The sequence below is a fragment of the Corvus moneduloides genome, unplaced genomic scaffold (genome assembly GCF_009650955.1).
Source record: "Corvus moneduloides isolate bCorMon1 unplaced genomic scaffold, bCorMon1.pri scaffold_79_arrow_ctg1, whole genome shotgun sequence".
Lineage (NCBI taxonomy): Eukaryota > Metazoa > Chordata > Aves > Passeriformes > Corvidae > Corvus > Corvus moneduloides.
In genome coordinates this window covers 1-121,934 of record NW_022436936.1, presented here as the reverse complement: position 1 = coordinate 121,934, position 121,934 = coordinate 1, and the positions used below count along the sequence as shown (strand labels likewise).

The window sequence follows — 121,934 nt, the reverse complement described above, 5'->3', positions numbered from 1 at the left end:
GAGCTTAAAGCCGTCCAGCTGGCTTTGGATATCGCTGAACGAGAGAAGTGGCCGAGGCTCTATCTCTACACCGACTCATGGATGGTAGCTAATGCTCTGTGGGGATGGCTGGATCGCTGGAGAAAGGCCAACTGGCAGCGCAGAGGGAAACCCATCTGGGCCGCTGAGATTTGGCAGGACATCGCCACCCGAGTAGAGAAGCTGACCGTGAAAGTTCGACACGTGGATGCGCACGTACCCAAGAGTCGGGCTAATGAAGAACATCGCAACAACGAGCAGGTGGACCGAGCTGCCAAGGTAAAAGTATCACAGGTGGATCTGGACTGGCAGCACAAGGGAGAATTATTCCTAGCTCGTTGGGCCCATGATGCCTCTGGTCATCAGGGGAGAGATGCAACATACCGATGGGCCCGTGACCGAGGGGTGGACCTTTCCATGGACAGCATCTCACAGGTCATCCACAGTTGTGAGACCTGTGCTGCAATCAAACAGGCCAAGCGGGTGAAGCCTCTGTGGTATGGTGGACGATGGTCAAAGTACAGATATGGTGAAGCCTGGCAAGTTGACTACATCACCCTTCCCCAAACCCGCCAAGGCAAGCACTACGTGTTGGCCATGGTTGAAGCAACCACTGGATGGCTGGAGACCTACCCTGTGCCTCATGCTACAGCCCGGAACACCATCCTGGGCCTGGAAAAGCAAGTCCTGTGGAGACATGGCACCCCTGATAGGATCGAGTCAGACAACGGGACTCATTTCAAGAACAGCCTCATCAACACCTGGGCCAGAGAACACGGTATTGAATGGATATATCATATTCCTTATCATGCACCAGCTGCTGGAAAAGTTGAACGCTGCAATGGACTACTTAAAACTACCCTAAAGGCACTTGGTGGGGGGACCTTCAAAAATTGGGAAGTGAACTTAGCAAAGGCCACCTGGATGGTCAATACCCGAGGGTCCATCAATCGAGCTGGTCCTGCCAAGTCTGAACCCTTGCACACAGTGGATGGAGATAGAGTCCCTGTGGTACACCTGAGAGGTATTTTAGGAAAGACTGTTTGGATTAATCCCACCTCAGGCAAAGGCAAACCCATCCGTGGGATTGTCTTTGCTCAAGGACCTGGTTGCACTTGGTGGGTAATGCAGAAAGATGGGGAAACCCATTGTGTACCACAAGGAGACCTAATCTTAGGTGAGAACGGTGTGTAGGTTTCACTGTGTATATATATATATATATATGTATGTGTGTTTTAGAGTTTAAGAAGGTATTGATTTGGGATAATGTAGATGGTAATAGAATAAGGGGTGGATAATGTCCTGGGTTGCAGTGTATTCTATTACCATCCCCATGAGCTGTTGAAACCAGGTGGGGCAGTGTTTCCTTGCCTCCTCCCCCCAGACTATCTTGCTGTTAATGGCCCATCATTGTCCTGCCGCATGACTCACAGATAACTCCCTCCGAACTATCTTCTGTTAATGAGCCTAATCAACACTTGGCCTCATGACTCATCACCCCATTGTGAGATGCTCCACCCAGAGGGAGGAACCAAGCATCCCATCGTGGATATGAGCTGAGGCTGAACACCAGAGACACGGGCTTCCCACTGGATTTCCAGAGGACAGGAGCTACACAGCCACCACTGGACTTCCAGAGGAAGAGCAGACTGTTTCACTACAGGATCACTGCTTCAGAGGACTGCAGCCACCATTCTACCAGACTGCTACCACCACCCTGCCTAACAGGGTGTCAGGTTGTACCTTGACTCTGTCAGTTTGATAGTGTTTTCTTTTACCTTTTTTTTTTCCTCCTTTTCTTTAATTTCCATTAAATTGTTATTCTGACTTGGTGCCTCCCACTGGTTTGTTTTCAAACTAGCACACTCTTTTATTGTCCGGTTACACCAAGTTATACTTTCTCCAAAGTTCACGCCCCTTTCCCATGAGAAAGCCTCGAAGCAGCGGGGGAGCTGACCACTGTATACCCCTTCCCAAGGCTGTTCAAGGCTGCCAGCGAGCAGGTGCCTTGCAAGCCTGTTTTCAGCCGGAGGCCCCGTCAGGGGTACTTCTGCAACCGCCCTGGGGTGCCCAAGCCCTCCTGGGGTATCCTATATTCCACAAGGAATCCCTCTACATTCTCCCTTCCTTTCCCATCAATCCCCAGCTGCCAGCCCCTGCCCCCATCAGCTTGGGGGTCCCAGTCCCCACTTTTGACCCTTTCCCAACCCTTTTCACACAATCCTCCCAATCCCCAGCCCCCTCCTACTCAGTTTTCAGATCCCACCTTTCCCAATCCCCAATTTCTAAGCTTTCCCACACCTCTCCCATTATCCCCCAGTTCTCAGCCCCTTTCCCATTCTTGCTTTAGGGGGTCCCACTCCCCCTCCAACTCATTTTATGGGTCCCACACACCCATTTTCCCTCCTCTCCCCAACTTTCCCACCATACCCGGACTCCTCTTCCCACCCCATCAGCTCACCTGAGAGCTCCATGCCTGTGGCCAGGGGGGCTCCCAGCACCACCAGTGCCACCAGTATGGCCCCAGCTGCCCCATCCCCAGCACTGGGCAGATGCTGAAACCTCCCCTCTCCCTTAATTCTGCTCCCGGGGGGCACTGGGGGTGAGGGGGGCCCAGGTGGGGAGCTCTGGGTGCGGCAGATCCACCTGGCACCTGGGCAGTCATCAGCGAGAAAAGCTCAGAGTGGCTGAAAATTGTTTAGTGACTTCTTTGATTGGCTGAGGAAAGGCCCAGGAGCTGAGATAAGGACCAGGAGAGCTCCTGCCCCGAGTCACCAGCATGGAAAAACAGACCCAGTCTGGGGACAGGGATTGCATTTATTAGCAATGAAATCAGAGTATGAGAATGAGAAGTGAAATAAATCTCTCAAACATTCCCCCCAACCATGGGGATCATCTGGAACAGGGGTCACCAGGTCTCTGCCCAACGGGGGTCACTGTGCATCACCCCTGTAGGTTACGGGACGGCCGGACGTAGACGGTGACGAAGAGATCTCTATAGGCAGGTCTTGGGACACATGGGGTTTATTGCAAAAGGCGTGGGTATAGGGGCACTGCTCAGAGCTGCCAGACTCAGCTCTGAGCAGGCCCAAGAGAGCAAGAGAGTAAACGGGTGAGAGAGAGAGAGAGAGTGTAAGAGCAAGAGTGGAGGTGAGAGCAAGAGTGGAAGAAGTAGTAAGGAAAGGAATGTCTGAAGTCCTGGTTTCAATACAATAAATCATCTTCTGTACTGAATATTCTAATTGTCACTAACCAATCTAATACAAGATACAAATCCTATAGCATTTACATACAGCCTATAAGAGTTCTTATATTACCATAGAGTGTTACATCTTAACTTCTAAAAACTACTCTTTGGACCCCTTCTGCTGAGCTAGTAGGGTCTGCTCTGACCCTTGGACCTGCTTGCAAGCAGAGGGTATTGTTCCATCAAGAGGGGATTATCTTCAGTGGCCATACCATTGTTTTCCAGTTGTTCAGTAACTAAGACCTGGTATTTCAAAAGTGGCTTTCATTTCGATGTTGCCTGTAGTTTTCATATTCCCAAAATCTTTTGTCAGGCAATCATATTTATAAGGCTTTCCTGTTTCATCTTCCCCAACATCTCCCCCTTTCCGATGAACAATTAAGATATTAGACACAGTCCTACTCGTCATTTTTTGCACACACTGAAGTATACAAGGTACTGCTACTAAAACTATAATTATTACTACTAGAATAATCAAGCCTATTTTACAGAGTTCCCTTAGCCAAGGTGCAAAGCTCCAACCATCAAACAAACTGTCTAGCCAAGACGGGTTATCTGTTGTAATTTGGTTAGCTAGGTCCCTTAGGTTTTGTAACTGTTTGTGAATGGAAACAGAATGATCGGATAAGTTCATACAGCATAATCCTTCAAAATCTTCACAGCCATGCCCATGTGCTAATAAAAGATAATCAATAGCAGCTCTATTTTGTAAAGTGGCATGTCTGACTGCCTCTTCATCGGTTAACAAATCACTGATCATAGTAGAGGTGGCATTTACCTCCTTGCTGAGCCAACATCCCAACTTGTTTAACTGTTTTAGTGCAATTGAGGAACTTAACTGAGGAAGAAAAATGCTCACAACAATTGATTTTTCAGAGTTCCAAGGGTGAAAGTCACTATCACAGTCGCTCTCATACTGATGTCCCCAGGAAGATCTAATCTTTCTGTTTTTCTTTTTGATTACTTCTTTGACACTGGGAGCAATAATTGTAAGTTGTCCCAGAGCACAAGGGCCACCATCTATTTTTGAAGGTATACCTTGCCAGGCTCTGTCTCCACAGATGAGCCAAATTCCTCTAGGGAATCGAATAGGAACTTTGTTAAAACGATCTGCATGAGGTTCGTCATATATAAGAAGCTTAGCTTGGCTGCACCAAGAAGTTACATTGCTATAAGCTGGGTGATATGGGGTAACATTTAAATGAGGACCGTTTTCTCCTAGAAAGTGAAAGAAATAGCAGGTATCCATAGTTAACGAGCCTAGGATTTCTAGCTCTTGAAGGTCAGATTTATCAATTTTAGAATTATCAATATAAGTTTGGTGTTTATGGCTGGTAGTTGGAGATACTTGATGATCGTCGTATGGCCAGTACTTATCAAGAGTAACATTATCAAAACCTTCTGGTAAAGGTATTCCAACTAAACAGGTTGAAAAAGGTTTGTCCGGGCTTGTGTCAGATAGACAGATGGTATCGGAGCCTGCAGATTTGGCTAAAGCAACCCAGACATTTGTCTTTGGTTGATTTACAGGTAAAGCTTCACTACAAAAACTAAAACATAAGAATAAAAGCAACATGCACGCGCGCAAATGAGAAAACTCCATTATTTTCTTGAGCTGTTTTTGGCAGATCGCTTTCTTCTGGTGATTCTGCACACTTCAGGTTTGGGTGCTTGCTTCCTGGCTTCCACTTGCAGGGTCACTGGCTGGTGTGGAGGCGTCGGCAGGTTTTGATGTGTGGTATGGCTTCACGTTTTTTGCTGGAACCCACTTGAGCTCTCCACCTGTGGAAACACACGCAAACCCCTTCCCCCATGTTATAAGATTGTATGGTCCTTCTATTTTTCCTGATTCTAGATTCTTAATTAAAACTAGGGGGTGCTCCTTCAGTTTTGCTTTTTTGTTGTTTAAGAAATGTCTGAAGATGGGGGGATCAGGCTCTTCTGCAGAGCTATTCAAAAAATTATAAACATACAAAGCCTTATTCAACCTCCTTTGAGGTGTATCCTGGGCTTCTCCCCCTTTCTGTTGATCTAAAATGCGTTTTAGAGTTTGATGTGTTCTTTCTATTATTCCTTGACTCGTGGGGGAGTAGGGAATGCCAAATGTATGGCGGACACCCCAGTCATTTAAGAATGCAGCTAATTCTTGTGAAACATACGAAGGACCGTTATCAGTTTTAATTTCTTGTGGGATACCCAAATAGGAAAAAGCTTGTGAAAAATGATGGCAAACATGCTTAGCTGTCTCTCCTGTATGCACAGAAGCGAAGACTGCATTTGAGAATGTATCGACAGAGACATGGATATTTTTAAGTTTTCCAAAAGAGGGGTACTTAGTGACATCTGTTTGCCATTTCTGTAAGCTCTCCAACCCCCGTGGGTTGGTGGCTCCTGAGGAGGGGATAGGTTGAACAAGCTGGCAGTTTGGGCATGCTCGTACAATATTTTGAGCTTGCTCTAGGGTAATATGAAAATCTCGTTTGATTGCCTGTGCATTTTGGTGAAAGAACGCATGACTCAATTTGGCTTGTTCAATAGTGTTAGGCAAGGTAGTTGCAGCAAACACCGAGGTAGGATTTTCGATGTCTGCTGCAACTTCTCCATCAGATGCTGCTGATGCCAATGCATCAGCTCGTGCGTTTCCTTCTGCCATAAATCCTGGAAGACCAGAATGAGCTCTAATGTGGCAAACGAAATAAGGGTTAGTTCTGTGTGATAAAATTTGGTAGAGACAGGTGAGCCAAAGACATAATTTGTCGTTGTTCACATCCTTTAAAACTGATCCTTCAATCCTCTTAATAATACCAGCAACATATGCTGAGTCAGTGATTAGGTTGAAAGGTTCTGGAAAGAGCTGAAAAGCTCTTACAACAGCCGCCAATTCAACAATTTGAGGAGAACCTTCAACTTTTTGAACATCTTGCTTCCAGACTTGAGTATCTTTATTTTGCCATATGACCACAGAATTGTGTGTTCGCCCTGACCCATCAGTGAAGATAGTGACCGCATCTAGAGGCTCTTCACTGATTAGGGGTTTTTCTTTGTAGCACAATTTAGCTTTGATTAATCCGTGTGCTGGGTAATGAATAGAGCAAACGCCTGGAAAATCGAGCAAGGCATACATCAAGTCCTCTGATTTTTGCATTGCCCAATCGAAATAAGATTTAATCATGGGCAAATAAATAATTGCAAATTCGCAACCTGCTATTGAAAGAAGCCTTGCTCTGCCTTTGATGATGATTTATCATTTCTAATGGTGTGAGGATTGTCTTTGGCGACCTGTAAGGGAGAAAAACCCATTCAATTATCAACAGTGGTTCTATTTGAGAGGAATCCCATTGAAAAATGAGGCCGTACAGTCTCAACTTTTCTCTTAAAACTGCAAGGAAAAAGGGTTTGTTAGGAATACAGCGATGTGCCTGCCTGTTTTGCAGAGCATCAGTAATTTTTTCCAGGGCCTTGCAAGCTTCAGGAGTGAGAGATTTAGGGGATTTAATGTCACTGTCTCCTCTCAATAAATCAAAGAGTGGAGCAAGTTCATCATTAGTGATTCCTAGCACAGGCCTGACCCAATTGATTTCTCCTAAGAGCCGATGCAAGTCCTGCAAGGTATGAACATCAGTTCGAATTTGTATTTTTTGAGGTGTAATAGACTGTTCTGTTAGTTTCCATCCTCGATATTTCCAGGGAGCAGTCTCTTGTATTTTTGATTCAGAGATCACCAGTCCAGCCTTTCTGATTTCAGCAACAACACTGTTACGAGTTTCTTCCATTTGTTTTTGTGTTGGCGCTGCGATGAGCAAATCATCCATGTAGTGGAGAATAACTGATTGCGGGAATTGCTCACGGACTGGGGACAAAGTACGGGCTACAAAATGTTGGCAAATAGTCGGTGAGTTCTTCATGCCTTGAGGCAAGACTAGCCAATGATACCTTTGAAGCGGCTCTTGCAGGTTTGTACTTGGAACGGAAAAGGCAAAACGAGGAGCATCGTCTGGATGCAGTGGGATGTTGAAGAAACAGTCTTTTAGATCGATAATTACAAGCGGCCAATTTCTTGGGATCATGGAAAGGTTGGGCAGGCCAGGTTGGAGAGGGCCCATGTCTTCAATTACTGCATTGATTTTTCTGAGATCATGTAACAATCGCCACGTGTCAGAAGTTTTCTTATGGATTACAAACACAGGTGAGTTCCAGGGACTGTTAGTGGGTTTAATGTGGCCTTTTTGCAGTTGTTCAGCCACTAGTTTTTTGAGGGCACTCAGCTTATGATCTGGCAGGGACCACTGGTCGACCCAGAGAGGGGTGTCAGTTTTCCAGGTCAGTTTTAAAGTACTGAGTGCTTTAGTGACCCCTATGAAAAATCCAGTTCAATTTTCGCTCCCCATTCAGAGAGCAAATCTCTTCCCCACACTGTGATGGGTTTTTGCACTACATAGGGACGGATCAATGCCTTTTTCCCTTGTGGTCCTGTAATACTGATGACAGATTCGCTCCGCAGGCATGGAGTGACACCTCCAATGCCTGTGAGAGCGCCTGGGGGGGTTATTAATTTCCAATCTGTTGGCCAATGATAATAAGAGATAACAGAAACATCTGCCCCCGTATCAATCATCCCCTTGATGTTGACTTGAATCCCACCATTTGACAATTCACAAGTTAGCATTGGTCGTTGTTGACTTATGTGTTGAACCCATAGAACCTCAGGACTTTCAGGAGCAACTGAGAAACGGCGCGGTGGTATTTGTTCCGCAGTTCCCATGGGCAGTGCTATGGCAATGGCTATAGGGGTTCTAGGTGGGATATACAATGGGGGATGGCAGGCATTTGCTAGCACTAGCAGTTCTTCATTGCAGCTAGCAGATATTACGCAAGGCAAAACCAGCAGTCCCAGGATGTCATTCCTCTCTTTACCAACAACCAAAAAGTCTTGTCTAGTTTGTGAAGTCCCTGTAATTCTTGTTGAAATATAGTCATAACCATTATCCTTTAAAAAGGCTGTTGGCTTGGAGGTTGCCAAGGTGCACTGGGACCCTGGGGGTAGCAGGCCTGGGTCATTACTTGGGATTGCGCTGATGGTGAAGCGAAGTGGTTCTGAGTCGGGGTATTCATAAATTTTACCTTGGGTGTTTGGGGTGCCACTACTTGTTTCGTCACGCGATGGCATTGCGCGCTCGTATTGGAGTTTTTTGGACTGTGTTTTCCACTTGTATCTTGTCTGGATCGACACTGCCAGGCAAAATGCTTTCCCTTCTTGCAGATAGGGCAGCGATCTGGTGCTTGTGCACCCTTTTTGAGTTCTGGGCAGTTCTTCATGATATGGCCGGGTTTTTTACAGAAATAGCAAGGTCCTGAAGTTACAGCAGCTTGCATAACAGTCATGGTGTTGCCTTGTTGCTGGAGGTTTAGATGCAAGGCAGCCAGGATTTCAGTAAGTTTTTGGTCTCGTGCTTCTGCTTGTGCTGCCTGTGCAGCTGTTTGTACTGTTTGAGCTGTCAGAGCCCTCTCAATTTTTTCTCCTAGAGCTTTTCCAAGTTCATTTGCTTGGATAGTTGCCACCTGCTGTGGGCCTCCTATTTTGTTACAGGCATCAATCATCTCAGGCACTGTGGGTCTTTCTTTTCCCAGAGTTTTGATAACTTTTTTACATTCCGCATTGGCATTATTTTCAATAATGTCCCGTATCATTATTGGGCGAGCTATGTCGTCGCTGCATTGCCGTTCACAAATGTGGTGAATGGTTCAGACAACTCTTGGCTAATGAGATTATAGGCTTTCTCAAAACTTCCTGCAGGCTGAATTTGCAAGAAGGCTTTGCGAGCCATCTTTTTGATGTCATCTAATGCTGTTTTGGGTAAATTTATTTGATTGTCATTTTGATCATCAGGATGGTCACCAGTCAGCTTAGATATGACAAGGGTACGAAGGTCTGCGTCAGTACTTTGTTTGTAAGTGGCTAGTACCCCTGCAAGCAGTCTCTTCCATTTGAGTTCCCATAGCATATATTGTGAGTCTGTGAGAATTATACTAGCAAGATTTTTACAGTCATTTGGTATAAGTGTATGTCCTTCTAGGGTACTTTTCAGCAGTTGCTTAAAGTATGGAGAGCAGATACCACTGTCCTTTATTGCTTTCCACAACTCTTTAATCTCATGGTGTGGGATAGCTTGCCATGTTCTAGGACCACCAGCTTGCTGGCTGAATAGTACAGGCAGAGCTAAAGGATTTAGATTTTCCTCTTTGCAAATTTGGCATCTGACTTCATGCCAGTCTGTAAATTGAAAATTATTGAAACATTTTTGGGAGTTTTCTACTTTTGGGATTAATGCAGGCGAATCTTCAAGGTTTAGTGTCTCTTTTTGGGTTGAGAAGTCTGTCCCAAACACTGGGGGGACACCAGAGCTGTTTGGGAACAGACTTAGTTCTTTTTCGGAATTGTTTTGTATTGGAATTAAGGGGTTGGCATTTGCAGGGGCAGAATAGTTCTCAGTCTGTCCTGTATTTATAAAAGCAGGTGTCATATTCCATCCTCCCTCTCCTTGCTGCACGGCTTGTGTGTCTGGCTGTAGCTGTGCGATCGATTGGTGATACAAAGTAGTCCCATTCGGTGCCGGGCGCACAGAGGGCGATAGCGCGGCTGGGTGTTTGAGGGGGTGCGAGCGTGATTCGGTGCTGCTTGGGTTGGTTCCGGGAAGCGGCGGCGGAGTCAGGGAGGCAGGCGGCGGAGTCGCGGGAAGATGCGCAGCTGGTCCCGGGAGTGGTGCTGTGGTTGGAGGAGTTTGAGCGGAGTGATATGGTTGATCCGGGAGTTGCAGCAATTGCGCATGCGTGGGTTGAGTCATCAGGTCCGCGCGGCAGGCTGTAATGGCGTTAGTCTGTGTGGCAGATGGTTCGGGCAGAGCGGGAGATGGCAGGACTGCAGAACCAGGGGCTGGGGCTGCGGCCGCGGGAGGCAGGAGGGCTGGTGGCTGGATCGCGCCGTGCTGCTGCTGGGAGCTTGTAGGCTGGGCTGGGGTGGGTGGTGGTGCCGCGGGCAGAAACGGCGCTGCTGGAGCGGCGGTGCCGGGATCGGGGAACCGCACAGGAACGGCAGCAGGGACGGGAGTAGACACAGGCGTCTGTGCTGCCGCGGGGCCGGGGGACCGCTCGGGGCGTGCTGTGTGCGCTTGAACGGCAGGGTGGGGGGGTAGGGTTACTGCGGTAACGTGCACAGGGGGTGCAGGGGACAGCAGCGCGGCCGTGACCGGCGCTGTAGGCACCGGTGGTTCGGGAGCGGTAGGAGACTGTGAAGACGCAGCAGCGGCGGACGCGGATGGAACAATGGCTACCATCGGCGCCGTGTCGGGGGGGGGGACCTGGGGGGCTGGAAGAAGCGTCACGACTTGGCTTTGGGGGGGGCCGGCTATAATGGCAGCCATGGCCATAACCGGCGCGGCTGGGGGAGGGGTAACACCCGTAGGTAGCAGGCGGGTAGGCGCTGGCCCCACAGGGGTACCGCCAGGGGGCGGGGCCACCATGATGCCAGCAGCGGGGGGTGGGGCAGCAGTGACGGCAGCGGGGGGGGGGTGGAGCCGCGGTGATGGAAACGGGGGGGGGCACGGGGGGGCAGGGGCAAAGGGTGGGGCCGCGGAGACGCTGGAACGTAGGGCGGGGACCGCGGGGGATGGGGCAGCAGGGACGCGCGGGATAGCGGGGGCGGGGATGGCGGGAGCGGCGGGAGGGGCCGTAGGGTCCGGTGGGGTGGCTGGGGCCGGGGTAAGGGGTGTGGGGGCCGCGAGCGCGGGGAGCGGGGCGGCGCGAGTCAGCCGGACCGCGGGTACTGGAGCCGCAAGGTCCGGCGGAGAGGTGGGGGCCGTGCCCCGTTGCGGGCTCGCGGCGGCAAGGGGCGGGCTCGCAGCAGGAGCCGGGCTCGGCGGGGTGACTGTTGCGGGCGGCGCCACCGCAGCAAACAGCTCTACCAGCGCTCTGCAAGCTGGGAGCAGCTGTGCAGCTGCCATATCCCGGTAGGAGATATTATTAAAGAGCTTAACACCAACTGTGTCCCAAAAGTCTCTTGTAAAGACGGCTGAACAGTCAGCATTTGGGAAATTAAGTCGGGTCCATTCTAGAAGATTTTTTAGCTCATGTTTAGGCAACTGACTTGGACTAGAACTTATAAGTAAATGCTTAAGTTGCTTATAGAGATCTCTGTCATGGGCAGAGTGGGTTTGTCCCATTTTTTAGACCAGTATGATACTCACTTAGGTGATGTCGCAGGAGCAGCGTCCTTACTCAGATGTCTGTCGTGCGGGGCTGGCAGGCACTCCACTCAGCACTCAGGACGCCGCTTTTCGGTCCTTTCCCAGAGCTCCGATTTCAGGCGTCGCTTGGCAACAGCTTTCCGTGCTCAGGACCTCACAGGTGGGTCCGCACTGAGAGCTCCAGCGCGGGCGGTGCTCAGCACTACTCGCCTGTGCTCGGGGCGTGCGGCAGATTTCCCTCCGCAGAGCTCCAGTCAGCACTGCTTAGCAGCGTGTCCGTGCTCGAGGGGTGATACGGCAGACCTCCTCAAAGAGCTCCAGGGGGCCGCTGCGCAGCAGTGACCGCCCGTGCTCGAGGACTGCCAGGCAATTCCCTCCAAGAGCTCCAGGTAAATCCCCATGCTCGAGGGCTGCCTCCGCAGAATTACAGAGCTCCAGCTATTACGATGCACAGCAACGGTATGCCATGCTCACGACACGTTCTAGGTGGTATAACTGGTCTTTTAGTTACCGTCCATGGAGAAGAGTCTCCCACAGATGGAGAAAGCTGAACCGGGCGTTCAATCACGTTGTGCGCCAGACTGCAGGTGCTGGGTGTGGGTTCGGCAATCACGATGGGCGCCAGACTGTAGGTTACGGGCGGGTTCGGTCAGGACGGTCGGAGACGGGACGGTGACGGGACGGATGGAGATGAGAGATCTCTATAGGCAGGTCTTGGGACACATGGGGTTTATTGCAAAAGGCGTGGGTATAGGGGCACTGCTCAGAGCTGCCAGACTCAGCTCTGAGCAGGCCCAAGAGAGCAAGAGAGTAAACGGGTGAGAGAGAGAGAGAGAGTGTAAGAGCAAGAGTGGAGGTGAGAGCAAGAGTGGAAGAAGTAGTAAGGAAAGGAATGTCTGAAGTCCTGGTTTCAATACAATAAATCATCTTCTGTACTGAATATTCTAATTGTCACTAACCAATCTAATACAAGATACAAATCCTATAGCATTTACATACAGCCTATAAGAGTTCTTATATTACCATAGAGTGTTACATCTTAACTTCTAAAAACTACTCTTTGGACCCCTTCTGCTGAGCTAGTAGGGTCTGCTCTGACCCTTGGACCTGCCTGCAAGCAGAGGGTATTGTTCCATCAAGAGAGGATTACCTTCAGTCGGCCATACCATTGTTTTCCAGTTGTTCAGTAACTAAGACCTGGTATTTCAAAAGTGGCTTTCACTTCGACGTCGCCTGTAGTTTTCATATTCCCAAAATCTTTTGTCAGGCAATCGTATTTATAAGGCTTTCCTGTTTCATCTTCCCCAACAACCCCACATGGATCCTCTGCTGCGAGATGAAGTTGGAGCTCTTCCTGCACTCAGGGCACTCGCAGGGCTTCCCTTACTGGTGGCACTGTTGGTGTGTGGTCAAGTGAGAGCTCCTGGAGAAGCTCTTCCCGCACTCAGGACACTCGTAGGGCCTCTCCTCGGTGTGGATGCTTTTGTGCCTGGTGAGGTCGGAGTTGTACCTGAAGCCCGTCCCGCAGTCGGGGCAGCAGAAGGGCCTCTCATCTGTGTGAATCCGCTGGTGCCGGAGGAGACTGGAGCTGGTCTGAAACCTCTTCCCACACTCCCCACACTCATAGGGCCGTTCCCCTGTGTGGATCATCTGGTGGCAAATCAGGTGGGAGCGGCGGCTGAAGCTCTTCCCACATTCCCCACACACATAGGGCCGTTCCCCTGTGTGGACCTGGCGGTGGCGGATCAGGTTGGAGCTTGTGCTGAAGCTCTTCCCACATTCCCCACACACATAGGGCCGTTCCCCAGTGTGGATCAACCGGTGGTGGATCAGGTCGGTGCTCTTGCTGAAGCTCTTCCCACATTCCAAGCACTTGAAGCGTTTCTCCCTAGCATGACACTGCTCGTGGACCACCAGGTTTGAGCTCTGGCTGGATCTCCGGCCGCCATCCCGGCACAGGGTGGGTCTTTCCTCCTCACAGCTGCCTGGGCTGCGTTTGCAGCCCCTCCTCCTGTGGGATCTCCGGTGGTTTTCCTCCCAGCTGGATTCCTGCGCATGGAGCTGCTCAAAACGGCCTCTTCCACCAGGTTCTGCCGCGGGGATTTGTCCTCCCTGGGCTCTGTCCTCAGCTCCTTGTCTGGGGGAGGAAGGACAAGGAGAGGATGGCATTTGCCTCCGTGCCACAGAGAAGGGGAAGGAGATCCCCCCAGTCCGTGCCCGGCAGGACGGCATCGGCACCGGGGTTGTCCTGCAGCCGGGGGCGATGCTGGGCTGGGAGATGGAGCAGGAGAGAGGGGGAAACGGGCAGGGACTTCCTCCTCACCTGCCTGGGTGTTCCGGGGCATCTTCCTCTTCCTCACAGCCTCCTCCTCCATCTGGCCAAGGTTTGGGAGTAGGAAATCCTGGTGTGGAGGGAAAAACAAGGTGTGAGTGTGTTGGCTTATGGGTTCCTCCTGCCCAAGTCCTTCTCTAGAAGTCACCGGCTGTATCATGACTGTAAAATCCTCTCAAACACCGTGCTGGTTTTACCTGGCATGAGAAATGAACCCCACTGATCTGCCCCAAGAGAGATTAAGGTGGGAGTTACAATTCACCAAAGAGATGACAAGAAATACCATGACACAGCTGTAACCCACAAAGGCTGAGTATAACCAGGCACCCTGGGACAAGAGCAGAACGGTGCTGGTTAGTTCCTGTGCTGAGCACCACCTGGTCCTGCTGCATGCAAAGCAAAAGGAAAGAAAACAAAACCTGTTGGTCAGAGTGGTGGACACAGTCCTGTCCAAGTGATGGGAGCAGTCTTGTCAACAGCAGTGGTCACAGTCCTCTTGGAGTTCTGCTCCTGCCCTGGATCTGTTAAGTGTTGCCAGAAGGCCCCAAACCCAGATTTTATATGCTCAGGTTCAGGTGGGAATGCTCAGCCCCTCCCCCAGGGCGGGCAGTTTCACAATGGAATGATGTCATCCTGGGAGTCATGGGATATTTTGGGAGCCTTGATGGTCTCAGTCCTTGCAGCTGCCCATTGTGCTGGGGCCATTCAGTCCATGATGGCCCATCAGCAGAGGTGAGCCCTCAGGCTGGGTGGGACTGTGCTGCTGCTACCCCGGAGGGAGTTATCACAGCTGAGTCATTGGTGTGCAGAAAAAGAAACACTGCCCTGCCTCCCAGGGTTTGCCTCTCCTTCCTTATCTCATTTAACAGCCAGCTCCTCATAGCCTGAGGGGTCGGGGGTGCACTGGGCAGCTCCTGCAAACGACCCATCATGAACAGCTCATCAGAAATGAGATAAGGGGAGTGGAATGCACAGTTTGGTCCCACCCACAGAGGGCTAAAGTGGCACCCTGCTCCTGTCAGCAGCACAGGCTGGCAGGCAGATGGCATTGTAAGGTCTTGCTCCACTTGGCTTTCAGCCCAGTAACCCACGGGCAGGGTCCCTTCCCACCCCAATCCTTCCGGGCTTCTGGCAGGGACTCGCTTCCCTTTCCTTCCTCCCTCTGCTTCCAGCTGGGAATGTGCTGGGAAATGTCCAGCAAAGCAGCCTTTGCTGTCTGCTCTGGGAGCCCACCCAGCTGCTGGACCTTGTCCCCTGGCCCTGCACGGCTCCCGTGGGAGGCACGGCAGGACCAGCACCCTGCGAGCCTCGGCAATGCCCCTCTGGGATCCACGGCACACCCTCCAGGGATCTGGAATTCCAGTTCCCAGCAAGGAGAAGATGTTCTGCCCTTGAAGGCAAAGCTCTCAGGAAGGAGCCAGAAGCCAAGTGCTGCAAGATCTTACAGTGACATTTCACTGCCAGCCTTCATCACCTCACCCATGGTTGTTTTAGCTGGTGGATTGGGAACAAAATCAGAGGAGGGCCTTTGGTGGGAGCTGCCCTGGGTCCAGAGATGTGGAAGGTATCTTTTCAGCTTTTATACCGGCTAGCGCTTGTATTTCAATGCCTTAGAAAGCCTCGAGCAGCCTTGAGAGGTAGCAAGGGCGATCTAGCACTTTAGTAGCTCTAGAATCGGTACCTGAATCAGCTGCAGAGCAAATACCATCAGCAGAAGCAAAGAGGGAGAAATATAGCTCCCTGCTCGCTCAATTCCCTGCAGTTAGAAGCTTTCAAATGAGACAGACAACCAGAGATGTTTACAGGAAAGTAGCTGAGCTGAGAGAGAGCGTTTGCCTCCCCTCGACCATCTTTTATTAGGAGAAGGGGAAAGGGGAGGACTGGGGGCGGACCCGGGGCGAGCGGCCAATCAGACACTGCTGAAGAGTCTGAGTTACATTTGGCTTTGCCCGCGCTTGGAACAAAGGAGCTCGGAGCACATGTCTTTGGGAGGGGGGAGGGGAAGCTCAGAACAGGCAGCAACAATTCCCTATTTTTTTTTCTTTAAAGCTGGGTTGTAACTCTTAGTAACTTAAAAGTGCATAGAACAGGGGTACTTCTGCAACTGCCCTGGGGTGCCCAAGCCCTGCTGGGGTATCCTATGCCCCTGTTCCACAAGGAATCCCTCTACACAGTATTACAAATCGAGCAGCCATTGATTTTCTACTACTAGCTCACGGCCACGGCTGCGAAGAGTTCCAGGGTATGTGCTGTATGAATCTTTCTGACCATTCTGTCCCAATTCACAAGCACCCCTCTGACCTCCAGAGGGGCCTACACATCCTTCAGGAGACAGACCACCCTATTGGAGATTGGCTTAAGGGTCTGGGTATCACCGGATAGCTGCGTACCTTGGTAGTAGAAGGCTGACGATTGCTATTTGTAGTTACTTTAGGTTTAATAGCACTTGGATGTACGTTTAGTACACCTTAGCCTTAAAGTGAGGCTGCGAAAAATCATCGACCAGACCTGGGTAGCCCAAAAAGAAAACGGGGGTTGTGTAGAGGAATTCCTTGTGGAATATAGGATACCCCAGGAGGGCTTGGGCACCCCAGGGCGGTTGCAGAAGTACCCCTGATGGGGCCTCAGGCTGAAAACAGGCTTGCAAGGCACCTGCTAGCTGGCAGCCTTGAACAGCCTTGGGAAGGGGTATACAGTGGTCAGCTCCCCCGCTGCTTCGAGGCTTTCTCATGGGAAAGGGGCGTGAACGTTGGAGAAAGTATAACTTGGTGTAACCGGACAATAAAAGAGGAGCACAATGCTCAAATCGGATCGGTGTTCGTGTCATGACTCTGGCTGGATTCCCCTGCACCCGGGACCTCCTCCCCGCTAAAAGGATCCACCCCCAAATTTCCGGATATCCAAGGATTGCCCCCAGACCAAAGCTGCCATGAGGGACAGGTCTGGCTGCCCTCGCCCGTAGCGGCCACCTCTCATCTTCTTCCCAAACACCTGGAATTTGTGCTTTTCTTGCACACGGAAAAATCCCGTCCTTCTCGCCAAGGCGCCCGTGGTCAAAATTGGGATTCTGCCTCCCAAATTCCTGATATCCAGGGGTTGCTCCCAGACAAAAGCTGCCAGTGGATCTCAGGTCCAGTGGATCCCAGAGCCACTGTTCTCGACTCCGGTAGATCCCAAGCCCAGCGGATCCCAACCCCGGCAGATCCCGGATCTGATCCCCGACCCAGCAGATCCCAACCCCAGCAGATCCCAACCCTGGCAGATCCTGGATCTGATCCCAACCCAGCAGATCCCAACCCTGGCAGATCCCAACCCCAGCAGATCCTGGATCTGATCCTGACCCAGCAGATCCCAGGTACAGCAGATCCCAAATTCAGCAGATCCCAGATCCAGGAGATCCCAGATCCAGAAGATTTCAGTTCTGGATCACGCCAGACCCAGCAGATCCCAGTTCCAGCAGATCCCAAGCCCAGCAGATCCCAGTCCCCATCCATCCCAGTTCCAGGAGATCCCAGATCCCGGAGATTCTGGGTCTGGATCATCCCAGACTCCATCCATCCCAGACCCGGCAGATCCCGGATGTGCGAGATTCCAGTTCCGGATCATCCCGGTGCCCATCCATCCCAGACCCGGCAGATCCCAGATGTGCGAGATTCCAGTTCCGGATCATCCCGGTGCCCATCCATCCTGGATCCCAGAGATTCCAGTTCCGGATCATCCCAGTGCCCATCCATCCCAGACCCGTCAGATCTCAGATGTGCGAGATTCCAGTTCCGGATCATCCCAGTGCCCATCCATCCCGGATCCCAGAGATTCCAGTTCCGGATCATCCCAGTGCCCATCCATCCCGGATCCCAGAGATTCCAGTTCCGGATCATCCTAGTGCCTGTCCATCCCAGATCCCGGAGATTCCAGTTCCGGATCATCCCGGTCCCCGTCCATCCCAGACCCAGCAGATTCCAGATCCCAGAGATTCCAGTTCCGGATCATCCCAGTGCCCATCCATCCCGGATCCCAGAGATTCCAGTTCCAGATCATCCCGGTGCCCATCCATCCCGGATCCCAGAGATTCCAGTTCCGGATCATCCCGGTGCCCATGCATCCCAGACCCGTCAGATCCCAGATGTGCGAGATTCCAGTTCCGGATCATCCCGGTGCCCATCCATCCTGGATCCCAGAGATTCCAGTTCCGGATCATCCCGGTCCCCGTCCATCCCAGACCCAGCAGATTCCAGATCCCAGAGATTCCAGTTCCGGATCATCCTGACCCCCATCCATCCCGGATCCCAGAGATTCCAGTTCCGGATCATCCCGGCCCCCGTCCATCCCAGACCCAGCCGATCCCGGATCCTCCCTCCCCTCCTCGGCCCCTCCCCCAAACTTGACCCCGTCCTGACCACGCCCCTCATTAGCATCTCATTTGTACAAGAAATCCTTAATTTCCCCCAAAACACCCCCCAAATCCCCCAGGACTCCTGCAGAGACTGCAGCCCCTCATTAGCATGTCATTTGCATAAGAACTCCTTAATTTCCCATAAATCTCCCCAAAACACCCCCAGAGACCCTCTCTGTGCCCTTAATTTGCATCTAATTTGCATAAATGTGCCTTGATAGCCCCCAAATCCACCCAGGCCCCTCAAGAAACCATCCCATGCCCCTCATTAGCATCTCATTTGCATAGATACTGCCCAATCCCCCCAGGACCCCTGCATAGTTGGTCTGCAGACCCTCATTAGCATCTCATTTGCATAACTGCTCTTAATAGCCCCAAAACTCATCCAGAGACTCTCTCACACCCCTCATTAGCATCTCATTTGCATAATCCACGCACAGCCCAGAATTGGCCAATCAATACACGGCGCCGCCAGGATCCACCAATCCTCATTGGCTGCCTTGGCCCGGCCCCGCCCACCGCAGCCATCTTGTGGGCGGGGCCTCAGCAATGTCAGCCATATTTGGGGCGTGCCCTTTATTCTGGTGGCCATCTTGGGGCGTGGTCTCGGCGCCATTTTGTGGGTGTGTCTTTTGCGCTGGTGGCCATCTTGGGGGCGTGGTTTGGGCCATCTTGGGGGCGTGGTTTGGGCCATCTTGGGGGCGTGGTCTCGGCGGCAGCGGCGGCCATCTTGGTGGGCGTGGCCAGCCTCACTTGGCCACTTCGACGTCCCCCATGGGGAAGGCCCCGGTGTCGTCCCCGGGGCGCAGCCCCTGCCAGCGGGAACCACCTGGATGGGGCCAAAAACGGAAGATTTTGGGGTGAAAAGATCCATTTTGGAGAAAAAACCAGGAAGTTTTGGGGCAAAGTAACAAATTTGGAGCAAACTGAGGATTTTTGGGGTGAAAAAAGGAGATTTTGGGGTTAAATTGGGCGATTTCGGCGTCGAGCTGAGGTGGTTTGGAGACAAAATGAGACAAGTTTGGGGGGAAATGGGAAATTTTGGGGCAGAATGGGTGATTTTGGGGTAAAATGGGAGATTTTGGGGTAAAAAGGAAATTTTACACTCAAAATAGAGAATTTGGGGTAAAAGTGGGCAATTTGAGGGCAAAAAAGGGCAATTTGGGGGTGATTTGGGGCTGAAAATTGGGAGTTTAGGGGGGAAGGTTTTGGGTGGGGAGGAAAGTGAGAAAAATTGGGGTGAAAATGGGAATTTTGGGGGGGAAAGTGGTGATTTGGGGGGAAATGGGGAATTTTGGGATCAAAATGGGAGATTTGGGGATGAAAATGGGAGATTTGGGATTGAAATGGGCGATTTGAGGACAAAGGAGCAACGTTTGGGGCTAAATGGGTGATTTTAGCCAAAAAAAGAGAAATTTTGGGTGAGAAGAGCTGTATTTCAGGGTTAAAAGGGGCATTTTTAGGGCAAGAGAGACTTTTTTTTGGTGAGAAATTTGGGAATTTGAGGGTCAAAATAGCAATTTGGGGACAGGAGAGGACAATTTGGGGGCAAAATGGCCAGTTTTTGGACCAAAGAGTTCGATTGGAGGGTCATAATGGGCGCTTTCAGGGCCAAAGGGTCAATTCTGGGGTTAAATGGACAAATTTGGTTTAAAATGGGTGATTTGGGGATAAAAGAGTCAATTTTTGGGCTGAAATGGGAAATTTCGGGCCAAAATGGGGAATTTGGGGGCATTTTTTGGGTCAAAATGGGCGATTTGGGGGTCAAAATGACCAACTCCAGGGTTAAAACAGGAGACTGGGGGGGAAATTTGGGCTCAAAATGGGAAAATTGGTGTCCAAGTGGGCAATTTGGGGGCAACAGAGTCAATTTTTGGACTGAAATGGAGAAATTTGGGTTAAAATTGGCACTTTGAGGGGCAATTTGGGGCTCAAAATGGGCAATTTTGGGGGCAAAAGGGTCACTGTTGGAGTAAAAGAGAATTTTGGGGTAAAAATGGACAATTTAGGGGCGATTTTGGGGGAAATTCTGGCATAAAATGGACAAATTTGGGTCAAAATGGATGATTTGGGAGTCAAAATTAGCACTTTGGGGGCAAAACGGGCAATTTTGGAGTAAAATGGACAATTTTGATGTAAAAATGGGCAATTTGGGGGCAAAAGAATGCATTTTTGGACTTAAGAGGACAATTTTGGGGTCACAATGGGCAATTCAGGGAAAATTTGGGATAAAAATGGGCAATTTGGGGGCAAAAGGATCAATTTTGGGACTAAAATGGAGACCTTTGGGTCAAAATGGACAATTTGGGGATGAAAGCGTCAAAGTTCGGACTAAAATGGAAAAGTCTGGAGGTAAAAATGGGCAATTTGGAAGCTATATTGGGTCAAAATGGGCAATTTGGGGACAAGAGGGTCAATTCTGGAGTAAAATGGGGAATTTGGGGTCAAAATGGGAAATTTGGGGACAAAAGGGTCAATTCTGGAGTAAAATGGGGAATTTGAGGTCAAAATGGGAAATTCGGGGACAATTTTGGGGTCAAATGGACGATTTGGGGGACAAAAGGGTCAAATTTTGGACCACAATGGATAAACTGGGGTCAAAATGGGCATTTTGGGGTCAAAATGGGCGATTTCGGGGCAAAGGGCCAATTTTGGGGTAAAATGGACGATTTTGGGGTTCAAATGGGAAGTTCTGGGGCAAAAGGGTCAATATCGGATTTTGAAATGGGAAATTTGGGGACGATTTGGGGTCAAAATCCTCCCCTCCCCCCACTGACCCCTCCTCCTCCGGCACAGCCAAGCAGCCAATAGGAGCCCCAGGAGCAGCACGGCCACGCCTACGACGACGCCGATGACCAATGGGAGGAGCCCAAACTGAGCTGGGGCTGAGAAACCCCCCCCAAAAAAATTGGGTGAGCAAATATCCCAAAGACCCCAAGAAACCACTCCAAAAAAACCCCTGGGTCAGAAAATACCCCAAAACCGCCCCAAAAAAACCCTGGATGAGCAAATAACCCCCCAAAACCAAAAACTCCCCCAAAATCCCCCCTGGATAAACCAACACCCCCCCAAAACCCCCAAAACCTCCCAGGTCAATCAAGACCCCCAAAACGCCTCTGGGTCAACCCTGAAAACCCCAAAACACCCCAAAAAATCCCCCCCTCAAACCCTCCTGCATCAACCGAGAACCCCCCCAAACCCCCAAAAAACCCCCAAAATCCCCCAGGTCAACCAACACCGCCCAAAAACCTCCCCCCAAAAACCCCTGCTCATCAAACACTCCCAAAAATTCCCCAAAAATTCCCCAGTCAACCAAATCCGCCCCACTAAAAAAAAACCCCAAAACCCCAAAGCCCCTCAAAAAACCCAACAAAACCCAGTTCAGGAAATGCCCCCCAAAAAACCCGAAACCCCCCAAAAACCCCAACCCTCCCCCGTAAAAAACAAAAAAACTTCCCCAGGTCAACCAATACCCCCCAAAAAACCCCTAAAAAACTCCTCAACCCCCCCCATGTCAACCAACACCCCCCCAAAACCCCCAAGATCAACCAAAAACCGCACCAAAACCCTCAAACCCCCAAAGTTCCCCCACAAAACCACTGGGGCAGCCAACAGCCCCCAAAAACCACAACTTCCCCCCCAAAACCCCGTGAGTCAACCAATACTTTCCCCCAAAAAAACCCCAAACCCCAGGTAAACCAAAACCCCTGAAAATCAAAAAAAATTCCCCCCACATTGACCAAAATCCCCCCAAAAGATCCCAAAACCTCCCAGGTCAACCAACACACCCCAAAAACCCCCAAGATCAACCAACCCCCCCCCCCCAAAAACCCCCAAACCCCCAAGGTGAACTGAGAAACCCTAAAGTCCCCCCCCCCAAAACCACCACGTTAACCAAAACCCCAGAAAATCCCCCCAAAAGCCCTCCAAAAGATCCCAAATCCCCCCAGGTGAACCAAACCCCCCCCAAAACTCCCCCTGGGTCAAGCAATACCCCAAAAACCTCCCTAAAATCCCCCCAAACGCCTCGTGGTGACCCCAAATTCTGGACACCCCAATCCTGACCCCAATTCTGGCCTCATTACCCCACTCCCCACCCCAAAATTCTCCATTTCCCCCCATTTTCGACCTCCTCAAGGTCCCCCACCCCAATTTTAGGCCTCACCAGGGGCGGGGAGGGTGACGGTGGCGCTGGGTGGGGACAGCACCCAGCGGCCGTCCAGCTCCTCCTCGTACTGGCAGCTGAAGTGTCCGGCTCCGGCCGCGGCCGCAGAAGGGACAGGGATGGAGATTTTGGCCAGGGGGCTCATGGTGGTCTCGGAGCCATCGCGGTAGAAGCGGAAGCGGCGCTGGGCGTCGCCGGAGGGGGAGGGGACGAGGCAGGTGAGGGAAATTTGGGATTCGGAGCCGTCCGGAGCGTCCGAGGGAGGGGACAGGAGGAGGACGGGCTGGGAGGGAGGGCCTGGGGGACACAGGAAGGGTGTGGTCAGTGGGGGTGGTCAGTGGGGTGTGGTCAACGGGGGTGGTCAGGGGGGTGTGGTAAATCAGTGGGGTGTGGTCAGTGGGGTGGGTGTGGTCAATATGGGATGTGGTTAATGGGGTGTTGTCAATGGGAGGGTTGTGGTCAGTTGGATGGGGTGTGGTCATTGGGGTGGGTGTGGTCATTAAGGACGGTGTGGTCAGTGAGGGAGCGGTAATAAAGGGGGTGTGGTCATTGGGCTGTGGTCAGTTGGGGTGTGGCCATTGGGGTGGGTGTGGTCAGTGGGGGTGTGGTCATTGAGAGCAGGTGTGGTGGTCATTGGGGTCACTGTGATCGATGGGAGGGAAGTGGCCAATGGGAGGGCTGTGGCCAGGGGGGTGTGGTCAATGGGGGTGTGGTCATTGGGCTGTGGTCAGTTGGGGTGCGGTCAAGGGGAGGGGTGTGGCCATTGGGGTGGGTGTGGTCATTATGGACAGTGTGGTCAGCGAGGGTGTGGTAATAATGGGGTGTGGTCACAAGGCTGTGGTCATTTGGGTGGCTGTGGTCAGTGGGGGTGTGGTCATTGAGACAGCTGTCATTTCAATGGGTGTGGTCATTGGGTTGGGTGTGGGCAATGTGGTGGGGCGTGGTCATTTTGTGGGCATGGGCAATGGAGTGGGGCGTGGTCATTGCAGGGTGGTCAGTGGGGGTAGTCAGTAGGGTGTGGTCAATCTGGGTGGTTAGTGGCAGTGGTCAGTGGAGTATGGGCTTGGGGTGTGGTCAACGGAGGTGGTCAGTGGGGTGTGGTGAATGGGAGGGGTGTGGTCATGGGGGTGTGGTCATTGAGGGAGTGGTCAGTGGGAGCGGTCATTGGGATGTGGTCAATGGGTGTGGTTAATGGTGGTGGTCCATGATGGCGGTCAATGATGGTCATTGAGGATGTGGTCATCGTGTGGGTGGGGACATTGAGGGTGTGGCCATAGGAGGTGGGTGTGGTTAATGGGGGGGTGGTCATTGGGGTGGGGATGGTCAGTGTAAGGGGTTGGTCAATGGGATGAGTGTGGCCATAGGAGGTGTGTGGTCAATGGGAGGGGTGTGGTCACTCAGGTCTGGATGGGGTAAAAGTGGGAGAGGTGCTGAGTGTGGCCAGAGGGGGAGGGGACGAGGCAGGTGAGGGAAATTTGGGATTCAGAGCTGTCCAGAGCGTCCGAGGGAGGGGCCAGGAGGAGGACGGGCTGGGAGGGAGGGCCTGGGGGACACAGGAAGGGTGTGGTCAGTGGGGGTGGTCAGTGGGGTGTGGTCAACGGGGGTGGTCAGTGGGGTGTGGTAAATCAGTGGGGTGTGGTCAGTGGGGTGGGTGTGGTCATTACAGTGTGGCCAATGGGGTGTGGTCAATGGATTGTGGTCAATGGAAGGTGTGTGGTCATTGGGGTGGGTGTGGCCAGTGGGGGTGTGGTCAATGGGGGTGTGGCCAGTGGGGTGTGGCCAATGGGGTGGGTGTGGTCATTACAGTGTGGTCAATGGGAGTGTGGTCATTGAGAGTGGTCAATGGGGGTGTGGTCATTGGGCTGCACGTGGTCAGTATGGAGGGTGTGGACAATATGGGAGTGTGGTCATTGGGGCTGCATGTGGTCAGTATGGAGGTGTGGTCAATGGATGTGGTCATTGGGGTGGTCCAAGGGGATGTGGTAAATGGGGGTGGTCATAGGGGGCGTGGTCAGTGGGTGTGGTCAGCGGGTGTGGTCAGTGGGGGTAGTCAATATGGGTGGTCAGTGGCAGAAAGGGCATGGAGGGTGTGGTCAGTGAGAGTGTGGTAATAAGGGGGTGTGGTCATTAGGGACGATGTGGTCAGTGGGGTGTAGTTAATGGGTGTGGTCAGTGGGTGTGTGGGCATTGGGGTGTGGGCATTGTGGTCAATAGGGTGGTCAGTATGAGGTGGTCAGTGAGGTGTGGTCAATGAGGGTGGTCAGTGGGGTCAGTGTGGTCAATGGGGGTGTGGGCATTGGAGTGTGGTCAATAGGATGGGTTTGGTCATATGGGGGTGTGGTCATTGGGGTGGGTGTGGTCAATATGGGAGTGTGGTCAGTGGGGTTTGGTCAGTGGGGTGTGGTTAATGGGGCTGGTCAGTGGGTGAGGGGGCATTGGGCTGTGGTCAGTGGGGTGGGTGTGGTCAATGGGAGTGTGGTCATTGAGTGTGGTCAATGGGTGTGTGGGCATTGGGGTGTGGTCATTGAGTGTGGTCAATGGGGGTGGTCAGTGGGGTCAGTGTGGTCAATTGGGGGGTGGTCATTGAGGGTGGTCAGTGGAGTATGGTCAATGGGGTGGTCAGTAGGAGGTGGTCAGTGAGGTGTGGTCAATGGGGGTGGTCAGTGTGGTCAGTGTGGTCAATTGGGGTGTGGTCATTGGGGTGTGGTCAGGAGGGTGGGTGTGGTCAATGGGGGTGGTCAGTGGGGTGTGGTCATTGGGATGGGTGTGGTCAATGGGAGAGGCGTGGTCAATGTTGGGGTGTGGTCAATTGAGGTGGGAGTGGTCAGTTGGGAGGGCGTGGCCAATGGTGTGGGCGTGGCCACGCCGATGAATCCCAGTGGCCGAACCTCCCCTCCCAAATCCACCACTTTTCTCCCCAAAGTCCCCACCTACCCCTGACCACCACGACCACGCCCCGGCTGGGCGGGGCCTCCACCCAGGCCCCGCCCACCTCCTCCTCCACCCGGCAGCTGAAATTCCCGGCGAGTTCCTGGGAAATCTGTGGGAAGAGCAGCTCGGCGCCGTCCCTGGTGTCCCTGGTGTCGCCGGTGCCCGATGTCACCTCGGCCCCATCCCGGAAGAAGCGGAAGCGCCGCCGGAAGTCGTCCCGGGGCGCGGCGCAGGTCAGGCGGAGCTGGTGACCCACGGCCACCACACCCGAGGGCGGCTCCACGGACAGATGTGGGGGAGGACACGGATCTGGAGGGGGGAGAAATTGGGGAAAAAACCCTTGGAATTGTCAATTTCCTTTCTGTTTGGGTTGGGTCTAAAAAGACCTAAAAAGGGCCGGAAAATTTAATGTTTTGGAGGGGGAGGTGGAGAAGATGGAGAGGAACCACCCAAATTTTCCTCAAAATCCCAATTTTTGTCATCTGGCAAAGGTTGGGGACCAGCTGAATGGTCCCGGAGGTTCCACAATGACCTTGATCGGGTTGGGCTTGGTTTGGGTCAAAATGGCCTAAAAATGGCCCCAAAATTCAATGGTTTGGAGGTGAAAATGGAGAAGATGGAGAAGAACCACCTAATTTTTACCAAAATCCCAAATTTTGGGTGGTGCAAGGAGTGTTGGAACCACCCAGAGGGTCCTGGAGGTGCCACCATGACCCTCCTTGGGTTGGGCTTGGATTGGGTCCAAAAAGGCCTAAAAATGGCCCCTAAAAACTTCAGTATTTTGAAAAAATTGGGAAAACCCCTTGAAATCCTCAATTTTGGACATTCAGGAGTTTTGGGGTCATGACCTAACCATGGCCCAACCATGGCCCAACCATTGTCCAACCATGGCCCAACCATGACCCAATCATGACCCAACCAAACACAACCACAGCCCAACCATGGCCCAACCAAACCCAACCACGGCCCAACCATTGTCCAACCATGACCCAACTGTGGTCCAACCATGACCCCAACCATGGCCCAACCATGGCCCAACCGTGACCCAACTGTGGTCCAACCATGACCCCAACCATGGCCCAACCATGACCCAACCATGACCAAACCATGGTCCAACCATGACCCAACATTGACCCAACGAAACCCAGCCATGACCCCACCATTGTCTAACCATGGCCCAACCATGACCCAACCAAACCCAACCAAGCCCAACCACGGCCCAACCAAACCCAACCATGGCCCAACTATTGACCCAACCATGACACCCCCATTGTCTAACCATGGCCCAACCATGACCCAACCAAACCCAACCATGACCCAACCATTGTCCAACCATGGCCCAACCATGGTCCAACCATGACCCCAACCATGGCCCAACCATGACCCAACGAGACACAACCACAGCCCAACCATGACCCAACCAAACCCAATCACGGCCCAACCATTGTCCAACCATGACCCAACTGTGGTCCAACCATGACCCCAACCATGGCCCAACCATGGCCCAACGAAACACAACCACAGCCCAACCATGGCCCAACCACAGCCCAACCATGACCCAACCATGGCCCAACCGTGACCCAACCATGACCCAAACGTTGTCTAACCATGGCCCAACCATGACCCAACCATGGCCCAATCATGACCCAACCATTGTCCAACCATGGCCCAACCATGACCCAACCAAACCCAACCAAACCCAACCATGGCCCAACCAAATCCAACCACGGCCCAACCATTGTCAAACCTTGACCCAACTGTGGTCCAACCATGACCCCAACCATGGCCCAACCATGACCAAACCATGGTCCAACCATGACCCAACTGTGGTCCAACCATGACCCCAACCATGACCCAACCATGACCCAACCAAGCACAACCACAGCCCAACCATGGTCCAACCGTGGCCCAACCATGGCCCAACTGTTGTCTAACCACAGCCCAACCATTGTCCAACCATGACCCAACCAAACCCAACCATGACCCAACTGTGGTCCAACCATGACCCAACCATGACCCAACCAAACACAACCACAGCCCAACCATGGCCCAACCATGGCCCAACCAAACCCAACCACGGCCCAACCATTGTCCAACCATGACCCAACTGTGGCCCAACCATGGCCCAACCATTGTCCAACCATGGCCCAACCATGACCCAACATTGACCCAACGAAACCCAGCCATGACCCCACCATTGTCTAACCATGACCCAACCATGACCCAACCAAACCCAACCAAACCCAACCACGGCCCAACCATTGACCCAGCCATGGCCCAACTATTGACCCAGCCATGACCCCCCCATTGTCTAACCATTGACCCAACCATGACCCAACCACGGCCCAACCAAACCCAACCATGACCCAACTTTGGCATCTCCTCAACCTCCTCCAAACCCAACCCTGAGGTTGCTCCATGCCTATCCCTGAGCCTGGAAAACACGGATTTATCCCCAAAATTACCTTTGACGATGACCTGGATGGCGTCACTGGCGTAGGACTCGATCCAACGGCCCTCAGTCATCTCCTCGTAGCGGCAGCTGAAATTCCCGGTCTGGTTCAGGCCGCTCTTCTCCACCCGCAGCTGGATGCCGCCAGCTCCAGAATCTTCCTGGATCCCGTCTGTGACCTTGAGTTCCCCCTGGAAGAACCCAAATCTCCTCTCGGCGTCACCCGGTGGGGCCGCGCAGAAGAAGACAAGGGGCTGCCCTTCAATGGTGACACTGGAAGGTGTCACCGTCAAGTTGGGTTTGGCTGGACGATCTGGTGGGAGAAGAAGACCCAAAGTCAACATTGGACCTCAGTTGGGATGAATTTGGGATAAAAACGCCCCACTGGGGGGAAAAGTCAACGTTGGACATCAACGGGGATGAATTTTGGGATAAAAATGCCCAATTAGGTGGAAAAGTCAATGTTGGAGCTCAAGGGAGATGAATTTGGGATAAAAATGCTCCGTTGGGGGGAAAGGTCAACGTTGCATGGGAAAGCCGAGTTTGGACCTCAATAGAGACAAATTTTGGGATAAAAACGCCCCCGTTGGGTGGAAAAGTCAATGTTGGGCCACAACAGGGGTGAATTTGGGATAAAAACACCCCCGTCGGACCAAAACCCAACATTTTGGTCAACAGGGATGAATTTTGGAATAAAAATGCCCAGTTGGGTGGAACAGTCAATGTTGGGCCTCAATGGGGACAAATTCTGGGATAAAACCACCCCCATTGGACCAAAGCCAACATTTTGGTCAACAGGGACGATTTTGGAGACAAAACCCTCAAAACCCCAACACGGGGAGGTGACACCCGAGGTGTCCCCAAACCTTGGACGTTGATGACCACAGCCTGGCTCTTCAGGGACTGGGTGGAGCTGTGGGATCCCCGGAAGACAGTGTAGGAGCAGGTGTAGGAGCCCCCGTCCTGCGGGCCGGTGATGTTGAAGGTGTGGACAAAGGTCCTCTTGGACGACCGGAAGTCCGTGACCAAACCGGGCATCCTGGAAAAGCGGAACCCTTGGATCCTGTCCTTGCTCGCCGGCGCGGTGCAGATGATGGACATGGTGTCGCCGATGAGGAACCGTGGCTTCACCGGCATCACCGAGATGGTGGGGGCCGGGGGATGGAGGTCTGGGGAGGAAAAAGGGATCAAAACAGCCTAAAAATGGCCCAAAAATCCGTATTTTGGAGATGAAAGTGGACGAGATGGAGAGGAACCACCCAGTTTTTCCCAAAATCCCGATTTTTGGTGTCTGGAGGAGGTTTGGAACCACCCAGAGGGTCCTGGAGGTGCCACCATGACTCTGCTTGGGTTGGGCTGGGATTGAGTTAAAAAAAGCCTAAAAATGGCCCAAAAATTCCACATTTTGGAGGTGGAAATGGAGAAGATGGAGAAGATGGAGAGGAATCACCCAATTTTTCCCAAAATCCCAATTTTTGGTGTCTGGTGGAGGTTTGGAACCACCCAGAGGGTCCTGGAGGTGCCACCAAGCCTGGGGAGATTTTGGGGTTTGGATTGGGTGTAGAAAAGCCTAAAAATGGCCCAAAATTCAATATTTTGGAGGTGGAAATAGAGAAGATGGAGAGGAACCACCCCATTTTTCCCAAAATCCCCATTTTTGGCAATTGGAGAGGTTCCACCATGACCCTGCTTGGGCTGGGCTTGGATTGGGTCAAAAGAATCCTTAAAATGGCCCAAAATTCCAGATTTTGGAGGTGGGAATGGAGAAGATGGAGAGGAACCACCCAGTTTTTTCCCCAAATCCCCATTTTTGTGGGAAATTTGTGTTACCTGAAGGTGTCACCCATGGGAAAAGGATCGGAAGAGAGGCTGGAAAAGAGGAGAAATGGGAAAAGTGAAAAAAAAATGGGGAAAAGGAGAAAAAATGGGAGAAAGGAAGGGAAAGAAAGGGAGGAAAAGGGAAAAATGTGAAGGGAAAAGTGAAATAAAAGAGAAGAAATGATAGGAAAAAAGGGGAAATGGGAGGGAAAAATGGAAAAGGAAAAATTGGGAATAAAAGGGAAATCAAGCAAATTATTAATTAATTAATAAATTAATTAAAATGGGAAAATGCAAGGAAAAAGGGAAATTGCAAGGAAATGAAAAGTAAAAGAAAATTAAATGAAAAAGGAGGAAATTGGGGAAAAAATGAGAGAAAAAAGAAGGAGGAAATTTGGGGGGAAAAAATGAGGAATTCAAAGAAAAAATTACCTGGAAAAGAAGAAATGGAAAATGAGAGGGAAAAGGGGAAAAAAGGAAAATTTAAAGGGTAAAAAAAAGAAGAACGGGGATGGAAAAGAAAGGGGAAAAGGAAAAGGTGGGAAAAGGGGAATTAAACAGGGAAATGAAATTAAAAATCAAGTTAAAAAATTTAAATTGAAAATAAAGAGAAATTTAAAAGAATTAAAAATAAATTAAACATTAAAAACTAGAAATAAAATTTACAATGGAAATTTGAAAAATTTAAAAAGGAAATTAAAAAGAAATTTGAAGAAAAGGAAATAAAACTGAACGAAAATGAAGAAATAAAAGAAATTTGAAAAGAAAAGAAATTGAAAAATGACAAGAAATTAAAAATTAAAAAGAAATTAAAATAAAAGGAAATAAAAAATAAAGAGAAATTTTAAAAGTCAAAGAAATTGAAAATGACAAGAAATTAAAAATTTAAAGAAATTAAAAGTAAAAGAAATTAAAAATAAAAAGAAATTAAAAATAAAAGAAATTTTTAAATAAAAAAAATTTAAAGAAATTTAAAAATAAAGGAAATTTAAAAATTAAAAAAAATTTAAAGGCATTTAAAAATAAAAGAAATTTAAAACTAAGAGGAATTAAAAATGACAAGAAATTAAAAATTAAAAATTAAAGGAAATTAAAAAATAAAAGAAATTTTAAAAGGAAAGAAATTTTAAAGTAAAAATTAAAAAGAAATTCAAAATTAAAGGAAATTTAAAATAAAAAGAAATTTTAAAAGTATAAGACTTTCAAATTACAAGAAATTAAAAATTAGAAAGACATTTAAAATTAAAAAGACGTTTCGAAATTAAATTAAGAAATGAAAGAAATTGAAAATTAAAAAGAAGTTAAAATTAAAAGGAAATTAAAAAATAAAAAGTCATTTAAACATTAAAAGAAATTTAAAATTACGAGAAATCAAAAATTAAAAACAAATTTAAAAATAAAAGAAATGAAAAATTTAAAGAATTAAAAATAAAAAGAAATTAAAAAAAAGAAATTTTAAAATAAAATAATTTTAAAATAAAAAAATTAAAATTAGAAGAAGTTGAAAATTTTAAAATTAAAGGAATTAAATAATAAAATAAATTTTAAAAGAAAAGAAATTTTAAAATAAAAATTAAAAAGAAATTAAAAATTAAAAGGAAATTTCAAAATTAAATTTTAAAATGAAAGAAATTGAAAATTAAAAATGAATTTAAAATATAAGGAAATTTTAAAAAAATTTAAACATTAAAAGAAATTTAAAATGAGAAATTAAAAATAAAGGAAATTAAAAATAAAAAGAAATTTAAAAATATAAGAAGTTTAAAATGACAATTTATTAAAAATAAAAGGAAATTAAAAATAAAAGAAATTTAAAAAGAAATTTTTAAAAAAGAAATTTTAAATTCTGAGAAATTAAAAATTAAAATGAAATTTAAAAAGTAAAAAAATTAAAAATTTAAAAGAAATTAAAAATAAAAGGAAACTAAAAATAATAGAAATTAAAAAGAAATTAAAGAGAAAAAGGAAAATTAAAGGAAATTAAAAAGTAAAAATAAATTTAAAAGAAATTTAAACATTAAAAGAAATTAAAAATGAAAGAAATTCAAAGGAAATCCAAAATAAGAAGAATTAAAAAATGGAAATAAAGTAAAATAAATTTTAAAACAAAACTAAAAACGGGAAAAAATTTAAAAGTTGAAAAGAAATTTTAAAATAAAATAAAACAAAAAAGAAAAAGAAATTCAATGAAATTTTCAAATAAAAGAAGGAAAAAGTCCAAGAAAAAACCCCGAAATGGGTCCGAGGGGATTTTAAAAAGGGGGAAATGGGGAAAAAAGGAAAAAAGGTGGAAAAAAAGGGAAAAAAATGGGGGAAAACCAAAATATGGGGGAAAGTGAAAGGAACGGGGGGGGAAACGAGGGGAAAATGGGGGAAAAGGCAAAAAAATGGCAAGAAAAGCATTAAAAAATGAGATTTTAGGGGAAAATAAAAGAGAATTGGGGAAAAAATGGAGGAAAATGGAGCAGGAGGAAGAGGAGAGGTTGGGATGAAGGGAACGGAAATGGGGGAAAAGGGAAAATCGGGAAAAATTGGGAAAAAAGGGATGGAGGAGGAAGAGTTGGGGTAATGGGCACAGAAATGGGGGAAAAAGGGGAAAATTGGGAAAAATTGGGAGCAAAGGGATGGAGGAGGGAGAGGAGGAGTTGGAATGAAGGGCACGGAAATGGAGGAAAAAGGGGGAAAAAAGGGGAAAAAGGGATGGAGGAGGAAGAGGAGGAAGGGGAGGAAGAAGAGGATGAGGAGGACGGGAGGAGTTGGGGTAATGGGCACAGAAATGGGGGAAAAAGGGGGAAAATGGGAAAAAAGGGATGGAGGGTTGGAAGAGGAGGAGTTGGGATGAAGGGGACGGAAATGGGGAAAAAAAGGGGAAATCGGGGGCCAAAAATGGGGATAGAGGAGGAAGAGGAGGAAGAGGATGAGGAGGAAGAGGAGGGGGACGGGAGGAGTTGGGATCAAGGGCACGGAAATGGGGGGAAAAAAGGGAAAATTGGAGGCCAAAAATGGGGATGGAGGAGGAAGAGGAGGAGGAAGAGGAGGATGAGGAGGACGGGAGGATTTGGGATGAAGGGCATGGAAATGGGAGGGAAAAAGGGAAAATTGGGTAAAAGGGGATGGAGGAGGAAGAGGATGAGGAGGATGGGTGGAGTTGGGGTAATGGGCACAGAAACGGGGGGAAAAGGGGGAAAATTGGGAAAAAAGGGATGGCGGAGGAAGAGCAGGAGGAAGAGGATGAGTGGGACGGGAGGAGTTGGGATGAACAGCACGGAAATGGGGGAGAAATAGGGAAAATTGGGAAAAATGGGATGGAGGAGGAAGAGGAGGAAGAGGATGAGGAGAACGGGAGGAGTCGGGATGAAGGGCACGAAAATGGGGGAAAAAAAGGGAAAATTGGGAATAAAGGGGAAAATGGGAAAAAGGGGATAGAGGAGGAAGAGGAGGAGGAAGAGGATGAGGAGGATGAGAGGAGTTGGGATGAAGGGCACAGAAATTGGGAGAGAAAAAGGGAAAATTGGGGGGAAAGGGATGGAGGACGAGAGGAGGAGGAGAAGGAAAAGGAGTTGGGATGAAGGGCACGGAAATGGGGGGGAAAAGGGAAAATTGGGGGCCAAAAAAATGGGGATAGAGGAGGAAGAGGAGGAGTTGGGAAAACGGGCAGGGAATGAGGAAAAAAGGGGGAAATTGGGTAAAGGTGGATGGAGGAGGAAGAGCAGGAGGAGGATGGGAGGGGTTGGGATGAAGGGCACAGAAATGGGAGAAAAAGGGGAAAAATGGGGGGGGAAAGAGATGGAGGAGGAAGAGGAGGAAGAGGAGTTGGGATGAAGAGCATGAAAATGCGGGAAATTGGGTAAAATGGGGGCCAAAACCAGGGATAGAGTAGGAAGAGGAGGAAGAAGAGGATGAGGAGGATGGGAGGAGTTGAGGTAATGAGCACAGAAATGGGGGAAAAAGGGGGAAAATGGGAAAAAAGGGATGGAGGAAGGAGAGGAGGAGTTGGGATGAAGGGCATGGAAATGGGGAGAAAAAAGGGGAAATTGGGGGCCAAAAATGGGGATAGAGGAGGAAGAGGAGTTGGGATGAAGAGCACGGAAATGGGAGGAAAAGGGGGGGAAATTGGGGGGAGAAGGGATGGAGGAGGAAGAGGAGAAAGGGGAGGAAGAGGAGTTGGGGTAATAGGCACAGAAATGGGGGAAATTGGTAAAATTGGGAAAAAAAGGGATGGAGGAGGAAGAGGAGGAGTTGGGATGAAGGGCACAGAAATGAGGGAAAAAGGGGAAAAATGGGGAAAAGGGATGGAAGAAAGAGAGGAGGAGGCGAAGGAAGAGGAGTTGGGATGAAGGGCATGAAAATGGGGGGAAAAGGGGGAAATTGGGAAAAAGGGATGGGAGAAGGAGGGGAGGAAGAGGAGGAAGGGGAGTTGGGATGAAGGGCACAGAAATGGGGGAAAAAAGGGGAAAATTGGTGGGAAAAAGGGATGGAGGAGGATGAGGAGTTGGGATGAAGGGCACAGAAATTGGGAGAAAAAAGGGAAATTGGGGGCCAAAAATGGGAATAGAGGAGGAGGAGGAAGAGGATGAGGAGGACGGGAGGAGTTGGGATGAAGGGCACGAAAATGGGGGGAAAAAAGGGAAAATTGGGTGGAAAAGGGGAAAATGGGAAAAAGGGGATGGAGGAGGAAGAGGATGAGGAGGACGGGAGGAGTTGGGGTAATGGGCACAGAAATGGGGGAAAAAGGGGAAAATTGGGAAAAAAGGGATGGAGGAGGAAGAGGAGGAGTTGGGAAAATGGGCAGGGAATGAGGAAAAAAGGGGGAAATTGGGTAAAGGTGGATGGAGGAGGAAGAGGAGGAGTGGGAGGGGAGGAGTTGGGATGAAGGCCACGGAAATGGGGGAAAATTGGGAAAATTGGGGGGAGAAGGGATGGAGGAGGAAGAGGAGGAAGAGGAGGAAGAGGAGGAAGAGGAGTTGGGGTAATGAGCACAGAAATGGGGGGAAAATTGGGAAAAAAAGGGATGGAGGAGGAAGAAGAGGAGTTGGGATGAAGGGCACGGAAATTGGGGGAAAAAAGGGAAAATTGGGTGCAGAGGCAGAAGAGGAGGAGGACGAGGAGGCCTCACCGAGAACCGGGACGAAGCTCCGGAGCTCCATGGCTCGTTCCCGGCCCCGGCCGTCGCCGTCCCCTCCCGTCACGTGACCCCGAAACTCTCGGAAAAAGAGGAAGCGGCCCCAAATCCGATGGAAAAGTTGCGAAATGGCCATCGCTGGCCGCGCCCGGTGACGCCACGGCCGGGAGGTGACTCAAGGGTGGCTCTTGCGACATTTGGGGACATTCGGGGTTGGACCCTGCGGTTGGGGGAGGGGTTGGGAGGATGCCGAGGGAATTTTGTGGCGGGAAAAATGGGAATTTGGGGGGTTTGGGGGTGGGGAGAGGGAGGAGGGGGTGGCACCGGGGAGGGGGTGACAGCAAGGTGAGGGTGACAAAAAGGCGGTGACACCAAGGAGGTGGCACCAAGGAGGAGGTGACATCGATGAGGGTGACACCAAGGCGAGGGTGACATCAATGAGGAGGTGACAACAAGGAGGGCGTGGCACTGAGGAGGGGGTGGCACTGAGGAGGTGGTGGCACCAAGGTGAGGGTGACACCAAGGTGAGGGTGGCACCAATGAGGAGGTGACAAAAAGGCGGTGACACCAAGGAGGTGACACCAAGGAGGAGGTGACACCAAGGTGACGGTGACACCAAGGTGAGGAGGTGAAACCCAGGAGGTGACACCAAGGTGAGGGTGACTCCAATGAGGAGGTGACAACAAGGAGGGCGTGGCACTGAGGAGGGCGTGGCACTGAGGAGGGGGTGGCACCAAGGCGAGGGTGACACCAATGAGGAGGTGACAGCAAGGTGAGGGTGACAGAAAGGCGGTGACACCAAGGAGGTGGCACCAAGGAGGAGGTGACACCAAGGTGAGGGTGACTCCAATGAGGAGGTGACACCAAGGTGAGGGTGACACCAAGGTGAGGGTGACTCCAATGAGGAGGTGACACCAAGGTGAGGGTGACACCAAGGTGAGGGTGGCACCAATGAGGAGGTGACAACAAGGAGGGCGTGGCACTGAGGAGGGGGTGGCACTGAGGAGGTGGTGGCACCAAGGTGAGGGTGACACCAAGGTGAGGGTGGCACCAATGAGGAGGTGACACCAAGAAGGCGGTGACACCAAGGAGGTGACACCAAGGTGAGGGTGACTCCAATGAGGAGGTGGCACCAATGAGGAGGTGGCACCAAGGTGAGGAGGTGAAACCCAGGAGGTGACACCAAGGCGAGGGTGACTCCAATGAGGAGGTGACAACAAGGAGGGCGTGGCACTGAGGAGGGCGTGGCACTGAGGAGGGGATGGCACCAAGGCGAGGGTGACACCAATGAGGAGGTGACAGCAAGGTGAGGGTGACAGAAAGGCGGTGACACCAAGGAGGTGGCACCAAGGAGGAGGTGACACCAAGGTGAGGGTGGCACCAAGGAGGAGGTGACACCAAGGAGGAGGTGACACCAAGGTGAGGGTGGCACCAATGAGGAGGTGACAACAAGGAGGGCGTGGCACTGAGGAGGGGGTGGCACTGAGGAGGTGGTGGCACCAAGGTGAGGGTGACACCAAGGTGAGGGTGGCACCAATGAGGAGGTGACACCAAGAAGGCGGTGACACCAAGGAGGTGGCACCAAGGTGAGGGTGACACCAAGGTGAGGGTGGCACCAATGAGGAGGTGACACCAAGAAGGCGGTGACAACAAGGAGGTGGCACCAAGGTGAGGGTGACTCCAATGAGGAGGTGGCACCAATGAGGAGGTGGCACCAAGGTGAGGGTGACAAAAAGGCGGTGACACCAAGGAGGTGGCACCAAGGAGGAGGTGGCACCAAGATGAGGGTGACTCCAATGAGGAGGTGACAACAAGGAGGGCGTGGCACTGAGGACGGGGTGGCACCAAGGCGAGGGTGACACCAAAGTGAAGGTGGCACCAAGGTCAGGGTGACACCAAAGTGAAGGTGGCACCAAGGCGAGGGTGACACCAAGGTCAGGGTGACACCGAGGTCAGGGTGACACCAAAGTGAAGGTGACACCGAGGTCAGGGTGACACCGAGGTCAGGGGGTGGCACTGAGGAGGGGGTGGCACTGAGGTTGGTGGCACCGCTGCGGTTTTTGGGGTTCCTTTGGGGTTTTTTTGGGGTTCCTTGAGGGTTTTGGGGTCTCCTGGTGAGGTTTTGGGGGTTTTGGGGGTTCCTTGAGGGTTTTTGGGGTCTCCTTGGGGTATTTTGGGGTCTCCTTGAGGTCAGGCTGGCACTGAGGTGGAGGTGGCACCGAGGTTGTCCCCAAGGACGTTGGGAACTTCTCCCCATGGACGAGGAACCTCTGTAGGATCACCCAGCTCCCCCGACCACCCCGACCCCAAAACAACCCAAAGAGACCCCAAAACCCCAACCCCCAAAACCCCGAAATCCCAAAATAAAAAAAAAAAACAACAAAAAACCCCGAAATCCCCCCCCCAAAAAAAACCAAAAAATCCCGAAATCCCAAAATAAAAAAAAAAAACCCCAAAACCCCCAAATCAAAAAAACCCCAAACCCCCAAATCCCAAAAGCCCCAAATCCCAAAACCACCCCCAAAACTCCCCAAACCCACCAAAAACTCCACCCCACCCCCCAAAACCCCCAAATCCCAACCACCAGAATCCCAAAAACCCAAAACGCCCCAAAATCCCAAAACCCCCAAAACCTGCAAATCCCAAACCTCCCAAAACCCCCAAACGACCCCAAAATACCCCCCAAAAAAACCCCCCAAAAACCCCAAATTCCCAAAATCCAAAAACCCCAAACCCCAAAACCCCAAAAATCCCCAAAAACTGCAAATCCCAAAACCTCAAATCCCAAACCAACCCCAAAACCCCCAAACCTCAAAACCTCCAAAAAGCCCCAAAATCCCGAAATCCAAAAAACTCCGAACCCCTGAAATCCCAAAACCCCAAAAACCCCTCCAAACCCCCCCGAACCCAAACCCCAAAATCGCAAAATCCAAAAAACCCAAAAAACTCCAAACCCATCAAAAACCCCAAACCCTGAAATCCCAAATCCCAAAACCCCCCAAAACCCCGCCGAAAACCCCAAAACGCCCCCAAAACTCCCAAATCCCAAACCCAAAAGTCCCAAAATCCAAAACCCCCCAATCCTCAAAAAAAACCCCAAACCCCCCAAAAGCCCCAAGCCCCCCAAAACCCAAAACCTCAAAACCCTAAAACCCCAAATACTGCAAAAACCCCAAAAACCCCAAACCCCCACAACCAAAAATGCCAAAAATCCCCAAAACCCCAAAACCTCAAACCCCAAAACCCCCAAAAACCCCAAAGGAACCCCAAAAACCCCACACCCCAAAACCCCCAAACCCCAAAACCCCTAAAAAAACCCCCAAACCCCAAAAAACCCCAAAAACCCCCAAAACAGCCCAAAACCCCAGACGCCAAAACCCCCCCAAATCCAAAAAAGACAAAACCCAAAAAACCCCAAAAGCCCCAAATCCCAAAACCTGAAACGCCCCAAAACCCCAAAAACACCAAAACCCCCAAATATCCCCAAAAACACCAAAAACCCCAAAACCACCAAAAAACCCCAAAAACCCCCAAAAACCCTAAAAACCCCAAACCCAAAACCCCCCAAACCCTCAAGAGCCCCAAAACCCCAAAAACCCAAAAAATCCCCAAAAAACCCAAAAACCCCAAAACCCCAAACCCCAAAACCCAAAATCACCAAACCCCAAAATCAGCAAACCCCAAAAACCACAAACCTCAAAACCCCAAAAACCCCAAAAACCCCAAAACCCCAAAACCTCAAACCCCAAACCCCAAAAACCCCAAACTCCAAAGGAACCCCAAAAACCCCAAACCCCAAAACCACAAACCCCAAAAACCCCCAAAGGAACCCCAAAACCCCAAAAACCCCAAAGCCCCAAAACCCCAAAGCCCAAAGAAACCCCAAAAACCCCAAACCCCAAAACAACCCCAAACCCCAAAACCCCAAACCCCCAAAAACACCAAAAATCCAAAACCCCCAAAACCCCAAAAAACTCCAAACCCTCAAAAGCCCCAAAACCCCAAAACCTGATACCCCCCAAAACCCCCAAAACCCCAAACCCCAAACCACAAAAACCCCAAACCCCAAACCCCAAAAACCCCCCAAAACCCCAAAAACCCCAAACTGCAAACCCCAGAAACCCCAAATCCCAAACCCCAAAAACCCCCAAAAACCCCCAAACCACCAAACCCTATAAACCGCAAAAACCCAAAAACGCCAAAGCCCCAAAACCCCAAACCCCAAAAACCCCAAACCCCAAACCTCAAAACCCCAAAAAAACCCAACCCCCAACCCCAGAATCCCAAAAAACCCCAAAAAATCCCCCAAACCCCAAACCCCCCCAAAACTCCAAACCCTCAAAAGCCCCAAAACCCCCAAACCTGAAACCCTAAAAAATCCCAAAACCCCCAAAAATCCCAAAAACCCAAAAACCCCCAAAATCCCAAACCCCCAAAACCCCAAAGGAGACCCCAAAAACCCCAAACCCCAAAGGAACCCCAAAACCCCAAAAAACCCCAAAAACTCCAAAACCCCAAACCCCAAAGAATCCCAAACCCCAAAACCCCAAAACCCAAAACCCCCAAAATCCCCAAAACCCAAAAACCCCAAACCCCGAAAACCCCAAAAGACCCCAAAACCCCAAACCCCCAAAAACGCCAAAAACCCAAAATACCCAAAACCCAAAAAAACTCCAAACTCTCAAAAGCCCCAAAACCCCAAAACCTGAAACCCCCAAAAACCCCAAAACCCCCAAAACCCCAAACCCCAAACCCCAAATCCGCGGCCCCTCCCCAGGTTTCCCTTTTGGCATTTGGGGTTTTGGGGGGTTTTTGGGGTTCCTTTGGGGGTTTTTGGGGTGTCCTTGGGGTTTTGGGGTTTGGGGTTTGGGATTTGGGGTTTTTGGGGTTTTTGGGGGTTTTGGGGTGTCCTTGGGGTTTGGGGATTTGGGGTTTGGGGTTTTGGGGTTTTTGGGGTTTTGGGGGGTTTTGGGGTTTTTGGGGTGTCCTTGGGGTTTTGGCATTTGGGGTTTTGGGGTTTTTGGGGTTTTGGGGGGTTTTGGGGTGTCCTTGGGGTTTTGGGGTTTGGGGTTTTGGGATTTGGGGTTTTGGGGGTTTTGGGGGTTTTGGGGTGTCCTTGGGGTTTTGGGGTTTTGGGGTTTGGGGTTTTTGGGGTTTTGGGGGGTTTTGAGGTGTCCTTGGGGTTTTGGGGTTTTGGGGTTTGGGGTTTTTGGGGTTTTGGGGGGTTTTGAGGTGTCCTTGGGGTTTTGGGGTTTGGGGTTTTGGGATTTGGGGTTTTGGGGGTTTTGGGGTGTCCTTGGGGTTTTGGGGTTTTGGGGTTTGGGGTTTTTGGGGTTTTGGGGTGTCCTTGGGGTTTTGGGGTTTTGGGGTTTGGGGTTTTTGGGGTTTTGGGGGGTTTTGAGGTGTCCTTGGGGTTTTGGGGTTTGGGGTTTTGGGATTTGGGGTTTTGGGGGTTTTGGGGGTTTTGGGGTGTCCTTGGGGTTTTGGGGTTTGGGGGTTTTGGGGGGTTTTGGGGTGTCCTTGGGGTTTTGGGGTTTGGGGTTTTGAGATTTGGGGGTTTTGGGGTGTCCTTGGGGTTTTTGGGGTTTTTGGGGTTTTTGGGGGTTTTGGGGTGTCCTTGGGGTGTCCTTGGGGTTTGGGGTTTTGGGGTTTTGGGGGTTTTTGGGGTTTTGGGGTCTCTTTGGGGGTTTTTGGGGTGTCCTTGGGGTTTTGGGGTTTGGGGTTTGGGGTTTTGGGGTTTTTGGGGGTTTTGGGGTTTCTGGGGTGTCCTTGGGGTGTCCTTGGGGTGTCCTTGGGGTTTGAGGTTTGGGGTTTTGGGGGTTTTGGGGTTTTTGGGGTCTCTTTGGGGTTTTTGGGGTCTCCTTTGGGGTTTTTGGGGTTCCTTTGGGGGTTTTGGGGGTTTTTTCGTGGTTTTTTTGGGGTCTCCTCGTGTTTTGGGGTCTCCTTTGGGGTTTTGGGGTTCCTTTGGGGTTTTTTGGGGTTTTCTCGTGGTTTTATGGGGTCTCCTTGAGGTTTTTGGGGTCTCCTCGTGAGGTTTTTGGGTCTCGTGAGGTTTTTGGGGTTCCTCAAGGTTTTGTGGGGTCTCCTTGGGGGTTTTTGGGGTTTTCTCGTGTTTTTTTGGGATTCCCTTGGGGTTTTGGGGGTTCCTTTGGGATTTTTGGGGTTTCCTTTGGGGTTTTGGGGGGTTTTGGGATTTTGGGGTTTTTTGGGGGTACTCAAGACCTTGTAGGGTCCCCTTGCGGTTTTTGGGGTCTCCTCGTGGGGTTTTGGGGTTCCTTTGGGGTTTTTGGGGTTCCTTGAGGTTTTTTGGGTCTTCTTTGGGGGCTTTTGGGGTTCCTCAAGGTCTTGTGGGGTCCCGTTGGGGTTTTTGGGGTCTCCTTTGGGGCTTTTGGGGTCTCCTTTGAGGTTTTTTGGGGTTTTGGGATTTTGGGCTTTTTTTGGGGTCCTCAAGACCTTGTAGGGTCCCCTTGGGGTTCTTGGGGTCTCCTTGTGGGTTTCGGGGTCTCCTCGAGGTTTTGGGGGTTTTCTCGTGGTTTTTGGGGTCTCCACAGAAGTTTTGGGGTCTCCACGTGGCTCTTTTGGGGTCTCTTTGTGGGGTTTTGGGGTCTTCTCGTGGGTTTGGGGTCTCCTTGGGGTTTTTTGGGGTCTCCTTTTGGGGTTTTTTGGGGTCTCCTTGGGGTTTTTTGGGTTCCTCAAGGTCTTGTGGGGTCTCCTTTGGGGTTTTGGGGGGGTTTTGGGATTTGGGGTTTTTTTGGGGTACTCAAGACCTTGTAGGGTCCCCTTGGGGTTTTTGGGGTTTCCTTGAGGTTTTGGGGGTTCCTTTGGGGGTTTTTGGGTCTCCTTGTGGGGTTTTTGGGGTTCCTCAGGATCTTGTGGGGTCTCCTTGAGGTTTTGGGGGGTTTTTGGGGGGTTTTGGGGTTTTCTCCTGGGTTTATGGGGTCTCCTTGTGGGTTTCGGGGTCTCCTCGAGGTTTTGGGGGTTTTCTCGTGGTTTTTGGGGTCTCCACAGAAGTTTTGGGGTCTCCACGTGGCTTTTTAGGGGTCTCTTTGTGGGATTTTGGGGTCTTCTCGGGGGTTTTGGGGTCTCCGAGCTCTTCTCACGCTTTTCTGGGTCCTCTCGTGGGGTTTTTGGGGTCTTTTGGGATCTTTGGGGGATTTTTGGGCTCTCCTCCTTATTTTGGGTTCTTTTCCTGCTTTTTCGGGGTCTCCTCGTGGCTTTTTCGGGGTCTTTCCGTGGGGTTTTTCTTTTTTAGGATCTTCTTGGTGGTTTTTGGGGTCTCCTCAAGATTTTTGGGGTCTGGGGGCTTTGTTGGGCTCTTCTTGGGGCTTCTTTGGGATTTTTTCTGGGGTTAGGGGTTTTTTTTTCCCAGGATTTTGGGGTCTCCTCGTGGTTTTTTTGGGGTCTCCTCGAGTTTTTTTGGGGTTTTCTTGTGTTTTTTTGGGGTCTCCTCCCGATTTTGGGGTCTCCTCCCGGTTTTCTGGGGTCTCCTCGTGGTTTTTTGGGGTTTTCTCGTGGTTTTTTGGGGTCTCCTCCTGATTTTGGAGTCTCCCGGTGATTTTTGGGGTCCTTCTTCTGGGCTTTTTGGGGTCTCCTGCCGATTTTGGGGTCTCCTGGTGATTTTTGGGGTTCTTTTCCTGGTTTTTTTGGGGTTTCCTGGTGATTTTTGGGGTCTCCTCCTGATTTTGGCGTCTCCTCGTGGTTTTTTGGGGTCTCCTCGTGTTTTCTTGGGCTCTCTTGCTGATTTTTGGGGTCTCCTCCTGATTTTGGGATCTCTTGGTTATTTTGGGGGTCTCCTCGTGGTTTTGGGGTCTGGTGATTTTCGGGGTTCTTTTCCTGGGTTTTTTGGGGTCTCCTGGTGATTTTTGGTGTCTCCTCCCGATTTTGGGGTCTCCTCCTGATTTTTGGGGTCTCCTCACGGTTTTTTGGGGTCTCTTGATGATTTTTGGGGCTCTTTTCTTGGGTTTTTTGGGGTCTCCTGGTGATTTTTGGGGTCTCCTCCTGACTTTAGGGTCTCTTCGTGGTTTTGGGGTCTCCTGGTGATTTTTAGGGTTCTTCTCCTGGGTTTTTTGGAGTCTCCGCCTGATTTTTGGGGTCTCCTCCCGATTTTGGGGTCTCCTCGTGGTTTTGGGGTCCCCTGGTGATTTTTGGGGTTCCTTTCCTGGGTTTTTTGGGGTCTCCTCCCTTTCTTTGGTTTCCCCTCCCCCCTTGACCCCAAACCCCCCCTTTCCCACCCCACGGCTCCCCCTCCGGCCGGGCCCACCCCGGGTCCTTCCGAATTTGGGGATTTCCCTCGGAATTTTGGGATTTCTTTGGAATTTGGGGATTCCTTTGGAATTTTTTTTCTTTTAATTTGGAATTTTCGGGAATTTTCGGGAGTTTTCGGGAATTTTGGGGAATTTTCCTTCCCGGGGCTCTCCAGTGTGCAGGGGGCACTTGGGGGTCACTCGGGGGTCAGGGGACACTTGAGGGTCATTTGGGGATCAGGGTCACTCGGGGGTCACTCGGGGGTCAGGGGACACTTGAGGGTCATTTGGGGGTCGGGGTCACCCACGGGTCAGGGGTCACTCATCGGTCACTCAGGAGTCACTCATCGGTCACTCACGGGTCAGGGGTCATGCGGGGGTCAGGGGTCATTCATCGGTCACTCATTGGTCACTCATCGGTCACTCATCGGTCACTCCCGGGTCCCTTTGGATCCCCCTCCCCTCCCCCCCCCCAAGAACGAGGCTTGGAGACCCCAAAAGTGCCCAGAAGCTCTTTAATGGGGGAGGGGCGGGGAGGGGAGGGGGGACCCCAAAGGGACCCCAAAGGGACCCCACAGAGACCCCACAGAGACCCCACAGGGACCCCAAAAGGACCCCACAGGGACCCCACAGAGACCCCACAGGGACCCCACAGGGACCCCACAGAGACCCCACAGGGACCCCACAGGGACCCCAGGACCCCACAGAGACCCCACAGGGACCCCACAGGGACCCCAAAGAGACCCCACAGAGACCCCACAGAGACCCCACAGGGACCCCAAAGAGACCCCACAGAGACCCCACAGGGACCCCACAGGGACCCCAGGACCCCACAGGGACCCCAAAGGGACCCCAAAGGGACCCCACAGAGACCCCACAGGGACCCCAAAGAGACCCCACAGGGACCCCAAAGAGACCCCACAGAGACCCCACAGGGACCCCACAGGGACCCCAGGACCCCACAGGGACCCCAAAGGGACCCCAAAGGGACCCCACAGAGACCCCACAGGGACCCCAAAGAGACCCCACAGAGACCCCACAGGGACCCCACAGGGACCCCAGGACCCCACAGGGACCCCAAAGGGACCCCAAAGGGACCCCACAGAGACCCCACAGGGACCCCAAAGAGACCCCACAGGGACCCCAAAGAGACCCCACAGAGACCCCACAGGGACCCCACAGGGACCCCAGGACCCCACAGGGACCCCAAAGGGACCCCAAAGGGACCCCACAGAGACCCCACAGGGACCCCAAAGAGACCCCACAGGGACCCCAAAGAGACCCCACAGAGACCCCACAGGGACCCCACAGGGACCCCAGGACCCCACAGGGACCCCACAGAGACCCCACAGGGACCCCACAGGGACCCCAAAGGGACCCCACAGGGACCCCAGGACCCCAAAGGGACCCCAAAGGGACCCCACAGAGACCCCACAGGGACCCCAAAGAGACCCCACAGGGACCCCAAAGAGACCCCACAGAGACCCCACAGGGACCCCACAGGGACCCCAGGACCCCACAGGGACCCCACAGAGACCCCACAGGGACCCCACAGGGACCCCAAAGGGACCCCACAGGGACCCCAGGACCCCAAAGGGACCCCAAAGGGACCCCACAGAGACCCCACAGGGACCCCACAGAGACCCCAAAGAGACCCCAAAGAGACCCCACAGGGACCCCAAAGGGACCCCACAGGGACCCCACAGAGACCCCACAGAGACCCCACAGGGACCCCAAAGAGACCCCAAAGGGACCCCAAAGGGACCCCAAAGAGACCCCACAGGGACCCCACAGAGACCCCAAAGAGACCCCACAGAGACCCCACAGGGACCCCAAAGAGACCCCAAAGAGACCCCACAGGGACCCCAAAGGGACCCCACAGAGACCCCACAGAGACCCCATAGAGACCCCATAGAGACCCCACTGAGTCCCATAGAGACCCCACAGGGACCCCAAAGGGACCCCACAGGGACCCCAAAGAGACCCCACAGAGACCCCACAGGGACCCCAAAGGGACCCCACAGAGACCCCACAGAGACCCCAAAGAGACCCCACAGAGACCCCACAGAGACCCCAAAGAGACCCCACAGGGACCCCAAAGGGACCCCACAGGGACCCCAAAGAGACCCCACAGAGACCCCACAGGGACCCCAAAGGGACCCCACAGGGACCCCACAGAGACCCCACAGAGACCCCACAGGGACCCCAAAGAGACCCCAAAGGGACCCCAAAGGGACCCCAAAGAGACCCCACAGGGACCCCACAGGGACCCCACAGAGACCCCACAGAGACCCCACAGAGACCCCACAGAGACCCCACAGGGACCCCAAAGAGACCCCAAAGGGACCCCAAAGAGACCCCACAGGGACCCCACAGAGACCCCACAGAGACCCCACAGAGACCCCACAGGGACCCCACAGAGACCCCAGGACCCCATGGATACCCCAGGACACCCCAGGACACCCCATGGACACCCCATGGACACCCCATGGACATCTTCTGGGGATTTTTGGGCTCTCCTCCTTATTTTGGGTTCTTTTCCTGCTTTTTCGGAGCCACTCCTGGATCCCCCAGGACACCCTAAGGCCACCCCACGGTGCCCCATAGGGACCCCACAGCCACTCCAGGACAGCCCAGGCTGCCCCATAGGGACTCCAAGACCCCTCAAGGTGCCCCATAGGGACCCCACAGCCACCCCAGGACTCCCCAGGACACCCCATGGACACCCCATGGACATGCTTTGGGGATTTTTGGGCTCTCCTCCTTATTTTGGGCTCTTTTCCTGCTTTTTTTGGAGCCACTCCAGGACCCCCCACAACACCCCATGGACACCCCAGGACACTCCAGGACACCCCAGGACCCCCCAGGACACCCCAGGCTGCCCCACAGGGACTCCAAGACCCCTCAAGGTGCCCCGTAGGGACCCCACAGCCACTCCTGGACCACCCTGGACACCTCACGGTGCCCCAGAGTGACCACACAGCCACTCCAGGACACCCATGGACACCCCAGGACACCATGGACACCCCATGGACACCCCACGGCGCCCCAGAGTGACCACACAGCCACTCCAGGACCCCCCAGGCTGCCCCACAGGGACCCCACAGCCACTCCAGGACCCCCCATGGACACCCCATGGACACCCCAGGACACCATGGACACCCCAGGACACCCCAGGCTGCCCCACAGGGACCCCACAGCCACTCCAGGACCCCCCATGGACACCCCATGGACACCCCAGGACACCATGGACACCCCAGGACACCCCAGGCTGCCCCACAGGGACCCCAAGACCCCTCAAGGTGCCCCATAGTGACCCCACAGCCACTCTGGGACACCCCAGGACCCCCCAGGACACCCCAGGCTGCCCCACAGGGACTCCAAGACCCCTCAAGGTGCCCCATAGGGACCCCACAGCCACTCTGGGACCCCCCAGGACACCCCATGGACACCCCAGGCTGCCCCACAGGGACTCCAAGACCCCTCAAGGTGCCCCGTAGGGACCCCACAGCCACCCCAGGACCCCCCAGGACACCCCACCCCCCCCCTCCACCCCCTCCCCCAGCGCTCCGGGCTCCGCGTCCCCCCCCACCCCCACCACCACCCGCACCCCCATCCCCCCCTCAGGGCGGCCGGGGCGGGGTCCCCCCCGCGGGCCGGAAGAGCCGCCAGGCCCCGCGGCAGATGAGGCCGAACCAGTAGAGCTGCGGGGCCAGCAGGGCGGCGGCGGCCGCGTTGTAGGACGGGGGCAGCGCGGCCGGGACGCGCAGCAGCGCCAGCCCCCGCTGGCGCCCGTAGGCCCAGTACAGGTACGGGAAGAGCAGCACGCGGCAGCCCAGGAAGGTCACCAGCAGCGCCACCCCGTTGAGCTTGTGCAGCGCCGTGTGCTGGCGGCGGAACTGCGGGCACAGAGGGGGCACACAGAGGGGGCCCCGATGGGGTTATGGGGTCTGCGGGGGTCGGGGAACACGGGGAGATGTCAAAGGGTGCGGTGGGGGGAGAATGAGGGGGGGGAAAGGTGGTGGCCACATCTCGGGGGGGTTTGGGAGGAACCGATTGGGGGTGGGAAAGGGGATCCCGATGTGGTTCTGGGGTCTCTGGGCGTTGAGGGCACAGGGAAACCCTAAAAGGGTCCGTGGGGTGGCCACGGGGTGAAGGAATCGTGGTGGTGGCATCTCGGGGGGGTTTGAGAGGAACCGGTTGAGGGGTGGGAAAGGGGATCCCGATGTGGTTCTGGGGTCTGCGGGGGGTGGGGAACACGGGGAGATGTCAAAGGGTGCGGTGGGAAGAGAATGAAGGGGGGAAAAGGTGGTGGTGGCATCTCGGGGGGGTTTGGGAGGAACCGATTGGGGGTGGGAAAGGGGATCTTGAGGTGGTTCTGGGGTCTGCAGGGGTCGGGGAAGCCAAGGAGATGTCAAAGGGTGCGGTGGGAGGAGAATGAGGGGGGGAAAAGGTGGTGGGGGCATCTCGGGGGGGTTTGGGAGGGGACAATGGGGACATTTAGGGAGCGGGGAAAGGGGATCCCGATGTGGTTCTGGGGTCTCCAGGGGTGGGATGGACACGGGGAGACCCCAAAAGGGTTTTTAGGGTGGAGGAGGAGGGGGGAGAAGGGGGTGGAGGCATCTCGGGGGGGTTTGGGGGGGACAATGGGGACACTCGGGAAGGGACCCCGAGGTGGTTCCGGGGGTTGGAGATTTTGGGGGGAATTTTGGGGGAATTTTGGGGTTTTGGGGGGAATTTTTGGGGAATTTTGGGGTTTTTGGAGGAATTTGGGGGGATTTGAGGGGAGAATTTTGGGATTTTGGGGAGATTTTTGGTTTTTTGGGGGGATTTTGGGGGTTTTGGTGGGGATTTTGGTTTTTTGGGGGGATTTTTGGTTTTTTGGGGGGATTTTCTGGGATTTTGGGGGAGGTTTCGGGGCCTTCCCCGGTTTTGGGGGAATTTTGGGGGATTTTGGGGAATTTGGGGATTTTTGGGGGGGTTTTGGGGTCTCACCTGGGGGTTTGGGGGGATTTTTTGGAGGTGGTTTGGGGGGATTTTTTTCATTTTCTGGGGATTTTTGTGGGATTTTTTGGGATTTGGGGATTTTGGGGGATTTGGGGATTTTTGGGGAGATTTTTGGGATATTTGAGGGGATTTTGGGGTCTCCTCTAAGTTTTTGGGCAGATTTGGGGACAATTTGCAGGATTTTTATGGGATTTTCCCTTTTTTTGTGGGATTTTTTCAGGTTTTTTGGGGATTTTTGGGGGGAATTTTGGGGGATTTTGGAATTTTTGGGGATTTTGGGATTTTTGGGGGGATTTTCGTGGGATATTTTGGGATATTTGAGGGGATTTTGGGGTCTCCTCTAAGTTATTGGGGGGATTTGGGGACAATTTGTGGGATTTTTATGGGATTTTCCCATTTTTTGCGGGAGTTTTTCAGGTTTTTTGGGGATTTTTCGGGGGATTTTTGGGGGATTTTGGAATTTTTGGGGATTTTGGGATTGTTTGGGGGGGAATTTTGGGGACATTTTTGGGATATTTGAGGGGATTTTGGGGTCTTCTCTAAGTTTTTGGGGGGATTTGGGGACAGTTTGCGGGATTTTTATGGAATTTTCCCATTTTTTGCGGGATTTTTTCAGATTTTTGGGGGATTTTTGGGGACATTTTGGGATATTTGAGGGGAGTTTTGGGGTCTCCTCTAAGTTATTGGGGGGATTTGGGGACAATTTGTGGGATTTTTATGGGATTTTCCCTTTTTTGCGGGATTTTTTTTTGGTTTTGGGGGATTTTTGGGGGATTTTAGAATTTTTGGGGATTTTGGGATTTTGGGGGGGGAATTTTGGGGACATTTGAGGGGATTTTGGGGTCTCCTCTAAGTTATTGGGGGGATTTGGGGACAACTTGTGGGATTTTTATGGGATTTTCTCATTTTTTGGCCAATTTTTGTGAGATTTGCTCCATTTTGGGTGGGGTTTTTTGGGATTTTTTGGGATTTGGGGCCATTTGGGGCCATTTGTGGCCACCGGGGGCCATCTCACCAGGATGAGGACCTTGCCCAGGCACACGAAGGGGGTGCTGAGCTCGGCCATCAGCAGACAGCCCAGGAAGAAGTCGCCCTTGCCCTGCCGCCACAGCTGCGGGGACACCGGCGTCACCCCGAGGTGGCCCCAGCCGGCCCCGAGGTGGCCCCAACCCCCCCAAGGAGTCCCCACCCCTCTCCAATGGCCCCAGGTGGCCCCGAGGTAGCCCCAAACCCCCCCAAGTGGCCCCAAGGTGTCCCCAAGGTGATCCCCAGGTGGCCCCGAGGTGGCCCCAACCCCCCCAAGAAGTCCCCAAACCTTCCCAAGTGGCCCCAAAGCGCCTCCAAACCCTTTCTCCGGTGTCCCCAGGTGGCCCCGAGGTAGCCCCAACCCCCCCAAGGAGTCCCCAGCCCTCTCCAATGGCCCCAAGGTGACCCCAAGGTGGCCCCAGGGTGTCCCCAACCCCCCCCCCAGGTGTCCCCAAGGTGGCCCCGAGGTGTCCCCAGGTAGCCCCAGGGTGGCCCCAACCCCTCCAAGGAGTCCCCAGCCCTCTCCAAGGGCCCCAAGGTGACCCCAAGGTGGCCCCAAACCCTCCCCAGGTGGCCCCAAGGTGGCCCCAGGTGGCCCCAAGGTGTCCCCGACCTCCCCCCGGCGTCCCCAAGGTGTCCCCGAGGTGGCCCCAAGGTGGCCCCAACCCCCCCAAGGAGTCCCCAAACCCTCCTAAGTGGCCCCAAGGTGATCCCAACCTCCCCCAAGCATCCCCAAGGTGGCCCCAGGTGGCCCCAAGGTGGCCCCAAACCCTCCCCAGGTGGCCTTGAGGTGGCCCCAACCCCCCCCAGGTGTGCCCAGGTGGCCCCGAGGTGGCCCCAACCCCCCCAAGGAGTCCCCAAACCCTCCTAAGTGGCCCCAAGGTGATCCCAACCTCCCCCAAGCATCCCCAAGGTGGCCCCAGGTGGCCCCAAGGTGGCCCCAAGCCCCTCCAGGTGTCCCCAAGCTGACCCCAAGGTGGCCCCAAACCCTCCCCAGGTGGCCTTGAGGTGGCCCCAACCCCCCCCAGGTGTGCCCAGGTGGCCCCAAGGTGGCCCCAACCCCCCCAAGGAGTCCCCAAACCCTCCTAAGTGGCCCCAAGGTGATCCCAACCTCCCCCAAGCATCCCCAAGGTGGCCCCAGGTGGCCCCAAGGTGGCCCCAACCCCCCCCAAGTGTCCCCAAGGTGGCCCCAAGGTGGCCCCAAACCCTCCCCAGGTGGCCTTGAGGAGGCCCCAACCCCCCCCAGGTGTGCCCAGGTGGCCCCGAGGTGGCCTCAACCCCCCCAAGAAGTCCCCAAACCTTCCCAAGTGGCCCCAAAGCGCCTCCAAACCCTTTCTCCGGTGTCCCCAGGTGGCCCCGAGGTAGCCCCAACCCCCCCAAGGAGTCCCCAGCCCTCTCCAATGGCCCCAAGGTGGCCCCAAGGTGGCCCCAGGGTGTCCCCAACCCCCGCCAGGTGGCCCCAAGGTGGCCCCGAGGTGTCCCCAGGTAGCCCCAGGGTGGCCCCAACCCCCCCAAGGAGTCCCCACCCCTCTCCAATGGCCCCAAGGTGGCCCCAGGGTGGCCCCAACCCCCCCCGAAGGTGCCCCAAGCCCCCAAGGCCACCATGGGCCTCCAAAACCACGCCCAAACCCCCCAGGTGTGCCCAGGTGTGCCCGGGTGTGCCCCACCCCCAGGTGCCCCCAGGTGCCCTGAGCTCCATCCCGGCTCTATCCCAGGTGTCCCAAACCGTCCCCAGCTGTGCCCCCCAGGTGTGCCCAGGTGTGCCCCGCCCTCCCAGGTGTCCCCAGGTGTGTCCCATCCCCCAGCTGCCCCCCAGGTACCCCCAGGTGCCCCCCAGGTGTGCCCGCAGGTGCCCCTCAGGTGTCCCAGGTGTGTCCCACCCCCCCCCCCAGGTACCCCCAGGTGTATCCCATGCCCCAGGTGCCCCCCAGCTGTGCCCCGCAGGTGCCCCCCAGGTGTGTCCCACCCCCCGCAGGTGCCCCCAGGTGCCCCGCAGGTGCCCCCCAGGTGTGTCCCACCCCTCAGGTGCTCCCCAGGTGCCCCCAGGTACCCCCAGGTGCCCCCCAGGTGTCCCCAGGTGTTTCAGGTACCCCCAGGTGCCCCCCAGGTGTCCCCCAGGTGTCCCCCAGGTGCCTCCAAGTGCCCCCCAGGTGTGTCCCACCCCCCGCAGGTGTCCCCCAGGTGCCCCCAGGTGTGTCCCAGGTGTCCCCCAGGTGCCCCCCAGGTGTGCCCAGGTGTCCCCCAGGTGCCCCCAGGTGTGTCCCAGGTGCCCCCAGGTGTCTCAGGTGCCCCCAGGTGTGTCCCAGGTGTCCCCCAGGTGTGTCCCAGGTGCCCCCAGGTGCCCCCAGGTGTTTCAGGTGCCCCCCAGGTGCCCCCAGGTGCCCCCAGGTGCCCCCCAGGTGCCCCCAGGTGCCCGCAGGTGCCCACAGGTGCCCCGCGGTCGCTCACGGTGGCCACGGGGAAGCAGACGAGCACCATGGCGGCGTGGTGCAGCACCATGAGCAGCTCGTGGCGCAGGAAGGCGGCGGCGGCGGCGCGCGGGGCCGGGGGCGCGTCCCCGTGCCCCTTCACCTGGGCGCGCTGCCGGTGGCACAGGTACATGGCGTACACGTCGTACACGAAGTAGGGCACGGCGAAGGGCGGGTACGCGGCGGCCAGCCAGTGCCTGCGGGCACACGGGGCACCGGCTGAGCCCAGGTGTGCCCAGGTGTGCCACAGGTGTGCCCAGGTGTGCCCCAGGTGTGTCCCAGGTGTGCCCCACGTGTGCCCCAGGTGTGCCCCATGAACAGCCAGCCAGTGCCTGCGGGCACACGGGGCACCGGGTGAGCCCAGGTGTGCCCAGGTGTGCCACAGGTGTGTCCCAGGTGTGCCCCAGGTGTGCACCAGGTGTGCCCAGGTGCGTCCCAGGTGTGCCCCAGGTGTGCCCCAGGTGTGCCCACGTGTGCCCCAGGTGTGCCCCATGAACGGCCAGCCAGTGCCTGCGGGCACACGGGGCACCGGCTGAGCCCAGGTGTGCCCAGGTGTGCCCCAGGTGTGCCCAGGTGTGCCCCAGGTGTGTCCCAGGTGTGCACCAGGTGTGCACCAGGTGTGCCCAGGTGTGCCCAGGTGAGCCCAGGTGAGCCCCATGAACAGCCAGCCAGTGCCTGTAGAGACATGGGCACATCAGTGGTTGGAGGGACAGGTGGGACAGGTGTTTCCAGGTGTGTCCCAGGTGTGCCCCAGGAGTGCCCAGGTGTGCCCCATGAACGGCCAGCCAGTGCCTGAGGGGACACGGGGGCACTGGGTGAGCCCAGGTGGGACAGGTGTGCCCAGGTGTGCCCCAGGTGAGCCCCAGGTGTGCCCCAGGTGTGCCCCAGGTGTGCAGGTGACCCCAAATTCAGGGACCAAGGTGACCTCAGTGACCCTGGGGACACCCTTGGGGACACCCAGGTGTGCAGGTGAGCCCCAGTGACCCCAGTTTGGGGGTCCCAGGTGTCCCCGGTGGGTGCCCAGGTGACCCAGAGGCCCCGAGGACCCCAGTTTGGGGGGTCCCAGGTGCCCCAGGTGTGCCCAGGTGTGCCCAGGTGTGCTCCAGGTGTGCCCAGGTGTGCCCAGGCGTGCCCCAGGTGCCCCAGGTGTGCCCAGGTGTGCCCAGGCGTGCTCCAGGTGTGCCCAGGTGTGCCCAGCTGACCCAGAGACCTTGAGAACCCCAATTTGAGGAGTCCCAGGTGTCCCAGGTGTGCCCCAGGGGTGCCCAGCTGCTCCCCAGGTGTGCCAGAGACCTTGGGGACACCAATTTGGGGGTCCCAAGTGTGCAGGTGACCTTGAGGACACCCCTTGGGGACACCCAGGTGACCAGGTGGCCTTGGGGACCCCAATTTGGGGGTCCCAGGTGTGCAGGGGACGGAGCTGATTCAGGGACTGAGGTGACCCCGAGGACCTTGGGGACGCCCCAGGTGGCCCCAGGTGACCGCGAGTGACCCCAATTTGGGGGTCCCAGGTGGCCCCAGGTGACCCCGAGTGACCCCAATTTGGGGGTCCCAGGTGTCCCCAGGTGTGGAGGGGACCTGGAACCCCCCCCAAATCTGGGGACACCGCAGGTTTGGGGGGTGTCCTCAGGGTGTCCCTGGGGGTCCCAGGTGTCCCCAGGGTGTCCCTGTGGGTTTGGGGTGTCCCCTGGGTGTCCCTGGGGGGTTGGGCTGTCCCCAGGGTGTCCCCAGGCTGTCCCCAGGGTGTCCCTGGGGGTCTGGGCTGTCCCCAGGCTGTCCCCAGGGTGTCCCCGGGCTGTCCCCAGGGTGTCCCCAGGCTGTCCCTGTGGGTCTGGGCTGTCCCCAGGCTGTCCCCAGGGTGTCCCCGGGCTGTCCCCAGGGTGTCCCCAGGCTGTCCCTGTGGGTCTGGGCTGTCCCCAGGGTGTCCCCAGGCTGTCCCCAGGGTGTCCCCGGGCTGTCCCCAGGGTGTCCCCAGGGTGTCCCTGTGGGTCTGGGCTGTCCCCAGGCTGTCCCCAGGCTGTCCCCAGGCTGTCCCCGGGGCTGTCCCCAGGGTGTCCCTGTGGGTCTGGGCTGTCCCCAGGCTGTCCCCAGGCTGTCCCCAGGCTGTCCCCAGGGTGTCCCCAGGGTGTCCCAGGCTGTCCCCAGGCTGTCCCCAGGCTGTCCCCGGGGCTGTCCCCAGGGTGTCCCCAGGCTGTCCCCAGGGTGTCCCCAGGGTGTCCCTGTGGGTCTGGGCTGTCCCCGGGCTGTCCCCAGGCTGTCCCCAGGCTGTCCCCGGGGCTGTCCCCAGGGTGTCCCCAGGCTGTCCCTGTGGGTCTGGGCTGTCCCCAGGCTGTCCCCAGGCTGTCCCCAGGGTGTCCCCGGGGTGTCCCCAGGGTGTCCCCAGGGTGTCCCTGTGGGTCTGGGCTGTCCCCGGGCTGTCCCCAGGGTGTCCCCAGGCTGTCCCTGTGGGTCTGGGCTGTCCCCAGGCTGTCCCCAGGCTGTCCCCAGGGTGTCCCCAGTGATGTCCCCAGGGTGTCCCCAGGGTGTCCCCAGGGTGTCCCCAGGATGTCCCCAGGGTGTCCCCAGGCTGTCCCTGTGGGTCTGGGCTGTCCCCAGGGTGTCCCCGAGGTGTCCCCGGGCTGTCCCCAGGCTGTCCCCAGGCTGTCCCCAGGGTGTCCCCAGGCTGTCCCTGTGGGTCTGGGCTGTCCCCAGGCTGTCCCCAGGCTGTCCCCAGGCTGTCCCCAGGCTGTCCCCAGGGTGTCCCCTGTGGGTCTGGGCTGTCCCCAGGCTGTCCCCAGGCTGTCCCCAGGCTGTCCCCAAGGTGTCACTCACTGGTCATCGATGACGTGCTGGCACGAGCTGGAGATGATGTACCCGGCCGTGGACGCCATCACTGCCTGCACCGATGACACCAGCCTGGGACAGCGGGGCCGTCAGGGGACGGGGGGGACACCGGGGGACACGGGGGGACGGGGGGGGCAGGTCAGGGGACACCGGGGGGGACAGGGGGTGACACGGGGTGACACGGGTGACACGGGGGGACACGGGGGGACACGGGGGGACAGGGGTGACACGGGAGGGGACACAGAGGGACACAGGTGACACAGGGGGACACCGGGGGGACACAGAGGGACACGGGGGGACAGGGGTGACACGGGAGGGGACACAGAGGGACACGGGTGACACAGAGGGACACGGGGGGACAGGGGTGACACGGGAGGGGACACAGAGGGACACCGAGTGACACAGAGGGACACGGGGGGACACCGGGGGTGACACGGGGTGACACGGGAGGGGACACAGAGGGACGCGGGGTGACACAGAGGGACACGGGTGACACGGGGTGACACGGGGTGACACGAGTGACACGGGGGTACACAGAGGGACACAGAGGGACACGGAGTGACACGGGGGTACACGGGGGGACACGGAGTGACACGGGGGGACACCGGGGGGACACGGGGGGACACAGGTGACACGGGGGGACACGGTGGGACAGAGGTGACACGGGGGGACACAGGGGGACACAGAGGGACACGGGGGGACAGGGGTGACATGAGTGACACAGGGTGACACGAGTGACACGGGTGACACGAGGGGACACAGAGGGACACGGGGGGACCACGAGTGACACGGGTGACACGAGTGACACGGGTGACACGGGGTGACACGGGTGACACGAGTGACACGGGTGACACACGGGGGGTGGGGGATGGGCCGAGGCCCCGCGCTGACGTCCCTAAGCCGTGTCCCCGTGTCCCCACGCTGTCCCCGCGCTGTCCCCGCGCTGTCCCCGCGCTGTCCCCGCGTCACCGGCCGTGAGCTGCGGCTAATCCCGCCCTGCCCCCCCCGGATTGTCGCCGTCCTGGCCCTGATCCCCCGGCCCGGATTGTCCCCAACCCCCCCGGCCGGCCTGGCCTTGTCACTGGCACTGCCACAGCCCTGGAGGTGGCCCTGTCCCCTCCCTGTGTCCCCTCCATCCCCGTCCCTGGCCCGGTGCCACCCATCCCTGTTGGTGTCCCCAGCCCTGTCCCCTCCCAGGGCCACCTCCGGCCTTGGCCTTGTCTTGTCCCCTCCTTGTCCTCTCCCTGTCCCTCCCATCCCCCTCCCTGTCCCCTCCTTGTCCCCTCCCTGTCCCCATCCCTGTCCCCTCCTTGTCCCCTCCAGGTCCCATCCCCGTCCCCATCCCTGTCCCCTCCTTGTCCCCTCCAGGTCCCATCCCTGTCCCTCCCATCCCCCTCCCTGTCCTCTCCTTGTCCCCTCCCCCTCTTTATCTCCCTCTTTATCTCCCTCCTTATCTCCATCCCTGTCCCCATCCCTGTCCCCATCCCTGTCCCCTGGCTGTCCCCTGGCTGTCTCCTGGCTGTCCCCAAGCCCACCTGGCCGCCAGCACGGTGGCCCTGGTGGGGGTCCCCATCCCTGTCCCCCATCCCTGTCCCTTCCTCGTCCCCTCCATCCCTGTCCCCCATCCCTGTCCCTTCCTTGTCACCATCGCTGTCCCCATCCCTGTCCCCCATCCCTGTCCCTTCCTTGTCCTCTTCTCGTCCCCTCCCTGTCCCCATCTCTGTCACCTCCTTGTCCCCTCCATTGCTCTCCCTGTCCCCATCCCTGTCCCCCATCCCTGCTCCCATCCCTGTCCCTTCCCTGTCCCCTCCTTGTCCCCTTCAAGTCCCATCCCTGTCCCTCCCATCCCCCTCCTTGTCCCCTCCTTGTCCCATCCCTGTCCCATCCCTGTCCCATCTCTGTCCCCTCCTTGTCCTCTCCCTGTCCCTCCCATCCCCCTCCTTGTCCCCTCCTTGTCCCTTCCCTGTCCCTTTCTTGTCCCATCCCCGTCCCATCTCTGTCCCCTCCTTGTCCTCTCCCTGTCCCTCCCATCCCCCTCCTTGTCCCCTCCTTGTCCCTTCCCTGTCCCTTTCTTGTCCCATCCCCGTCCCCTCCCTGCCCCCCATCCCTGCCCCATCCCTGTCCCCCATCTCCGTCCCCATCCCTGTCCCTCCGTTGTCCCCATCCCCGCTGTCCCCCTCCCTGTCCCCCATCCCTGTCCCATCCCTGTTCCCCATCCCTGCCCCATCACTGCCCCATCCCTGTCCCATCCCTGTCCCTCCCATCCCCATCCCTGTCCCTCCGCTGTCCCCATCCCCGCTGTCCCCCTCCCTGTCCCCCCCCGCTGTCCCCCCGCCCTGTCCCGGTTGTCACCTGGCTGCCAGCACGGTGGCCCTGGCTCGGGGACAGCCGGCGATGGCGCCCAGCGCGTGGCGGGTGAGCAGGAAGAGCCCCGGGAAGAACAGGAGCCCCGGTAGCCACAGCAGCGACACCGGTAGCCACAGCGGCGGCGACACCGGCGGCGACAGCGGCGGCGACAGCGGCGGCGACAACGGCGGCGACAACGCGCCCCCGGGCATGGCCGGGCGGGGCGGGGCCTGCCGGGGGGGGAGGGGCGTCAGGGGGAGGGGGCTCGGCGGCCGGGAGGGGGATGGGCGGCGGGGGGACAGCGGCCGGGCCGGGGGGACAGCGAGGGGACAGCGCGGGGACAGCGCGGGGACAGCGCGGGGACAGCGGCGAGAACGGGCATGGCCGGAGGGGGCGGGGCCGGAGGGGGAGGGGTCAGTGGGGGAGGGGTCAGTGGGGGGAGGGGTCAGTGGGGGATGGGGACGAGGGGACAGCGGAGGGACAGGAGGGGACAGCGGGATAATGGCAGGGATGGAGGGGGCGGGGCTTGAGGGGGCGGGGCTACGTGGGAGGGGTCGGGGCTTGGGGGAGGGGTCGGTGGGGGAGGGGGAGGAGGGGGACACTGAGAGGGACAGGAGGGGACAGCGGGGATGGGCGGGGCCGGGGGCGGGGCTTTGGTAATGGGCGGGGCTAAAGGGGGAGGGGACGAGGGGGAGGGGCGGGAGGGACAAGGGAGGGGACACCGGGATAATGGGAATGGGTGAGGGGCCGTGGCTTTTGGAGAAAGGGGCGTGACTTGGGGGGGAAGGGGGCGTGGCTTTGGGGAAGGGGCGTGGCTTAAGGGGAGGGGTCAACGGGGATGGGGCCAAGGGGCCCGGCTGGAGGGGGCGGGGCCGGCGGAAATGGGCGTGGCCTCGGTGTGAGGGGCGTGGCCTCGGTGTGAGGGGCGTGGCTTCTGCTGAGGGGCTGAAGGGGCGGGGCCTGAGCGGCGGGCGTGGCCCGTGGAGGGGCGGGGCTCCGTGGCAGTGGGCGTGGTCTGTGGGCTGCAAAGGGGGCGTGGCCAGGGGGCGGAGCCAACCCCGAAGCCCCTCTCCCTCACAGGCCCACCCCTGTCTCTCCCCCGTTTCCCCCCCCCTCCCCGTTTAATTTGCATAAATCTCCCCCTCACCGACACCCGGGCGGGTCTGCAGCCTCCTTCAACGCCTCATGAATATTCAGCGGGGTCCTCCCGCGGCTCATTTACATAAATTTGCATGCGCGCCGCTCCCCCTCCCCTCAGGCGGCCGCGGCGTCTCCACAGCAACGGCGGGAACGCCGCGCGCGCTGATTGGCCAGGGGCAGCAGCCAATCAGAGGGCGTTGCCGGGCGGGGGGGGGGGGCCGCGCGAGCAGCTCTGATTGGCTGAGGCGGGAAAGGGAGCGGCGCTGATTGGCTACGGGGAGAGGGGCGGGGTTTGAGGGGCGGGCGGCCAATGGGAGCGCGCGGGGAGGGGTTGCCATGGCGACGGCGCCATTTTTTTCTTTTAGCTCTTGCATATTTATGAGCTGGGCGGGGCTACGCGCGATGTAATTAGCATAATACGATTAAACAGGCGATGCGGCGCTCATGAATATTAATGAGAGGTTTAATGGTGACGCTCGGTGAATGGCAGGCGGCCCCGCCCCTCGCGCCGCAGAGGCCACGCCCCCTCATTGAGACCCCTCCCGAAAGAGGGGGAGGGGTAAAAGGGGAACCCCCAAAATTTGGGGGGGGGGGGGGGTCCCAAAATGAGGGGGGAGGGGCCAAAAGGGAGTGGGGGGGCCCCTAAAAATGGGGGGGAGGGGCAAAAAAGGGTCCCCAAAATTGGGGGAGGGGTAAAAAGGGGTCCCCAAAATTGGGGGGGGAGGGTCCCAAAATGGGGGGGAGGGGTAAAAAGGGGTCCCCAAAATTGGGGGGGGGAGGGTCCCAAAATGGGGAGGGGGGGCAAAAAGAGGGCGGGGGATTCCACCCCAAAATGGGGGGAGGGGTAAAAGGGGGGGTCCCCAAAATTGGGGACCTGGGGGGGGGGGGGGTCCCCAAAAACGGGGGTTGGGACCAAAAAAAGAGGGGGAGGGGCCCCCACAATTTGAGGGGGTCCTAAAAAAGTGGGGGAGGGGCCACAAAAAGGGTCCCCAAAAAAGGAGAAAAGCCCCAAAAATTGGGGTTAAATTAAGGGGGGGGGTTCCCCAAAAAGGCCTCGGGGGGGTTGGAGGGGGAGGGGCGGGGCCCGCACCCCTCCCCCACCGTCCCGGAGCAGGGGTGGGGGAAGGGCGGGGCTATTTTGGGCTCCCGAAAGGGCAAAGGGGACCCGAGAAGGTCACGGGAAGGGGGGGCCCCCCCACCCCGATATAAGGGGGAGCCCCCGGGGCCCCCCTCGCCGCCCCCGGACACCCCACGGTGAGTGACCCCCCCAAAAAACCCCCCCAAAATCCGCCTGGGGGAGGGGGAGGGGGGGATGGACCCCAAATCCCCCCCCGGACCCCAAAATCCCTCCTCAGACCCCAAAATCCCCCCGGGATTGTCCCCACATCCCCCCGGACCCCAAATTCCCCTGAGACCCCAAATCCCCCCGGGATTGTCCCCAAATCCCCCCCCGGACCCCAAAATCCCCCCGGGATTGTCCCCACATCCCCCCGGACCCCAAATTCCCCTGAGACCCCAAATCCCCCCGGGATTGTCCCCAAATCCCCCCCCGGACCCCAAAATCCCCCCGGGATTGTCCCCAAATCCCCCCGGACCCCCAAAATCCCCCCGGGATTGTCCCCAAATTCCCCCCCCCCGGACCCCAAAATCCCCCCGGGATTGTCCCCAAATCCCCCCCCGGACCCCAAAATCCCCCCGGGATTGTCCCCAAATCCCCCCCCGGACCCCCAAAATCCCCCCGGGATTGTCCCCAAATTCCCCCCCCCGGACCCCAAAATCCCCCCGGGATTGTCCCCAAATTCCCCCCGGACCCCAAAATCCCCCCGGGATTGTCCCCAAATCCCCCGCTCTGAGCCGAAAACCGAGCCCCGACCCCCCCGCCGGACCCCAAAAATGAGCCCGGAACCCCCCAAATCGCCCTGGGGGGGGATTGTCCCTAAATTCCCCTCCGGACCCCAAAAATCCCCCTCAAACCCCAAAATCCCCCCGGGATTGTCCCCAAATCCCCCCGGACCCCAAAAATCCCCCTCAAACCCCAAAATCCCCCCGGGATTGGCCCCAAATCCCCCTGAGACCCCAAAATCCCCCCGGGATTGTCCCCAAATCCCCCTCAAACCCCAAAAATCCCCCCGGGATTGTCCCCAAATCCCCCCAGACCCCAAAATCCCCCCGGGATTGTCCCCACATCCCCCCGGACCCCAAAATCCCCCCGGGATTGTCCCCAAATCCCCCTCAAACCCCAAAATCCCCCCGGGATTGTCCCCAAATTCCCCCCGGACCCCAAAATCCCCCCGGGATTGTCCCCAAATCCCCCGCTCTGAGCCCAAAACCGAGCCCCGACCCCCCCGCCGGACCCCAAAAATGAGCCCGGAACCCCCCAAATCGCCCTGGGGGGGGATTGTCCCTAAATTCCCCTCCGGACCCCAAAAATCCCCCTCAAACCCCAAAATCCCCCCGGGATGGTCCCCAAATCCCCCCGGACCCCAAAAATCCCCCTGAGACCCCAAAATCCCCCCGGGATTGGCCCCAAATCCCCCTCAAACCCCAAAAATCCCCCCGGGATTGTCCCCAAATTCCCCCCCAGACCCCAAAATCCCCCCGGGATTGTCCCCAAATCCCCCCAGACCCCAAAATCCCCCCGGGATTGTCCCCAAATCCCCCCCCGGACCCCAAAATCCCCCCGGGATTGTCCCCAAATCCCCCGCTCTGAGCCCAAAACCGAGCCCCGACCCCCCCGCCGGACCCCAAAAATGAGCCCGGAACCCCCCAAATCGCCCTGGGGGGGGATTGTCCCTAAATTCCCCTCCGGACCCCAAAAATCCCCCTCAAACCCCAAAATCCCCCCGGGATTGTCCCCAAATCCCCCCCCGAACCCCAAAATCCCCCCGGGATGGTCCCCAAATCCCCCCGGACCCCAAAATCCCCCCGGGATTGGCCCCAAATCCCCCCGGACCCCCAAATTCCCCCCGGGATTGGTCCCAAATTCCCCTGAGACTCCAAATCCCCCCGGGATTGTCCCCAAATCCCCCCTGAACCCCAAAATACCCCCGGGATGGTCCCCAAATCCCCCCCGGACCCCAAAATCCCCCCGGGATTGTCCCCAAATTCCCCCCCAGACCCCAAAATCCCCCCGGGATTTTCCCCAAATCCCCCCCAGACCCCAAATTCCCCTGAGACCCCAAAATCCCCCCGGGATTGTCCCCAAATCCCCCCGGACCCCCAAAATCTCCCCCAAACCCCAAATCCCTCCCCCCCCGAGATGGGGCTGGGACACCCCCAAAAATCCCCCTGCACCCCAAACCTGCCCACAGTGCCCAAATTTGATCCCGGGCACCACAAAACGGACCCTGAACCCCAAAATTCCCTTCCTGACCCCCCAAAACCCCAAAAATGACCCCCCCGGAACCCCAGAACTGACCCTGAACCCCAAAACTGCCGCCGAACCCCCAATTTTGCCCCCCCGAAACCCCAAACTGACCCTCGTGAGCCCCGAATTTGACTCGTCTGAGCCCCAAAATTGACCCCTCCGAACCCCCAGAATTTCCCTGGACCCCAAACTTGATCCTGAACCCCAAAACTCCGCCTGGAACCCCCAAAAACGACCCCCTCTGAACCCCAAAACGCCGCCCGAACCCCCAAAAGTCTCCCCCTTGTACCCCAAAAATGACCCTCCCCAAACCCGCGGACACCCCCTGAACACCAGAAACCTCAGGGCCACCCCAGAGAAACCCCAAATTCCTCTTGGACCCCCCCAAAAATCCCCCCGGGAACCCCAAAATCCCCCCGGGAACCCCAAAATCCCCCCGGGGACCCCCAGACCCCGGGTGGGCCCCACCGTGACTCAGGTCGCGGCGTTGCCCTTTTAAGGCACCGCCCACTTGGGGGCGGGCACGCGGTGACGTCACCGCCACAAGCCTCGCGCTGTCCACCGAGCGCCGCTGCCGGGCCCAGGTGGGGTGGGGGGGGGAGGCGGAATTTGAGGTGAAAAAGGGCGATTTTGGGGCCGGGCGGGGAGTTGTGAGGGAGAAGCGGCTGGATTTGGGGTGGAAAGGGCAGAATTTGGGGGGTGAAGGCAAAATTGGGGGTCTGGAGGGTGGTTTTGGGAGGTAGGGGAAAATGGTGAGGTAAAAAGTTTGGGGTCTGAGGTAAAAAGTGCAGGTTTTGAGGTAGAAAAGTAGATTTTGGGGTGAAAAATGCAGATTTTGGAGTGTGGGAGGAAATCCTGAAGTAAAATAATGCAGATTTTGAGGTGAAAAGTGCAGATTTTGAGGTGAAATTGCAGATTTTGGAAGAAAAAGGCAGACTTTGGGGTCTGGGGGGAGGTTTTGGGAGGAAATGGTGAGGTAGAAAGTTCAGGTTTTGAGGTAGAAAGTGCGGATTTTGAGATAAAAGTGCAGATTTTGGGGTGAAAAAGGCAGATTTTGGGGTGTGGGGTGAAATCGTGAAGTAAAAAAGGGCAGATTTTGAGGTGAAAAGTGCAGATTTTGGGGTGTGAGGCAGATTCTGGGGATTGGGAGGAAATCATGAGGGAAAAGGAGCAGATTTTGAGGTAAAAGATGCAAATTTCGGGGTGTGGGGCAGATTTTGGGGTGAAAAAGGGCGATTTTGGGGGTGGGTGGGGAGTTGTGAGGGAGAAGGGGCTGGATTTGGGGTGGGAAGGGCAGAATTTGGGGGGTGAAGGCAAAATTGGGGGTCTGGAGGGAGGTTTTGGGAGATGGGGGGAAATGGTGAGGTAAAAAGTTTGGGGTCTGAGGTAAAAAGTGCAGGTTTTGAGGTAGAAAAGTAGATTTTGGGGTGAAAAATGCAGATTTTGGAGTGTGGGAGGAAATCCTGAAGTAAAATAATGCAGATTTTGAGGTGAAAAGTGCAGATTTTGGGGGAAAAAGGCAGACTTTGGGGGGAGGTTTTGGGAGGAAATGGTGAGGTAGAAAGTTCAGGTTTTGAGGTAGAAAGTGCGGATTTTGAGATAAAAGTGCAGATTTTGGGGTGAAAAAGGCAGATTTTGGGGTGTGGGGTGAAATCGTGAAGTAAAAAAGTTCAGATTTTGAGATGAAAAGTGCAGATTTTGGGGTGTGAGGCAGATTCTGGGGATTGGGAGGAAATCATGAGGGAAAAGGAGCAGATTTTGAGGTAAAAGATGCAAATTTCGGGGTGTGGGGCAGATTTTGGGGTGAAAAAGGGCGATTTTGGGGGTGGGTGGGGAGTTGTGAGGGAGAAGGGGCTGGATTTGGGGTGGAAAGGGCAGAATTTGGGGGGTGAAGGCAAAATTGGGGGTCTGGAGGGAGGTTTTGGGAGATGGGGGGAAATGGTGAGGTAAAAAGTTTGGGGTCTGAGGTAAAAAGTGCAGGTTTTGAGGTAGAAAGGCAGATTTTGGGGTGGAAAAGGCAGATTTTGGGTGTTAGGATGAAATCCTGAGGTAGAAAAGTGCAGATTTTGAGGTGAAAAGTGCAGATTTTGAGGTGAAAAGTGCAGATTTGGAGTCTGAGGCAGACTTTGGGGTCTGGGGGGAGGTTTTGGGAGGAAATGGTGAGGTAGAAAGTTCAGGTTTTGAGGTAGAAATTGCGGATTTTGAGGTAAAAATGCAGATTTTGGGGTGAAAAAGACAGATTTTGGGGGTTGGGATAAAATCCTGAAGTACAAAGGGGCAGATTTTGAGGTGAAAAGTGCAGATTTGGAGTCTGAGGCAGACTTTGGGGTCTGGGGTAGGGTTTTGGGGGATGGGAGGAAATGGTGAGGTAAAAAGTTCAGGTTTTGAGGTAAAAAGTTTAGGTTTTGAGGTAAAAAGCGCGGATTTTGAGATAAAATGCAGATTTTGGGGTGAAAAACGCAGATTTGGGGCGTGGGGTGAAATCGTGAAGTAAAAAAGGGCAGATTTTGAGGTGAAAAGTGCAGATTTTGGGGTCTGGTGCAGATTCTGGGCATTGGGAGGAAATCATGAGGGAAAAGGAGCAGATTTTGAGGTAAAAGATGCAAATTTTGGGGTGAAAAAGGGGGATTTTGGGGCCGGGCGGGGAGTTGTGAGGGAGAAGCGGCTGGATTTGGGGTGAGAAGGGCAGAATTTGGGGGGTGAAGGCAAAATTGGGGGTCTGGAGGGAGGTTTTGGGAGATGGGGGGAAATGGTGAGGTAAAAAGTTTGGGGTCTGAGGTAAAAAGTGCAGGTTTTGAGGTAGAAAAGTAGATTTTGGGGTGAAAAATGCAGATTTTGGAGTGTGGGAGGAAATCCTGAAGTAAAATAATGCAGATTTTGAGGTGAAAAGTGCAGATTTTGAGGTGAAAAGTGCAGATTTTGGGGGAAAAAGGCAGACTTTGGGGGGAGGTTTTGGGAGGAAATGGTGAGGTAGAAAGTTCAGGTTTTGAGGTAGAAATTGCGGATTTTGAGATAAAAGTGCAGATTTTGGGGTGAAAAAGGCAGATTTTGGGGCGTGGGGTGAAATTGTGAAGTACAAAAGTTCAGATTTTGAGGTGAAAAGTGCAGATTTTGGGGTGTGAGGCAGATTCTGGGGATTGGGAGGAAATCATGAGGGAAAAGGAGCAGATTTTGAGGTAAAAGATGCAAATTTCGGGGTGTGGGGCAGATTTTGGGGTGAAAAAGGGCGATTTTGGGGGTGGGTGGGGAGTTGTGAGGGAGAAGGGGCTGGATTTGGGGTGGAAAGGGCAGAATTTGGGGGGTGAAGGCAAAATTGGGGGTCTGGAGGGAGGTTTTGGGAAGTGGGAGGAAATCGTGAGGTAAAAAGTTTGGGGTCTGAGGTAGAAAGTGCAGGTTTTGAGGTAGAAAGGCAGATTTTGGGGTGGAAAAGGCAGATTTTGGGTCTTAGGATGAAATCCTGAGGTAGAAAAGTGCAGATTTTGAGGTGAAAAGTGCAGATTTTGAGGTGAAAAGTGCAGATTTGGAGTCTGAGGCAGACTTTGGGGTCTGGGGTAGGGTTTTGGGGGATGGGAGGAAATGGTGAGGTAAAAAGTTCAGGTTTTGAGGTAAAAAGTGCAGATTTTGAGGTAAGAAAGTAGATTTTGGGGTGAAAAGACAGATTTTGGGGCTTGGGAGGAAATCCTGAAGTGCAAAAGTGCAGATTTTGAAATGAAAAGTGCGGATTTTGGGGTGTGAGGCAGATTTTGGGGTCTGGTGCAGATTCTGGGGTGTGGGAGGAAATTGTGAGGGAAAAGGAGCAGATTTTGGGGCTTGGGAGGAAATCCTGGAGTAAAAATGGAGATTTTGGGGTGAAAAGCGTCGATTTTGAGATGGAAAGTGCAGATTTTGAGATGAGGAGTGCAGATTTTGAGATGAAAAGTGAAGATTTGGGATCTGAGGCCGATTTTGGGGTGTGAGGCAGATTTTGGGGAGCGGGAGGAAATGGTGAGGTAAAAAGCAGATTTTTGAGGTAAAAAATGGAAATTTTGTTGCTTGGGAGGAAATCCTGAAGTTTAAAAGTGAAGATTTTGGGGTGGAAAGTGCAGATTTTGGGGTCTGAGGCAGATTTTGGGGAGTGGGAGGAAATCGTGAGGGAAAAAGGGCAGATTTTGAGGTAAGAAAGTAGATTTTGGGGTGAAAAAGGCAGATTTTGGGGTGTGGGAGGGAATCCTGAAGTACAAAATGGCAGATTTTGAGGTGAAAAGTGCAGATTTGGAGTCTGAGGCAGACTTCGGGATCTGGGGTAGGGTTTTGGGGGATGGGAGGAAATGGTGAGGTAAAAAGTTCAGGTTTTGAGGTAAAAAGTGTGGATTTTGAGATAAAAATGCAGATTTTGGGGTGAAAAAGGCAGATTTTGGGGCGTGGGGTGAAATTGTGAAGTACAAAAGTTCAGATTTTGAGGTGAAAAGTGCAGATTTTGGGGTGTGAGGCAGATTCTGGGGATTGGGAGGAAATCATGAGGGAAAAGGAGCAGATTTTGAGGTAAAAGATGCAAATTTCGGGGTGTGGGGCAGATTTTGGGGTGAAAAAGGGCGATTTTGGGGGTGGGTGGGGAGTTGTGAGGGAGAAGGGGCTGGATTTGGGGTGGGAAGGGCAGAATTTGGGAGAGAAAGGGCGGAATTTGGGAGGAAAAGGGTGGATTTTGGTATCTGGAGGGAGGTTTTGGGGATGGGAGGAAATTGTGAGGTAAAAAGTCTGGGTTTTGAGGTAAAAAAGTAGATTTTCTGGTAAAAATGCAAATTTTGGGGTTTGGGAGGAAATCCTGAGGTAGAAAAGTGCAGATTTTGAGGTGAAAAGTGCAGATTTTGGGGTCTGGGGCAGATTTTGGGGTGTGGGAGGAAATCGTGGGGTAAAAAATGCAAATTTTGAGGTAAAACTACAAATTTTGGGTGTTGGAAGGAAATCCTGAGGTGAAAGGAGCAGATTTTGAGGGAAAAAGTGCAGATTTTGGGATTTGGGGTGCATTTTGGGGTAAAAAAATGCAGATTTGGGGGATCTGGGGCCGATTTGGGAGTAAAAAAAAGCAGAATTGGGGTTGTGGTAGGAAATTGTGAGGTTGAAAAGGCAGAATTTTGGGTAAAAAGGACAAATTTTGAGGTAAAAATGCAGATTTTGGGGTGAAAAAGTAAGTATTGGGATTTGGGGAGAAAATTCTGAGGCAAAAAAATGAGATTTTGGGGTCTGGCCACAGATCTTGGGGTGAAAATGAAGATTTGAGGGGGGCTGGAGCAGGTTTTGGGGAGAAAATGCAGATTTTGGGGTGTGGGGGAGAAATTCTGAGGTGAAAAAGGCAGATTTTGGGGTGAAAGTGGCAGATTTTGGTGGCTGGAGGGAGATTTTGAGGTGAAAAAGTTCAATATTGGGGTGGAAAGGGCAGATTTGGGGTGAAAAAGGCAGAATTTTGTGCCTGGGGGGCAGATTTGCGGCTAAAAAAATCTGATTTTGAGGCAAAAAGGGAGATTTTGGGGCAGAAATGGGCAAATTTGAGGCAAAAAGGGTCAGATTTGGGGTGAAAGGGTCAAATACTGGTCTGAAAAAAGCAAACTTGGGATGAAAAGGAGCTGATTTGGGGTAAAAAAGGGCAGATTTAGGACCAAAAAAAGCTGATTTGGAGATCTGGGGGGAGATTTTGGGGCAGAACTGAGCGAATTTGAGGCAAAAAAGGGTCAGATTTGGGGCAGAAGGGGTCAGATTTGGGTGAAAAGGGTCGGATTTGGGGTGAGAATGGCAAAACTGGAGCAAAAAGGGGCAGATCTGGGGTAAAAATGGCAAAATTGGGGCAAAAAGGGGCGGATTTGGGGTAAAAATGGGAAATTTGGGGTGGAAATGGTCGGATTTGGGGAGAGAATGGCAAAATTGGGGCAAAAAGGGGCAGATTTAGGGTAAAAATGGGAAATTTGGGGTGAAAAGGGGCAGATTTGGGGTAAAAAAGGGAAATTTGGGGTGGAAAGGGTCGGATTTGGGGTGAGAATGGCAAAATTGGGGCAAAAAGGGGCAGATTTGGGGTAAAAATGGGAAATTTGGGGTGAAAAGGGGCAGATTTGGGGTTAAAAAGCCGCTTTTGCCGCTTGCAGGGAGATTTCGGGCTGCAAAAAGTCCGATTTGGGGCAGAAAGGGTCAAACCTGAGGTGAAAAAGGTGAAATCCGAGGTGCAAATTGCAACTTCGGGGGTGAAGGGGGGCAGATTTTGGGGTGCAAAAGTCGAATTTGGGGGGTGGAAAAGGCGGAATTTGGGGGTGAAAGCCGCGATTTGGCGGTGGGGGAGGGGAGCGGCCCCTTCCCGGTCCCTTCCTGGTTTTCCTTCCTCCTCCTCCTCCTCCTCCTCCTCCCCTTGAAACGCCCTTGGGGGGGGGCGGGGCCGGCCCGGGGCCATTCCCGGATTTTGGGCCCCCCCGAGGCATTCCCGGCTCGGCTCCCGCAGCTCCCGGACGCTCCGGACACTCCGGACACCACCGGACACCGCCGGACACTCCGGACACCACCGGACACTCCGGACACCGCCGGACACCACCGGACACTCCGGACACCACCGGACACTCCGGACACCGCCGGACACCGCCGGACACTCCGGACACCACCGGACACTCGGTCGGTGCCCCCACCCCCCCCGAAAAATCCTGGGGTTCTTCCGTTCCCCCTCCCTTGCCCCAAATCTTGGGGGTTTTTCCCTAAAATCTTGGAGTTTTTCCCTAAAATCTTGGAGTTTTTGCCTAAAATCGTGGGGGTTTTTACCTTCCAAATTTTGGGGGTTTTTCCGTAAAATCTTGGAGTTTTTACTTCCCAGATTTGGGGTTTTTCCCTAAAATCTTGGGGATTTTTTCTCCTCAAAATCTTGGGGGTTTTTCCCTGAAATCTTGGGGGGTTTTCCCTAAAATCTTGGAGTTTTTACCTTCCAAATTTGGGGGTTTTACCTTCCAAATCTTGGGGTTTTCCCCTAAACTCTTGGGGTTTTTACCTTCCAAATCTTGGCGTTTTCCCCTAAAATCTTGGGGTTTTCCCTTCCAAATCTTGGGGTTTTTCCTCCTCCAAATTTCGGGGGTTTTCCCCTAAAATCTTGGAGTTTTTACCTTCCAAATTTGGGGTTTTTCCCTAAAATCTTGGGGGTTTTTCCCTTCCAAATTTTGGGGTTCCCCCTCCCCAAGTCCTGGGGTTCTCCCCCCCAAAATGCTGCGCTTCCCCCTTCCCGAAATCTCCGAGTTCTTCCCCAAAATCCTGGGGGTTCTCCCGCCCAAATCCTGGGGTTCCCCCAGTGCTCCCAGTGTCCCCCAGTGTCCCCCCAGTGTCCCCAGTGCCCCCCCAGTGTCCCCCTAGTGTCCCCCAGTTCCCCCAGTGTCCCCCCAGTGTCCCCCCAGTGTCCCCCAGTCCCCCCAGTGCCCCCCCAGTGTCCCCAGTGCCCCCCAGTTCATCCCCAGTGCCCCCCAGTGCCCCCCAGTTCACTCCCAGTGCCCCCCAGTGCCCCCCAGTTCCCCCCAGTGTCCCCCAGTATCCCCCCAGTGCCCCCCAATGCCCCCCAGTTCATCCCCAGTGTCCCCCCAGTGCCCCCCAGTGCCCCCCCAGTGTCCCCCAGTGCCCCCCCAGTGTCCCCAGTGCCCCCAGTGTCCCCAGTGCCCCCCAGTGTCCCCCCAGTTCATCCTCAGTGCCCCCCAGTGCCCCCCAGTGTCCCCCAGTGCCCCCCCAGTGTCCCCAGTGCCCCCCCAGTGCCCCCCAGTGCCCCCCAGTGCTCCCAGTGCCCCCAGTGCCCCCCAGTGTCCCCAGTGCCCCCCAGTGCTCCCAGTGCTCCCAGTGCCCCCCAGTGTCCCCCAGTGCCCCCCCAGTGTCCCCAGTGCCCCCCCAGTGCCCCCCAGTGCTCCCAGTGCCCCCAGTGCCCCCCAGTGCCCCCAGTGCCCCCAGTGCCCCCCAGTGCTCCCAGTGCCCCCAGTGCCCCCAGTGCCCCCCCAGTGTCCCCAGTGCCCCCCAGTGCTCCCAGTGCCCCCAGTGCCCCCAGTGCCCCCCAGTGTCCCCAGTGCCCCCAGTGCCCCCCAGTGCTCCCAGTGCCCCCCAGTGCCCCCAGTGCCCCCCCAGTGTCCCCCAGTGTCCCCCCCAGTGTCCCCAGTGCCCCCCAGTCCCCCCAGTGCCCCCAGTGTCCCCCAGTGTCCCCAGTGCCCCCCAGTGCCCCCCGTGTCCCCCAGTGCCCCCCCAGTGCCCCCCAGTCCCCTCCCAGTTCACTCCCAGTGCCCCCAGTGCCCTCCCAGTTCACTCTTAGTGCCCTCCCAGTTCATCCCCAGTGCCCCCAGTCCACTCCTAGTGCCCCCAGTCCCTTCCCAGTTCACTCCCAGTCCACTCCCGGTGCCCTCAGTCCCCTCCCAGTTCACTCCCAGTCCACTCCCAGTGCCCTCAGTCCCCTCCCAGTTCACTCCCAGTCCACTCCCAGTGCCCTCAGTCCCCTCCCAGTTCACTCCCAGTCCACTCCCAGTGCCCCCAGTCCCCTCCCAGTTCACTCCCAGTCCACTCCCAGTGCCCCCAGTCCCTTCCAGCTCACTCCCAGTGCCCTCAGTTCACTCCCAGTGCCCCCAGTCCACTCCCAGTCCACTTCCAGTGACCTCTGGTCCCCCCCAGTCCCTCCCAGTCCCCTCCCAGTGCTCCCCAGTGCCCCCCCCACATCCCTCCCAGTCCCTCCCAGTCCTTCCCAGTCCCTCCCAGTCCTCTCCCAGTCCCTCCCAGTCCCCTCCCAGTGCTCCCCAGTGCCCCCCCACATCCGTCCCACTCCCTCCCAGTCCCTCCCAGTGCTCCCCAGTGCCCCCGTTTTTGGGGGCGCCGTTTGGGGGGGGGGTCCCGCCGTCCCCTCCCCGTGTCGGGCTCTGCTGAGTCAGCGCCGCCGTCCCGCAGCCGCCATGGCCCCGCCCGTGCCCGCGCTGAGCCCCGAGCAGAAGAAGGAGCTGGCCACCATCGCCCAGCGCATCGTGGCCCCCGGCAAGGGCATCCTGGCCGCCGACGAGTCCACTGGTACGCACTGGGAGCACTGGGAACGCACTGGGAGCACTGGGAATGGATTGGGAATGGATTGGGAATGGACTGGGAGGGACTGGGGGGCACTGGGGGGCACTGGGGGTCACTGGCCACCATCGCCCAGCGCATCGTGGCCCCCGGCAAGGGCATCCTGGCCGCCGACGAGTCCACTGGTACGCACTGGGAGCACTGGGAATGGATTGGGAATGGACTGGGAGGGACTGGGGGGCACTGGGGGGCACTGGGGGTCACTGGCCACCATCGCCCAGCGCATCGTGGCCCCCGGCAAGGGCATCCTGGCTGCCGACGAGTCCACTGGTACGCACTGGGAGCACTGGGAACGCACTGGGAGCACTGGGAATGGATTGGGAATGGATTGGGAATGGACTGGGAGGGACTGGGGGGCACTGGGGGGCACTGGGGGTCACTGGCCACCATCGCCCAGCGCATCGTGGCCCCCGGCAAGGGCATCCTGGCTGCCGACGAGTCCACTGGTACGCACTGGGAGCACTGGGAACGCACTGGGAGCCACTGGGAGCCACTGGGAATGGACTGGGAGGGACTGGGGGGCACTGGGGGGCACTGGGGGTCACTGGCCACCATCGCCCAGCGCATCGTGGCCCCCGGCAAGGGCATCCTGGCTGCCGACGAGTCCACTGGTACGCACTGGGAGCACTGGGAACGCACTGGGAGCCACTGGGAGCCACTGGGAATGGACTGGGAGGGACTGGGAGGGACTGGGAATGGACTGGGAATGGACTGGGAATGGACTGGGAGTGATTGGAGGCACTGGAAGGGCACTGGGATAAGGAGGGTACTGATAAGGACTGGGGGTACTGGGAGAAGACTGGGAAGGGGCTGGAGGCTCTGGAAGTGAACTGGGAGTGACTGGGAGGCACTGGGAATGGACTGGGAGGGACTGGGAGGCACTGGGAACGGACTGGGAGGGGACTGGGAGGGACTGGGGGGGACCAGAGATCACTGGAAGTGGACTGGGAATGGACTGGGGGCACTGGGGGCTATCGCCCAGTGCATCCTGGCCGCCGCCGAGTCCACTGGTACAGACTGGGAGCACTGGGAAGGGACTGGGAGGGACTGGGAATGGACTGGGAAGGACTGGGAGTGAACTGGAAAGGACTGGGAGTGACTGGGAGACACTGGGAAGGGACTGGGAGGGACTGGGAATGGACTGGGAAGGACTGGGAGTGAACTGGAAAGGACTGGGAGTGACTGGGAGACACTGGGAATGGACTGGGAGTGGACTCGGAGTGACTGGAGGCACTGGAAGGGCACTGGGATAAGGAGGGCACTGGTGAGGACTGGGGGCACTGGGAGAGGACTGGGAATGGACTGGAGGCTCTGGAAGTGAACTGGGAGGGACTGGGAATGGACTGGGAGCCACTGGGAATGGACTGGGAGTGGACTGGGAGTGACCAGAGGCACTGGAAGGGCACTGGGACGAGATAAGGAGGGCACTGATAAGGAGTCACTGGGAGGGACTGGGAGCACTGGGAGGGGACTGGGAGGGGACTGAGAGTCCGTGCAAAGGCACTGGGAGGCACTGGGGTAAACTGGGAGGGAGTGGGAGGGACTGGAATGAGATGAGGAAGTGCTGGGAGGGACTGGAGGCACTGGAAGGTCACTGGGATGAGATAAGGAGGGCACTGATAAGGACTGGGGGTAAACTGGGAGTGACTGGGAGGGGACTGAGAGTCCGTGCAAGGGCACTGGGAGGGACTGGGACAGACTGGGAGGGACTGGAATGAGATGAGGAAGCACTGGGAGTGTACTGGGAGGGACTGGGGGAGCACTGGGAGGCACTGGGGGAGCACTGGGAAGCACCGAGGCAACGCCAGGAGCCTGGTTTGGGTTCCTGGTTTATACTGGGATACACTGGTTTATACTGGTTTATACTGGGATAAACTGGCTTATATTGGGATGGGCTGGGGAAGCATCTGGGGACTTCAGGGTGTCACTGGGACCTCCTGAAGCTGTACTGGGAGCTACTGGGAGGCGCTGAGGCAGCAACAACGGCCAGTGGTTTATACTGGTTTATATTGGTGTGTACTGGTTTATACTGGGATGGGCTGGGGAAGCATCTGGGGATTTCAGGGTGTTACTGGGACCTCCTGAAGCTGTACTGGGAGCTACTGGGAGACCCTGAACCCGTGCCACACCACCTGCTCCATACTGGTCCTGACTGGTTTCTACCAGAAACTAATTACTCTACTGGTTTATACTGGTTTATATTGGTTTATACTGGTTTATACTGGTTTATACTGGGATGGCAACTGGGAACCTGGGGGAGCATCTGGGGACTTCAGGGTGGTCCTGAGGCTGAACTGGGAGCTACTGGGAGCTACTGGGACACACCCACCCCCCACCCATCACCCAGCTGGTTTCTACTGGGCGCCACCCACTCCATACCAGTTCTAAGTGCTCCATACTGGTTTATACTGGTCTGTATTGGTCCTAAACGGTCCATACTGGTCTAAACGGATTGGTACTGGTCCTTACTGGTCTATACTGGTTCTGACTGATATATACTGTTGTGAGTGGTCCGTGCTGGGTGTAACTGGTCTGTACTGGTCCTAACTGGTCTGTACTGGGCCCAACTGACCTGTACTGGTCCTAACTGGTCCATACTTGTCCTAATTGATTTTAATTGGTTTGTACTGCTCTTAAGTAGTCTATACTGGTTTATACTGGTTTATAGTGGTTTATACTGGTTTATACTGGGGTGGTGACTGGGACCCTGGGGGAGCATCTGGGGATTTCAGGGTGGTCCTGAGGTTGAACTGGGAGCTACTGGGACACACCAGTACTGGTTTCTACTGGGCACCAACCGCTCCATACTGGTCCTAACCGCTCCGTACCAGTTCTAACCGCTCCATAACGGTCCGTACCGGTCCGTACTGGTTCTAACTGCTCCATACCGGTTCTGACCGCTCCATACCGGTTCTAACCGCTCCATACCGGTACTAACTGCTCCATACTGGTTCTAACCGCTCCATACCGGTTCTAACTGCTCCATACCGGTTCTAACTGCTCCATACTGGTTCTAACCGCTCCATACCGGTTCTAACTGCTCCATACTGGTTCTAACCGCTCCATACCGGTTCTAACTGCTCCATACCGGTTCTGACCGCTCCATACCGGTTCTAACCGCTCCATACCAGTTCTAACTGCTTCATACTGGTTCTAACCACTCCATACCGGTTCTAACTGCTCCATACCGGTTCTAACCGCTTCATACTGGTTCTAACTGCTCCATACCGGTTCTGACCGCTCCATACCGGTTCTAACCGCTCCATACCAGTTCTAACTGCTTCATACTGGTTCTAACCACTCCATACCGGTTCTAACTGCTCCATACCGGTTCTAACCGCTTCATACTGGTTCTAACTGCTCCATACTGGTTCTAACTGCTCCATACCGGTTCTGACCGCTCCATACCGGTTCTAACCGCTCCATACTGGTTCTAACTGCTCCATACCGGTTCTGACCGCTCCATACCGGTTCTAACTGCTCCATACTGGTTCTAACCGCTCCATACCGGTTCTAACCGCTTCATACTGGTTCTAACTGCTCCATACTGGTTCTAACCACTCCATACCGGTTCTAAGCACTTCATACTGGTTCTAACTGCTCCATAGCGGTTCTAACCACTCCATACCGGTTCTAACTGCTCCATACTGGTTCTAACCGCTCCATACCGGTCCTAACCGCTCCATACTGGTTCTAACCGCTCCATACTGGTTCTAACCGCTCCGTACTGGTTCTAACTGCTCCGTACCGGTCCGTACCGGTCTGTACCGGTCCGTACTGGTTCTAACTGCTCCGTACTGGTCTGTATGGCTCCATACCAGTTCTAACCGCTCCATAACGGTCCATACCGGTCCGTACTGGTTCTAACCGCTCCATACTGGTTCTAAGCACTCCATACTGGTTCTAACCGCTCCATACTGGTCCTAACCGCTCCATACCGGTTCTAACTGCTCCGTAACGGTCCATACCGGTCCGTACTGGTTCTAACCGCTCCATACTGGCTCTAACCGCTCCATACTGGTCCGTACCAGTCCGTACTGGTTCTAACCGCTCCATACTGGTCTGTACCGCTTCATACTGGTTCTAACTGCTCCATACTGGTTCTAACCACTCCATACCGGTTCTAACTGCTCCATACTGGTTCTAACTGCTCCATACTGGTTCTAACCGCTCCATACCGGTCCTAACCGCTCCATACTGGTTCTAACCGCTCCGTACTGGTTCTAACTGCTCCGTACCGGTCCGTACCGGTCCGTACCGGTCCGTACTGGTTCTAACTGCTCCGTACTGGTCTGTATGGCTCCATACCAGTTCTAACTGCTCCATAACGGTCCATACCGGTCCGTACTGGTTCTAACCGCTCCATACTGGTTCTAAGCACTCCATACTGGTTCTAACCGCTCCATACTGGTCCTAACCGCTCCATACCGGTTCTAACTGCTCCGTAACGGTCCATACCGGTCCGTACTGGTTCTAACCGCTCCATACTGGTCCGTACCAGTCCGTACTGGTTCTAACCGCTCCATACTGGTCTGTACCGCTCCATACCAGTTCTAACCACTCCATAACGGTTCTAACCGCTCCATACTGGTCCGTACCAGTTCTAACTACCCCGTACTGGTCTGTACCGCTCCATACCGGTTCTAACCGCTCCATACCGGTCTGTACCGCTCCATACCAGTTCTAACCACTCCATAACGGTTCTAACCGCTCCATAACGGTTCTAACAGCTCTATACCGGTTCTAACCGCTCCATACTGGTCTGTACCGCTCCGTCCCGCTCCGTCCCGCTCCATACTGGTTCTAACCGCTCCATACCGGTTCTAACCGCTCCATCCCGCTCCATCCCGGTCTGTACCGCTCTGTCCCGCTCCATACTGGTTCTAACCGCTCCATACTGGTCCGTACCGGTCCGTACTGGTTCTAACCGCTCCATACTGGTTCTAACCGCTCCATACCGGTCTGTACCGCTCCATACCAGTTCTAACCACTCCATAACGGTTCTAACCGCTCCATAATGGTTCTAACAGCTCTATACCGGTTCTAACCGCTCCATACCAGTTCTAACCGCTCCATACTGGCCCGTACCGGTCCGTACTGGTTCTAACCGCTCCATACTGGTCTGTACCGCTCCATACCAGTTCTAACCACTCCATAACGGTTCTAACCGCTCCATAATGGTTCTAACTGCTCCATACTGGTTCTAACCGCTCCATACCAGTTCTAACTGCTCCATACCGGTTCTAACCGCTCCATACTGGTTCTAACCGCTCCATACCGGTTCTAACCGCTCCATCCCGCTCCATCCCGGTCTGTACCGCTCTGTCCCGCTCCATACTGGTTCTAACCGCTCCATACTGGTTCTAACCGCTCCATACCGGTCTGTACCGCTCCATACCAGTTCTAACCACTCCATAACGGTTCTAACCGCTCCATAATGGTTCTAACAGCTCTATACCGGTTCTAACCGCTCCATACCAGTTCTAACCGCTCCATACTGGTCCGTACCGGTCCGTACTGGTTCTAACCGCTCCATACTGGTCTGTACCGTTCCATACCGGTTCTAACCGCTCCATACCAGTTCTAACCACTCCATACTGGTCTGTACCGCTCCGTCCCGCTCCGTCCCGCTCCATACTGGTTCTAACCGCTCCATACCGGTTCTAACCGCTCCATCCCGCTCCATCCCGGTCTGTACCGCTCTGTCCCGCTCCATACTGGTTCTAACCGCTCCATACCGGTTCTAACCGCTCCATACCGGTCTGTACCGCTCCATACCAGTTCTAACCACTCCATAACGGTTCTAACCGCTCCATAATGGTTCTAACAGCTCTATACCGGTTCTAACCGCTCCATACCAGTTCTAACCGCTCCATACTGGCCCGTACCGGTCCGTACTGGTTCTAACCGCTCCATACTGGTCTGTACCGTTCCATACCGGTTCTAACCGCTCCATACCGGTTCTAACCACTCCATACTGGTCTGTACCGCTCCGTCCCGCTCCGTCCCGCTCCATACTGGTTCTAACCGCTCCATACCGGTTCTAACCGCTCCATCCCGCTCCATCCCGGTCTGTACCACTCTGTCCCGCTCCATACTGGTTCTAACCGCTCCATACCGGTTCTAACCGCTCCATACCGGTCTGTACCGCTCCATACCAGTTCTAACCACTCCATAACGGTTCTAACCGCTCCATAATGGTTCTAACAGCTCTATACCGGTTCTAACCGCTCCATACCAGTTCTAACCGCTCCATACTGGCCCGTACCGGTCCGTACTGGTTCTAACCGCTCCATACTGGTCTGTACCGTTCCATACCGGTTCTAACCGCTCCATACCGGTTCTAACCACTCCATACTGGTCTGTACCGCTCCGTCCCGCTCCGTCCCGCTCCATACTGGTTCTAACCGCTCCATACCGGTTCTAACCGCTCCATACCGGTCTGTACCGCTCCGTGCCGGTCCGTGCCGGTTCCGAGCGTCCCGCCCCGTCCCGCAGGCAGCATCGCCAAGCGGCTGAGCTCGGTGGGCGCCGAGAACACGGAGGAGAACCGGCGCTGGTACCGGCAGCTGCTCTTCACGGCCGACAAGCGCGTGGAGCCGTGCATCGGCGGCGTCATCCTCTTCCACGAGACCATGTACCAGAAGGCCGACGACGGCCGCCCCTTCCCGCAGGTCATCCGCGACAAGGGCGCCCTGGTGGGCATCAAGGTGGGTGGGCACCTCGGCGGCACCTCGGGGGCACCTCGGGGATGCCACAGGGGCACCTCGGGGACGCCTCAGGGGCACCTCGGGGACACCTCGGGGGCACCTCGGGGACACCTCAGGGATGCCTCAGGGGGTGGGGGGCGGTCGTCGTGTTGGGTCAGCGGTGGCCACGGTGGGACCGGGTCCGAGAGGGCTGTGGTGGGTTTGGAGAGCGAGGTGGGGACACCTCGGGGTGGTGGGGACACTTCAGGGACGTCATCAGGGTGTTGGGGACACCTCAGGGATGTCAGGGACACCTGGGGGGCACCTCGGGGACACCTTGGGGTGGTGGGGACACCTCAGAGATGTCAGGGACACCTTGGGGGCACCTCGGGGACACCTCTGGGACACCTTGGGGTGGTGGGGACACCTTGGGGATGTCAGGGACACCTTGGGGACATCATCGGGGTGTTGGGGACGCCTCGGGGATGTCAGGGACACCTCAGGGACATCATCAGGGTGTTGGGGACACCTTGGGAACGTCAGGGGGCTTGGGGACGTCATCGGGGTGTTGGGGACACGTCAGGGATGTTATTGGGGTGTTGGGGACACCTCGGGGACGTCATCAGGGATGTCAGGGACACCTCAGGGGTGTCATTGGCGTGTTGGGGACACCTCGGGGGTGTTGGGGACATCTCAGGGATGTCAGGGACACCTTGGGGACATCTTTGGGGGGTTGGGGACACTTTGGGATCTCAGGGAGCTTGGGGACCTCATCAGGGTGTTGGGGAGACCTCAAGGACATCATCGGGGTGCAGGGGACACCTCAGGGGTGTCATTGGGGTGTTGGGGACACTTTGGGGACATCATTGGGGTGTTGGGGACACCTTGGGGGTGTCAGGGCCACCTTGGGGACGTCAGGGCCACCTTGGGGACATCATGGGGGTGTTGGGGACACGCTGGGGACGTTGAGGGGGGCATTGGGCGCTCCTTGGGTTGGCTCAGCCCTGGGAGGTGGGTGCAGGCCAAGGTGGCTTTAGAGAGCGAGGTGGGGACACCCTGGGGACATTTGGGGTCTTCAGGACATTGGGGACACCTTGGGGACGTTGGGGACCCGGGGACAGCTCAGGGACATGGGGACATTGGGGGGACACGGGGCGGGTCAGCCGTGGGGAGGTGGCAGCAGGTCAGGGACACCTGAGGTGGCTGCAGAGGGTCCGTGGGGACACCCTGGGGGTCCTTCGGACACTGGGGACACCCTGGGGACATTGAGGGTCTCGGGGACACTGGGGACACCCTGGGGGTCCTTAGGACACTGGGGACATCTTGGGGGTCCTTTGGACACTGGGGACACCCTGGGGACATTGAGGGTCTCGGGGACACTGGGGGACACGCTGGGGACACGCTGGGGACACGCGGGGGGTGGGGGTTGGGTGCTCTGTGACCCAGCTCGGTCACCCCAGGGCGGGGACACGGAGCAGGGTGGCCCTGGTGGCCCTGGTGGCTCTGGTGGCCCTGGTGACCGCGGTGACGCTGTCGCTGTCCCCAGGTGGACAAGGGGGTGGTGCCCCTGGCTGGCACTGACGGCGAGACCACGACCCAGGGTGAGTGACAGCCCTGTCCCCAATGCCACCGCCCTGTCCCCGATGTCACAGCGCTGTCCCCGATGCCACCACCATGTCCCCAATGTCACAGCCCTGTCCCCAATGTCACAGCGCTGTCCCTGATGCCACCGCCCTGTCCCCAATGCCACCGCCCTGTCCCCGATGCCACCACCATGTCCCCAATGTCACAGCCCTGTCCCCAATGTCACAGCCCTGTCCCTGATGCCACTGCTGTGTCCCCATCCCCGATGTCACCCCCCTGTCCCCATCCCCGATGTCACCCCCCTGTCCCCATCCCCGATGTCACCCCCGTGTCCCCATCCCGGTGTCACCCCCCTGTCCCCATCCCCGATATCACCCCCGTGTCCCCATCCCGGTGTCACCCTCCCAACCCCATCCCGATGTCACCCCCCTGTCCCCATCCCCGATGTCACCCCTGTGTCCCCATCCCCGGTGTCACCCTCCGAACCCCATCCCGATGTCACCCTCCTGTCCCCATCCCCGATGTCACCCCTGTGTCCCCATCCCCGGTGTCACCCTCCCAACCCCATCCCTGTCCTTGTGCTGTCCCGTGATGTCCCCAAGGTCCTCGCAGTGCCCAGTGTCCCCTGTGCCACCGATGTCCCCGATGTCCCCGATGTCCCCAGCTCTGGATGGGTTCAGGGAGCCCCCTCAGTGCCCCATGTCCCCTGTGCCACCGATGTCCCCGATGTCCCCAACGTCCCCAGGGCTGGATGGGCTCACGGAGACCTCTCACTGTCCCCTGTCCCCTGTGCCCCGATGTCCCCAGTGTCCCCAGGGCTGGGTGACCTTACTGAGCCCCCTCAGTGCCCAGTGTCCCCTGTGCCACCGATGTCCCCGATGTCCCCTGTGCTGTCCCCAGGACTTGGTGGCCTCATGGAGCCCCCTCAGTGCTTGATGCTCCCAGTGTCCCCCATCTCACCGATGTCCCCGATGTCCCTGATACCCCAATGTCCCCGATGTCCCCAATGTCCCCAATGCCCCCAATGTCCCCAATGTCCCCAACACCCCCAATGCCCTCAATGTCCCCGATGTCCCTGATGCCCCCAATACCCCTGATGTCCCCAATGTCCCCAATGTCCACAAGGTCCTTCATGTCCCCAATGCCCTCCAATGTCCCCAATGTCCCCCATGCCCCCAACACCCCCGATGTCCCCCATGTCCCCAGTGCCCCCAATGTCCCCAAGGTCCTTCATGTCCCCAATGTCCCCGATGCCTCCAATGCCCCGATGTCCCCAACTTCCTGATGTCCCCAAGGTCCCCGATGCCCCCAATGTCCCCGATGCCCCTGATGTCCCCGAGGTCCCTGATGTCCCCAATGCCCCCGATGTCCCCAATGCCCCCAACGCCCCAATGCCCCCGATGTCCCCAATGCCCCCAACGCCCCCAACACCCCCAACGCCCCCAATGTCCTCAACGACAGCCCCGATGTCCCCAATGTCCCCAGTGCCCCCAATGTCCCCCAGGTCCTTCATGTCCCCAACATCCCCAATGCTCCTGATGTCCCCAACACCCCCAACGTCCCCAATGCCTCCAACACCCCGATGTCCCCAACACCCCCAATGTCCCCAACTTCCTGATGTCCCCAAGGTCCCCGATGCCCCCGATGCCCCCGACACACCCAACGTCCCCAATGCCCCTGATGTCCCCAATGTCCCCAATGTCCCAATGTCCCCAATGTCCCTGATGTCCCCAATGTCCCCGATGCCCCCAATGCCCCTGATGCCCCCAATGCCCCTGATGTCCCCTACGCCCCCAATGCCCCGATGTCCCCAATGCCCCTGACACCCTTGATGTCCCCAAGGTCCCCGACACCCCCAACGCCCCCAATTCCCCCAGCATCCCCAATGTCCCCAACACCCCCACTGTCCCCAACACCCTCACTGTCCCCAATGCCCCCAACGCCCCCGCTGTCCCCAACGCCCGCTGTGCCCGCAGGGCTGGACGGGCTGATGGAGCGCTGTGCCCAGTACAAGAAGGACGGCGCGGACTTTGCCAAGTGGCGCTGCGTGCTGAAGATCTCGGCGCACACCCCGACGCGCCTGGCCATCATGGAGAACGCCAACGTGCTGGCGCGCTACGCCAGCATCTGCCAGCAGGTCCCACCGCAGCGGCCACGGGGCCCAAGGGGGCGGATGGCGGGGGCTTGGTGGCACCTGGGAGGGGTTTGGTGGCACCTGGGATGGTTTGGTGGCATCTAAAGAGGGTTTGGGGACATCTAGGGAGGGTTTGGTGGCATCTAGAGAGGGTTTGGGGACATCTAGAGAGGGTTTGGTGGCACCTGGGAGGGGTTTGGTGGCACCTGGGTGGGTTTGGTGGCACGTGGGAGGGGTTTGGTGGCACCTGGGTGGGTTTGGTGGCACCTGGGAGGGGTTTGGTGGCACCTGGGTGGGTTTGGTGGCATCTAGAGAGGGTTTGGTGGCACTTGGGTGGGGTTTGGTGACACCTGGGAGGGTTTGGTGGCAGCTGGGTGGGGTTTGGTGACACCTGGGAGGGTTTGGTGGCAGCTGGGTGGGGTTTGGTGGCAGCTGGGTGGGGTTTGGGGGCACCTGGGATGGTTTGGTGGCATCTAAAGAGGGTTTGGGGACATCTAGAGAGGGTTTGGTGGCACCTGGGAGGGTTTGGTGGCCCCTCTGTGCCCTGGGGTCACCTGGCGCTGCCCGCTTGCCCCGGGCTGTGCCCGACGTGTCCCCTGGGTGCCCCAGAACGGCATCGTGCCCATCGTGGAGCCCGAGATCCTCCCGGACGGCGACCACGACCTCAAGACGTGCCAGTACGTCACCGAGAAGGTGCGTGCCACCAGGGCCACCAGGGCCACCGGCGGGCCACGGGAGCCACCGGGCACTGGCCATGGGTGCCACCGAGTGCTGGCCACGGGAGCCACTGGGCACTGGCCACGGGTGCCACGAGTGCTGGCCCTGAGTGTCCCCGAGTGTCCCCGAGTGGCCCTGAGTGGCCCTGAGTAGCCCCGAGTGTCCTCGGGTGGCCCCAAGTGGCCCCGAGTGGCCCCAGACCGTGGGGGGGCTCCAGTTCGTGGGGTGACACCGGGAGGTGGCACCTGGGAGGGGTTTGGGGGCACCTCCCAGCGTCCCCAGTGTGTCCCAGTGCCCCCCTTGGTGCCCCCAGGTCCTGGCAGCCGTGTACAAAGCCCTCAGTGCCCCCAATGCCCCCCTTGGTGCCCCCAGGTCCTGGCAGCCGTGTACAAAGCCCTCAGTGCCCCCAATGCCCCCCTTGGTGCCCCCAGGTCCTGGCAGCCGTGTACAAAGCCCTCAGTGACCCCCAATGCCCCCTTGGTGCCCCCAGGTCCTGGCAGCCGTGTACAAAGCCCTCAGTGACCACCACGTGTACCTGGAGGGGACGCTGCTCAAGCCCAACATGGTGACCGGTGGCCACGCCTGCAGCACCAAGTACAGCCCCGAGGAGATCGCCATGGCAACGGTCACCGCGCTGCGCCGCACCGTGCCGCCCGCCGTGCCCGGTCTGTGCCACCCCCGCGGGGGCTGACACCTCCGTGTGTGTGTGTCACCTGTGCCACCTGTGTCACCTGTGTGTGTGTGTGTCACCTGTGTGTGTGTCACCTGTGCCACCTGTGTGTGCCACCTGTGTGTGTGTCACCTGTGCCACCTGTGTGTGCCACCTGTGTGTGTGTGTCACCTGTGTGTGTGTCACCTGTGTGTGTGTCACCTGTGTGTGCCACCTGTGTGTGTGTCACCTGTGCCACCTGTGTGTGTCACCTGTGTGTGTGTCACCTGTGTCACCCGTGTGTGCCACCTGTGTGTGTCACCTGTGTGTGTGTGCCACCTGTGTGTGTGTGTCACCTGTGTGTGTCACCTGTGTGTGCCACCTGTGTGTGTGTCACCTGTGCCACCTGTGTGTGTCACCTGTGTGTGTCACCTGTGTGTGCCAGGTGTGTGTGCCAGCTGTGTGTGTCACCTGTGTGTGTGCCACCTGTGTGTGCCACCTGTGTGTGTGTCACCTGTGTGTGTGTGTCACCTGTGTGTGCCAGCTGTGTGTGTGTCACCTGTGTGTGTGTCACCTGTGCCACCTGTGTCGCCTGTGTGTGTCACCTGTGTGTGCCACCTGTGTGTGTGTGTCACCTGTGTCACCTGTGTGTGCCACCTGTGTGTGCCACCTGTGTGTGTGTCACCTGTGCCACCTGTGTGTGCCACCTGTGTGTGTCACCTGTGTCACCTGTGTCACCTGTGTGTGTCACCTGTGTGTGTCACCTGTGTGTGTGTCACCTGTGCCACCTGTGTGTGTCACCTGTGTGTGTCACCTGTGTGTGTGCGTCACCTGTGTGTGTCACCTGTGTGTGTGTCACCTGTGTGTGTCACCTGTGTGTCACCTGTGTGTGTCACCTGTGTGTGTGTCACCTGTGTGTGTGTGTCACCTGTGTGTGCCACCTGTGTGTGCCACCTGTGTGTGCCAGCTGTGTGTGCCACCTGTGTGTGTGTGACCTGTGCCACCTGTGTGTATGTCACCTGTGTGTGTCACCTGTGTGTGCCACCTGTGTGTGTCACCTGTGCCACCTGTGTGTGTCACCTGTGTCACCTGTGTGTCACCTGTGTGTGTGTCACCTGTGTCACCTGTGCCACCTGTGTGCCACCTGTGTGTCACCTGTGTGTGTCACCTGTGTGTGTGTCACCTGTGTCACCTGTGCCACCTGTGTGTGTCACCTGTGTGTGTGCCACCTGTGTGTGTCACCTGTGTGCCACCCCCTCTGTGTCACCTGTGTGTGTGTCACCTGTGTCACCTGTGCCACCTGTGTGTCACCTGTGTGTGCCACCTGTGTGTGTGCCACCTCTGTGTGTGCCACCCCCTCTGTGTCACCTGTGTGCCACCCCCTCTGTGTCACCTGTGTGTGCCACCTGTGTCCCCAAGGTCAGAGCAAGGAGGAGGCACCGCTGTTCCTCAGTGCCATCGATCGATCGCTGTCCCCGTGTCACACCCCTGTCCGTGTGTCACACCCGTGTCACATCTGTGTCCCTGTGTCACACCCCTGTCCGTGTGTCACACCCCTGTCCGTGTGTCACACCCGTGTCACATCTGTGTCCCTGTGTCACACCTGTGTCCCTGTGTCACACCCCTGTCCGTGTGTCACACCTGTGTCACATCTGTGTCACACCTGTGTCACACCTGTGTCCCTGTGTCACACCCCTGTCCGTGTGTCACACCTGTGTCACATCTGTGTCACACCTGTGTCACACCTGTGTCCCTGTGCCACACCTGTCTGTGTGTCACACCCGTGTCACACCCCTGTCCGTGTGTCACACCCGTGTCACACCCGCGTCCATGTCACACCCGTGTCCCTGTGTCACACCCATGTCCCTGTGCCACACCTGTGTGTCACACCCGTGTCCATGTCACACCCGTGTCACACCCATGTCTGTGTGTCACACCCGTGTCACACCCCTGTCCCTGTGTCACACCCATGTCCCTGTGCCACACCTGTGTGTCACACCCGTGTCCATGTCACACCCGTGTCACACCCCTGTCCCTGTGTCACACCCGTGTCACACCCCTGTCCCTGTGTCACACCCATGTCCCTGTGCCACACCTGTGTGTCACACCCGTGTCCATGTCACACCCGTGTCACACCCATGTCTGTGTGTCACACCCGTGTCACACCCATGTCCCTGAGTGCTGAGTGTCCCCTCTCTGTCCCCTGTCTGTCCTCCTGTCTCCAAGCCCTCTCTCCCTGTCCCCGCTGTCCCCTCTGTCCCCTCTGTCCCCGCGCCCTCTCTGACTGTTCCTGTCCCCCCCGTCCTCTCTGTCCCCTCTCTGACTGTCCCTCTGTCCCCCTGTCCTCTCCTCTGTCCCTCTCTGACTGTCCCGTGTCCCCTCTGTCCCCTCTGTCCCCCTGTCCCCCCCGTGTCCCCTCTCTGACCGTCCCCTGTCCCCTCTCTGACCGTCCCCTGTCGCCGTGTCGCCGGTGCAGGGATCACGTTCCTGTCGGGCGGGCAGAGCGAGGAGGAGGCGTCGCTGAACCTCAACGCCATCAACCGCTGCCCGCTGCCGCGGCCCTGGGCGCTGACCTTCTCCTACGGCCGCGCCCTGCAGGCCTCGGCCCTCAAGGCCTGGGCCGGCAAGAAGGACAACACCAAGGTGGCCCAGGAGGAGTACGTGAAGAGAGCGCTGGTACGGGGCACTGGGGGCACTGGGGGGCACTGGGGGGCACCGGGGGGCACTGGGGGCACTGGAGGGCACTGGGGGGCACCTGGAGGGCACTGGGGTCACTGGGGGGCACTGGGGGCACCTGGAGGGCACTGGGGGGCACTGGGGGCATCTGGGGGGCACTGGGGGGCACTGGGGGCATCTGGGGGACACTGGGGGCACCTGGAGGGCACTGGGGGGCACCTGGAGGGCACTGGGGTCACTGGGGGGCACTGGGGGCACCTGGAGGGCACTGGGGGGCATCTGGGGGGCACTGGAGGGCACTGGGGGCATCTGGGGGGCACCTGGAGGGCACTGGGGGCATTTGGGGGGCACTGGGGGCACTGGGGACATCTGGGGGGCACTGGGGGCACTGGGGATACCTGGGAACACTGGGGGCACCTTGGGGCACCTGGAGACACCTGGGGACACTTTGGGGCACCTGGGGACAGCTGGGGACACCTGGGGGGATACCTTGGGACACTTTGGGACACTCTGGGATACCTGGGGACACCGGGGAACACATTGGGACACTCTGGGGGCACCTTGGGGCACCTGGGGACACCTTGGGGACACTTTGGGGCTCCTGGGGATACCTGGGGGCAGCTGGGGGCACCTTTGGGACACCTGGGGACAGCTGGGGGTACCTGGGGGCATCTGGGGACACTGGGGGCACCAGGGAGCACCTGGGGACATCCGAGGGACACTGGGGACACTCCAGGGGCACCGGGGGACACCGGGGGGCACCTGGGACACTGAGGACACCCTGGGGATACTCTGGAGACACGATGGGGACACCTGGGGGTACCGGGGGACACTTGGGGGGCACTGGGGACATCTTGGGGCACTTGGGGGCACTGGGGGACACCGGCGGGGCACTGGGGACACTCTGAGGACACCCTGGGGACACCCGGGGACACCTTGGGGACACTCCAGGGACACCTGGGGATACTCTGGGGGCACCTGGGGCGCACTGGGGACACCTGGGACACTCTGGGGATACCCGGGGACAGCTGGGGACACCTGGGGGCACCTTGGGGACACCAACGGCCCCAATGGCCCCAATCCCCCCTCTGTCCCTCTGTCCGTCCCTGATGTCCGTCCGTCCGTCTGTCCCCTCTGTCCATCCCTGTCCGTCCCTGATGTCCGTCCGTCCGTCTGTCCCCAGGCCAACTCTCTGGCGTGCCAGGGCAAGTACACCCCGAGTGGCACCGCGGGGGCGGCCGCCAGCGAGTCCCTCTTCGTGTCCAACCACGCCTACTGACCCCCGCTGGCCACTGCCCCCTGCCCGCTGGCCACTGCCCGCTGACCAGTGCCCTGTGCCCGCTGATCAGTGGCCACTGACCACTGCCCCCTGCCCGCTGACCACTGCCCGCTGACCAGTGCCCTGTGCCCGCTGATCAGTGCCCACTGACCACTGACCAGTGCCCAGTGCCCGCTGATCAGTGCCCAGTGCCCGCTGACCAGTGCCCACTGACCAGTGCCCAGTGCCCGCTGCTCCCTGCCCGCTGACCCTTGCCCCCTGCCCAGTGCCCACTGCCCAGTGCCCACTGACCAGTGCCTGCTGACCAGTGCCCAGTGCCCGCTGACCACTGACCAGTGCCCACTGCCCAGTGCCCAGTGCCTGCTGACCACTGCCCACTGCCCACTGACCACTGACCACTGACCACTGACCACTGCCCACTGCCCGCTGACCACTGCCCAGTGCCCGCTGCCCTCGCCGTGGCCACGCCCCCCCGGCCAGGCCCCGCCCCTCCCCCCCCGCAATAAAAAGGTCGCGGATGAACCCAGGAGGCTCCGGGGGGGCTTTTTGGGGGGGTTCCACCCCAAATTTGGGGGTCTTGGGGGAGTTTGGGGGGGTTTCACCCCAAGTTTGGGGGTCCTGGGGGAGTTTGGGGGGGTTTCACCCCAAATTTGGGGGTCCTGGGGGAGTTTGGGGGGGTTTCACCCCAAATTTGGGGGTCCTGGGGGAGTTTGGGGGGGTTCCACCCCCAAGTTTGGGGGTCCTGGGGGAGTTTGGGGGGGTTCCACCCCCAAGTTTGGGGGTCCTGGGGGAGTTTGGGGGGGTTTCACCCCAAGTTTGGGGGTCCTGGGGGAGTTTGGGGGGGTTTCACCCCAAGTTTGGGGGTCCTGGGGGAGTTCGGGGACCTTTTCCAGCCCAAATTTGGGCAAATTTGGGGGTTCTGGGGTGGTTTTGGGGTGTTTTGACCCCAAATTTGGGGGTTCTGGGGCGGTTTTGGGGTGTTATGATCCCAAATTTGGGGGTCCTGGGGGAGTTTGGGGGGATTTGGCCCAAATTTTGGGGGTCCTGGGGGGGTTTTGGGGTGTTATGACCCCAAATTTTGGGGGTTTTGGGGTGGTTTGGAGGTTTCACCCCAAGTTTGGGGGTCCCAGAGGAGTTTGGGGACCTTTTCCAGCCCAAATTTGGGGGTCCGCGGGGGGTCTGGGGGGGGGTTATGACCCCACATTTGGGGGTCCTGGGGGAGTTTGGGGCTGTTTGGCCCAAATTTGGGGGTCCTGGGGTGGTTTTGGGGTGCTCTGATCCCAAATTTGGGGGTCCTGGGGACATTTGGGGAGGTTTCACCCCAAATTTGGGGGTCCGGGGGGCATTTGGGGCGGGGTTGGCCAAAATTTGGGGGTTCTCGGGGGGTTTGGGGGGATTTGACCCCAAGTTTGCGACTCCTGGGGGGGCTTGGGGGGGGTTGGCCAAAATTTGGGGGTTCTCGGGGGGTTTGGGGGGATTTGACCCCAAGTTTGCGACTCCTGGGGGGGTTTGGGGGGGGTTGGCCAAAATTTGGGGGTTCTGGGGTGGTCTTGAGGTGTTCTGACCCCAAATTTTGGGGGTCCTGGGGGTGGTTTGGATATTTCACCCCAAATTTGGGGGTCCTGGGGGGGTTTTGGGGAGTTTCACCCCAAATTTTGGGGGTTCTGGAGGGATTTGTGGAGGTTTGGCCAAAATTTAGGGGTCCTTGGGGCAGTTTTGGGGGTGTTATGACCCCAAATTTGGGGGTGGTTTGGAGGTTTCACCCGAAATTTGGGGGTCCCAGAGGAGTTTGGGGGGGGGTTGGTCCAAATTTGGGAGTTTTGGGGTGGTTTTGGGGGGGTTTCACCCCAAATTTGGGGCTCCTGGGGGGGTTTGGGGGTTTCACCCCAAGTTTGGGGGTCCCAGAGGAGTTCAGGGATCTTTTCCAGCCCAAATTTGGGAGTTTTGGGGCGGTTTTGGGGGGTTTCACCCCAAATTTGGGGGTCCTGGGGGAGTTTGGGGACCTTTTCCAGCCCAAATTTGGGGGTCCTGGGGGGTTTTGGGGGGGTTTCACCTCAAATTTGGGGGTCCCAAAGGAGTTTGGGGATCTTTTCCAGCCCAAATTTGGGGGGTCCTGGGGGAGTTTGGGCGGATTTGGCCCGAATTTGGGGGTCCTAGGGGGGGTTTGTGCGGGGGGGTTGGCCAAAATTTGGGGGTCCTGGGGCAGTTTTGGGGTGTTATGACCCCAAATTTTGGGGGGTTTGGGGTGGTTTGGAGGTTTCACCCCAAGTTTGGGGGTCCCAGAGGAGTTTGGGGACCTTTTCCAGCCCAAATTTGGGGGTTCTGGGGCGGTTTTGGGGTGTTATGATCCCAAATTTGGGGGTCCCGGGGAGCTTCAGGGACCCTTTCCACCTCAATTTTGGGGTCCCGACTCCTTCAGGACCCTTTTCCCCACAAACTGAGGAGTTTTGGGTCATTTTGGGTCCCTTTTCACCCCAATTTGGGGGTCCCGGGGATTTTTCGGGTCCCCTTTCCGCACAATTTTGGGGATTTCGGGTATTTTTGGGTCCCTTTTCCCCTCGGTTTGGGGCTCCCGGCTGTTTTTAGGGTCCCTTCTCACCCAAATTCGGAGCTTCTCGGCCGCTTTTGGGGCTCCCAGGGAGGTTCAGGTTCCTTTTTCACCCCAATTTTGGCGTCCCGGATCTTTTGGGGACCTTTTTTTCCCCAAATTCTGCGATTTCGCCTCATTTTGGGTCCCTTTCCCCCTCAGTTTTTGGGGACTTTTTTCGCGCTCCGTTTCCAGGCCCGCCTTTACCGGGACTTTTTTCGCGCTTCCCGGGCGCCATTTTGGGACCCGCCCTCTTCCGGCCACTTCCGGTTCCCTCCGCTTCCTGGTGGGCGTGACCGGAAGTGACGCAACGGAGGCGGCGGCGGGGCCGGCGGTGGGTCCGGGCTGGGATTTTGGGGCGATTTGGGGCGATTTTGTGTCATTTTGGGCCATTTGGGGCCGATTTGAGGCGTTCTCGGAGGTTTTGGGAGGGCTCTGTGGGCTCTCGGAGGGGTCTGGGGGGGGATTTGTGGGGTCCGCGGGGACCCTGAGCGCTCTGGGGGGCGGATTTGGGGGGTCCGCGCTGGGATTTTGGGGCGATTTTGGGGCATTTTGGGGCATTTTGGGGGGGATTGGAGCGTTCCGTGAGGGACTGGGGGGGACTGGGGGGATTTTGGGGGGATTTCGGTTAATTTGGGGGGGACTTGGGGGGTTTCTGAGGGGATTTGGGGGATTTTGGGGGAATTTTTGGGGGTCCTGAGGGTTCTCTGAGGGATTTGGGGGGGTCTGGGAGGGAAATTGGGGAAATTGGGGCGATTTTGAGGCGATTTGGGGGGGATTTGGGTGGATTTTGGGGGGATTTGGGGGATTTTTGGGGGTCCTGAGGGTTCTGTGACGGATTTTGGGTGGATTTGGGGGGTTTCTGCGGGGATTTGGGGGATTTTGGATGGATTTTGGGGAGTTTCGGGGGGTTTTGGGGGATTTTAGGTGAATGTGGGGGGGATTTTGGTGGATTTGGGGGGGATTTGGGGCATTTTGGGGGGATTTGGGGGGTCTGGGAAGGAATTTGGGGCCGATTTGGGTGGATTTTGAGGGATTCTGAGAGGATTTGGGGGATTTTTGGGGGTCCTTAGGGTTCCCTGAGGGATTTGGGGGATTTTGGGGGTGATTCAGGTGGATTTTGGGGAGATTTGGGTGGGATTTGGGGTGGATTTCGGTGGATTTGGGCGGTCTGGGAGGAAATTTGGGGGATTTGGGGCAATTTGGGGGGGATTTGAGGGAATTTGGGGGGTCCGGGCTGGGATTTTGGGGGGGAGGGGAGTGTTCCGTGAGGGATTTGGGGGATTTTGGGGGGTCCTGAGGGTTCCATGAGGGATTCAGGGGGGATTTGGGGGATTTTGGGGGGATTCAGGTGGATTTGGGGGGGATTTGGGTGGATTTTGGGGGGATTCAGGGGGGATTTTGGGGGTTTCTGAGGGGATTTAGGGGGATTTTTGGGGGTCCTGAGGGTTCTGTGAGGGATTTTGGGGGGATTTTGGGGGGATTCAGGGGGGATTTGGGGGATTTTGGGGGGATTTTGGAGGATTTGGGGGGGCCTGAGAGGGAATTTGGGGGATTTGGGGGATTTTGGGGGGATTTTAGGGAGATTTGGGGTGGTCTGGGAGGGGATCTGGGTGCATTTTGGGGGGATTTTAGGGAGATTTGGGGGGGTCTGGGAGGGGGTTTGGGGGATTTTGGGGGATTCTGAGGCGATTTGGGGGATTTTGGGGGGTCCTGAGGGTTCTGTGGGGGATTTTGGGGGATTTTGGAGGGGATTTGGGCAAATTTTGGAGGGAATTGGGGGGATTCAGGTGGATTTAGGGGGGATTTGGGGGGGTCTGGGAGGGAATTTGGGGGTGGTGGGGGAATTTTGGGGCATTTTGGGCAGATTTGGGGGGTCTTTGAGGGGATTTGGGGGGTCCGGGCTGGGATTTTGGGGCGATTTTGGGGCATTTTGGGATGGATTGGAGCGTTCCGTGAGGGACTGGGGGGGATTTGGGGGATTTGGGTGGATTTTGGGGGTTTGGGAGGGGATTTGGGGGGTTTTGGGGAGTTTTGAGGCGATTTTGGGGAGATTTGGGGGGGATTTTTGGGGGTCCTGAGGGTTCTGTGAGGGATTTGGGGGGGATTTGGGGGGATTTAGGTGAATTTGGGGGGGGATTTGGGTGGATTTTGGGGAGATTTGGGGCATTTTGGGGGAAAAGGGGGAATTTTGGGGCACTTTGGGCAGATTTTTGGGGGATTTGGGGGGATTTTGGGAGATTTCGGGTGGATTTTGGGGAATTTTGTCAGGATTTTGGGGGAGATTTTGGGGTCCCGCTGGTTCTGTGAGGGATTTGTGGGGTCCGGGGTTGAATTTTGGGTGATTTTGGCTGATTTTGGGGGGTTCTCGAGGGTTTTGGGGGATTTTGGGGGGATTTTGGGGTTTCTTGGGGCTTTTTTGGGGGATTTGGGAGGATTTTGTCGGGATTTTGGGGGCTTTTTGTTGGTTTTTTGGGGGGATTTGGGTTTTTTCAGGGCTTTTGGGGGGAATTTGAGGGGTCCCAGGGGGGATTTGGGGGGATTTCGTTGGGATTTTTGGGGTTTTGGGGGGGATTTTGGGGTTTTTCGGGGGATTTTTGTTGGGATTTTGGGGGATTTTGGAAGATTTTGGGGTTTTTTGGAGGGATTTTGAGTTTCTTTGGGGGATTTTCTTGAGGTTTTTAGGAGGTTTTTTTAGGTTTTGGGGTTATTTGGAGTTTTTTGGGGGGATTTTGGGGTTATTTGGGGGATTTGGGGTTTTTTTGGGAGGTTTTGGGGTGTTTTGGGAGGCTTTGGGGTTATTTTGGGGGGGGGTTTGGGGTTATTTGGGGGATTTTTGGTTTTTTTTGGGGGGGATTTTGGTTTTTTGGGAGGTTTTGGGTTTATTTGGGGGATTTTTGGGGTTTTTTGGAGGGAATTTGAGGGCTTTGGGGGGATTTGGGTTTTTTTGGTGGGGATTTGGGTTTTTTCGGGGAGGTTTTGGGGTTTTGGGGGGGATTTTGGGGTTTTGGGGGGGATTTTGGGGTTATTTGGGGGATTTGGGGGTTTTTGGGAGGTTTTGGGGTTATTTTGGGGAGGTTTTGGGGGTTTTGGGAAGGTTTTGGGGGAATTTCGGTTTTTTGGGGGAATTTTGGGGTTATTTGGGGGATTTGGGGTTTTTGGGGGAGAATTTTGGGGATTTTGGGGTTTTTTGGAGGGAATTTGGGGTTTTTTGGAGGGGTTTTGGGGGGATTTGGGGGTTTTTTGTGTTTTTGGGGGTTTTTTGGGGGGCATTTTCGGGTTTGTTTGGGGGGATTTTGGGGATTTTTGGGGGGGATTTTGGGGTTTTGGGGGGGATTTGGGAGCCCCTGCTGGATTTTGGGTGGTCCCGGGGGGTCTTTGAGGTTGGGGAGGGGTGACTTTGGGGTAATTAATGAGGTAATTAATTAATTAGGGGGTTAATTAACGCACCCACGAGGCTTTAACCCCTTTTCCCACCCCTTTTAATGGGAAATTGGAGCTTAATTACCCCCAGCGCTCATTAATTACCCCCAGAATGCCTCAAACTCCCCGAGTCACTTTAATCAATTAATGAGGGCCCTAATTAATTAATTAGGGGGTTAATTAACGCACCCACGAGGCTTTAACCCCCTTTTTCCCACCCCTTTTAATGGGAAATTGGGGCTTAATTACCCCCGGGGCTCATTAATTACCCTCAAACTCCGCGGGGGGGAGGGAGATTGATTAATGAGGATCCTAATTAACTAATTAGGGGCTAATTAGCGCCGCCATGGGGGAGCTGAGCGACCTGGACCGGCAGATCGAGCAGCTGCGGCGCTGCGAGCTCATCAAGGAGAGCGAGGTCAAGGCCCTGTGCGCCAAGGCCCGGTAACGAGCCCCTAATTAACCCCTAATGAACCCCTAATGAACCCTTAATGAACTCCTAATGAACCCTTAATGAGCTCCTAATGAACCCCTAATGAACCCCTAATGAACCCTTAATGAACTCCTAATGAACCCCTAATGGAGCCCTAATGAACCCCTAATGAACTCCTAATGAACCCCTAATGGAGCCCTAATGAACCCCTAATGAACTCCTAACTTACTCTTAATGAACCCCTAATGAACCCGTAATTAACTCCTAATGAACCCTTAATGAGCTCCTAATGAACCCCTAATGAACCCCTAATGGAACCCTAATGGAACTCTAATGGAGCCCTAATGAACCCCTAATGAGCTCTTAATGGACTCCTAATGGACTCCTAATGAACCCCTAATTTACCCCTAATGAGCCCCTAATGAACCCTCAATGAACCCCTAATTAACCCCTAATTTACCCGTAATGAACCCCTAATGAACTCCTAGTTAACCCCTAATGAACCCCAATGAACCCTTAATGAACCCCAATGAACCCCAAATGAACCCCAAATGAACCCCTAATGAACCCCTAATGAACCCTTAATGAACCCCTAATGAACCCCTAATGAACCCCTAACGGACCCCTAATTGACCTCTAATTTACCCCTAATGAACCCCTAATGAACCCCTAGTTAACCCCTAATGAACCCTTAATTAACGCCTCATTAACGCCTGGTGGAGGCCTGGCTGCCCCAGGGGAGGGGGCGCTAATTGGGCGTTAATGGGGCGCTAATTGAGCGCTAGTTGGACACTAATTGGACGTTAATTAGGCATTAATTGGGTGCTAATTGCGCAATAATTGGGTGCTAATTGGGTCTGATCGGGCGCTTAATTGAGCGCTAACTGGGCACTATTTGGGCGTTAATTGGGCGCTAATTGAGTGCAAATTGGGCGCTAATTGGGCGTTTACTGAGTGCCAATCAGGCACTAATTGCACACTAATCGGGCGTTAATTGGGCGCTAATTGGGCATTAATTGTGCACTAATCGCGCAGTAATCGGGCATTAATTGGGCACTGATCGGGTGCTGATTGGGCACTAACTGGGCATTAATTGGGCGCTAATGGAGTGCAAATTGGGTGCTAATTGGGTGCTAATTGGGTGTTTACTGGGTGTCAATCGGGCACTAATTGGGCATTAATTGGACACTAATCAGGTGTTAATTGGGCGCTAATTGGGTGTTCATTGGGTGTTAATTGGGCGCTAATCGGGCGCTAATTAGGCACTGATTGGGCGCGAATCGAGTGCAAATTGGGCGCTAATTGAGCGCTAATGGGGCATTTACTGGGTGCCAATCAGGCACTAATTGGGCGTTAATTGGGCGCTAATTGAGTGCTAATTGGGCGTTCATTGGGTGCTGATTGGGCGCTAATTGGGCGCTAATTAGGCACTAATTGCGCACGGATTGGGCGCTGGTTGTGCACTAATTGGGTGCTAATTGGCATTTATTGGGCGTTAATTGGGCGCTCATTGGGCGCTATTTGGGCACTAATTGGGCATTCATTGGGCGCTAATTGGGCACTGATTGAGCACTAATTGGGCGTTTACTGGGTGCCAATCGGACACTTATTGGGCGTTAATTGGGCACTAATTGGCGTTAATTGGGCGCTGATTGGGCGCTGATTGGACACTAATTGGGTGTCAATCGGGCACTAATTGGGCATTGATCAGGTGTTAATTGGGCGCTAATTGGGCGTTAACTGGGCACTAATCGGGCACTAATAAGGTGCTAATTGGGTACTAATTGGCATTTATTGAGCGTTCATTGGGCGCTCATTGGGCGCTATTTGGGCACTAATTGGGCGTTCATTGGGCGTTAATTGGGAGCTAATTGAGTGCTAATTGGGCGTTAACTGGGCGCTAATCGGGCACTAATAAGGTGCTAATTGGTGTTTTTTGAGCGTTAATTGGGCGTTCATTGGGCGCTAATTGCGCACTAATTGGGCGTTCATTGGGTGCTAATTGGCATTAATTGGGCGCTGCTCGGGCGCTAATTGGCGCTAATTGGCGCTAATTGCCATTAATTGGGGCTTTGCAGGGAGATTCTGGTGGAGGAGAGCAACGTGCAGAGGGTGGATTCGCCCGTCACCGTGAGCCCCACCGGGATTGGGGGATTTGGGGGATTTGGGGGAATTTTGGGGAATTTTTGGGGAATTTCGGGGATCCGGGGAGGGTTTGGGGGAAAATTCGGGGGGTTTGGGGTGGATTTGGGGAGTTTTGGGGGAATTTAGAGCAAATTTGGGGTGGATTTGGGGGAGGATTTGGGGGGATTTGGGAATTTTTTAGGAATTTTTGGGGAATTTTGGGGGGTTTTTTGGGAATTTCAGGAGTTCTGGGAGGGTTTGGGGGAAATTTTGGGGGGTTTGGGGTGGATTTGGGGAGTTTTGGGGGGAATTTTTGAGCAAATTTTGGGGTTTTGGGGGGATTTTTGGGAAAATTTTGGGGGATTTGGGGGGTTTTTTGGGAATTTGGGGGGGGTCCAGGAGGGTTTGGGGGAAAGTTTGGGGGCTTTGGGGTGGATTTTGGGAGTTTTGGTTGATTTTAGAGCAAATCTTGGGGTTTTGGGGGGGATTTGGGGAATTTTGGGGAATTTTGGGGGAAATTTTGGGGAATTCTGGGCATTTTTGGGGATTTTTTTGGGAATTTCAGGGATCCGGGGAGGGTTTGGGGGAAATTTGAGCAGATTTGGGGTGGATTTGGGGAGTTTTGGGGGAATTTTAGAGCAATTTTTGGAGGGATTTGGGGGAGGATTTTGTGAGTTTTTGGGGATTTTTTGGGAATTTGGGGGGATTTTGAGGGAATTTCGGGGGTTCTGGGAGGGTTTGGGGGAAACTTTGGGGGATTTGGGATGGATTTGGGGACTTTTGGGGGAATTTGAGAGCAATTTTTGGGGGGAATTGGGGGATTTTGGGGAGATTATTGGGAAAATTTTGGGAGATTTTCGGGAATTATTTTGGAATTTTTTGAGAATTTTGGGGTGGAATTTTGGGGATTTTTTGGGGAATTTTTTGGGAATTTTTGGGGCGTTTTTGGGAATTTTTGGGAATTGTGGAATTTTTGGGGAATTTCAGGGATCCTGGGAGGGTTTGGGGGAAGTTTTGGGGGAAATTGAGGCATTTGGGGGAATTTGGGGGATTTAGGGGGGAATTTGGGGAATTTTTGGGGATTTTGGGGGATCCTGGGAGGGTTTGGGGGAAAATTTGGGGAGTTTGGGGTGGATTTGGGGAGTTTTGGGGGAATTTTTGAGCAATTTTGGGGGGAATTGGAGGATTTGGGGGAGATTTGGGGAATTTTTAGGAATTTTTGGGGATTTTTTTGGGCATTTTTGGGGAATTCTGGGAATCTTTTGGGAATTTTGGGGATCCTGGGAGGGTTCGGGGAAAATTTTTGGGGAATTTTGGGTGGACTTGGGGAGGCGTGGGGGAATTTTAAAGCAGTTTTGGGGGTGTTGGGGGAATTTTTGGGAATTTTTTTGGGAATTCTGGGGAATTTTGGGGACCCTGGGAGGGTTTGGGTGAAGATTTGGGGGATTTGGGGAGTTTTGGGTGAATTTTAGTACAATTTTTGGGGGGAATCGGGGAATTTTGGGGATTGTTTTGGATTTTGGGGGGAAATTTTTTGGAATTTTTGGGGAATTTTGGGATTTTTTGGGAATTTTGGGATCCTGGGAGGGTTTGGGGGAAATTTTGGGGGGTTTGGGGTGGATTTGGGGAGTTTTGGGGGAATTTTAGAGCAATTTTTGGGGTTTTGGGGGGGATTTGGGAGGATTTGGGGGATTTGGGATAATTTGGGTGGATTTGGGGTGATTTGGGGGTTAATTTGGGTTAGTTTGGTAAATTTGGGATAATTTGGGTGATTTTGGGTGGATTTTGGGTGATTTTGGGGTGATTTTGGGGTATTTGGGGTGATTTTGGGGTGGATTTGGGGTGATTTGGGGTGATTTTGGGGTATTTGGGGCGATTTGGGGTGATTATGGGCGATTTTGGGTGATTTTGGGGTGATTTTGGGTGGATTTTGGGTGATTTTGGGGTGATTTTGGGGTGGTTTTGGGGTATTTAGGGGTATTTGGGGTGATTTTGGGGTGGATTTGGGGTGATTTTGGGGTATTTGGGGTGAGATTGGGCAATTTTGGAGTGATTTTGGGCGATTTTGGGTAATTTGGGGTGATTTTGGGCTCTCTGCCCCCCCAGGTGTGCGGGGACATCCACGGGCAGTTCTACGACCTCAAGGAGCTCTTCCGGGTGAGTGACCCCGAGTGACCCCCGAGTGACCCCCGAGTGACCCTTGAGTGACCCCTGAGTGACCCTGAGTGACCCTGAGTGACTCTTGAGTGACCCCTGACCCTGAGTGACGCCGAGTGACCCCTGAATGACCCCGAGTGACCCCCGAGTGACCCCTGAGTGACCCCGAGTGACCCCTGAGTGACCCCTGAGTGACCCTGAGTGACCCCCGAGTGACCCCGAGTGACCCCTGAGTGACCCCTGAGTGACCCCGAGTGACCCCTGAGTGACCCCTGAGTGACCCTGAGTGACCCCTGAGTGACCCCTGAGTGACCCCGAGTGACCCCTGAGTGACCCCTGAGTGACCTTGGGCCGTTTTGGGGAGGTTCCGATGGATTTTGGGGCTTTTCCGTTGATTTTGGGGCCGATTTTCTCAATTTTGGGGTCAATTTTGGGGCTTTTTGGGGCTGGGCTCTCACCTGGCCCTGCCCCGAGCACCTGGGACCCACCTGAGCCCCTTTTTTGGGGTATTTTAGGCCGTTTTTGGCTCATTTTTGGGTTCCTCTGGCAGGCAGCTGGGGCCTCACCTGAGCCCCTTTTTTGGGGTGTTTTAGGTCATTTTGGGGTCATTTTTAGGTCATTTTTGGCTCATTTTTGGGTTCTTCTGGGGTTTCTGAGGCTCCCCTGTCCCTCACCTGTGCACAGGTGGGTGAGTGCTCCCCTGGGCACCTGGGACTCACCTGAGCCCCTTTCTTGGGGTGTTTTCGGTCGTTTTTGGATCCTTTTTGGATCCTTTTGGGGTTTTTGAGGCTCCCCTGTCCCTCCCGTGTCCCTCACCTGTGCACAGGTAACTGGGACTCACCTGAGCACTCCAGGACCCACGTGAGCCCCTTTTTTGGGGCTTTTTAGGTCATTTTTGGGTCTTTTTTGGGGTTTTTGAGGCTCCCTGTCCCTCACCTGTGCACAGGTAACTGAGCCCTCACCTGAGCACTCCAGGACCCACCTGAGCCCCTTTTTTGGGGCTTTTTAGGTCCTTTTTGGATCCTTTTTGGGTTCTTTTGGGGTTTTTGAGGCTCCCCTGTCCCTCACCTGTCCCTCGCCTGTCCCCAGGTGGGCGGGGACGTCCCTGAGACCAATTACCTGTTCATGGGCGACTTCGTCGACCGCGGCTTCTACAGCGTGGAGACCTTCCTGCTGCTGCTGGCGCTGAAGGTGAGCGGCACACCTGGGACACAGCTGGGACACACCTGGGCACACCTGGGACACAGCTGGGACACACCTGGGCACACCTGGGCACACCTGGGACAGGTGAGGGACACCTGGGACACACCTGGGACACAGCTGGGACACACCTGGGCACACCTGGGACACAGCTGGGACACACCTGGGCACACCTGGGCACACCTGGGACAGGTGAGGGACACCTGGGACACAGCTGGGACAGGTGAGGGCTCACAGCCCCTTCCTGCTGCTGCTGGCGCTGAAGGTGAGCAACACACCTGGGACAGGTGAGGGACACACCTGGGCACACCTGGGACAGGTGAGACACACCTGGGCACACCTGGGACAGGTGAGACACACCTGGGCACACCTGGGCACACCTGGGCACACCTGGGACACACCCGGGGCACACCTGGGCACACCTGGGCACACCTGGGGCACACCTGAGACAGGTGAGGGACAGGTGGGACAGCGTAGAGACCTTTCTGCTCCATCTGGCACAACAGGTGAGCCCAGGTGTGCCCCAGGTGAGCCCAGGTGTGCCCACGTGTGCCCCAGGTGAGCCCCAGGTGTGCCCAGGTGAGCCCAGGTGTGCCCAGGCGTGCCCCAGGTGAGCCCCAGATGAGCCCCAGGTGTGCCCCAGGTGAGCCCCAGGTGTGCTCAGGTGTGAGGCCACACCCTCAGTGGGCCGCATCCCTGCCTCCCCTGCCGTGCCCAGGTGTGCCAGGTGTGCCACACTCTGCTGTAGTGCCACCGTGGGCCTGTCCCCGTGCCCAGGTGTGCCCCAGATGTGCCCCAGCCTCACCTGTGTGACCCTGTGGGCGCGTCACTGCCCTCAGCTCACCTGCCCACGTGTGCCACGTGTGCCCAGTGTGCCAGGTGTCTCCAAGCCCATTTTAGTGCCACCGTAGGCGTGTCCCCGTGCCCAGGTGTGACTCAGGTGTGACCCAGGTGTGACCCAGGTGTGTCTCACCTGTGCCCAGGGCAGATCCCGCAGGTGTAGGGGCACAGGTGGCACACCTGGCACAGGTGGCACAGGTGGCACAGGTGGCTCTGTCCCCGTGCCCAGGTGTGAGCCAGGTGCGTGTGCCCTGTGCCCAGGTGCGGTACCCGGACCGGATCACGCTGATCCGGGGGAACCACGAGTCGCGGCAGATCACGCAGGTGTAGGGGCACAGGTGGCACACCTGGCACACCTGGCACAGGTGGCACAGGTGGCTGTGTGGGTGTGTCCCGGTGCCCAGGTGTGAGCCAGGTGTGTCTCACCTGTGCCCAGGTGCGTTACCCGGACCGGATCACGCTGATCTGGGGGAACCACGAGTCGCGGCAGATCCCGCAGGTGTAGGGGCACACCTGGCACAGGTGGCACAGGTGGCACAGGTGGCTGTGTGGGTGTGTCCCCGTGCCCAGGTGTGAGCCAGGTGTGTCTCACCTGTGCCCAGGTGCGGTACCCGGACCGGATCACGCTGATCCGGGGGAACCACGAGTCGCGGCAGATCACGCAGGTCTACGGCTTCTACGACGAGTGCCTGCGCAAGTACGGCTCGGTCACCGTGTGGCGCTACTGCACCGAGATCTTCGACTACCTGAGCCTGTCCGCCATCATCGACGGCAAGGTGGGCACCCCGGGGGGCACCTGGGGGTACCTGGGAGTACCGGGGGGCATCTGGGGCACCTGGGGGTACCTGGGACACACCTGGGATACAACTGGGGCACACCTGGGGTACAGTTGGGGACACCTGGGGGTATCTGGGGCACACCTGGGACACACCTGGGAGCACCTGGGGTACAGCTGGGGTAGAATTGGGGCACGCCTGGGCACACCTGGGGCACCTGGGCACACCTGGGACACACCTGGGACACAGGTGGGCACACCTGGGACACACCGGGGCACACCTGGGCACACCTGGGACACACCTGGGACACAGGTGGGCACACCTGGGACACACCGGGGCACACCTGGGCACACCTGGGGCACACCTGGGGCACACTTGGGACACACCGGGGCACACCTGGGCACACCTGGGGCAGGTGGCGGGGGTGGCACACCAGGGGCACCCCCAAGGTCCCCAAGGTCCCCAGATCTTCGGTGCCCCCGGAGGAGTCTCCTCATCCCCACAGACCCCGATGTCCCCAAATATCCCCCAGTGATCCCCCAGTGATCCCAGTGTCCCCAGTGATCCCAGTGTCCCCAAATGTCCCGCAGTGTCCCCAGTGATCCCAGTGTCCGTCTGTCCCCCAATGTCCCCCAATATCCCCCAGTGTCCCCAATGACCCCGACACCCCCGATGACCCCAATCACCCCCAGTGCCCCTGATCTCCCCAATGTCCCCCGATGTCCCCAAATGTCCCCATTGACCCCAACGATCCCCATCACCCCCGATGTCCCCAAATACCCCCATTGATCCCAGTGTCCCGAATCATCCCCAGTGTCCCCAAATGCCCCCCATTGATCCCAACGATCCCAATCACCCCCGATGTCCCCAAATATCCCCCATTGATCCCAGTGTCCCCATTGATCCCAGTGTCCCCATTGACCCCAGTGTCCCCAAATATCCCCCGTTGACCTCAATGTCCCCCATTGACCCCAATGTCCCCAATCACCCCCAATGTCCCCAAATATCCCCCATTGACCCCAATGTCCCCATTGACCCCAGTGTCCCCAATCACCCCCAGTGACCCAATGAGCCCCGATGTCCCTTGATGGCCCTGATGTCCCCCAATGTCCCCAGATATCCCCCATTGATCCCAGTGTCCCCAATCACCCCCAGTCACCCCAAATGTCCCCAATGTCCCCAATCACCCCAATGACCCAAATCACTCCCAGTGTCCCCAGATGTCCCCCACTGATCCCAATGTCCCCATTGACCCCAATGTCCCCAATCACCCCCAGTGTCCCCTCTGTCCCTCTGTCTGTCCCTCTGTCCCCTCTGTCCCTCTGTCCCCCGTGTCCCCGTACCCTCTCTGACTGTCCCGTGTCCCCTCTGTCCCCTCTGTCCCTCTGTCCCTCTGTCCCTCTGTCCCCTCTGTCCCTCTGTCCCCTCTGCCCCTCTGCCCCTCTGTCCCTCTGTCCCCTCTGTCCCCTCTGCCCCTCTGTCCCTCTGTCCCCTCTGCCCCTCTGTCTGTCCCTCTGTCCCCTCTGTCCCTCTGTCCCCCGTGTCCCCGTACCCTCTCTGACTGTCCCGTGTCCCCTCTGTCCCCTCTGTCCCTCTGTCCCTCTGTCCCTCTGTCCCTCTGTCCCCTCTGTCCCTCTGTCCCCTCTATCCCTCTGTCCCTCTGTCCCCTCTGTCCCCTCTGTCCCTCTGTCCCTCTGTCCCCTCTGTCCCTCTGTCCCTCTGTCCCTCTGTCCCCTCTATCCCTCTGTCCCTCTGTCCCCTCTGTCCCTCTGCCCCTCTGTCCCTCTGTCCCCTCTGTCCCTCTGTCCCTCTGTCCCCTCTGTCCCTCTGTCCCCTCTGTCCCTCTGTCCCTCTGTCCCTCTGTCCCCTCTATCCCTCTGTCCCTCTGTCCCCTCTGTTCCTCTGTCCCCTCTGTCCCTCTGTCCCTCTGTCCCTCTGTCCCTCTGTCCCCTCTGTCCCTCTGTCCCTCTGTCCCCTCTGTCCCTCTGTCCCCTCTGTCCCTCTGTCCCCTGTCCCTCTGTCCCCTCTGTCCCTCTGTCCCTCTGTCTGTCCCTCTGTCCCCTCTGTTCCTCTGTCCCTCTGTCCCCTCTATCCCTCTGTCCCTCTGTCCCCTCTATCCCTCTGTCCCTCTGTCCCCTCTGTCCCCTCTGTCCCTCTGTCCCTCTATCCCTCTGCCCCTCTGTCCCTCTGTCCCTCTGTCCCCTCTGTCCCCTCTGTTCCTCTGTCCCTCTGCCCCTCTGTCCCTCTGTCCCCTCTGTCCCTCTGTCCCTCTGTCCCCTCTGTCCCCTCTGTCCCTCTGTCCCTCTGTCCCTCTGTCCCCTCTATCCCTCTGTCCCTCTGCCCCTCTGTCCCTCTGTCCCCTCTGTCCCTCTGTCCCTCTGTCCCCTCTGTCCCCTCTGTTCCTCTGTCCCCTCTGTTCCTCTGTCCCCTCTGTCCCCTCTATCCCTCTGTCCCTCTGTCCCCTCTATCCCTCTGTCCCTCTGTCTGTCCCTCTGTCCCCTCTGTCCCTCTGTCCCTCTGTCCCCTCTGTCCCCTCTGTTCCTCTGTCCCCTCTGTCCCCTCTATCCCTCTGTCCCTCTGTCCCCTCTATCCCTCTGTCCCTCTGTCTGTCCCTCTGTCCCTCTATCCCTCTGCCCCTCTGTCCCTCTGTCCCCTCTGTCCCTCTGTCCCCTCTGTTCCTCTGTCCCCTCTGTTCCTCTGTCCCTCTGTCCCTCTGTCCCCTCTATCCCTCTGTCCCTCTGTCCCTCTGTCCCCTCTATCCCTCTGTCCCTCTGCCCCTCTGTCCCTCTGCCCCTCTGTCCCTCTGTCCCCTCTGTCCCCTCTGTTCCTCTGTCCCCTCTGTTCCTCTGTCCCCTCTGTCCCTCTATCCCTCTGTCCCTCTGTCCCCTCTGTCCCCTCTGTTCCTCTGTCCCTCTGTCCCCTCTGTTCCTCTGTCCCTCTGCCCCTCTGTCCCCTCTGTCCCCTCTGTCCCCTCTGTCCCTCTGTCCCCTCTGTCCCCTCTGTCCCCTCTGTCCCCTCTGTCCCTCTGTCCCCTCTGTCCCCTCTGTCCCCTCTGTCCCTCTGTCCCTCTATCCCTCTGCCCCTCTGTCCCTCTGTCCCCTCTGTCCCCTCTGTTCCTCTGTCCCTCTGCCCCTCTGTCCCTCTGTCCCCTCTGTCCCTCTGTCCCCTGTCCCTCTGTCCCCTCTGTCCCTCTGTCCCCTCTGTCCCTCTGTCCCCTGTCCCTCTGTCCCTCTGTCCCTCTGTCCCCTGTCCCTCTGTCCCTCTGTCCCCTCTGTCCCCTCTGTCCCTCTGTCCCCTCTGTCCCCTCTGTCCCTCTGTCCCTCTGTCCCCCTCTGTCCCCCTCTGTCCCTCTGTCCCCTCTGTCCCCTCTGTCCCTCTGTCCCTCTATCCCTCTGCCCCTCTGTCCCTCTGTCCCCTGTGTCCCTCTGTCCCTCTGCCCCTCTGTCCCTCTGCCCCTCTGTCCCTCTGTCCCCTCTGTCCCTCTGTCCCTCTGTCCCTCTGTCCCCTCTGTCCCTCTGTCCCTCTGCCCCTCTGTCCCTCTGTCCCCTCTGTCCCTCTGTCCCCTCTGTCCCTCTGTCCCCTGTCCCTCTGTCCCCTCTGTCCCTCTGTCCCCTCTGTCCCTCTGTCCCCTGTCCCTCTGTCCCCTCTGTCCCTCTGTCCCCTCTGTCCCTCTGTCCCCTGTCCCTCTGTCCCTCTGTCCCCTCTGTTCCTCTGTCCCTCTGCCCCTCTGTCCCTCTGTCCCCTCTGTCCCTCTGTCCCTCTGTCCCTCTGTCCCCTCTGTCCCTCTGTCCCTCTGCCCCTCTGTCCCTCTGTCCCCTCTGTCCCTCTGTCCCCTGTCCCTCTGTCCCCTCTGTCCCTCTGTCCCCTCTGTCCCTCTGTCCCCTGTCCCTCTGTCCCTCTGTCCCCTCTGTTCCTCTGTCCCTCTGTCCCCTCTGTTCCTCTGTCCCTCTGCCCCTCTGTCCCTCTGTCCCCTCTGTCCCTCTGTCCCTCTGTCCCCTCTGTCCCTCTGTCCCTCTGCCCCTCTGTCCCTCTGTCCCTCTGTCCCCTCTGTCCCTCTGTCCCTCTGTCCCTCTGTCCCTCTGTCCCCTCTGTCCCTCTGTCCCTCTGCCCCTCTGTCCCTCTGTCCCCTCTGTCCCTCTGTCCCCTCTGTCCCTCTGTCCCCTGTCCCTCTGTCCCTCTGTCCCCTCTGTTCCTCTGTCCCTCTGCCCCTCTGTCCCTCTGTCCCCTCTGTTCCTCTGTCCCTCTGCCCCTCTGTCCCTCTGTCCCCTCTGTCCCTCTGTCCCCTGTCCCTCTGTCCCCTCTGTCCCCTCTGTCCCCTCTGTTCCTCTGTCCCTCTGTCCCTCTGTCCCCTCTGTTCCTCTGTCCCTCTGCCCCTCTGTCCCTCTGTCCCTCTGTCCCCCTGTCCCCTCTGTCCCTCTGTCCCTCTGCCCCTCTGTCCCTCTGTCCCTCTGTCCCTCTGCCCCTCTGTCCCTCTGTCCCTCTGTCCCTCTGCCCCTCTGTCCCTCTGCCCCTCTGTCCCTCTGTTCCTCTGTCCCTCTGCCCCTCTGTCCCTCTGTCCCTCTGCCCCTCTGTCCCTCTGCCCCTCTGTCCCTCTGCCCCTCTGTCCCTCTGTCCCCTCTGTCCCTCTGTCCCCTCTGCCCCTCTGTCCCTCTGTCCCTCTGTCCCCTCTGTCCCCTCTGTCCCTCTGTCCTCTCTGTCCCTCTGTCCCCTGACGCCCGCGTGTCCGTCTGTCCCCTCTGTCCCTCCGTCTGTCCCCTGACGCCCCCTCTGTCCCTCTGTCCCCTGACGCCCCCGTGTCCGTCTGTCCCCAGATCTTCTGCGTGCACGGCGGCCTCTCTCCGTCCATCCAGACCCTGGACCAGATCCGCACCATCGACCGCAAGCAGGAGGTGCCGCACGACGGCCCCATGTGCGACCTGCTCTGGTCCGACCCCGAGGGTACGGCGGGGGTCCCCAAAAACCCGGGGTTCTGCCCCAAAACTCGCTGAGACGGCCCCAAAGCAACGAGAACGCCCCAAAATCCATCGAGATCCGCCCCAAAACTGCCCAAATTCGGCACTTTGGGGTTTGGAGAGACAGGGCAGGGACAGGACAAAAAAACCCCCAAAAAATCCCTGGGTTCTACCCCAGAATTCACTGAAATGGCCCCAAAAGCAATGAGAGCGCCCCAAAATCCATCGAGATCCACCCCAAAACTGCCCAAATTTGGCATTTTGGGGTTTGGAGAGACAGGGGAGGGACAGAGCAAAAAAAAACCCAAAAAACCCCAAATAACCCCTGGGTTCTGCCCCAAAACTCGCTGAGACAGCCCCAAAAGCAGCGAGAACTCCCCAAAATCCATCGAGATCCACCCCAAAACTGCCCAAATTCGGCACTTTGGGGTTTGGAGGGACAGGGCAGGGACAAGGTTAAAAAAACCCCAAAAACCCCCGGGTTCTGCCCCAAAATTCACTGAAATGGCCCCAAAAGCAACGAGAGCGCCCCAAAATCCATCGAGATCCACCCCAAAACTGCCCAAATTCGGCACTTTGGGGTTTGGGGACAGGACAGGGACAGGACAAAAAAACCCCAAAAAAATCCCTGGGTTGTACCCCAAAATTCACTGAAATGGCCCCAAAAGCAATGAGAACGCCCCAAAATCCATCGAGATCGTCCCCAAAACTGCCCAAATTCAGAATTTTGGGGTTTGGAGGAACAGGGGAGGGACAGGGCAAAAGAAACCCCAAAAAACCCCAAATAACCCCTGGGTTCTGCCCCAAAACTCGCTGAGACAGCCCCAAAAGCAGCGAGAACGCCCCAAAATCCATCGAGATCCGCCCCAAAACTGCCCAAATTCAGAATTTTGGGGTTCTGGGGACAGGGGAGGGACAGGGCAAAAAAACTGCCAAAAACCCCCGGGTTTTGCCCCAAAATTCACTGAAATGGCCCCAAAAGCAACGAGAGCGCCCCAAAATCCATCGAGATCCACCCCAAAACTGCCCAAATTCGGCACTTTGGGGTTTGGGGACAGGACAGGGACAGGACAAAAAAAACCCAAAAAAATCCCTGGGTTGTACCCCAAAATTCACTGAAATGGCCCCAAAAGCAATGAGAGCGCCCCAAAATCCATCGAGATCCACCCCAAAACTGCCCAAATTCAGAATTTTGGGGTTTGGGGACAGGTGAGGGACAGGGGAGGGTTGGACACGCCCAGCCTCAAAAAACCCCAAATTTGGCCCCAGAATTCATTGAAACAGCCCAAAAATCAATGAAATGACCCCAAAATCCATCAAAATCCAGCCCAAAACTGCCCAAATTCGGCATTTTGGGGTTCGGAGGGACAAGGGAGGGACAGGGCAAAAAATCCCTCCAAAATCCCCCAAACTCCCAACATTTTGCTGCAAAACTCCCTGAAATGGCACAAAAATCAACGAAATGACCCCAAAATCCATCGAAATCCATCCCAAAACTGCCCAAATTCTGCGTTTTGGGGTTCTGGGGTACAGGGGAGAGACGGGGCAAAAAAACCCCCTAAAATCCGCAAAAGCCCCAAAATTTTGCCTCAAATGCCACGAGATTGCCCCAAAAATCAATGAAATGGCCCCAAAATCCATCAAAATTCACCCCAAAACTGCCCAAATTCTGCATTTTGGGGTTTGGGGACAGGGGAGGGACAGGGGAGGGTTGGACACACCCAGACCCCAAAAAAAACCCCCAAAAATTAAAAAAAAACCCCAAATTCGACCCCAAAATTCACGGAATCGCCCCAAAATCCTGATAATTTGTCTCAAAAATCACCTGAATTCACTGAGAATCTCCCCAAATTCGGCATTTTGGGGTTCTGGGCACAGGGCAGGGACAGAGCAGAAAAACCCCCCAAAATCCCAAGATTTTCCCCCAAAATTCACTGAAACGGCCTCAAAATCAACAGAAATGATCCCAAAATCCAGCCCAAAACTGCCCAAATTTGGCACTTTGGGGTTTGGGGACAGGGCAGGGACAGGGGAGGGTTGGACACGCCCAGCCTCAAAAAACCCCAAATTTGACCCCAAAACGCACAAAATTGCCCCAAAAATCAACAAAGTGACCCCAAAATCCATCAAAATCCACCCCAAAACTGCCCAAATGCGGCATTTTGGGGTTGTGGGGTACAGGGGAGGGGCAGGGCAAAAAAAACCCCAAAAAATCCCAAAATTTGACCCCAAAAAATCCCCAAATTTGACCCCAAATGCCACAAAATTGCCCCAAAAATGAACGAAATGACCCAAAAATCCATCGAGATCCGCCCCAAAACTGCCCAAATTCGGCACTTTGGGGTTTTGGGGACAGGGGAGGGTTGGACACACCCAGACCCCAAAAAAACCCAAAATTTGACCCCAAAATGCACAAAATTGCCCCAAAAATGAACGAAATCACCCCAAAATCCATCAAAATCCACCCCAAAACTGCCCGAATTCGGCATTTCGGGGTTGTGGGGTACAGGGGAGGGACAGAGCAAAAAAAACACAAAAAATCCCAAAATTTGACCCCAAACGCCACAAAATTGCCCCAAAAATGAACGAAATGACCCCAAAATGCACCCCAAAACTGCCCAAATTCGGCATTTTTGGGGTTCTGAGGGACAGGGCAAAAAACCCCCAAAAAATCCCCTGAAGCCCAAAATTTTGCCCCAAAATTCACTGAGACGGCCCCAAAATCAATGAGATCACCTCAAAATCCATCGAAATCCAGCCCAAAACTGCCCAAATTCGGCATTTTTGGAGTTCTGGGGACAGGGGAGGGACAGGACCAAAAAAACCCCTAAAATCCCCAAAAGCCCCAAAATTTTGCTCCAAGTGCCACAAAATCACCCCAAAAATCAACGAAATGACCCCAAAATCCATCAAAATCCACCTCAAAACTGCCCAAATTCGGCACTTTAGGGTTTGGGGCACAGGGCAAAAAACCCCAACAAATCCCCAAAACCCCAAAATTTTGCCCCAAAACTCCCTGAAATGGCCCAAAAATCAATGAAATGACCCCAAAATCCATCCCAAAACTGCCCAAATTCGGCATTTTGGGGTTCTGGGGACACAGGAGGGACAGAGCAAAAAAACCCCAAAAACCCCCAAAATTTGACCCCAAACGCCACAAAATTGCCCCAAAAATGAACGAAATGACCCCAAAATCCTTCGAAATCCACCCCAAAACTGCCCAAATTCTGCATTTTTGGGGTTCTGAGGGACAGGGCAAAAAACCCCCAAAAAATCCCCAAAACCCCAAAATTTTGCCCCAAAATTCACTGAGACGGCCCCAAAATCAATGAGATCACCTCAAAATCCATCGAAATCCAGCCCAAAACTCCCCAAATTATGCGTTTTTGGGGTTCTGGGGGACAGGGGAGGGACAGGACAAAAAAAACCCCTAAAATCCCCAAAAGCCCCAAAATTTTGCCCCAAACGCCACAAAATCCCCCCAAAAATCAACGAAATGGCCCCAAAATCCATCGAAATCCACCCCAAAACTGCCCAAATTCGGCATTTTTGGAGTTCTGGGAACAGGGGAGGGACAGGACCAAAAAAAACCCCTAAAATCCCCCAAAGCCCCAAAATTTTGCTCCAAGTGCCACAAAATCACCCCAAAAATCAACGAAATGACCCCAAAATCCATCAAAATCCACCCCAAAACTGCCCAAATTCGGCATTTTGGGGTTCGGAGGGACAAGGGAGGGACAGGGCAAAAAATCCCTCCAAAATCCCCCAAACCCCCAACATTTTGCTGCAAAACTCCCTGAAATGGCACAAAAATCAACGGAATGGCCCCAAAATCCATCGAAATCCATCCCAAAACTGCCCAAATTCTGCGTTTTGGGGTTCTGGGGTACAGGGGAGAGACGGGGCAAAAAAACCCCCTAAAATCCGCAAAAGCCCCAAAATTTTGCCTCAAATGCCACGAGATTGCTCCAAAAATCAATGAAATGGCCCCAAAATCCATCAAAATTCACCCCAAAACTGCCCAAATTCTGCATTTTGGGGTTTGGGGACAGGGGAGCGTTGGACATTCCCAGACCCCAAAAAAACCCCCAAAAATTAAAAAAAAACCCCAAATTCGACCCCAAAATTCACGGAATCGCCCCAAAATCCTGATAATTTGTCTCAAAAATCACCTGAATTCACTGAGAATCTCCCCAAATTCGGCATTTTGGGGTTCTGGGCACAGGGCAGGGACAGAGCAGAAAAACCCCCCAAAATCCCAAGATTTTCCCCCAAAATTCACTGAAACGGCCTCAAAATCAACAGAAATGATCCCAAAATCCAGCCCAAAACTGCCCAAATTTGGCACTTTGGGGTTTGGGGACAGGGCAGGGACAGGGGAGGGTTGGACACGCCCAGCCTCAAAAAACCCCAAATTTGACCCCAAAACGCACAAAATTGCCCCAAAAATCAACAAAGTGACCCCAAAATCCATCAAAATCCACCCCAAAACTGCCCAAATGCGGCATTTCGGGGTTGTGGGGACAGGGGAGGGGCAGGGCAAAAAAACCCCAAAAAATCCCAAAATTTGACCCCAAAAAATCCCCAAATTTGACCCCAAATGCCACAAAATTGCCCCAAAAATGAACGAAATGACCCCAAAATCCATCGAGATCCGCCCCAAAACTGCCCAAATTCGGCACTTTGGGGTTTTGGGGACAGGGGAGGGTTGGACACACCCAGACCCCAAAAAAACCCCAAATTTGACCCCAAAATGCACAAAATTGCCCCAAAAATGAACGAAATCACCCCAAAATCCATCAAAATCCACCCCAAAACTGCCCAAATTCGGCATTTCGGGGTTGTGGGGTACAGGGGAGGGACAGGGCAAAGAAACCCCAAAAAATCCCAAAATTTGACCCCAAACGCCACAAAATTGCCCCAAAAATGAACGAAATGACCCCAAAATGCACCCCAAAACTGCCCAAATTCTGCATTTTTGGGGTTCTGAGGGACAGGGCAAAAAACCCCCAAAAAATCCCCTGAAGCCCAAAATTTTGCCCCAAAATTCACTGAGACGGCCCCAAAATCAATGAGATCACCTCAAAATCCATCGAAATCCACCCCAAAACTGCCCAAATTCGGCATTTTTGGAGTTCTGGGGACAGGGGAGGGACAGGACCAAAAAAACCCCTAAAATCCCCAAAAGCCCCAAAATTTTGCTCCAAGTGCCACAAAATCACCCCAAAAATCAACGAAATGACCCCAAAATCCATCAAAATCCAGCCCAAAACTGCCCAAATTCGGCACTTTGGGGTTTGGGGCACAGGGCAAAAAACCCCAACAAATCCCCAAAACCCCAAAATTTTGCCCCAAAACTCCCTGAAATGGCCCAAAAATCAATGAAATGACCTCAAAATCCAGCCCAAAACTCCCCAAATTCGGCATTTTGGGGTTCTGGGCACAGGGCACGGACAGAGCAAAAAAACCCCAAAAAATCCCAAAATTTGACCCCAAACGCCACAAAATTGCCCCAAAAATGAACGAAATGACCCCAAAATCCTTCGAAATCCACCCCAAAACTGCCCAAATTCTGCATTTTTGGGGTTCTGAGGGACAGGGCAAAATACCCCCAAAAAATCCCCAAAACCCCAAAATTTTGCCCCAAAATTCACTGAGACGGCCCCAAAATCAATGAGATCACCTCAAAATCCATCGAAATCCAGCCCAAAACTCCCCAAATTATGCGTTTTTGGGGTTCTGGGGGACAGGGGAGGGATGGGGCAAAAAAAACCCCCTAAAATCCCCCAAAGCCCCAAAATTTTGCCCCAAACGCCACAAAATCCCCCCAAAAATCAACGAAATGGCCCCAAAATCCATCAAAATCCACCCCAAAACTGCCCAAATTCGGCATTTTTGGAGTTCTGGGAACAGGGGAGGGACAGGACCAAAAAAAACCCTAAAATCCCCCAAAGCCCCAAAATTTTGCTCCAAGTGCCACAAAATCACCCCAAAAATCAATGAAATGGCCCCAAAATCCATCGAAATCCACCCCAAAACTGCCCAAATTCGGCACTTTGGGGTTTGGGGCCAGGGGAGGGTTGGACGTTCCCAGAGCCCCCAGAAACGCTCCTGAAAGGATCCGAACCAACCCCAAAATTGGACCCCAAACTTCACGGAAATGCCGCAAAAAATCCTCGTGAATTTGTCCCAAAAATCACCTGGCCCAGGTGTGTCTCCCCTGGCCCCAAACCCCAAAGTGCCGAATTTGGGCAGTTTTGGGCTGGATTTCGATGGATTTTGGGGTCATTTCGTTCATTTTTGGGGTGATTTTGTGGCACTTGGAGCACAATTTTGGGGCTTTTGGGGATTTTAGGGGTTTTTTTGTCCTGTCCCTCCCCTGTCCCCAGAACTCCAAAAATGCCGAATTTGGGCAGTTTTGGGGTGGATTTCGATGGATTTTGAGGTGATCTCATTGATTTTGGGGCCGTCTCAGTGAATTTTGGGGCAAAATTTTGGGGTTTTGGGGATTTTTTGGGGGTTTTTTGCCCTGTCCCTCAGACCCCAAAGTGCCGAATTTGGGCAGTTTTGGGGTGGATTTCGAAGGATTTTGGGGTCATTTCGTTCATTTTTGGGGCAATTTTGTGGCATTTGGGGTCAAATTTTGGGATTTTTGGGGGTTTTTTTGCTCTGTCCCTGCCCTGTGCCCAGAACCCCAAAATGCCGAATTTGGGGAGATTTTCAGTGAATTCAGCTGATTTTTGAGACAAATTATCGGGATTTTGGGGCGATTCCGTGAATTTTGGGGTCGAATTTGGGGGTTTTTTTTAATTTTTGGGGGGTTTTTTGGGGTCTGGGAATGTCCAACCCTCCCCTGTCCCCAAACCCCAAAATGCAGAATTTGGGCAGTTTTGGGGTGGATTTTGATGGATTTTGGGGTCATTTCGTTGATTTTTGGGGTGATTTTGTGGCACTTGGAGCACAATTTTGGGGCTTTGGGGGATTTTGGGGGTTTTTTTTTGTCCTGTCCCTCCCCTGTTCCCAGAACTCCAAAAATGCCGAATTTGGGCAGTTTTGGGATGGATTTCGATGGATTTTGAGGTGATCTCATTGATTTTGGGGCCGTCTCAGTGAATTTTAGGGCAAAATTTTGGGGTTTTGGGGATTTTTTGGGGGTTTTTTGCCCTGTCCCCCAGACCCCAAAGTGCCGAATTTGGGCAGTTTTGGGGTGGATTTCGAAGGATTTTGGAGTCATTTCGTTCATTTTTGGGGCAATTTTGTGGCGTTTGGGGTCAAATTTTGGGATTTTTGGGGGTTTTTTTGCTCTGTCCCTGCCCTGTGCCCAGAACCCCAAAATGCCGAATTTGGGGAGTTTTTCAGTGAATTCAGGTGATTTTTGAGACAAATTATCGGGATTTTGGGGCGATTCTGTGAATTTTGGGGTCAAATTTGGGGTTTTTTTTCAATTTTTGGGGAGTGTTTTGGGGTCTGGGAATGTCCAACCCTCCCCTGTCTCCAAACCCCAAAATGCAGAATTTTGGCAGTTTTGGGGTGGATTTTGATGGATTTTGGGGTCATTTCGTTGATTTTTGGGGTGATTTTGTGGCACTTGGAGCACAATTTTGGGGCTTTGGGGGATTTTAGGGGTTTTTTTTGGTCCTGTCCCTCCCCTGTTCCCAGAACTCCAAAAATGCCGAATTTGGGCAGTTTTGGGGTGGATTTCGATGGATTTTGAGGTGATCTCATTGATTTTGGGGCCGTCTCAGTGAATTTTGGGGCAAAATTTTGGGGTTTTGGGGATTTTTTGGGGGTTTTTTGCCCTGTCCCCCAGACCCCAAAGTGCCGAATTTAGGCAGTTTTGGGGTGGATTTCGAAGGATTTTGGGGTCATTTCGTTCATTTTTGGGGCAATTTTGTGGCATTTGGGGTCAAATTTTGGGATTTTTGGGGGTTTTTTTGCTCTGTCCCTGCCCTGTGCCCAGAACCCCAAAATGCCGAATTTGGGGAGTTTTTCAGTGAATTCAGGTGATTTTTGAGACAAATTATCGGGATTTTGGGGCGATTCCGTGAATTTTGGGGTCGAATTTGGGGTTTTTTTTCAATTTTTGGGGGGTTTTTTGGGGTCTGGGAATGTCCAACCCTCCCCTGTCCCTCACGTGTCCCTCCCCTGTCAGACACCACAGGCTGGGGCGTCTCCCCCCGCGGTGCCGGGTACCTCTTTGGCTCGGACGTGGTCGCCCAGTTCAACGCGGCCAACGAGGTGTCCATGATCTGCCGCGCCCACCAGCTCGTCATGGAGGGCTACAAGTGGCACTTCGGCGAGACCGTGCTCACCGTCTGGTCGGCGCCTAATTACTGCTACCGGTATGCTAATGAGATGCTGATGAGATGCTAATGAGGGGGGAGTAGGTGGGGGTTAAATGGGGTGCGAATGGGGGACAGGTGTCAGACCTGGGCGGGAGGGGCACAGGTGGCACCTCAGCGAGACCGTGCTCAGCGTGTGGTTGGAGCCTCATTACTGCTGTCGGTATGCTAATGAGATGCTAATGAGATGCTAATGATGCGGGAATTAGAGGGTAATTAGATGGGGGTTAAATGGGGCGCGAAGGGGCTCAGGTGTCACACCTGCTGCAAGTGGCACCTCGGGGAGACCGTGCTCAGTGTGTGGGCAGCGCCTCATTACTGCTGTCGGTATGCTAATGAGATGGTAATGAGATGCTAATGATGCGGGAATTAGAGGGTAATTAGGTGGCAGTTAAATGGGGCGTGAATGGGGCTCAGGTGTCAGACCTGCTGCAAGTGGCACCTCGGAGAGATCATGCTCGGTGTGTGGGCAGCGCCTAATTACTGCTGTCGGTATGCTAATGAGATGCTAATGAGATGGTAATGAGGGGGGAATTAGAGGGTAATTGGGTGGGGGTTGAATGGGGCGCGAAGGGGCTCAGGTGTCAGACCTGCTGCAAGTGGCACCTCGGAGAGACCGTGCTCAATGTGTGGGCAGCGCCTCATTACTGCTGCCGGTATGCTAATGAGATGCTAATGAGTTGCTAATGATGCAGGAATTAGAGGGTAATTGGGCGGGGGTTGAATGGGGGACAGGTGTCACACCTGGGTGGGAGGGGCACAGGTGGCACCTCAGCGAGACTGTGCTCAGTGTGTGGTTGGCGCCTAATTAGTGCTGTCGGTATGCTAATGAGATGCTAATGAGATGGTAATGAGGGGGGAATTGGGTGGGGGTTGAATGGGGGACAGGTGTCAGACCTGGGCGGGAGGGGCACAGGTGGCTCCTCGGGGAGACCGTGCTCAGCGTGTGGTTGGCGCCTAATTAGTGCTGCCGGTATGCTAATGAGATGCTAATGAGTTGCTAATGATGCGGGAATTAGAGGGGAATTAGGTGGGGGTTGAATGGGGTACAAATGGGGCTCAGGTGTCAAACCTGCTGCAAGTGGCACCTCAGCGAGACCGTGCTCAGCGTGTGGGCAGCGCCTCATTACTGCTGTCGGTATGCTAATGAGATGCTAATGAGATGGTAATGAGGGGGGAATTAGAGGGTAATTGGGGATTGAATGGGGGACAGGTGTCACACCTGGGCGGGAGGGGCACAGGGTGCACCTCAGCGAGACCGTGCTCAGTGTGTGGTCAGTGCCTCATTACTGCTGTCGGTATGCTAATGAGATGCTAATGAGTTGCTAATGATGCGGGAATTAGAGGGTAATTGGGTGGGGGTTAAATGGGGTGCAAATGGGGCTCAGGTGTCACACCTGCTGCAAGTGGCACCTCGGGGAGACCGTGCTCAACGTGTGGTTGGAGCCCATTTACTGCTGTCGGTATGCTAATGAGATGCTAATGAGATGCTAACAAGGGGGGAATGATATGGGAATTAATTACAAAGCAGGTGGGGTTGGGGCGCACCTGGGCGGGATCCAGGGGAGGGGCTCAGGACAGGGGTGGGAGGGTGGGACTGGGGCCCGATTGCTGCTGCCCGTATGCTAATGAGATGCTAATGAGATGGTAATGAGGGAGGAATTGGGCGGGGGTTGAATGGGGGACAGGTGTCACACCAGGGCGGGAGGGGCACAGGTGGCACCTCAGCGAGACCGTGCTCAGGGTGTGGTCGACGCCTAAATACTGCTGCTGGTATGCTAATGAGATGCTAATGAGACGGTAATGAGGGGGGAATTAGAGGGTAATTGGGTGGGGGTTAAATGGGGCGTGAATGGGGCTCAGGTGTCACACCTGCTGCAAGTGGCACCTCGGAGAGATCATGCTCGGTGTGTGGGCAGCGCCTAATTACTGCTGTCGGTATGCTAATGAGATGCTAATGAGATGGTAATGAGGGGGGAATTGGGCGGGGGTTGAATGGGGGACAGGTGTCAGACCTGGGCGGGAGGGGCACAGGTGGCACCTCAGCGAGACCGTGCTCAGTGTGTGGTCGACCCCTAATTACTGCTGCTGGTATGCTAATGAGATGCTAATGAGATGCAAGTGATAGGGCAATTGGGTGGGGGTTAAATGGGGCATGAATGGGGCTCAGGCGTCAGACCTGCTGCAAGTGGCACCACAGAGAGACCGTGCTCGGTGTGTGGGCAGCGCCTCATTACTGCTGTCGGTATGCTAATGAGATGCTAATGAGTTGCTAATGATGCAGGAATTAGAGGGTAATTGGGCGGGGGTTGAATGGGGGACAGGTGTCACACCTGGGCGGGAGGGGCACAGGTGGCTCCTCGGGGAGACTGTGCTCAGCGTGTGGGCAGCACCTAATTAGTGCTGCCGGTATGCTAATGAGATGCTGATGAGATGGTAATGAGGGGGGAATTAGGCGGGGGTTGCGTGGGGGACAGGTGGGGTTGGGGCGCACCTGGGCGGGATCCAGGGGAGGGGCTCAGGACAGGGGTGGGAGGGTGGGACTGGGGCCCGATTGCTGCTGCCCGTATGCTAATGAGATGCTAATGAGGCGTGGGTGACGGTGGGGAGGGATTGGGCTGGGGGCACTCAGGTGGGGCTGGGGGCTCCAGGTGAGCTGGGCAGGTGAGAACGTGCTCAAAATGGGTACGTGCTATGCAAAAGCATGCAAATAAGAGCCTTAAGCGTGCAAATGGAATGCAAATGAGATGCAAATGTGGGCTGACATGCGGAGGGGATGGGGCTGGAGGGACACAGGTGGGTCTGGGGAAGATTTGGGGCCTCCAGGTGAGCGGGGCAGGTGAGAATAGGCAAAAAACCCCCACTAAGTGCATTTCGTGCGATGCAAATGAGATGCAAATGAGATGCAAATGTGGGCTGCGCTAGGGAGGGGATTGGACTGTGGGCACTCAGGTGGGGCTGGGGGCTCCAGGTGAGCCAGGCAGGGGAGAACCTGGTAAAAATGGGTAGATGCTATGCAAAAGTATGCAAATAAGAGCTTTAAATGTGCAAATGAGATGTAAATGAGATGCAAAGGTGAGTTGAGAGGTGGAGGGGATTGGGCTGGGGGGACTCAGGTGGGGCTGGGGCCTCCAGGTGAGCCGGGCAGGTGAGAACGTGCTGAAACCGCATTTAAAGCATGCAAATTAGAGTTTTAACCATGCAAATGAGATGCAAATGGGATGCGAATGAGCTGCTGCCGTGCGGCAGGTGCGGGAACGTGGCGGCCATCTTGGAGCTGGACGAGCACCTGCAGAAGGAGTTCATCATCTTCGAGGCGGCGCCGCAGGAGACGCGCGGCATCCCCGCCAAGAAACCCGTGGCGGATTACTTCCTGTGACCCGCGGGCACCTGGGCACACCTGGGGCACACCTGGGGGTACGCCTGGGGCACACCTGGGGCACCTGGGCACACCTGGGCACACCTGGGCACGCCTGGGGCACCTGGGCACACCTGGGCACACCTGGGGGACACCTGGGAACACCTGGGCACACCTGGGCACACCTGGGGGTACACCTGGGGGTACACCTGGGCACACCTGGGCACACCTGGGGGTACACCTGGGGCACCTGGGGGTACACCTGGGGGTACACCTGGGCACACCTGGGCACACCTGGGGGTACACCTGGGGCACCTGGGGGTACACCTGGGGGTACACCTGGGCACACCTGGGCACACCTGGGGGCACCTGGGCACACCTGGGGGCACACCTGGGGGTACACCTGGGGGCACCTGTAGCCCCTGGGGGCACCTGGGATAGATCTGGGCACACCTGGGGGTTTCTGGGTACACGTGGGGGTACCTGGGGCACACCTGGGGGCGCCTGGGGGCTTCTGGGGATACCTGGGATAAATCTGGGCACACCTGGGCACCTCCGAGGTCACCTGAGATAGACCTGGGGGTACCTGGGCCACACCTGGGCACACCTGGGCACACCTGGGGGTACCAGGGACACACCTGGGACATGGGCAAGGCCGGATGACCCCTCGGTGACCCCTCGGTGACCCCTCGGTGACCCCTCGGTGACCTCTCCATGACCTTTGCGGGGGTGACCCCTCGGTGACCTTTGGGGTGACCCCTCGGTGACCCCTCGGTGCCTTTTGAGGACCCCACTGCCCCGAGGTGTCCCTGAGGTGACCCCAGGTGACCCTGGGGTGACCCCGCTGACCCCTGGGGCCGCCCGTGACCTTTGGGGGACCCTCCCCCGCCCCCGGCTGGGTCCCCTCCCCTCCCCACCCACCCCCCGCGCGCGCGTTTTGGGGCGAAAACGGGGAAATTTGGGGGTTTTTTGTGTTTCTGCCCCGTTTTGGCTCCGTTTGGATAAAAAAAAGTTCAAAAATCGCCCAAAAATTTGTCCGGAAGTTTCGGGAAACGGGGGGAGGGGGAGGTGGGGGATGGGCAAAGGGCCAATCCCGGCAGCCTCAGCGGCGCGGCCAAGATGGCGGCGCCCGCGGGCCAAGATGGCGGCGCGCAGGGTCCCACGTGGGCGAGGGGCCAAGATGGCGGCGCCCTCACCGGAAGCAGCGGCGCGCACCGGAAGTGGGGGCGCGTCGGTGACGTTCTGCAATGACCACGCCCCCTTGCTTAAGCCACGCCCACAAAAGGGGCGTGACCAACCAAGGGTCTCCCCCCACCCCCCCGCCGGTTCAAATCTCGCGAGAGCGCGCGGGGAGGGGGCGGGAGAGGCGGGATTGGGGGGGGGGGTGGATCGGAGCGAAATCTCGCGAGACCTCACATAGAGACGCGTTAAGGGTCTCGCGAGAGTCGGGAGGGCGGGAAAAGAGGGGGGGTATGATCTCGCGAGAGCAGCCTTTGAGTGGCGGTGTGGATCTCGCGAGATTTGGCGCGGCGGGAGAACGGAGAGGGAGGGAAAGTGAGGGAATTCTCGCGAGAACACTCATGGAGAGGCATGGCGATCTCGCGAGACTCGGCGGGGAGGGCGGGAAGGAGGCGGGAGAGAGGAGAGGATGAGGCGGGAGTGAGGGAAAAGCCTCCTTTTCTGGGGGTGTTGAAATCTCGCGAGAGAGCCCCTAGAGAAGCGGTAGGATCTCGCGAGACGTGGTGTGGCGGGAGGGGGATGAGGGCGGGGAAGAAGGCCTGAGGGAGGCCTGAAGGAAGGAAGGAAAGCAGGAGGGGGCTAAAATCTCGCGAGAGCGCCCATAGGGAAACGTTAGAATCTCGCGAGACTTGGCGTGGCGGGAGGGCGGGAAGGAGGAGCGAGCAGGGAAGGCGGGGGGGCAGGGCCGAGATCTCGCGAGAGCTCCCATTGAAACGCACAGCGCTCTCGCGAGACTTTGAGTGGCGGGAGGCCGAGAAGGAGGAGGGCGTGAGGGGCGAGGAGGTGGGGAGCGAGATCTCGCGAGATCGCCATGCAACGCAATGGGAGATCTCGCGAGATTTGGCGTGGCGGGAGGGCGGGAAGGAGGAGCGAGCGAAGGGCGAGGAAGGGGGAGGGAGCGAGATCTCGCGAGATCGCAATGCGTACCCATGGGAGATCTCGCGAGACCTGAGGGGGGCGGGTAAAGAGGGCGGGAAAGGGGAAAGGCGGGAGGTGGCGGCGGGGGGGGCGGTGAGGGCGGAGCGAGATCTCGCGAGATCTCCCATAGGGAAGCGTTGCGCTCTCGCGAGAGCTCGGCGGGCGCGCGCGCGGCCGCCGCCATTTTGCCGGCGTCTCCCTCAGCCCCCGGACTCCATTTCCCGTGAGCCCTGAGGGGGAGGGGGGGGTGTGGAGAAGGGGGGGAAGGACGGCCCGGGGGGGGGTTGGGGGGGTCCAGGGGGGGCTCTGGGGGTGTAGGGGGGTGGTATCGAGGAGGGGGAGGGGGACCCGGCCGCCATTTGGCGTTGGAGGCGGAGCGGGAGCGGAGGCGCCTCCCCGGGGCCCCCCCCTCCCCTCCCGTCCTTCCGCCTCCTCCTCCGCCCCCCCCCCCCGGCTCCCCCTCCCCCCCCTCCGTGAGGCGCCGGGACCGGCCGGGAGCGATCGGTAACGAGCGAGCGGGGAGGGGGCCCGGGAGCCCCGTGTTTGGGGGGCTCCGTGTGGGGGGAGGGAGTCCCGAGGGGGGAGGGGCGGCCCGTGAGGCCTCAGGGCCCCGGGAGGGGCTTGGGGGCGGCTTTTCTGTGGGGTGAGGGGGCTCTGAGGGGTTGGGGGGGGGCTTTTCTGTGGGGGGAGGGGGCTGTGAGGGGTTTGGGGGTGCCTGGTTTGGGGTGAGGGGGCTGTGAGGGGTTTGGGGGTCTCTGGTTTGGGTGAGGGGGCTGTGAGGGGTTTGGGGGTCTCTGGTTTGGGGTGAGGGGGCTGTGAGGGGTTTGGGGGTCTCTGGTTTGGGTGAGGGGGCTGTGAGGGGTTTGGGGGTGCCTGGTTTGGGGTGAGGGGGCTGTGAGGGGTTTGGGGGTCCCTGGTTTGGGGTGAGGGGGCTGTGAGGGGTTTGGGGGTCCCTGGTTTGGGGTGAGGGGGCTGTGAGGGGTTTGGGGGTGCCTGGTTTGGCGTGAGGGGGCTGTGAGGGGTTTGGGGGTCCCTGGTTTGGGGTGAGGGGGCTGTGAGGGGTTTGGGGGTCCCTGGTTTGGGGTGAGGGGGCTGTGAGGGGTTTGGGGGTCTCTGGTTTGGGGTGAGGGGGCTGTGAGGGGTTTGGGGGTCCCTGGTTTGGGGTGAGGGGGCTGTGAGGGGTTTGGGGGTCCCTGGTTTGGGGTGAGGGGGCTGTGAGGGGTTTGGGGGTCTCTGGTTTGGGTGAGGGGGCTGTGAGGGGTTTGGGGGTCCCTGGTTTGGGGTGAGGGGGCTGTGAGGGGTTTGGGGGTCTCTGGTTTGGGGTGAGGGGGCTGTGAGGGGTTTGGGGGTCTCTGGTTTGGGTGAGGGGGCTGTGAGGGGTTTGGGGGTCCCTGGTTTGGGGTGAGGGGGTGTTGGGGGTCCCGCTGTGGGGCCTGAGGGGTTTGGGGGTCCCTCTGTGGGGTTTGGGGAGCCTCAGGGCCTTGGAGTGGAGTGAGGGGTTTGGGGGTCCCAGTGTGGGGTTTGGGGTCAGTTTGGGGGTCTCTGTGTGGGGTTTGGGGTCAGTTTGGGGGTCCCAGTGTGGGGTCAGAGACCCCCAGGGGGGGAGCACCCAGAGGGACCCAGTGTGGGGTTTGGGGGTCCCAGTGCAGGTTTTGGGGCTCAATTTGGGGGTCCCAGTGTGAGGTTTGGGGTCTCCAGTGTGGGGTGAGGGGCTGGTGTGGGGCCTGAGACCCCCGTGAGGGGTTTGGGGTCAGTTTGGGGGTCCCAGTGTGGGGTCAGAGACCCCCAGGGTGGGAGCACCCAGAGGGACCCAGTGTGGGGTTTGGGGGTCCCAGTGTGGGGTTTGAGGGTCCCCAGTGTGGGGTGAGGGTTTGAGAACGCCTGTGAGGAGTTTTGGGGTCCCAGTGTGGGGTTTGGGATCACTTTGGGGTTTGGGGTCAGTTTGGGGGTCCCAGTGTGGGGTCAGAGACCCCCAGGGTGGGAGCACCCAGAGGGACCCAGTGTGGAGTTTTGGGGTCACTTTGGGGTTTGGGGGTCCCAGTGAGGAGTGAGGGACCCCCAGTGTGGGGTTTGGGGGTCCCAGTGTGAGGTTTTGGGGTCAGTTTGGGGTTTGGGGGTCCCAGTGAGGGGTGAGGGACCCCCAGTGAGGGGTGAGGGACTCCCAGTGTGGGGTTTGGGGGTCCCAGTGTGGGGTGAGGGACCCCCAGTGAGGGGTTTGGGGGTCCCAGTGTGGGGTTTGGGGGTCCCAGTGTGGGGTGAGGGCTTGAGACCCCCATGAGGGGTTTTGGGGTTCCAGTGTGGGGTTTGAGGTCAGTTTGGGGGTCCCAGTGTGGGGTCAGAGATCCCCAGGGTGGGAGCACCCAGAGGGACCCCCAGTGTGGGGTTTGGGGACACTTTGGGGTTTGGGGGTCCCAGTGAGGAGTGAGGGACCCCCCGGTGCGGGGTTTGGAGGTCCCAATGTGGGGTTTTGGGGTCGGTTTGGGGGTCCCAGTGAGGAGTGAGGGACCCCCCGGTGTGGGGTTTGGAGGTCCCAATGTGGGGTTTTGGGGTCGGTTTGGGGGTCCCAGTGAGGGACGAGGGACCCCCAGTGTGGGGTTTGGGGGTCCCAGTGTGGGGTTTGGGGGTCCTAGTGCAGGGTGAGGGGCTGCAGTGGGGCCTGAGACCCCCATGAGGGGTTTGGGGTCACTTTGGGGATCCCAGTGTGGGGTGAGGGACCCCCAGTGTGGAGTTTTGGGGTCAGTTTGGGGGTCCCAGTGGGGGGCTTGGGGCCTCCTGTGTGGGGCAGCCGGGTGGTCCCGGTGTGGGGTCTGGGGGTTTGTGGTAGGGGGTGAGGGGCTGGTGTGGGGTCTGAGACCCCCATGAGGGGTTTGGGGGTCCCAGTGTGGGGTGAGGGACCCCCAGTGTGGGGTTTGGGGGTCCCAGTGTGGGGTGAGCGCCTGAGACCCCCATGAGGGGTTTTGGGGGTTCCAGTGAAGGGTTTGGGGTCAGTTTGGGGCTCCCAGTGTGGGGTTTGGGAGTCCCGGTGTGGGGTTTGGGGGTCCCAGTGTGGGGTTTGGGGCTGGAGTGGGGCCTGCGAGACCCCCATGAGGGGTTTGGGGCTCCCAGTGTGGGGTGAGGGACCCCCAGGGTGGGAGCACCCAGAGGGTCCCAGGGCCGGGCTTGGGGCTCAATTTGGGGGTCCCAGTGTGGGGTTTGGGGCTGCAGTGGAGCCTGAGACCCCCGTGAGGGGTTTGGGGGGGCTCTGATAGGGGGTGAGGGACCCCCAGGGTTGGGTGAGGGGCCTGAGTCCCCCATGGGGGGTTTGGGGTCACTTTGGGGGTCCCAGTGTGGGGCCAGAGACCCCCAGGGTGGGAGCACCCAGAGGGTCTCAGTGTGGGGTTTGGGGTCAGTTCGGGGGTCTCAGTGTGGGGTTTGGGGCCTGAGAGCCCCGTGAGGGGCTTGGGGTCAGTTTGGGGGTCTCTGTGTGGGGTCAGAGACCCCCAGGGGGGGAGCACCCAGAGGGACCCCCGGTGTGGGGTTTGGGGTCACTTTGAGGTCCCAGTGAGGATTTTGGGGTCACTTTGGGGTCCCTTGGGGTCACTTTGGGGTCCCAGTGAGGGGTTTGGGATCCTGGTTTGGAGTTTGGGGTCATTTTGGGGTCATTTTGG

At 56.2% G+C, this 121,934-nt stretch overlaps 5 protein-coding genes and 4 long non-coding RNA genes across 15 annotated transcripts; 5 read left to right on the top strand and 4 right to left on the bottom strand.

The window, feature by feature from the left end:
- Positions 1–2,153: 2,153 nt before the first annotated feature.
- LOC116439010 (zinc finger protein 239-like) lies at positions 2,154–15,320 on the bottom strand. The gene is made up of 4 exons (XM_032098060.1): positions 15,312–15,320; positions 13,829–13,974; positions 12,818–13,642; positions 2,154–2,965 (listed from the first exon to the last, which is right to left on the bottom strand). The coding sequence occupies exons 1-3, from the start codon at positions 15,318–15,320 to the stop codon at positions 12,889–12,891; spliced, it is 909 nt and encodes a 302-aa protein (XP_031953951.1). The 3' UTR covers positions 2,154–2,965; positions 12,818–12,888.
- Positions 15,321–18,627: 3,307 nt separating this feature from the next.
- LOC116439011 (alpha-1B-glycoprotein-like) lies at positions 18,628–34,926 on the bottom strand. The gene is made up of 8 exons (XM_032098061.1): positions 34,713–34,926; positions 29,609–29,647; positions 28,645–28,947; positions 27,792–28,091; positions 25,330–25,635; positions 22,396–22,692; positions 21,008–21,115; positions 18,628–19,059 (listed from the first exon to the last, which is right to left on the bottom strand). Exons 1-8 carry the CDS (start codon positions 34,852–34,854, stop codon positions 18,980–18,982), a joined length of 1,575 nt encoding a protein of 524 aa, XP_031953952.1. The 5' UTR covers positions 34,855–34,926; the 3' UTR covers positions 18,628–18,979.
- An 8,316-nt stretch (positions 34,927–43,242) lies between these two features.
- LOC116439016 lies at positions 43,243–47,402 on the top strand. Its single transcript, XR_004238011.1, has 3 exons — positions 43,243–43,254; positions 47,167–47,188; positions 47,334–47,402. It is a non-coding gene; the product is annotated as an uncharacterized LOC116439016 (long non-coding RNA).
- Positions 45,375–46,511, bottom strand: LOC116439014. 2 transcript variants are annotated; one of them, XR_004238009.1, is made up of 3 exons: positions 46,196–46,511; positions 45,822–46,046; positions 45,375–45,599 (listed from the first exon to the last, which is right to left on the bottom strand). It is a non-coding gene; the product is annotated as an uncharacterized LOC116439014 (long non-coding RNA). The 2 variants fall into 2 exon arrangements; XR_004238008.1 differs by lacking the exon at positions 45,375–45,599 and adding an exon at positions 45,614–45,624 and having other exon boundaries at positions 45,763–46,046.
- Positions 46,578–56,861, bottom strand: TLCD3B (TLC domain containing 3B). The gene is made up of 5 exons (XM_032098068.1): positions 56,638–56,861; positions 54,274–54,357; positions 51,443–51,659; positions 48,984–49,079; positions 46,578–46,860 (listed from the first exon to the last, which is right to left on the bottom strand). Exons 1-5 carry the CDS (start codon positions 56,841–56,843, stop codon positions 46,585–46,587), a joined length of 879 nt encoding a protein of 292 aa, XP_031953959.1. The 5' UTR covers positions 56,844–56,861; the 3' UTR covers positions 46,578–46,584.
- Positions 56,862–62,062: 5,201 nt separating this feature from the next.
- LOC116439015 lies at positions 62,063–62,844 on the top strand. Its single transcript, XR_004238010.1, has 2 exons — positions 62,063–62,093; positions 62,675–62,844. It is a non-coding gene; the product is annotated as an uncharacterized LOC116439015 (long non-coding RNA).
- Positions 62,845–67,620: 4,776 nt separating this feature from the next.
- Positions 67,621–86,464, top strand: ALDOA (aldolase, fructose-bisphosphate A). Of its 5 annotated transcripts, XM_032098065.1 has the most exons (10): positions 67,654–67,670; positions 67,739–67,765; positions 70,043–70,159; positions 76,709–76,920; positions 78,446–78,500; positions 80,460–80,620; positions 81,227–81,310; positions 81,825–81,999; positions 84,460–84,659; positions 85,843–86,464. In XM_032098065.1, exons 3-10 carry the CDS (start codon positions 70,048–70,050, stop codon positions 85,936–85,938), a joined length of 1,095 nt encoding a protein of 364 aa, XP_031953956.1. In that variant the 5' UTR covers positions 67,654–67,670; positions 67,739–67,765; positions 70,043–70,047; the 3' UTR covers positions 85,939–86,464. The 5 variants fall into 5 exon arrangements, with proteins under 5 accessions (XP_031953958.1, XP_031953955.1, XP_031953956.1 ...); XM_032098067.1 differs by lacking the exon at positions 67,739–67,765 and having other exon boundaries at positions 67,621–67,668; positions 70,042–70,159; XM_032098064.1 differs by lacking the exon at positions 67,739–67,765 and having other exon boundaries at positions 67,637–67,716; positions 70,042–70,159.
- Positions 86,465–88,761: 2,297 nt separating this feature from the next.
- PPP4C (protein phosphatase 4 catalytic subunit) lies at positions 88,762–116,238 on the top strand. Of its 2 annotated transcripts, none has more exons than XM_032098070.1 (10): positions 88,762–88,859; positions 92,277–92,392; positions 94,460–94,511; positions 96,612–96,662; positions 97,752–97,853; positions 98,964–99,026; positions 99,368–99,478; positions 104,290–104,416; positions 112,583–112,772; positions 116,022–116,238. In XM_032098070.1, the coding sequence occupies exons 2-10, from the start codon at positions 92,295–92,297 to the stop codon at positions 116,149–116,151; spliced, it is 924 nt and encodes a 307-aa protein (XP_031953961.1). In that variant the 5' UTR covers positions 88,762–88,859; positions 92,277–92,294; the 3' UTR covers positions 116,152–116,238. The 2 variants fall into 2 exon arrangements, with proteins under 2 accessions (XP_031953961.1, XP_031953962.1); XM_032098071.1 differs by having other exon boundaries at positions 99,305–99,478.
- Positions 116,239–116,601: 363 nt separating this feature from the next.
- On the top strand, positions 116,602–117,161 carry LOC116439018. Its single transcript, XR_004238012.1, has 2 exons — positions 116,602–116,904; positions 116,955–117,161. It is a non-coding gene; the product is annotated as an uncharacterized LOC116439018 (long non-coding RNA).
- The last annotated feature ends 4,773 nt before the right edge of the window (positions 117,162–121,934 follow it).

Bases quoted from the DNA above. Each gene is read 5' to 3' on its own strand.
- LOC116439010 (XM_032098060.1), bottom strand. The intron at 13,643-13,828 runs GTGAGGAGGAAG...TTCCTCCCCCAG, and splicing joins GCCCCGGAACACCCAGGCAG to ACAAGGAGCTGAGGACAGAG.
- LOC116439011 (XM_032098061.1), bottom strand. From the start codon at position 34,854: ATGGCCATTTCGCAACTTTTCCATCGGATTTGGGGCCGCTTCCTCTTT. The intron at 28,948-29,608 runs GTAACACAAATT...TTTCCTCCCCAG, and splicing joins CCCATGGGTGACACCTTCAG to ACCTCCATCCCCCGGCCCCC. The intron at 21,116-22,395 runs GTGAGGCCTAAA...GGGGTTTCTCAG, and splicing joins CGTCACCCTCCCCGCCCCTG to CCCCAGCTCAGTTTGGGCTC.
- TLCD3B (XM_032098068.1), bottom strand. From the start codon at position 56,843: ATGCCCGGGGGCGCGTTGTCGCCGCCGTTGTCGCCGCCGCTGTCGCCG. The intron at 54,358-56,637 runs GTGACAACCGGG...CCGCTGTCCCAG, and splicing joins GCCACCGTGCTGGCAGCCAG to GCTGGTGTCATCGGTGCAGG. The intron at 51,660-54,273 runs GTGAGTGACACC...GTGTGCCCGCAG, and splicing joins CAGCACGTCATCGATGACCA to GCACTGGCTGGCCGCCGCGT.
- ALDOA (XM_032098067.1), top strand. From the start codon at position 70,048: ATGGCCCCGCCCGTGCCCGCGCTGAGCCCCGAGCAGAAGAAGGAGCTG. The intron at 78,501-80,459 runs GTGAGTGACAGC...CTGTGCCCGCAG, and splicing joins CGGCGAGACCACGACCCAGG to GGCTGGACGGGCTGATGGAG. The intron at 80,621-81,226 runs GTCCCACCGCAG...TGGGTGCCCCAG, and splicing joins ACGCCAGCATCTGCCAGCAG to AACGGCATCGTGCCCATCGT.
- PPP4C (XM_032098071.1), top strand. From the start codon at position 92,295: ATGGGGGAGCTGAGCGACCTGGACCGGCAGATCGAGCAGCTGCGGCGC. The intron at 99,479-104,289 runs GTGGGCACCCCG...GTCTGTCCCCAG, and splicing joins CCGCCATCATCGACGGCAAG to ATCTTCTGCGTGCACGGCGG. The intron at 112,773-116,021 runs GTATGCTAATGA...GCCGTGCGGCAG, and splicing joins GCGCCTAATTACTGCTACCG to GTGCGGGAACGTGGCGGCCA.